General features: G+C 40.4%; 1 protein-coding gene across 3 annotated transcripts; it reads left to right on the top strand.

Annotated features, from left to right (window-relative positions):
• Positions 1-52,868: 52,868 nt before the first annotated feature.
• Positions 52,869-92,215, top strand: PPP6R3 (protein phosphatase 6 regulatory subunit 3; the record flags this gene model as incomplete). Of its 3 annotated transcripts, XM_082001047.1 has the most annotated exons (23): positions 52,869-53,095; positions 54,539-54,725; positions 55,596-55,733; positions 56,237-56,302; positions 56,545-56,657; positions 57,378-57,491; positions 58,188-58,317; positions 60,222-60,374; positions 62,010-62,159; positions 62,661-62,725; positions 65,304-65,419; positions 65,807-65,892; positions 69,354-69,440; positions 72,760-72,857; positions 78,233-78,287; positions 78,978-79,108; positions 80,293-80,411; positions 81,849-82,002; positions 83,377-83,483; positions 84,465-84,615; positions 87,687-87,704; positions 88,026-88,148; positions 91,744-92,215. In XM_082001047.1, the coding sequence occupies 23 exons, from the start codon at positions 52,869-52,871 to the stop codon at positions 91,793-91,795; spliced, it is 2,640 nt and encodes an 879-aa protein (XP_081857173.1). In that variant the 3' UTR covers positions 91,796-92,215. The 3 variants fall into 3 exon arrangements, with proteins under 3 accessions (XP_081857173.1, XP_081857172.1, XP_081857171.1); XM_082001046.1 differs by lacking the exon at positions 87,687-87,704 and having other exon boundaries at positions 72,811-72,857; XM_082001045.1 differs by lacking the exon at positions 87,687-87,704.
• Positions 92,216-144,179: the final 51,964 nt, after the last annotated feature.

Below are 144,179 nucleotides of genomic sequence, written 5' to 3'. Positions count from 1 at the left end.
CTCTCTAGATGTATATTTATTTCTACATATGCTTAGATGTGCATGCTTGGGAATCCGGGGGAATTAAATAACTCTCATGACTCTGTCCAATTGAAGTAAACTCCTACACATACCCCAAGCCAAGCCAGATTCCCAGGAAGAAAACGTACATTTATTCCCCTGTCCATCACTTCTGTACTGTCCCTTTTTTGAACTTTGCTCCATGTCTATGCCACAGGCTTAAATGGCTGTGCTGAGCCTCCTGTCCTTTGTGAAGGCTTCATGCATGGGGCAGATCAGGCCTGAAGGACATAAGTATGACTCTGTGGGGACCCAAGGCTGCTGCAGGAGCTGGCAGAGCTGGAGAGAGACAGACTCAGGGCTAAGTGCTTGCCAATAGTCAGTCCAAGCACAGCCTGCACTAGACTGTGCTGTTTATCATGCAGTTGTGTAAGCCCAGAGTTTATTTCAACAAGAATGAGATCAAATTTCTGGAGCTGCTTTGCTCCTCCTGTCCAGAAGGCAGAGATTTGTTTGACTGGCCTTTCTTTTTCTTATTAATGAAATAACTGGAGATTTCCTCCTCCTTGGGAAATCAGAAGCTTGAAATGTCTGTGAACCCACACCCTTTACACAAGACACATGGGGATGCAGCATCCAGCTCATTACTTAAATGACAACACGTAATTAGAGCCCAGTGTTTACTCCTGGCCCCTATTGTTATTTCCTTCTGCACATTATGTGGGCTTTCACCATCAAATATCACCAAAGGTCTAGAAAGAAACAGCAGTGCATCAGCATGGGCAAATTCCAATGACAAAATGGGTATATTCTCACTCCATCCCACAAGTTAAAGTGCCTAAGCACCTTCACCTGGGCTGTTGCAAGAGGAAACGCTACCCTTCCCCTACTGTTAGACCATCACTAGCAAGAGGAGACAGGACTGCCCAGCCAGAATTGACCTTTTCAGTGGCAGCTTGAAGTTATGATGAAAAGTTAGTGAAAGGGCATCTTCACTGCATTATTTCTTTCCCAATTCCTGTGCATCTTTCCCTGCTCCCCAGAGTCTAAGACAGAGCACTTACATTCTTGATCCTAACATGCCACCTGCTGTTTGTCAGAAGGGAGATATTGTACAGTCAATAAAGCCAGTGCAGAAATTAACCAAACTAGAAGCATGTTTGCATTGCAAAACTAGCCAAAGGACCTAGGTACCAACAGGTTACTGTCTGCTCTCCACCACTGTGCAAGAATCACCCTGCAACACCATGATCTTGACCTGCAAATCTGCCAATGCTGTGGAGCAGGAAGGCCAGAGCCTGGACAACCTTGCAGCCTACCACCATACCATCTAAAGGCAAGGCACATAACTGGCACTGCCTGAAAAATCCTCAACACAAGCAAACACCACTTCTGCCTCCTGCGGAAGGTTTCTAACACAAGGCAGGGAAGGGGCTAGCAGGGACAGGACAAACTGGTGTTGAAGCAGATTACAAGGCAACACTGGAGAACCGATTTGTAAGAGCAGCATGGTGATAGCAGAGGAGGTCTCTGGGAAGAAGCAATGCCCCTGTAAAAGGGAAAATTCTGAATGGAGAGACTTCATAACATGCTTTAACTTTTGGTCAGCCCTGAAGTGGTCAGGCAGTTAGACTAGATGATCATTGTAGATCCCATCCAGCTGAACTATTCTATTCCTGAGAAGCAGGATGAATGTGTGATTTTTACCCTATGGGTGCTGCTGACGACCAAACACAGCATCCCTGTTCAGCACAACGAAAGGTTGCCTAAAAAGTTTGGGGGGAAGCAAAAGTCTCTCTCAATGCTGGGCCCAGGAACCTTCACTCAGGTGGAGACTGTCTCAGGGTCTGGGGACTTATCTGAACCAGGGAAGGAGAGCCCTTCCCTCATTCCCAGGCTGCAGCCAACCCTGTGGCCATCTCCTGTTCCCCTGTCGCCTAACCTAACAGGCAGAAGCCTTGTTGTGGGGGGCCCGGGTCATAAGAAAGGGAGGGAGCAGTGAGGGACTCCCAGCAGTGCTCTCCCAGTGCGGTGGGAAGCCAGGCGTGCCTGGGGCTCCCACCTCATCACCCCAGGCCCACCACTGCTCTCTGCCGAGCTGGGTCTGGGATGGACTGATGGCTGCTGACAGGGTGGATCCAGATCCCCCCAGGAAACTTTTTCACTGACACTGCAGGGCTAGCAGCAGGAGGCCTGGCTCGGTCACCGGCATGTGAGGGGAAGGCAACGTGCCTAGGGACCTTCCAGCTGGTACCAGGGCCTGGACGGCTTTGGGAATGCTACTGGGGTGACCTTCTGTGGCACAGAAGCCAAACTGCAATGCTCTTTGGTGTTATGTACACACTCCCACTTCATCACTACCACCTGGATTATCTACCTGTCCCTGTGGAGGGGTCCCCCCAGTCCTAAAGTAGTCTGCAGGACAGCCACAGCTCCCTGGGAGGGCTGGGAGATGGCAATGCTCTGCACAGAGGGAGGGAGGGAAGAAGGGGTTAAAGGACAGGGGGAGAGATGGGCTACAGTTAGCAGATGTCCAGGGCTGAAAAGTAGGTCACCTATTTCTGCCTGGGGGTGCAGATTTGAAAATCAACACTATATCAATGCACAAACAAAGCCAAGTAAAAACTGCCAAGTAATTCCTTGCCAAAGCAAGGAATAAAACTCAGCCTTGAAAGCCTGACAGAAATCCTTCAAGGACACAACAGCTCCTCTAACACACCATACACATCTATTAATTAAGATTGTCTAATAAAAAAAAAAAAAAGTGTTTCTGCCTGCATATATGTATATAGTCACATAAGAGGAGAGGCTAATGAGAAAAAATAGTGACATTAAAAAAACCCTACAAACCCAAGAAAAGAAAAAATTCTCTTACTACCCATGTAACAAGGCTTGGACAGATACGAACTTAATTCCAGGTTTTTCTCAGACATGCTCAAGCACCTCAGCATCCTTCTTGTAGTGAGGGGTCCAAAACTGAACACAGGATTCAAGGTGCGGCCTCACCAGTGCCAAGTACAGGGGCACAATCACTTCCCTACTCCTGCTGGCCACACTATTCCTGATACAGGCCAGGACGCTGTCGGCCTTCTTGGCCACCTGGGCACACTGCCGGCACATACTCAGCCGGCTGTCAACCAGCACCCCCAGGTCCCTTTCCGCTGGGCAGCTCTCCAGCCACTCCTCCCCAAGCCTGGAGCGTTGCATGGGGTTGTTGTGACCAAAGTGCAGGACCCTGCACTTGATCTTATTAAACCTCATACAGTTGGCCTCTGCCCATTGATCCAGTCTGTCTAGATCCCTCTGCAGAGCCCTCCTGCCCTCCAGCAGATCAACACTCCCACCCAGCTTGGTGTCATCTGCAAACTTACTGAGGGAGCACTCAATCCCCTCATCCAGATCATCGATAAAGATATTGAACAAGACCGGCCCCAGAAACGAGCCCTGGGGGACACCGCTTGTGACCAGCCGCCAGCTGGATTTAACGCCGTTCACAACTCTCTGAGCTCGTCCAACCAGTTCTCTACCCAGCGAAGAGTAAACCTGTCTAAGCCACGAGCCACCAGTTTCTCCAGGAGAATGCTGTGGGAGATGCTGTCAAAGGCTTTACTAAAGTCCAGGTAGACAACAGCCACAGCCTTCCCCTCATCCACTAGGCGGGTCACCTGGTCATAGAAGGAGATCAGGTTGGTCAAGCAGGACCTGCCTTTCATGAACCCATGCTGGCTGGGCCTGATCCCTTGGTTGTCCTTCATATGCCCTGTGAGCACTCTCAAGACCAACCGCTCCATGATCTTCCCTGGTACAGAGGTCAGGCTGACAGGCCTGTAGTTCCCAAGATCCTCCTTCTAGCCCTTATTGTAGATGGGTGTCACATTGGCAAGCCTCCAGTTGTCTGGGACCCCCCTGTTAACCAGGACTGCTGATAAATGATGGAGAGTGGCTTGGCAAGCTCCTCTGCCAGCTCTCTCAGTACTCTCAGGTGGATCTCATCAGGCCCCGTGGATGTGTGGGTGTCCAGGTGGCTTAACAGGTCCTTAACTGCTTCCTCCTGGATTATGGGGGGGTTATTGTGCTCTCCATCCCTGTCTTCCAGCTCAGGGGGCTGAATACCCTGTGGATGCCCGGTCTGGCTATTAAAGACTGAGGCAAAAAAGGCATTAAGTACCTCAGCCTTATCCTCATCCTTGGAGACAATGTTCCCCGCCATATCCAGTAAGGGATGGAGATTCTCTTTGCCCCTCTTTTGGTTGTTAATATATTTGTAGAAGCATTTTTTATTATCCTTTACAACTGTGGCCAGACTGAGCTCTAGCTGGGCTTTTGCCTTTCTAATTTTGTCCCTGCTTGACCTAACGAGATCCCTGTACTCTTCCTGAGTTGCCTTCCCCTTCTTCTAGAGGTGATAAACTCTGCTCTTTTCCCCAAGTCCCAGCAAAAGCTCCCTGTTCAGCCAGGACGCTCGCCTTTCCTGCCAGCTTTTCTTACGGCACATGGGAATCACCTGCTCCTGTGCCTTTAAGATTTTCTTCCTGAAGACTGTCCAGCCTTCCTGGACCCCTTTGTCCTTCAGGACTGTCTCCCAAGGGACTCTCTCAACCAGTGCCCTGAACAGACCAAAGTCTGCCCTCCGGAAGTCCATGGTAGCAGTTTTGCTGACCCCTCTCCTTACTTCACTCAGAATCGAGAATTCTATCATGTCATGGTCGCTAAGCCCAAGACGGCCTCTGACCACCACATCTCCCACCAGCCCTTCTCTGTTTGTAAACAGCAGGACAAGCAAGGCACCTCCCCTGATAGGCTCACTTACCAGCTGTGTCAGGAAGTTATCCTCCACACACTCCAGGAACCTCCTAGACTGTTTCCTCTCTGCCGTGTTATACTTCCAGCAGATGTCCGGTAGATTGAAGTCCCCCACAAGAACAAGGGCCAGCAAATGCGAGACTTCTGCCAGTTGCGTATAGAATGTCTCATCTGCCTCTTCATCCTGGTTGGGTGGTCTCCCAGCAGGGTATCTGCCTCATTGGCCTTCCCCCTCATCCTTATCCATAAGCACTCTACTTGGTCTTCACAGTCATTGACTTCTATACAATCAAAACACTCCCTAACATACAGAGCCACCATGCCACCTCTCCTCCCTTGCCTATCCCTTCTGAAGAGCTTATAGCCATCCATTTCAGCACTCCAGTCATGAGAAGCATCCCACCATGTTTCTGTGATGGCAACTACCTCATAGCTGTCCCGCTGCACAATGGCTTCCAGCTCCTCCTGTTTGGTGCCCATGCTGCATTCATTGGTGTAGATGCACTTGAGCTGGGCTATTCATTTCACCCCCAACTCTGGCACACCACGCCTAGACTCATCTCTAGTGAGCCTGGTTTTATACCCTTCCCCCTCCAAATCTAGTTTAAAGCCCTCTCGATGAGCCCCGCCAGCTCGTAAGCAAGAATCCTTTTGCCCCTTGGAGACAGTTGCACTCCATCTGCTGCGAGGAGGCTTGGTGTCATATAAACCGCCCCGTGGTCAAAATACCCAAAATTCTGATGATGGCACCAACCCCTGAGCCATGTGTTGATCAGGTGTGCTTTCCTATTCCTTTCAGCGTTCCTCCCTGCTACTGAAGGGATTGATGAGAACACTACCTGTGCTCCCACTCCATCAACCAGTCACCCCAGTGCTCTGAAGTCCTTTTTGATTGCCTTTGGGCTTCTTAGTGCAACCTCATCATTGCCAACCTATAGGACCAACAGTGGGTAGTAATCAGTGGGCCGAACCAGACCAGGGAGTTTAAGTACTAACTTCTAAGTACTGACTTCTGTTGATGCCTTTGTGAGTCCTTGGAAGACAGACACTTGCAAATATTTCTGACGTTGTGATCCTTCATGTGCCTCTGTCTCTTTTGGTATAAAAAGGTTTAAATAGCATCACCCAAGCAGGTCATGAGGTCTCTGCAAGGCAATCCCTATCTCAGATATTGGAACTACATGAACAATTAACTGCAGCCACGTACTTTTTAGGAACCTAATCCCTTTGACTGGAACTCCTCATGTTTGCATACATGTACCTGCTATGGGGGCAGCAGTTCAGGAGAGAGAGAGGAGATGCAGAAAGTTAGGTGGGTTTCTCTGGCCAGGTCAGGGTAGAGTCATTCAGTAAGTATTTATAGCCTCTAATTTGTTCAGAAAAAAATAAATTTGAGGACAAATTCTGATTGACATAAAAGCAGCCTCCAGCAAATACTAATCGCTCCTGACACCACATTATCGCTAAAGGATGAGAGGTATTTGACTCAATGCAACACAAAAGATCTTTCAGGTAGAAAAAAATTAACTCATTGCTTTGTACAATTTGTTCAGAAAACAGAATATTTCTTAACTTCCACAGATTTTTAAAAGCAATCTGGGCATTAATGAGAATCTTCTGAAATATTTTAAATGCTGCAGAAGACACATGGGTGGGTTTTTTTTTATTTGTTTGGGCGTATCACAGAATATATTAGGCATTCTTTAGTGCCTGAACTAAAAACTCTGTTGCAGGATGTTCAAAGCCCAATTTCAAAACTCTTATCCATTGATATCCTCCTACTTCTTTCACATCAACAGCCAAATTACTCTTGGTAAAGAAACCATTAGATTAAATCCTCAAGCACAAGGGATTAAATCAACTACCTAAATCCCAGATTGGGGGCGGGGCAGGGACAGGGAGAGTGTTTCACATTCGCTACAAGTCAAGTCCTTAGTAAGATCAGTTGAATTTAGAGATATTTGCTCATGAAAATCTCAAGCAGGGGCTGGAAATCTACTCCTCACATTCTGTCTTAATCCACCCCAAGGTTGGCTTAAGCTCTGTTCAGGCAAGATATGGCATCCTTTGTGTGCCCGTGCCTCTTTCCTAACCTTAAAAGGGTTAAACAGCATTGCCCAAGTGGGTCATGAGGTCTCTGCAAGGTATTTCCTATCGCAGAGGTGGGAACTACCTATATAGTTAATTGCTATCACTGACACTATTTAGAAACCTTATTCCTTTGACTGGCACTCCTCATGTTTGTGTATGTGTACCATACTATGAGGACAACAGGTTAGGTGAGATAGGAAGAGAGGGGACTGGGATAAAGAAAGCATCTTCATTTTCCTAGAAATACCGTGAAGGTGATTTTTCCACCTTGTTTTTTCTGTGCTCATTTAATCATCTTAGCTACCAAAAGACAGGCTAGCCGATCATAGCAGACCTTTCTGGCCTTCAAACAGGGAAACAATTTCTCTTTCCTCTGTTCCTTCCTACCCAGTGGAACAAGGGGGTAAAACCAGAGTTTGGCTCTGTATCTCAAGGCTGCAGTACTTAAACTCTATACAAGTTTCCACCTTGAGCAACTTGGGGGATGACACACCCTCTTCTGTGGAATTGAAGGGGAAGAAAGAGAAGGGAGAGAAAGGCTTAAAAAGCAAAAATAAATTGCAACTGCTGCTTACGACATGCACCTGATTAGATGACTATTCCCTGTGTTCACAAGTTTGCCTGGATGATCCAGCCTGTTTCTATTATCTCTTTCAGTCCTGTGCTACAGCTTCACAGAAATGTGAACTCAGTAGATACTAGACAGCTATATCTTGGCTGGTTGGAAAATAACATAAGATACATGCACTTTGCATGCTTGGAATGTGCCTTAATTTTCCTAGGAGAAGTACCATGAAGGTAATTTCTCTAACTTGTTTTTCATCTGTGCTAGTTTAATCAGCTTAGCTATTAAAAGATAACATGGGTTTAGGACTATCATTAGCCCAAAGTGGTCATGTGGTTATGCTGGTAATTAGCACTGCTGCTGAACTCAGTGTTACCTTTTTTTTAATAGGTAACTACATAACAAAACCAGTACCCACCGCACATTTAAAGAAGCAAAAGAAAAATGAATGTGCTCGCTCTCTGAATTTGTAGTCAATTATTTGTTTAGCAGCTTTCTTCCTTTTTTTCTCCTCTGTGATATTATTATCTATATTCAAAACATGTAACTGCTTGAAATGGGATTAAGACACTCCAGTCTAAATTTGCAATCCTCCTGCTCAGCTGCTCTGTAGGCTTTAAGGTATCAAAAATATGTGTGAGGGCTCTGAGAAGGCCAAGCACCTCACATCCAAATCATGATGCAGAAACTCTGGACTTCAGTTTGGTCAGCATCCCAAGTTCTAGGCACGCTTCCAGGATACTGGACTCTTCACAACTCTCAGTCCTTGGCTATGTTTTCTTTCAAAGCACAGCCAAGGGAAAAGAAATGGATATATACAACAGTCTAGGGCTTAGTCCACTTAATGAGGCTGCAGGATACCAAGCTCCCATTCTCTTCTTTGCTCATGGGAATTTCAACCTGCACCTCTCAAGTGTACCTATAACCACCAGGTTACAAGCTCTCCAGGGTGGGAATGTGCTGCCAACCTCCTGTCAGGCCAGTAGAACCAGAGAAAGATGAGCGCTGCTGTAGTTCAGTCAAAAGTAACTTCTCTGTGTCTGCAAGTGTATTTTGTCTGGTGAGTATTTAATGGCTATTTAATTAATTTCTGCTCACATTTATCCCTAGACTTCGGGTTTAGCCTCAAATGTTTTTTGGAAACTATACTTCATTATTTCTTCTTCTTATAGAGCATAATTTGGTTCTGATATTAATAATCTGTTCCCCATGACTTCTAACTAACAGTGTTATGTTTGGATGGGAGATAAACTATAAACATTTAACCCTTTCATCTGAACAAAAAAACCACAGTCTCAGGAGAAACATGGGGTTGGTGGTAGCACCAGGGAGCAACATTGAGGATCATCAGGCTTCCATTTCTGCACCCATTTTATCATGTAATAAGGTACAATGAGTGTCCAACAAACTATGTCAAGTTGCCTTGTACTGCTCAAACAGCTTTTGACCAAGCTCTGCCCAGTACATCACTGTTTCCTCTGCTCTTTTAGAAAATGCATGGGAAGAAATCGTAAGAGGTACTCAGCTAAATAACCATTTCCTAGTTGTGCAATACATGCAACAAAGACCAAACATACATACACACATAACATAGCATAGAAACACAAAGATACTTCAGAGAACTCAAAATATTTAAAAAGGACCATATACTACACATGGACATAAGACATACTACACATGGACATAAGACATACTACACATGGACAGAGTCAAACCTGACAGAAGGTTCCTCATGGCTCTTTAGTACAGTCAAATTCACTGTTCCTAGCACATTGTGCAGCCCTGAAACTTACCAGATAAAGGACATCATGGTTTCTGGTCCTCTGAGAATTTCCTACAGGTAGATAAGACATACTGATACTTGCAGGCCTTTATCAATGGCAATGTAATTGCTGTCCATCTGAGCGCAGCTGGAGAAGTGGGGCAAACAAGTCTGAACAACCCTTTAGCTCCTGGTACAGGGGTTTTTTTGCATCTATGGAGATGACAGTCCTGTTATAGAGCTCAGTATTTTTTCCTATATTCTTCACAGTTAACAAACTTTTTATTTGATTCCTCTCCTACAGGGCTCATGGGAAGACCTTGACCCTAAAACAGGGATATGTTTATCCTGATACACTTGTGAATCTCTTCACTATTTGCTGCCAAAGCACCCCCCTTGATCACTGCAATGTTTTTTGGGGAGAGAAAGCCAGCATCTTCTACTTCCCCATGTGCTGCTCATCTATGAGAAAGTTCAAAATTTTTTTTTTACCCCCATGTGCAATCAATTCCTCTTGATGACTTCACAGCACTTGGAGTCTTAACCAGAATCTGCCTCAAATTCACTTATCCTCTCAGTAAGTCTCAGCTGCCAACTTCACTGGTCCTTCAGTGATTTCCAACTTTTCCCTTTGCAAAACCTCCCAGAGTTGGCATATGTTCCTACTAACCTCATGCAAGCAATAACCTTGTCCAGTCACACCCCAGACCCAAGGAACCTATAATTCCTGTAGGTTATTTCCTTTTTAGCTTCCCTCCCCATACCTTAACAGCCCCTATAATTAGGCCTCAGTGCTTCAGGAATCTCCTCACTGCTCATCCCTTGCTTGCTCCCCAAAACACCTCCTCCAGAAGGAGCAACACAGAGCTCATGCTAGTGAGTCCAGTTGAGCTTATTAGGGATTTGCTCAGTGCTTTGCCCATACCACTGGCACACCTTGCCAGCCTCCAACATCCTCTGAGAAAAACAGAACCATCCTGCCAAGAGGGATGGGGTTGGTTAGCTAGGACAGCTGTCCTGTGGGACCACCCCACTCCTCAGGCCATCCAGCAGGCTCACATAGCCCATCAGTTTGCATGCTGTGCCCACACTGTGCACCTTGCTGACATCACTAAAGCTAACAAGTTCTATTTGCTTTTTTCTCCCAGGTGACATGCCATGACTGCTATTGCTGGGCAGGTGGGAGAGCAGAGGATGACCAGTACTGATATAAACCCTCCCATGGTAATTGAAGCGTAATGGCTAAAGCACTCAAGGCTCAGGTGAAAATCAAATGGGTTGGTACCAAAGCTTCCCTCCTTGCCTGTGCTCTTCCCAGCAGGGTAACAGGGATGGTATGGAGATCCCATCCTACTCCCCAGCAGCTTTGCCTTAGACATGCTAATAGGATCAGTGCTGGGATTGGGATTAGAAAACTGAATTTGAACATTTTGTTTCAACTAAATGGATTAACCTACAAGTTTGGTACAGCCAAACATCCACGTTCACCCTCAGGAGCATAACCATGAAGTCATTGTGCAGAAATGCTCCTTCCCTCTTCTTAAAGCTACTTAGTTTTCACAATTTTAATAAGTTTTTGCGCTAAACATTAAGACATTAAAATTCTTTAAAGGGTTTTGTTCTCTCCTGAACTATGACGGGGATAAGGGTTTTGTAAGTGCTATGGTTAATCAGAGGTGTTTGTGTCTTGGCTGACCTTACTCTACAAATATTCTTTTAGTGTTACCACAACTTGGGACTCTGGTGCAAGGCACCCAGTTGTCCCACTCTTTCTAGGTCTGTTTCCTAAGTGTAACTTGTCAGTGCTCAGAAGAGTTAACTACAATCAGATTAAAACTAGCTTAGGCTATGGCTTCATTTTATGCCTCAGGTGATCAAACGGTCAGAAGTCACCAGGTTGAGCTCCAGACCTGTATGCAGGTGCTCCCCCTGCCTTGCAGGCACTGGTGCTTCCCAGCTTCTGCAAGGAAACCCAAGTCTGCAAGCTGGGCAAACAAATAGCTCTTTATAGGGTCACTCAGCTGTGTCTCCCCTGCCCTGGAGGGGCCAAGGGAAGACAACATGTTGGTAGGGACAGGACCATGATCGTCCTGGCAGAGCTGAAGCAGAAGCACACCCCACATGCTCATAGTCTGACACTGTGGCTATGCAGCAGCAGCAGCTAGTGGTGAAATGCAGTCCTGCTGCTCCTCCTCTGGTGTCACATCTAGCAACTGCAGAGCCACAAAATGAGCTGGCTTGGCAGGCTATGCCACAGCTTGGGAAGACAAGCTTGTTCTCCAAGTTGTGGCAGAGCTGCTGAGGCACAGCAGTCCCTAGCAAATGATCCCCACCTGTGCAGTGGGGTCCACCAGTCCCCACTACCTTCAGGAGGTGGTAGCAGCTATGGCTGGAGGGGTTAATGATGCACAGTGAGGGAACATGCTCAGTATTGGTTGATGGGGTGGTGGTGACTGAGCAGACTTTTTTTTTTTTATTGCATACCACTTTATGTTGAGGAAGTGGCTGACTCAAATGATTAGAGGAATCCACCAGAAGTGACTGCCTCTGGAAGTGCCCCAGGCGGCAGACGTCACAAAGTTAAGATACTGACATTTGCAATACTAGCAACAACCCCTTTAGTAAAACACTCTCAAGCTTCAGGTCACAGACCATGCCTATAAATTCTCAGAGCTTCCCTGCCAGCAATTAAATACAGCTACCAAAGCAAGTTAGGTTTTTTTTCTGATTTGCCTGTAATCACAGGTATAGGAATGCTGTGGAGGTCTTCAGATTTGCACACAAGTCCCACATTTGCACAAAATAAAGGACTGTGATTTCAGCATTTTGCCTCTGGTTCAGCTGATTGTGTGACATCAGGTAAGCCACATAACCTCCTCATTTCCACTAACTGTTCAGTACTGCTTTGAGATCCTCCTTATAGATATGAAGTGTTTCTTACTTGATGTAGTAGCATCCTAACATTACCAACTTATATGGTAATGGTAGCACCACCTGGACAGTTGTAGTTTTAAAAAATAATAACACAAAATCAAGATTTAGAAATATAGTTACAGGAATTCTATAAAACAAAAACAGTGACTGTGATGTCCCAAACCTTTCCAGAATTGAGATGGCAGTGATAAAGGTCTTGAAAATCAGATGTGTGCCAGTGCAAACATCATCCTGCCCCTTCTGAGTTAAGATCCATCCCTTACATCGAGGACACATTTGCTCAGGATATAGAACATGTCAACAGGAGCACAGCTTAACGCTACTTTGTTGTGAAGACAAGCTTTATGCTTACAGAAACTATACTAGGTAGTTAACTCTTTTACTGTAGTAGATGTCCTACACTCAAACTATTAATCCCCTCTCCAGATACTGCCTCTGGTGCTTGCTAAAGGTTACAATCTCATCATCCTTTTAACAACCTAGTTGCTTGTCTTGAGAATGCCATTTAACATTGTACTCTCATTTATCCATTATTTAAACCCATAGATCATTCTTTCCTATTATCTCCCTGCTCATGGTTTCCAGTGCAATGTCTTTCCTACAGACTGTCATTGTCAACTGACAATACAACCAGAACTGCCTCTATACACTTTATATTGTGAAATCTCCATTTGCTGTAGTCAGTACAGGTACTCACTGCTAGAATATGCAAGTCGTATGACATAAACAAAACAAAAAACAGACACAGTGAAAGAAAAGAAAAAAAGAGACAGGTAAAATAAATGTGGAACAAATACAGTCTAGAGCGCTTTCTGGACTGAGCACCAGCTGAAATAATGAAAGAAGAAACAATGTCCCATTTCATGTTGTTTTGAGGATAAACATTTTTGTACATTTTACTAAATAGATCTGCTTGCATGAAAAAGAAAACAACAACAGGCTCTACACTCAGAGACCTAACTGCATAACTCTGTGGATCAGCAAATACATTTCATGCTGCTGTGTTTTTACCATGTGTTTGCAACACATTAAAATCACATGCATCCATAATTGCTGCAGCTCTACTAACTTATTCAGGCAGAATAAGATGATCATGTGTCTGAGCTGGCAGCCAACAATCTCCTTCTCATAGAAGCAACCCACTGGGCCCAGAGCTTGCTCCTGGGAGGGCTTCTGTTCACAGAGGTTTTGTGAAATAAGGATGTGCCCTCACATGCTGAAGGGTAACGTAAGCAAGGATGGCTCTTAGTAGGGTAAAGCAAGCTGTGACTCAATCTTTGGGAGAGCCAGCAATGCCTACAGAAAGCACAGGAGCCAAAGCTTGGTCAACTAGTAGGAAAGACGTAGGAACAAAAAGAAAGCTGACCCCGAGTCCAGCCTTTTATGCAATGGGCATTATGAAATCAAGCACCTAAGCAGCTGGCAAGAGTTTCTGCTGTGTGAGTGCCTGGACAAAGCACAAAGGCCAGGATATGTTAGCCTGTTTGCAGCTGTTATAAATCTGATGGCTACCTTTTCTTTAGAAGCAAGCATCTTAACCTATCTTTCTGTACTTTGAGTGATAAAAAACAGAGGAACCCCAAGCTGACTACATCCTACTTTAAAGTTCCTGAACACAATACCAGTGTGAAATGGAAGATGTGGACTCCCTCTGATCTGCAGGCAAAATTCAGTGCTTACTCTGAAAAGGAAGGTGCCCACAGAAAGATAAGCACACAGCTTTACATACTACATCTTCCCATTGTCCACAAAACTTGAATATGTTTCATGCAGATAGGCTCCCATTAAGACCCTATTCTTGTAGCCCAAGATTTGAGCACATTTCTAGATTGACTCAGTGTTTCTCTCCTGAAAGAGACACTGCTTTCTGCAGCAGCACCCTCAATATTTATGTCTCTCTGTAATACCAATAATTTTATTTTAATGGGAGCAGATCTGCTGAGTTGGTCATTGATTTGCAGTAAGATGTAAGTAAAGCTCTATAAAGCTTAAATTCGTATGTTAGATAAGCATGTGAAAGATGTGAAAATACATTATTCAAAGTGGAGTTGCTTTATTCTAGACTGCTGATTCATAATGAAGTCAAAGAAATGTATTGTTTTCCCCTTCCTTTGGTATATGAAATAAACACTGCGATATGTGCTACTCTTCAGTGTTCATGTGCTCTACATGAGGTGCCCGCAAGAACTACCCCATCACTAAACTATCTTTTAATCTGTTGTAAATAAATAAATAAGTCCTTGCCTTAACCATAACATACCTGCTTCTCGAACTTATTATGACCAATAACTATCAGGATGAATATATGTAAATATAAAAAAAATCACCTCCTGCATGATTCCCACTTATTATAAAACAGAACTCTCTGACATGATTCACAGAAAGCACATACTACCCTCATAACGGGCAAGGCAAATGCTGGCATGATGGAAAATTAGCTTTGGTGAGCCTGGACTGCACCATACCCCCTTCAGCTACTTGCTTACACACATTGATGAAAAGCTGCTAACACCATGCTGTTATGGTGCTGCAATGCCCTGATGGAGCAAGCCTTGGAGAAAGGGAGTGTTTTACAAGTCCACGATGTCAATTCGTAAGGAGAACAGGCTTTCCTGGCTCTGTTACCATATTGGGAAGAGACCTCTAGAACACATGAGGTGTGGAAGCTGGTACTTGCAGACAGGCTGTCTCCCTTTGCTCTAGAAGGTGACTCTCCACTATGCACAGTGACCCCTCCATGCACCTTCATTCACAGACAGGCAGACATTTTATATACATAAACATCACTGACAACCTGAAAATTACAACAAACACACAGACAAAATCTAAAGCACAAAACTGCCACGCTGTGTCAGGCATGGTGGCTGAGGCTCAACAAAGTCCCCTTCAGCTGCACCTTCCCTCCCAGGAAAACTGAGATGGATCCAGGGAGTGGGACCAAAAATAATTGCAGGTGGCAACCAGGCCAGTACTGCCGCCCCAGGGTGCAACCAGACATTTTTAGTACCCCCTGCCTTGCTGGTGCCACCTTCCAGTCAGCAGCCGCTCCCCCAGCTCTTCCAGAGCCATGTGCAGTGGAAACCAATCGAAACCAGTCAAAAACCCACTGAAACCAGGCAAAAGCCAACCAAAACCAGACAAAACCTGCTGAAACTAGACAAGGCAGTTACCTGATAGCAGGTCTGCTGCCCGAAGGCAAAGCGCTATTGACCACAGCCAGGTGGTCTCCTCCAGGCACGAGGATGCCATCCTGCCAGTGACATTTTGAAACCTGGAGGGCTACTCTGAGGGGTGAAGGCACAGCAGCTGGAAGGGGCACTGCCATTTTGGGTCAAAGTAATTCAGGAGGTTTTCTGAGGGAAGGCTGCATGCATCCTGCCTGGCCAGAATGTGTTAATGCCTCTAAGACACAGGGTGCAAAACACAGCATCGTAGGTGGTTCTTTGCCAGTTGTGGGGCACACAAGGCCTCCTGTTCAGCTCTTTGTCACCCAAACTTTCAAGCAGACATCCTCGCCAGCAGGGTTTGGCCAAGCAGGGTTGCAAACCTGCCACATCAGCCAGAGTACTGTGTATGACATGCAGGGAAGATTGCCAGGGCAGGGCTGCACCACCTCCCCTGGTTTCCACACACCTTTATTCTGATGCACCTTGGTTAAAATATACTACCAGTTCTTAGGTGGAGTTGGAGATCTCAGGTGCGCCCGCACGGAGGCTCAGGAAAAGAAAAGCACTACTTGTAGAAAATGCGGGCATCAATCCCACCAGCTCTCGCATGCTAAGCGAGCACTTTACCATTGGAGCTAATTCCACTCCTCACTAGTGCTTCCTCCCACCAACACTCCACAAGTTCTCACATCACACGCCCTCCGCGCGCGCCACAAACTTGTTGTCAGGCAGTTTGGCGCCCGCGCCGCGCCCTGAGGGGCGTGTCTTCGCGCGCTGGCCAATGCTGATGTGTAGGGGGTAAGGCTATGGGCAAGAGCACCACCACAGACACCTACCCTTCCCGCTGTGGCCTCCTGCAAGGATCTGAGCACCTCAGTTTTGGATTGGGCGAAAAGGGTTTATTTTTAAAAGGAACCTCCTTTTTCTATTGGGCGAGAGAAACGCCTGTCAGGGTGACGTTTCGTTGTTGCTAAGCCGGAAGGTGGGAAGCGAGATGCACCTGCCTCACGCGTTGACTGGCCAACAGAAAGCCGAGAGCCCGCCCCCAGCCCCGTTCAGGCCCTGTTGAAGTCGCGTAGCTGAGTGACTGACACCCACCAGACTGCCAGTGAGAGGCCGAGCTCCGCACACCGCCCAATAGCAAGGCGCGAGCCGAGGAGGAGGGTGGTGCCGGGACGGTATGAGTGGCAGGCGGGGTGGAGGGAGAGGAGGGCTCGCAGGAGCTGATATGTCCGCCATCTTGGAGCGTCCGTGATGGTGGCAAGTGGTGGCTTTCGCGCCTGAGCGGAGGCAGCCTGGGGCCTGTGGCGGGGGGAAGCACTTGCCGAGGTATGGGCGGGAGAGCGGCGAGCTCTCCCTTCCTCCGCATCAAGCAGACCGCTGCTCCGGTGGCGGCGTAGGCCTGGCGCCTGCGCTCCTCCGCGCCGGGGGGCTCTGGGCGCTCCTCAGGCACCGTCGGCCCAGGGACCGACTGGGCTGCTGCGGCTTGTGTGCGACGCCCCCTCGCACACGTGTTACTGAGCCTGGAGCGCCCAGACCAGGCGTGGCGGGCCATGGCGTGACTGTGGGGCGCCGCGGACCTGGGCGCGGCGAGGAAGGCCTGGGCCGCGCTGGAGTGAGCCCTGCCTGCCCGCCCGCCACCTCTTTCTTCCCGTGGCCGTGACGTTGGGTCCTTCGGCAGCTGCCCCGAAGCATTTTTCTGGCGTCCGTGGCGCTTCGTCGCAGGTGGGGAGACGGCCGGAAGCCGCGGAGGGGCGGGGATGCCGCGGACGTTCCACGGCAGCTTTTGGGCGCGGAGTTGTTGGCGGCCTGGTGCGGCGGGGAGCAGGTCGTACCGCGGTGGGATATGGTGGGCGGCGCACTGTTCCCCAGCAGACCAGAGGAGCTCTAACCTGGGTGAAGTGTTTTGTCGAAATGGGGGAAGCTGTCTGCGCTGCTTTCTCCCCTCGCAGTCACTTGTGCTGTTGCTGTAACTTGCAGAACTTTAGCCTGGCTTCATTGTTCTGACTAGGATAATAAAACAGATAAGCCTTGCTGATAGTTAATTTTTCATTCACTTTCCTTTTTTAAAATCAGTGCCTCAGTGTTCTTGTGAGGATGCTGCCCTTTTTGTGTGTGTGGTTTTTTTTGTTTTGTGTTTTGTTTAGTTGTTTATGGTTTTTTTTTTTTTTTTTTAAACTATACTGCGTCTTTCAATTAGAATTTTTTAAGAGCATAGCGTTTGGGTAAGTGTTAACTGCTGTTAAATACGTTTGGCAAAATCTGGTTTGGAACCTGCCCGTTCTTTTGGTTTTGTTTTGCTTTAGTTGCTCTAATGCTTAACTTCTGGAAGTGTAAGAGGGAATTAGTGTTACAGTCTTATGTCTTGTATGACATAAATACAACTGAGACTAAAGATCATCTTTGTCAGGATAAATGTTATTTAAGTTAGAACAGTAGGGTACTTTGAATAGGTGTGTTGCTATTTTTAAAAAGTGTTCCGAGTGAAAAAGTAGAGAAAACTTATGAGTGGGTGGATAGCTTTAGGAAGTGTTTCTTGTGAGATGTTGACAACTTAAAAATGAAACGTTGTGTTACTGCAAGTGATACTACAGGTTTAAAATCTCCTTTAATGGAAGGAGCCTATATGTACTTTTAACGATGTGGTGCGTGTTTGGTTTGGTTTGGGTTTATTTTTGGTTTAAGCTCGTTTAAGATTTCCAGGTAGTATAAAAAGTAGCTTTTGAATTGTACAAACACATGTGTGATTTTTTTTTTTTTTTTTTTTCTGGAATACTGAAAGATGAGAATTCTCCCTGTTCCAGTGTTTCAAATAGATTATTGCAGTTATTTGAACTGCAATGTGTATTTTTGGTACAACGCACATTCTAATAAGAGTATGTCGTTGTTTAGCTGTGTGTTATGTCTTCAGTAGTGAGGCATGGACTAACTGTACCTTGCAAGAGTCTTTATTATACAAATATAGAAAATCACTACAGATTTATCTTTCAATCTATAACTTGTTAATGAGACTTCATGCAAATGTGATATACAGTCTGCACGTAGTTTTAAGTACTTATTTAAGTTCACTTCAGTGATTTTTCTCTATGATATTGCTTGAGCGTAGGTGATACTTCTTATTTGGTTTCCGCATAAGAAGCACAATGCGTATGTGGTATTGAATCTTGCACTTTCTGAGTTACTAATGGAATTTATCTTCTAATGCTACTAGAAGATTCTGTTTTGGCCAGAAGAACTGCTCAAGAGGTCTGTTTACAGTGAACTTAAGGAAAACACCGAGTTAAAGTGAAAGTTGTAGTTTAGAAACTCAGGAAAAGTGGCCTGTTTAATAGGAGTGTCTTTAATTACGGTAGTGCATTATAACTTCTTTGCAAGCAAGTTAGTTTTATATGTAAACTGCTGTGACTGTAATAGCTTTAGATTGTTTTAGGTATAAATCAGCCATTATTATTCTTTTATGGAATTAAAGATACTAAATAGTTTGTGTGTGTTTGCACAGTGCTGCCTGCAAACTGTTCACTCTACTTCTGTTGACTTGCTAAAGTAAGAAAATGGGACTGTTTCCTTCAGAATCCTTCTCTCTTGCAATTAACAGAGGTGATGCTATAGCCTGCATACCAATCGGAAAATTGAATGATGTTCTAAGAGTGAAAGCAAGTGAATCAATAGACCAGAGTCTGAGTTTAGCAGTATTAAAGCAGAAAGTTATGTATGTAGTTTTAATGTTAACAGTGGTTAGAGAACGAGCTCCATTCTTACAGCTCAACAGCTTTGCTTCCCTACTGAGCTTAAGCTTGAAATGCATGTACTATGAAACGCTAAAGAGCTGGCTCAAAAACAACCACTACAGGATTGAAACAGTCAGCAGGAAGAAACGCTTTGAAGAATTGTCTGGTCCACTCTCCTTTCTTTCCATTGATGTTGTCTTTTGTCCAAGTGCTTAAAAAGCCTTGAAGTATTTACTTAACTTTGCAGTTAATTAAGATTACTCTGTATCAGTACATTGAAATAAGACATTTTCTAGCTTCAGTGTTCCAGCATACTGCACAACATCTTCATAGGTGGGAGGCTTGCATATTCACTTCTCGCGTATAACTGGATTAATTTATGGCCTTTGGAAGTTATGATGGAAACCATGGCTTTTCTCATTGGGCAGAAGAGGCATTAGTATGAGCATAGTGATCTGTTTCTGTATTAAGGTAGGATGTCTTAAGCCTATTGTCTGCCATCTAGATTCAGCTGTCATAGTAGCACCTTCATCTGTGACCCTTAAGATATCTGTACACTCTCTTATTTCATATTCCAGGTTTAGGAATAGTGTGTTATCTCCAAGTAGACACCATATCCAAATTCTAGAAGACCAGATGTCTGATTGGATTATCCTAAGAGCAAGACGTGGAGCCATTGTTTTTGGTAAAACCTTCCACAATAATAAACCAAATAGGGATAAATGAGAAATAATATCTTGCTTGTCTCACCCTAGTTTGTCAAGTTGGAGGAAGAAAGAAAAGAACTTGGGGAAACTATTTAGTGATCGTGTTTAATCCTGGTATTTTCAGGGTGGGAGGCAAGCCTGAAAGATCAGTTGGAAGACATGTAGAGAATATGAACAAAATGTTGAAAGTTTGCATAGTGTGTTTAATCATTTTTATGGTGCATCAGGGGGCCAGCATCTGTTTTAGAAACCATATGCTACTAAGCAACTAAGGTAAAATGTTTTTCTACTCTTGGATGTTATATGCAGCTCTATAGTTAGCTTGGGATGCTTCTCAGGAAATGAGATAGACTGAATTGATAGGATCGGGAAGACATTTGGTATAAGCTGTTAACAGCTTGCTTGTTGATGAAATATTTCTTCACACAATATTGGGAAAAAATCTGTTACTGTAAAATACAAGACTCTTCATGACCTTTTTTATTTAATAACTTCCATAAACTGCGAAGAAGCATATTTGAAGTGGTACGTGATTTTTGAGTGGGTAAAAAAGTTCCCGACTAACCCTTTGACTGTTCTTTCTCCTTGCTATCACTCTGTGTAGTCATACCCTAATCCTGTTACATGGACATATCTTTTCCTCTTCTATGGGACTTAAAAACTTGGAATGCTCAGTGACAGAATCTATGCAATGTGTTGCATGCCAGCAGTGGAAAAGAATACCAAAAAGACCTCGGTGTACAACTGTATGGAACTGTGAAACTGTAATACACTCTACTGGAGTGGTGGTACATGTTAGGCATGTTGGCAAAAGGGCCAAGAAGGGCACCTATGAAACTGATAGTGAGGATTTGGTTGAAGATGTGAAGGGAAGCAGAATTGAGTAAAAAACATGTTACATATGCACAAGCAGAAACAGCCCCATAGTGAGATTTGAGGGTTGGTTAGTTTCCTTAGAGGAAGTTTTGAGAACATTCCTGTTTCATTTTGAATGAGGTGGTTCCAAGTGTTTGTACACAGTTTATAAACAGTTGCATATCTGTGGAGATGGATTACATGGCCTAGTGCTCTCCATCCTATATCTGCTGGGTCTTATGGAAAATGAGTACTGAAAGAAGATAGGCCAGCTCTTGTCAGTTGTGCCAAAAGGTATTCTTAAGAATGAAGAAAACTCTAAAGCCTTTTTATGATGACAAAGCACATCCTGGGTGAGGCTTGTGAGAATGCCATGTGATTTCCAGGTTGGTAACAAAGCATGTTAGGGATTGAGGATGGAAACTTCCAATTTTTATTATTTTTTTAGTAAAAACCAATTACTTGTTTTGGAGTTTATTAAATATGTTCTAGAATATAACCATGCCAGCACTAAAAGCATTCTCATTGTTACTATGTACCAAGTGAATCCTATGCCTCTTCTATCCCTGCTACACAGTGGCACATTCCCCACCTTCAGTAACCATAGGCAGAACTTCTAACTGGATTTGAGTATATAAAGTAAGATTCTATTGTGCAAATTTAACTTCTGCTAGAGGTTTTTTGGAGTGAATCTCATTATTTCCCAAATTAGTAGTAGAAAGTTAAGCTTTCTGTAAATGTACATTATACTCCTCTAGAAGAGCAAAGCATAAGACCCTCATCCCCAGTTAGGTGATGCACATTTCTTACTTGTAGTAGTGCCCTAAATGATAGATTTATCAAAAGCAATTTAATAAGATTTCAAGTAGTGCTTTATACAGTGGCTGTAGGCAAAACTAGTAGAGATATGATTACATCTCTTTTTTTCTCTTTTGCTTCATTGTACTGAACTGGTTTGAGCGGTTGAATTGCAGCAGAAAACGAGGGAGTAATAGACATTTCTAAAGGCTTGGCTTGCTACAAATTGATATTACTTCAATACTGCTACCATTGTGAAAGGAATGTCAGTTGCTGCCTCCACAGGGTGGATTTTTTTGCATCGTTATACCAGAGTGGTTATATAGTTAATGTTTCTCATAGAGAAACTGTAAAAATACAATGTTACTTGCTTTTATTTTGTGTAAGTATAGTGGAAACCAAGTCTTGTGGGCTTTTTTTGGTGTGGTGGTGTGTGTTTGTTTTTTTTTTTTTTTACTAAGATTTAGAGAAGGGAAAAAGCATATGTAAGGTCTTGGTGAAAAACCTCTTCTTTCTGTGAAATGCGCTGTGAACTTACAGCAGATGTAGGGCTCTCTTCGTATTATGTTCTAACTTACTACTTACTTACCTTAGTACTTACTACTACTTACATACTACTTTGACCAGTCTCCAATCTAAAGGGCTCAGCTGGAAAATTTAGGACTGGTTGAACTACAATAATTCACATTATTTCTTCTGTTACTGCCTAAACAGACTTGCTAGATATCCAAGTATCTTTGGAAGCTAATTCTTCTAGGAAATAATTAGTGGATTACATTTGTTTGATAAGTTTAGCTGCTGTCAACCAAACATCTTGAAAAAGGATGGGAAGAGAGACTTCTCTTCCTAAAGTCCAGAGACTTTAGACACTGCTAAAACAAAGCTGTAGTGGTGGCAAGAACAGACCTACATCCGGGTAGGTGGGTTTCCTGCTGATGTTGTAAGTGGCTTGAATCTACAGGAAATCAGCTTTCATTCATGTTGGCCCTCATGCATTCCAGGTGGAAGTCTGTTTGAAAATTGCAACATCATAGAGGTTATATTCCTATCTTCCATGTTTGTCTTTCTGTGTTCCTTCTGGCTATTATAAAGGAGGAGTTTGTCACTACTCATGGCAATTGTGAGGACTAATAGTATTTTGGTAAATGTTTTTTCCTGCCTATGAGTGACAGCTGTAGAAGTAGTCAGTTCTTCCTTTTGGCTGTGACAAGCAAGCATTTATCCTTTTTTGTGTGTATTTGATGCGGGTGATGGGCCCTTTGTTATAGCTTCAATGTAATGGCAAAAAAGATGGTGTGCATTGAACACTATTTGGATGAAATTTGTCTGATAAATGAGGCGGTAAAGATAACGGTGAGATGTCTGTATTTCTTAATGGTCAACATAAAAAAATTAAATGCATCTTTTCATGCTGCTTGCCTTCACTGTAGTGATTAGTGTGCTGTTTTAAGTGGTGCTTCAAAGAATGGAAATTGAGGAAGATTTAAAGGCTATACAGATAGAAATCTAGTAGTTGATGAAAGATGATGTTAGATGGTGTAAGACCACTGCCCATCTTGTTGAGCTCTGCAGGTTGTAAGAAAATATAATTGCTGAGTTGAGTGAGATGTGAGTTGATAATTAGCACTGAATGCTACTAATTGTTAGATATTTGTCAAAAGGAATTGTAAAGTTTTATATGACTGAGTCCTTCCTGTTGCTTTACCAGTGGTGTTATGGGGTATCTTTCTCTATTTAAAAGGGATCTACTTTGCCATCAGACCATGAAAGCTGTGTTCAGTTTTGTAGCTTTATTGTTTTTTAGCCTAAGGCTGTCTTCTAGAGTCACTTATAATCCAAACCTTATAAATTTTGCTGTAAGACCAGTAATGTGTGATTTGGGACTGAATTTACAACTTTACTCTTTTTCAACCCATTATAAATGTTTGATTGCTTTTATTTCTCGGTAGCCGTGCCCGGTGCAGTTGTCTTATAAATATGATTTCAGTCATAGATGGGCACATACTGGCTGTTCCAGTAAGCTCTCCTTAGTATTACTTATTCTGAGAGGGGGAAAAAAAAAAAAAAACAAACCCACAAAACCCTGACATGGCTGAACAGATCACCAGCCACATCTGACTTGGATGCTCTGCTTCAGTTAATCTCTTAACTCTCTAGTTACTGAATAGGGAATTTAGTTGTCCAGATTAGAACTGTAGAGATAGGATATTGAAGGCAGACCAAAAAAATTCTGAATGTCTTATATGTGTGGGTGTCTGAAAAAAGATTCAGTCTGAAAAACCCAGCCGAAAGGAGGATCCTGGGAACTACAGGCCTGTCAGCCTGACCTCTGTACTGGGGAAGATTATGGAGCGGTTCGTCTTGAGAGTGCTCACAGGGCATCTGCAGGACAACCAAGGGATCAGGCCCAGCCAGCATGGGTTCATGAAAGGCAGGTTCTGCTTGACCAACCTGATCTCCTTCTATGACCAGGTGACCTGCCTAGTGGATGAGGGAAAGACTGTGGACGTTGTCTACCTGGACTTTAGTAAAGCCTTTGACAGCATCTCCCACAGCATTCTCCTGGAGAAACTGGCGGCTCGTGGCTTAGACAGGTTTACTCTTTGCTGGGTGAGGAACTGGCTGGATGGCCGAGCCCAGAGAGTTGTGGTGAATGGTGTTAAATTCGACTGGCGGCTGGTCACAAGCGGTGTCCCCCAGGGCTCGGTTCTGGGGCCGGTCTTGTTCAATATCTTTATTGATGATCTGGATGAGGGGATTGAGTGCTCCCTCAGTAAGTTTGCAGATGTCACCAAGCTGGGTGGGAGTGTTGATCTGCTGGAGGGCAGGAGGGCTCTGCAGAGGGATCTAGACAGGATGGATTGATGGGCAGAGGTCAACTGTATGAGGTTTAATAAGGCCAAGTGCCGGGTCCTGCACTTTGGCCACAACAACCCCATGCAACGCTACAGGCTTGGGGAGGAGTGGCTGGAGAGCAACCCGGCGGAAAGGGACCTGGGGGTGCTGGTTGACAGCCGGCTGAGTATGTGCTGGCAGTGTGCCCAGGTGGCCAAGAAGGCCGACAGCGTCCTGGCCTGTATCAGGAATAGTGTGGCCAGCAGGAGCAGGGAAGTGATTGTGCCCCTGTACTTGGCACTGGTGAGGCCGCACCTTGAATCCTGTGTTCAGTTTTGGGCCCCTCACTACAAGAAGGATGCTGAGGTGCTGGAGCGTGTCCAGAGAAGGGCAACGAAGCTGGTGAGGGATCTGGAGCACAAGTCTTATGAGGAGTGGCTGAGGGAACTGGGGTTGTTTAGTCTGGAGAAGAGGAGGCTGAGAGGAGACCTTATTGCTCTCTACAACTACCTGAAAGTGGGTTGTGGCGATGAGGGTGTTGGTCTCTTCTCCCAAGTAACTAGTGATAGTACAAGAGGAAATGGCCTCAAGTTGCACCAGGGGAGGTTTAGATTGGATATTAGGAAAAATTTCTTCACTGAGAGAGTGGTCAGGCATTGGAACAGGCTGCCCAGGGAGGTGGTGGAGTCGCCATCACTGGAAGTGTTCAAAAAACGTGTGGATGTGGCGCTTCAGGACATGGTTTAGGGGACATGGTGGCGCTGGATTAATGGTTGGACTTGATGATCTTGAAAGGTCCTTTCCAACCTAGTGATTCTGTGATATCTTTTGTAATATAGGAAGCACCTGTGGGTGTCTGATCTTTAGGAAACTGGCTTCCTTTTTTAGGGCATAAGAGAAAGCAATGTTGTTAATGCTTGTACAATGGCTTTTTCTTTGAAATACACTGGTCCAATCCTCCCCTTCTCTGGACTTGGTAATTCTGAAGTGTAATTTGCACTACTCAGAAAAATATGCTAGCCATAAGGCTGGAGACTAGAATGCAGTGGGGTTGCTTTTGTTTTTTTCCCCTCCCATACTGAAGTTGTAGCCCCATGCAGCCAAGAATAAAGATATTAATAGATATAGTAGAAAATTTGTAACTACGATATTGATCTCATCTTCACAAGAGGGAGGAATTAAAGACTATCTCAATGTCTGTTTTTTTTTGAATTGGAGACTGTGGAGATTGTTTAGTTTGAAGATTAAGGTCTTCTCTGGAAATGTGAATTGGTAACTGATGTTATATAGTGGAACTACTAAGCAGCAAAATACAAGTAAAAATGGTAAATGTGTTTTACTGTTAAGTGGGGTTTTGTGAGGAAAAAGTGATCTCATTTTTTTTATTATAGGAAAAACTGCAAGCAACAGCTGGTGAGTCTACCCCCCCAAGCATAGCAAAACTCAGATTACTGGAGTAATATAAATTACTGGAGTAAATATAAATTGCCTAGGGGGTGGGGAAAGGAGGAAGAAGGTAATATTAATAGCCACATTAAACTCTTATGTGCAAAATGTTTTCTCAGTGATCTTTCATTATTTTGCTGGGTTTCTAATTTATCTTCTAGAACTTATTTTTGCATGTACCCAAATAAAAATGATAGTCATTCATTAAACTTATGTAGGTAAGACTTGGTAAAATCTTCTTATTCAAAGTAGTTTTTTCTTAGTTTTGTAAGCTGAGTCTCACAAAAGTAAAGCCATGTCATACCTCTAACTGTAGTTTCACTATAGTGCTGCGTGCTCATTGTTTAAGTACCATGGGACAGAGGGCTTTCTAACACTATATATTAAAAAAATGGTGGTAAAATGCTTGTGGAGGTTATTGACTCTATTTAGTTGTCTTAATCTTTGATAAGGTAACCCAACTGTTTGGCATTCAGTACTTAATTGACATTCCATATGTATTAAAATATTTTTCTTTTCAACTACTTAACTTCATCCTCAGGATATCTGCAGAGATGGGGAAACAGTTGTATAGACTGTTTTCCTGAATGTACAGAGTATGTTCTGTGAAGGAAAGGAGAGTGTTCTTGCTTGATTAAAGACTCAGCTAAAGCTGTAACACTGACGCTAGACTAGGGAAGATTTCACATGGCACCAAAGCATTTGTCTAAATGCAGATACCAACATTTAGGTAAGCAAGTATGGTAAAGTAACATCACTTCCCTTGTATCCAGGTGCTGCTGCTGTATTTTATTTCTCTTGCTTGACACTGGAATAACTTTTCTACTCTTATTCTAGGGGTTGTATTGATAAACATGAAAACTTAGGGATTGTAGAAATAAGTATAGGTGGGGTTTAAGCCTTTTGGGAAGGGAAGTCAAATTAACAATCTTTCCCCAAGAGTAAGTCAAAATCAAAGATTTATTTTAACCTGATTTATTTTAAGGTTAAAAGGGGAAATATCTTCATTTTTTCTTTTCATGCTATTGGACCTGTACAGTCTTGAAGAGTGTTAGGTATTCCAACTTTCAGTTTGAAAAACAAAACATGTTTGTGGTACTGTCATGGTTGAGGAGTATTAGTCTGTGTATGCATTCAGGGTGGATTGATTAGTTCTGTCAGTTTTTGCAGGATATGATAGGACAGAAATAATACTTAAGAACTGAGCCACTCAATATGTTGATATGCTTGGATCTGTTGGAGAGGGTCCAGAGGAGGGACACAAAAATGATCAGAGGGATGGAATACTGCTCTGATGAGGAAAGCCTGAGAGAGTTGGTGGTGGTCAGCCTGGAGAAGGCAAGGCTCCAGGGAGGCATTATAGCAGTGTTCCAGTACCTGAAGGGGGCTTATAAGAAAGACGGGGACAGACTTTTTAGCAGGGCCTGTAGTGATAGGACAAGGGGTGATCGTTTTACATTAAAAGAGGGTAGATTCAGACTAGATATAAGGAACATAATGTTTCACAATGAGGATGGTGAAACACTGGCACAAGTTGCCTAGAGAGGGCGTAGATGCCCCATCAGTGGGAACATTCCAGGTCATGTTGGATGGGGCTCTGAACAACGTCACCTAGTTGAAGATGTGCCTGCACATTGCAGGGAGGTTGTACTACATGACCTTTAAAGGTTCCTTCCAACCCCAACTATTCTATAATTCTATATTCTACTAAAAAGGGCAGTCCTGCCTGACATATTGAAAATGTGCAGCTGTCAAAACTTATTTTGATAGTTCTGTAAACCTTAGTATGAAGAAAAGCAGGAAGACAATCTTTCCCATAGCCTTTAACTATTGCAGGTTGCCTGAACAACAGGTCCAAGGAACCTTTTAATGAAAGTGAAGAGTCAAGCAAGAAGTGACAAACAGCTTTGGACTTAATTTTGAAGTTATCTTAATGCAAGAGTCCACTCTAATTCTGGCAACATCTTTAGCTGACTGGAGCTTCAGGAGGTAAAACATTGTCAGGCCCTTAGAGGCTGGTGACTTCCACTTCTGAACTGTGAATGATCTTAAGTACTCCTTGTAACAAGACTAAGATGTTGCACAAAAAAGAAAGCTCATAACAGACTTGAATGCACTGTCTATACAGAAAAAACACTCTGGTGTCCTGGTTAGAAGTAAGCTCAATTAAGCAGCTTGCCCCTACCTTCATGTATTTTCATGTGCCTCAAAACTTGATTTGTATTCAACTTTCAAGGTCTGATCAATGAGGTAGAAAGGAGGATGAACTTGTTTAATTTTCTCTGAAAAACAGTGTTTTACATGATATACTACAGTGCTTTGCGAGAAATGTCCAAGCCAGTTATGTATATGCTTTTGTTTAGTGTGCCATGCTGAGTAGTGATTTACATTCAAAAGCTGTGTGGCCAGTTAGCATGCTGTTGTACTTGGGTTAATTAAGGGAAATGAATCACAGAATCATTAAGGTTGGGAAAGACCTTTAAGATCTTAAAGTCCAGCCATCAACCTGACACCACCATGCCCACTAAACCATGTCCTGAAGTGCCACGTCTACACGTTTTTTGAATACTTCAGTGATGGTGACTCCACCACCTCCCTGGGCAGCCTGGTCCAATGCTTGATCACCTTCTCTGTAAAGAAATTTTTCCTAATATCAACTCTAAACCTCCCCTGGCACAACTTGGGGCCCTTTCCTCTCGTCCTATCGCTAGTTACTTGGGAGAAGAGACCAACACCCACCTCGCCACAACCCCCTTTCAGGTAGTTGTAGAGAGCAATGAGTTTTCCCTTCAGCCTCCTTTTCTCCAGACTGAACAACCAACCCCAGTTCCCTCAGCTGCTCCTCATAAGACTTGTTCTCCAGACCCCTCAGCAGCTTCTTTGCCATTCTTTGGACATGCTCCAGCAACTCAATGTCTTTCTTGTAGTGAGGGGCCCAAAACTGAACACGATACTCAAGGTGCGGCCTCACCAGTGCCAAGTACAGGGGCACAATCACTTCCCTACTCCTGCTGGCCACACTATTTCTGATACAGGCCAGGATGCTGTTGGCCTTCTTGGCCGCCTGGGCACACTGCTGGCTCATATTCAGCTGGCTGTCAGCCAGCACCCCCAGGTCCCTTTCCACCAGGCAGCCCTCCAGCCATTCCTCCCCAAGCCTGGAGCATTGCATGGGGTTGTTGTGACCAAAGTGCAGGACCCAGCACTTGGCCTTATTAAACCTCATACAGTTGGCCTCTGCCCATCAATCCAGCCTGTCCAGATCCCTCTGCAGAGCCCTCCTACCCTCCAGCAGATCAACACTCCCACCCAACTTGGTGTCATCTGCAAACTTACTGAGGGAGCACTCAATGCCCTCATCCAGATCATTGATGAAGATATTGAACAAGACTGGCCTCAAAATTGAGCCTGGAGAACACCACTTGTGACCGCCAACTAGTTTTAACTCCATTCACCATGACTCTCTGAGCTCGGCCATCCAGCCAGTTCTTTACCCAGCAAAGAGTAAACCTGTCTAATCCACGAGCCTCCAGTTTTTCTGGGAGAATGCTGTGGGAGACGCTGTCAAAGGCTTTACTAAAGTCCAGGTAGACAACATCCACAGTCTTTCCCTCATCCACTAGGCAGGTCACCTGGTCATAGAAGGAGATCAGGTTGGTCAAGAAAGACCTGCCTTTCATGAGCCTGTGCTGGCTGGGCCTGATCCCTTGGTTGTCTGGCACGTGCCCTGTGAGCGCCCTCCAGATGAACTGCCCCATAATCTTCACTGGTAGCGAGGTCAGGCTGACAGGCCTGTAGTTCCAGGATCCTCCTTCTAGCCCTTATTGTATATGGGTGTCACATTGGCAAGCCTCCAGTTGTCTGGGACCTCCCCTGTTAACCAGGACTGCTGATAAATGATGGAGAGTGGCTTGGCAAGCTCCTCTGCCAGCTCTCTCAGTACTCTCAGGTGGATCCCATCAGGCCCCGTGGATGTGTGGGTGTCCAGGTGGCTTAACAGGTCCTTAACTGCTTCCTCCTGGATTATGGGGGGGTTATTGTGCTCTCCATCCCTGTCTTCCAGCTCAGGGGGCTGAATACCCTGTGGATGCCTGGTCTGGCTATTAAAGACTGAGGCAAAAAAGGCATTAAGTACCTCAGCCTTATCCTCATCCTTGGAGACAATGTTTCCCCCCCATCCAGGAAGGGATGGAGATTCTCCTTGCCTCCTTTTTTGTTGTTAATATATTTGTAGAAGCATTTTTTATTATCCTTTACAACTGTGGTCAGATTGAGCTCTAGCTGGGCTTTTGCCTTTCTAGTTTTGTCTCTGCATGACCTAAAGAGATCCTAGTACTCTTCTTGAGTTGCCTGCCTTTTTTTGCAAAGGTGGTAAACTCTCTGTTTTTTCCTGAGTCCCAGCAAAAGCTCCCTGTTCAGCCAGGCCAGTCGTCTTCCCCACCAGCTCTTCTTTTGGCACATGGGGACCAACTGCTCCTGTGCCTTTAAGATTTCCTTCCTGAACAATGTCCAGTCTTCCTGGACCCTTTTGCCCTTCAGGATGGACTCCCAAAGGATTCTCTCAACCAGTGATGTGAACAGGATGAAGCCTGCCCTCTGGAAGTCTACGGTGGTTGTTTTGCTGACTCCCATCCTTACTTCACTAAGTACTGAGAATTCTGTCATTTTGTGGTCGCTAAGCTCAAGACTGCCTCTGACCACCACATCTCCCACCGGTCCTTCTCTGTTTGTAAAGAGCAGGTCAAGTAAGGCACCTGCCCTGGCAGGCTCACTTACCAGCTGTCAGGAAGTTATCCTCCACACACTCCAGGAACTTCCTAGACTGTTTCCTCTCTGCTGTGTTATACTTCCAGCAGATGTCCAGTAGATTGAAGTCCCCTACAAGAACAAGGGCTAGTGACTGTGAGACTTCTGCCAGTTGCTTGTAGAATGCTTCATCTGTCTCTTTGTCCTGGTTGGGTGGTCTGTAACAGACTCCCAGCAGGATATCTGCCTTGTTTGCTTCTCCCTTCATCCACCCATAAGCACTCGACTTTGTCATCACAATTGTTGATTTCTATACAATCAAAACACTCCCTGAAATACAGATTCACCCCCCCGCCTCTCCTTCCTTGCCTATCTCTTCTGAAGAGCTTATATCCATCCTATTATAGCATTCCAGTCATGTGAGTCATCCCACCATGTTTCTGTGATGGCGACTAAGTCATAGCTGTCGCGCTGCACAATGGCTTCCAGCTCCTGCTGTTTGGTGCCCATGCTGTGTGCATTGGTGTAGATACACTTGAGGTGGGCTACCAATTTCACCCCCAACATTGGCATGCTACCCCTAAACTCATTTCTAGTGAGCCTTTGAAATTTAGTTTAAAGGCCTCTGTATTAGGCTGACCAACTCATAAGCCAGAATCCTTTTCCCCTTGGAGATAGCTGAACTCCATCTGCTGCCAGAACCCCCGGTGTCGTGTAAACCACCCTATGGTCAAAACCCCCAAAATTCTGCTGATTTGTTAACGAGGTCTGTTTTCCTATTCCTTTCAGTGTTCCCCCCTGCCACTGAAGGGATGGTGAAAACACTACCTGTGCTTCTCCGTCAACCAGTCGCCCCAGTGCTCTGAAGTTCCTTTTAATCACTTTTAGACTTCTTAGCGGAACCTCGTTGTTGCCAACCTGCATGACTAACAGTGCGTAGTAATCAGTGGGCTGAACCAGACCAGGGAGTTTCCTGGTGACGTCTTTCACCCAGGTCCCAGGGAGACGGCAGACTTTCCTGTGGGTTGGGTCTGGCTGGCATATTGGGCCCTCTGTTCCCCTCAGAATGACAGTTACCCTCCTTTTTTTCTTAACAGAGGATGTCTTGATGCGTCGGGCTGACTGAGTCGCCTTAGGCAACCCTGGGGACAGACTTTCATCAAGGTCCTCATGTGCCTGGCCCTTGTGTTCCAGAGCTCCATATCTGTTGTGTAAAGGCAGCTGGGATGGTGAGGGAGGCTGGGAGGGGTTTTTCCTGCTGCGCCAAGCAGGCACCTGCTTCCATTCCCGAGAGAATAAGATAATTGCCCATGAGATCGGGGGCTGAGTAGCTTTGGTACAGCAGAGTGTCTGATGCAGCTGTATTGCCTTCCAGTAGCTCTGCTTCTGATAGTACCTTAGGGAAGTCTTTCTCATACTATTGCCAAATACTGGTAAGCATATTCAAACAGTAGTCTTGTCATCTCTAGCCTGCTCTTTTTCAGCAGTGTTCCATCTGGTTGGGGAAGAGTGAAATGCTGAAAATTAAAGCTGTAGCTCAAGTTATGCACAGCACCAGTGCAGCCATGGTAACTGTATCCCTATGATCTGATGGTAGTGTCTTTGACTTGGGAAAAAGAAAAAAAATCCAAACCCTCACACTTCTTGAAAGTACTAACTGGAACAGAGTAGAATAAATGCTGAAGAAAAAGAAACTTCTGATAAAATTCATACATCTAACCTTAAGGCTGTCTCCTTAAGTTACAATAGCTTTTCCTTAAATGTTCAAACAAAAAAGGAAAAGTGTACTGCTGAAGCAGTCAGCATTACTGATTTTTACGTTTCCAGAGTAATAGTCCAGGAACTTGGAACTCATTTACACTTGCAGATTATCAGGTGGTTGAGACAATAGCAGAACTGATGTTGAATTGTCCAAATTCAGCCTTCCATGTCTTGTTCTTACTTAGATTCAGGAGAGTTTTACTCTGCAATCCTGCAGCAAGCCTAAGGTGATATAATTTGGGGCAAAGATGGAAGAGACAAATGCTGGTTGTCCGGTCCCTAGTGGTGTGTTCCCTCTTCTTTGGCCATGCTGGCCCTCTTGATTGGCAGACCCTTTGAGCTGTTTCAGCATGTGGACTTGGCAGAAAAACAACTTCCCTTCTTCCTCCAACTGCATTTGTCACCTCTTAAAAGTACGTTTTTCACTCGGAAATGACTTGGCAGAAGTTTGACCAGTGTTGGGGAGCCAACAGAGGGAGACAGCACAGCAAGGGGTAGTTCAGAGCTGCTTTGCATAGCCAGTTTAGCCTCCTTTAGTACTCCTGTCAGGCTGGATGGAATTTCAATCCTGGTCCTCATTCTGAGTTTGGATGGTGATGGTTCAACATACAAATGCGCCCTCTAAGCAAGGTGTTTAGAACTGATAGCTAAAGCATTCAAAATTTAAGTCCTACAATAAGTGAGCCACTTTTTACAGTGTTTAAAAGTTGCCTTGGTTATCATGCAGTTTTTTTTATAAACTCCACTAGTTCACAAATTAAAATTCTGGACTAAATCAGATGCACTGATTTCTCTGCCCTTCAGCTGCCTCCACCCTACCAAATTCATGGTGGTGAACAACATTTTAAGGCCATGTTTATTTTCTTTGAAGACCATCTGTTCAAGGGGTTGCTTAAATAAAAGTTTTTGGGAAGAGATGGTCCTTACTAACTTCTGTAGTAATCCCCAAGACATGAGTGTTCTAAAGAGGACCCTGTATTTTTATTTTTCCCACCAGACATTTGGAGAGGTATGGTAAGGAACAATGATGAGTCTTAAACAATGATTTCACAGTGCTCTGCCTTTAATTAACATTCAACAGTTTTGTATTGCTGGACTGTAACTTCTCTGGGGAATCTTTCTGGGCCAATAAGCCAGTGAAAAAAGGGGAAAAAATCTGCTATTTTTTTACTTAAGGACAGTGTTGTATAAAAACACTTGCACTTGTTCTGAGTACAGTATGGCCCAAAGAGAGAATAGAACTAAACTGTGCAATGGCCTATGCTTCACATTATTAATTGCAGTTGAGACACCTGTTGTAAAATCTTTGTGGTTGATACGGACAGTGGGATTGAGTGCAACCTCGGCAAGTTTGCCAACGACACCAAGCTGTGTGGTGCAGTCAACATGCTGGAATAAGGGATGCCATCCAACCTTATGAGGTTCAACAAGGCCAACTACAAAGTCCTGCATGTGGGTTGGGACATTCCCAGGCACAAGTATAGGCTGGATGGAGAATGGATTGAGAGCAGCCCTGCTGAGAGGTCTTGGAGGTATTGTTTGATGAGAAACTTGACATGACCTGGCAATATGTGCTAGCAGCCCAGAAAGCCAACTGTACCCTGGGCTGCATGAAAAGCAGTGTAGCCAGCAGGTCGAGGGGGGTGATTCTGCCCCTCTACTATGGTGAGACCCCACCTGGAGTACTGCGTTAAACTCCAGGGCCCCCAGCATAAGAAGGATGTGGACCTCTTGGAGGGGGTCCAGATAATCAGAGTGGTGGAGCACCTCTCCTATGAGAGAGTTGGGATTGTTTACTCTGAAGAAGGCTCCAGGTAGACCTTATAGCAGCCTTCCAGCACATGCAAGAAAGGTGGAGAGGGACATTTTGCAAGAGCCTGGAGTGATAGGACAAGGGGTAATGGGTTTAAACTGAAAGAGGATAAATTTAGATTAGATTAAGGAAGAAATTCTTCACTAAAAGCCCAGCTAGAGCTCAGTCTGGCCACAGTCGTAAAGGATAATAAAAAATGTTTTTACAAATATATTAACAACAAAAAGAGAGGCAAGGAGAATCTCCATCCCCTACTGGATATGGTGGGGAACATTGTCTCCAAGGACGAGGACAAGGCTGAGGTACTTAATGCCTTCTTTGCCTCAGTCTTTAATAGCCAGTCCAGGTATCCACAGGGTATTCAGCCCCCTGAGCTGGAAGATGGGGATGGAGAGCACAATGTACTCCTCATAATCCAGGAGGAAGCAGTCAAGGACATGCTAAACCACCTGGACACCCACAAGTCTATGGGGCCTGATGAGATCCACCCGAGAGTACTGAGAGAGCTGGCAGAGGAGCTTGCCAAGCCACTCTCCATCATTTATCAGCAGTCCTGGTTAACAGGGGAGGTCCCAGAAGACTGGAGGCTTGCCAATGTGACGCCCGTCTACAAGAAAGGCCGGAAGGAGGATCCTGGGAAGTACAGGCCTGTCAGCCTGACCTCTGTTCCAGGGAAGATTATGGAGCGGTTGGTCTTGAGAGTGCTCACAGGGCATCTGCAGGACAACCAAAGGATCAGGCCCAGCCAGCATGGGTTCATGAAAGGCAGGTCCTGCTTGACCAACCTGATCTCCTTCTATGACCAGGTGACCCGCCTAGTGGATGAGGGAAAGGCTGTGGACGTTGTCTACCTGGACTTTAGTAAAGCCTTTGACAGTGTCTCCCACAGCATTCTCCTGGAGAAACTGGCAGCTCGTGGCTTAGACAGGTTTACTCTTTGCTGGGTGAGGAACTGGCTGGATGGCTGAGCCCAGAGAGTTGTGGTGAACGGCGTTAAATCTGGCTGGCGGCCGGTCACAAGCGGTGTTCCTCAGGGCTCGGTTCTGGGGCTGGTCTTGTTCGATATCTTTATCGATGATCTGCATGAGGGAATTGAGTGCTCCCTCAGTAAGTTTGCAGATGACACCAGGTTGGGTGGGAGTGTTGATCTGCTGGAGGGTAGGAGGGCTCTTCAGAGGGATCTGGACAGGCTCGATCGATGGGCAGAGGCCAATTGTATGAGGTTTAATAAGGCCAAGTGCAGGGTCCTGCACTTCGGTCACAACAACCCCATGCAACGCTACAGGCTTGGGGAGGAGTGGCTGGAGAGCAGCCTGGCGGAAAGGGACCTGGGGGTGCTGGTTGACAGCCGGCTGAACATGAGCTGGCAGTGTGCCCAGGTGGCCAAGAAGGCCGACAGCGTCCTGGCCTGTATCAGAAATAGTGTGGCCAGCAGGAGTAGGGAAGTGATTGTGCCCCTGTACTTGGCACTGGTGAGGCCTCACTTTGAATCCTGTGTTCAGTTTTGGGCCCCTCACTACAAGAAGGATGCTGAGGTGCTGGAGCGTGTCCAGAGAAGGGCAACGAAGCTGGTGAGGGGTCTGCAGCACAAGTCTTTTGAGGAGCAGCTGAGGGAACTGGGATTGTTCAGTCTGGAGAAGAGGAGTCTGAGAGGAGACCTTATCGCTCTCTACAACTACCTGAAAGTGGGTTGTGGCGACGAGGGTGTTGGTCTCTTCTCCTAAGTAACTAGTGATAGGACAAGAGGAAATGGCCTCAAGTTGTGCCGGGATGTTTAGACTGGATATTAGGAAAAATTTCTTCACTGAGAGAGTGGTCAGGCATTGGAACAGGCTGCCCAGGGAGGTGGTGGAGTCGCCATCTCTGGAAGTGTTCAAAAAACGTGTGGATGTGACGCTTCAGGACATGGTTTAGGGGACATGGTGGCGCTGGCTTAATGGTTGGACTTGATGATCTTAAAGGTCCTTTCCAACCTAGTGATTCTGTGACTATGAGGGTGGTGAGACTGTGGAACAGGTTTCCCAAAAAAGCTGTGGATGCCCCATCCCTGGAAGTGTTCACAGCCAGGCTGGGTGGGGCATTGAGCAACCTGGTCTAGTGGAAGGTGTTCCTGTCCATGGCAGGGTGGAACTAGATGATCTTTAAGGTCCCTTTCAACCCAAACCATTCCCCGATTCTATGATTGTTCCTGAAGAGATACTGGTGTTCTGCTAGTGGTTTTGTCAGGCTGATTGCCCTGATGATGGGTATGTGGGGGCTACAAAATGAAACTGGAACTTTTTCACGGAGGTTTTTTAAATCGCAAAAACTAATTTTGTATAGCAACTTTATTTCGGATATGGTAAGATACATGTTAACTGTTTTGAATGCATGAAAAGGATTACTGTAAGAGCAGCACTATTCAGTAGCTTGCAGTTCTTGCACTTTTTTTCAGGATGCACAAAAGTTGTGCTGGTTTCTATAAGCGGAGACCTGTTTAGTCTGTGGTTGGGCAATAGAGATGTATGGGAATGGTTTTAGAAGTAGACATGTCCCAGCCCATGCAGCATTGATAAAACTTGTTTAGTCCTGTTTATGGCAGTTGGTCGCATAGTGGTTAACTTCTTTATCTAAAAAGGTGTAAATAAAGTTCATCAGGTAGTACACTAGAACAGGCTTTACCATGCTGTTGCACTTTACATGAAGTTGGATGCTACCCTGGATAATTGTGCCTTGCTTTAGTTTTCAGGTACATCAGATAAATGTAAGCATGTATATGTTCTAGTGGTAATGAGTTTTCGTAGTTTTATGTTTGAATGTAATATCATGACAATACTTCCATCCTGCCTTTGCACGTTGTCTTCCGGTTTAAATTTGATACCTTCCATCATAGCCCCACTTCCTTACAGAAGTACCATGTTAATGTGGCTGAAATATTGCTGGATGTGAGCCATCCCTGGATGTAGGAAAGCCAGATATAAATTGACTTGAACTTCATCCAATCAGTTGATTCTTATTATTTTAAGGAAAAAACTCCTGTGGTTTTTCTTCCTTTATCCATACCGCAGTCCCTTTCAATACCTGGTCTGGCTGTGGAGGGGGAACAGTCTGAGTCAATAAACTATCTGTACCACTGAGTGGAAGTCATTCTTTAAACCATATTCTCTACTGAATAGATTCTGAAGTGGACTGAAAAAGTCCTGATTGACCAGAGCAGGCTTCTGGTGGAACAACCTTCTCAGGGTATGCTACAATACTTGCACTGCTAGTATCTTGTCAGTTTTGATTACACTAGTGTTTTTATTTTCCTATCTAATCCTACTGTATTGAATTCAGAAGCGACTGTTCTGGTACTAAACAATGGTATTTAGACACTGAAGTTTTCTTTTTAAACAGAAAGAGGAATAGGGAAATATCAGAAAGACATCCTTATAAGGGGAATAGTAATAGTTTTCATTTGGATAGCTTACTGGCATTTGAAATCTTTGTGAACAATATCTTAAGAATTTGTAAACTCTTCTGAAGGAGCGTTAAACTAAGCAGGCTTCTTATTTTACTGACACATGACATAACTGAGGAAGTGATGTTCTGTCCCTTCTTGGAGCTCTACTTCTGAACATAAGCGTGCATTTGAAATGCAGAAATCTTACCCAAGGAAACTTTACTAAAGCAAACTAAGTCCAGTGAACTTGTTCTGCTCTAGATAGTCACTGGACTCACAAGGAATTGGCAAATCTATTTGACCTGAAGGTCTAAGGATGAAAAACATGTGACCTTTGAAAGTATTATGGTCAATGTATTACATTGACCTTCAGTTCTGTGTATGTTGGTTACTAAAATATCCTTAGAGAAAGTTGTGTTTAGTGTTTGTGTATGTTAAGGCTTGGAGTCTTTGTGCTGTTGTGAATAAAATGCAAATGTGGTGGCTTTTGGTTCCAGAACTGTTGGAGATAACAAACATGGTATTTCAAGCCACAAAACTTACTAGCACTAACAAAGCTGAGGAAAAAAAACCCAACAAAACACTTTTATTAGATGGCTGTTTAACTAGAATGCGGGAGTTTCTTGTAGTGCACGAGGAATTTATTTGTAGTATATATCTTTAGGTTGATAGATGCTATCTATTAAATCTGCAAAGATCAAGAAATCGCTTTGAAGACACAGCTTCTTTAACATGGAAAGTGTAAAGTTAAATCATTCTTCTCTCTGGAAGAACAGTTGAAATGGTTTTGAGGTGCATGGTTTGGTTTTTCACCTTTTTTTTTTTTATTAGCTGAAGGTATATTTGTGATGAACTCACTGATAGCAGAGCTTTTCAGCCAAATACTAGCCAGTCACTGACGTGAATTAATGAACATGCTCCTCTATTTGCTACCTTATTAGTTGCTAGTACTTCTGCTTTTTTCCATTAACAATATTACCCATGTTCCCAAAAGAAACAAAAGTACTGTTTTGCTTGAAATCTACATTAAAAAGGAAAATCAAAATGTCCTCAGTAACTGGTGGAAAGGGAAGGTGAATTTTGATATTAGAAATTAATCTTAAAACTGCGAGAAATAGCTAAATCAGAAAGAAGCATCAGTTGATAGGATGCTTTTTCTTGCCTAAGAAAAATCACAGGCAGGTAAGTGTCACTCTGAAGCCAGTTATGGATATCTAATTAAGCTTTTTTACGTTACTGTGCTTTACTTTGAAAGATTAAACTGTCAAAAGCAGAGGTGGTTTCAATGGTGACCAAATGCTGTCTTAAAACAGCTTATTGTTTTGTAAGTCTGTATGTGGACTGTGTTGGTTTTTTCTAAGTTAAATGTATTTCAGATTGAACCTGGCCATATTGTTTATATAGACTTATGCCAAAATAATTGGCATTCTTAATTCTTGTGTGTTTATTTCTGTGCAGGTTTGTGGATAAATCAGATGTTACTATAAAAAGAGAATAGTTATGAGGATATAAAAGACTGCAGCAAAAAATCTCTGGTAATAGGTATTGCAGATCTTCTAGGTAGGAAGACATTACTTCATACGAAATTGCTAATAGTTTATAAAAAGAGAAAAAGTCTGGATTTGCGCTGATTATAAGCGGTTTTATTTCAATGAGGCAATGAAGTTTCTTCCTTTGTCTCCCAAAAGTAAAGGAGGATGCTTAATTAAAGTTGGTTTAAAAATAAGTCAGATGACAAGCTACTTTTGAATTTATTCTCAGAGTATACTGGACTGAACTAACACTTTCCCTCCTAGCAAGTTGTTTCCTTCTTCAGTTTATATGTCTTGTTCCCTGCAAAGCAATGCTTAGTATTCATGCAATTGTTAAGCTATTGAATAGAACCAGTTAACACTGTTAAATTTTAAATGTTTCTTTTTTTGTCGTTGTAGGAAGAAATCTGCTTCATCTAATTCAATCCTAATTCAGTCCTGCTAATACTGTAAATTGAAAGATTTTTTGCTGTTGCCAGGATACCCTGTAATGGGCAAGGAGCCTGAGAGAATACAAATCACTCTGGTTTTTTAACTTTTAAAAAACTTTTGTGTTTAACAGGTAAGAAACTATTAAACTTCACCTACAGCAGTAGATTTAGCTTCTGCATGTATAAAACCTTATCTTAGAGCATTCGGGAACCACTTAAAATTTAAGTTTTTCATGTGTCTGATGTCCATTAAAGGCTTATTTACCTGATTTCTGTAGGTTCCTTCTGCAGTTCAGACTTTGTGGCCATTCTTTCCCTTTCTTTACAGCTTTTTTCTGACTACTTTCCAGCTGGCTGTTTCTAATTTTGTCTTTCAACCCACCCTGCTGTTGTACTGTCTTATTTTGGTACCCCGCTTTGGTCTTATAATGAGAATCAAGGGTCATCTAGACACACTGTTGTGGTTATTCTATTTGTTTTACAGGGAACATGTTTTAAAGTGTTTTGGTTTTGTGCCAGGAGGTGTATGCTGCCCAGCCTCCAATTCTTTGGAAGAGTTTCAAAGCAAATATGTTCATGAACTGACATATATTAGGTATGAATTATGTTTAGCATTATAGGTTATTATATTGAAGTATGGTAATACTGTCTTCTGCAGCTGAATTTTTGGTACTAAACCGCATGCTTCGGTGTGAAATTGTCTTCTGCGTAGCTATGCTTTGTTTAGCTTGCTTTTTATAATATTATGGAACCATCTGCTTTTCTCAGTACATAGATATCTTCATTGCCATTTTGAAGATAACTGGGAAAATTCAAAATACGAAGTTTCTAACTGAATTCTGTGACCACTGAATATTTTAAATGTGTAAGTGTTTGGCTGTTGAAATGGAGTTACTAGAAAATGATTCATCTCTTCTACTTGGGCAAGGGAGATCAGTGTGTACTTTGTAGTTATTGCAGGTAATTAAGATCTATATTTATTTAACAGTTATTAACCTGTATTTTGAGATAGTGTAGGAATTGACAAGGATGCATGTGTTGCTTGATATAAAATTGCTCTTGTAACTTAATTGCAAACGGTAGATTTCAGATGAGTTTTGTACTTCTACTGGATGGTGATGACCTCTTGACTTTTTGAGGGATTGGTGTCTTTTAGTAAACATTAACTAGCTGGGAATTGTTTATGTACTTCAGCATGTCAAAGCAATTGATTATTGAGGCATTCAGTTGTAATAGGGTGGTATGTGTGTATATGCACATGATGGTTGTATGTTATATATATAATGTAAAAAAAAAATAGAGTTCTGATCTAGCTAGAAGTGCAGATAGTGTGCATAAATTAATGTGATAAATAAGAGTGAAAGTGATTTCACTTCTATCTCAATTCTTAAGTGTTCTGCAACCACAGCAGGGCTCCCTCTTCCCTTGTCTAATAGGGGAGTGGAAGTCCCTACTTACTAGAGAATTTGCCTCCTCATTAGAAGGAGGAGGAGGAGGCAGCACCTGTTAGGGAAGATGTTCTGAAAATTACTGTGTCTTCATACAGTTTTCTGATGTGGTTCTCTCACAGTCAAGAAGGGACTACCTTTTGTGGTTTAACCCCAGCTGGCGACTAAGCACCACACAGCTGTTCACTCTGCACGTCCGTGTCTGTCTCCCCCCTACCCCTCCACTCCTCCTTGGTGAGGTGGGGGAGAGTCAGAAAAAAAGCCTTGTGGGTTGAGATAAAAACAGTTTAACAGGACAGCAAAGAAAGAGGAAATAATAATACTGATAAAGGAATAGACAAAAAACAAGTGATGTACTATGCAACAAGTTGCTCACTATCTGATGATTGATAGCCCATCCCCAAGCAGCAATTCCCACCCCTTGGCCAACTCCAGTTTTGTATACTGAGCATGATGTTATATGGTATGGTATATCTCTTTGGCCAGTCTGGGTCAGCTGTCCTGGCTGTGCCTCCTCCCACCTTCTTGTGCATCTCCCCGCTGGCAGAGCATGGGAAGCTGAAAAGTTCTTGATATAGTATAAGCACTACAACTACTTAACACACTGATGTTTTTAGTTGTTGCTATCAACATTATTCTTATACTAAATCCAAAACAGAGCACTATATCAGCTATTAGGAAGAAAATTAACTCTATCCCAGCTGAAACCAGGACACTACCACATAGTGTGTTTTGCTTGCATTTCACTCCCAAGTTACCCTCTGCAAGTATAGTAGTTAGCTGAGGAGCACATATGCTGTAAATGAGTATAATGTCTGGAAGGTATTGTATCTGTAGCACAAGCATAAATTGTACACTAGTCAATGAACATGCTGAAGCATTTCCTGTGTATTCCGAAACCTTGTTTGGTTACACAGAAATTCTTGACAGTGTTTGGAAGAAGGTGCAATGTTTTGTTTTTTGGTATGTAGGTGAAACTTTTACCTGCAAATAGTTCAAAACACTGTAATGTCACTAGCTATTCATTGTATGACAATGAATGCTCCCACACAACTCCTGAATCTTCCAACCTAATGATGGTGAAGGCTTACTAAGATGATTATAGTATCATAGAATCTTTGGGTTATAGGGGACCTTCAAAGGTCATCTAGTCCAGCCACGCTGCAATGAGCAGGAATATCTTCAGCTAGGTCAGGCTGTGCAGAGCCCTGTCCAGCCTGACCTGGAATGTTTCCAGGGCTGGGGCATCTACCACCTCTCTTGCCACAGAAACACTGGGTAACCTGTTCCAGTGTTTCACCACCCTTATTGTAAAAAAATTTCTCCTTATATCTAGTCAATCTATCATTTTTCAATTTAAAACCATTACCCCTTGGCCCATCACAGCAGGCCCTGCTAAAAAGTCTGTCCCCATCTTTCTTGTGAGCCCCCTCTAAGTAAGGAAAGGCTGCAATATGGTCTCTCTGGAGCATTCTCCAGACTGAACAACCCAAACTCTGTCAGCCTTTCTTCATAGGAGAGGTGTTCCATCCCTCTGATCATTTTGTGTCCTTCCTCTGGACCTGCTCCAACAGGCCCATGTCCTTCTTGTACTGAGTGCTCCAGAGCTGGATGCAGTACTCCAGGTGGGGTCTCATCAGAGCGGAGTAGAAGGGCAGAATCACCTCCCTTGACCTGCTGGCCATGCTGCTTTTGATGCAGCCCAGGATACGGTTGGCCTTCTGGGCTATGAGTGCACATTGCTGGCTCATGTTCAGCTTTTCATCCACCAGTACCCCCAAGTCCTTCTCGGCAGAGCTGCTCTTGATCCCTTCATCCTCCAGCCTGTATTGATACTGCAAGTTGCCCTGACCCAGGTGCAGGACCCTGCACTTGGCCTTGTTGGGCCTCATGAGGTTCACATGGGCCCACTTCCTGAGCTTGTCCAGGTCCCTCTGGATGGCATTCCATCCCTCAGATGTGTCAACCACCACCACGCAGCTTGGTGTCTTCTGCAAACTTGCTGAGTGTGCTCTTGATCCCACTGTCTACCCCAGAGGGACAGCCACCACTCATCACTGATCTGCATCCAGACACTGAGCCATTGGCCGTAGTGGATGACTCTCTGTATGACTTTCTGGATGCAACCATCCAACCAGTTCCTCATCCACTGAATAGTCCACCCATCAAATCCATATCTCTCCAATTTAGAGAGAAGGATGTTGTGGGGAAGTGTGTCAAGGCCTTACAGAAGTTCAGATATGTGGAGTAACAGGGCACGGACTCTGGCGGGGATTCGGGCCAAAGACCTTTATTGCTACAAGTGTCTGCTTTTTATGCAGTTACAGCTCTTCCACACGCCACAAAATACGTCCTGGTTGGTTACCACACACAGTCCACGCGCTTCTCACACAGTCAGGATTCACTGCCTGCAGGTGTCCATGCACTCCTTTGCTTCCTCTTAGTTGTTTATCACAGCTCCTTCTCCTCAAGGTTGAGCTGTGTAGATGTCCAGCTGTTTACCAGCTTCTCAATGCCACAGCTCCTTCTCCTTAAGGTCGAGCCATGCAGAGTGATCCCAACATCTACCCCTTTTTGTTTATCTATAAACAAAACCTGATGGATCATTCGCAACCCGAGGACTGTGAGGAAGATGGACCCTCTGTACATTCTTGTATCATCCTGCACCGTGAGCTCAGCCCAGCAGTCGGTAGGTGCTAGCCTTACATGGGTGTCCCCACGGAGGCAACGGTGGCCTTGCTGTTCACCTGCCCACTGCCCTTCGGGAAATCCTGGTATTCCTCCTTTGCAGAGGAACGAGTTTCAACACATGTGGCCAGCGAGTGTTGGAACACACCTCGGTTGCCACCTCTCAACACAAGGAGCCTATGGTGTATGCACCCGCTGGCCAGACGTGCTGCACGCGCCACAGCCTTCCTGTCTGTTGGTTCGTAGGCTTTGTTCACGTGGCATATTACCATAATCCAGCAGTCACATATCAACTATGCTTAAGCCAAATAGCAGAATGTTATAAGGCAAACAAAACTGTGAATTGTGCTTTATATTCCTCCGTTACTACACGTCTTCCACATCCTCCCCTAACCTTGATCAACTTTCTTATCTCTGTGGGCTATTTTCTCTCACCCAGCATAGTATCTATTTCTTATCCAGCCATCCGTTTTCTCCTATGCTAACTGCAGTTTTCTCACAGGCCAAAATTCCATCTGTTAACCCCTCCGTATACAGCTGCAAGCCTAAAATCGTGTCTACAGTGCGATTAGCAATAATTTCCATTTCTGCCAACAAGTTAACTATTGCTTTTTCTAGCTGTACTACTCCTAGCGATGGAAAAAGTGCCTGTACAAAGCTATAATAAACCTTTATTATATCTCACCAAAGGATTTGTAGTTATAGAGCACTTTGCCCTAAAAGCTTTCCATGTCCCTCTAATGATACCACTAATTTCAGTCTGATTAATTATCTGCAAATTAGGCACTAGGATGCCCATGGTACAGTCCCCTGACCAGTTCACGGGCAGCTGTTTCCTAGCGCATTGATCTCCACACAGCCACCATAAGCCTTCTGGCAGATTGCAAGTGGTATTTATCCTTTTGCTGTTGTTGGTGGTGCTTCATCCCTAGAAATAGTCCGCCCATGGCTGTACCCTTACCATGAACTTACTGCCTCCCTCCATCATCGTTGCCTGATATATCGTTCTATATTACAACAGAGAATTTTGGGTATATTCGATATTTCTATCCCCCCAACTCTGTTACACCGTATACACTGTGGGGAGAGTGTCTTATTCAAATATACTCTCTGATTCCTTGCAAAAGAAATGATACATTTGTGACAATAATTACAATGACATAGAACAAACCCACAACATCGTTTTATAAATATGGCATAGTGACGTTCCTGCTCTTGACTGTCCAGGGAGTGCCGCTGAGACGGTCAACAAGCTGCCATTTCCCATACAGAAGAGCGAAAGCATCAGCTGGCGATACATCGGAGTCGGACTCTGCGTCCGTGGGACATGTGACAGGATCTTCTGGTCTTACTGCAGGCCGTACCAACCTGGCCTGTACCCACTTCACTCTGCCCTGCCCGCCCCGCCCCCACCAAGGCCTCTTGTCTTATGCCTTGCCAGTGTTGGGCAGGGTCGTATCTTGACTTAGGGGAAGGATCGCCCCAGGTAGCCCCCTCCTGTTGTGGCACAGGGGACCAGCGCTCATGTTCCAGGTCAGGAGGTGGGGGCCAAGGAGGCCTCGACACCTCCATTCGTTGCGTTAACAGTGGGTGGGGGGCGTGGGTGGGGGTCGCTTGTTCTCATCGTCCCCAGCTCGGCCTCCCTTCTCTCCCGCGGCTGTGGCAGTGGCAGCTGCTGCGCCGCTGTCCGCTCTGATTTTATCGCCTTTATAGAGTCTCTGACTAATTGTCAGGTTGTTAACACTTTCGCAGCCATATGATCCCCTTTAGAGGCTGCCTCAAACACCAATTTCCCTGCTTTCTCCCAGGTAGATAACTCAAAAGCTGTTGCAGAGTCTGCTGCTATCCCCTGGCTCTTCAAAAATGCTAACAATAATCGCAGAGTTTGTTCATCATAAGTAATCCCCCTCTTCTTCAAAATTTTTACTATAATACAAAGGATTGCTTTTTCTTCCGAAGATATTTGCGACCTCATTACGTAACGTCCCCAGCTGCTCACCTCTTTTGTGATTATTTGTCCGGACTGCAGCTCTCTGTCCCGCTGCTATTTTCTCCTTTCAGCTGGGCTACTCCACCGGTCGTTCTCTTCCCACGATTTAGTCCCTGTTCGAGTGCCATTTGTGGAGTAACAGGGCACGGACTCTGGCGGGGATTCAGGCCAAAGACCTTTATGGCTACAAGTGTCTGCTTTTTATGCAGTTACAGCTCTTCCACGCGCCACAAAATACGTCCTGGTTGGTTACCACACACAGTCCACGCGCTTCTCACACAGTCAGGATTCGCTGCCTGCAGGTGTCCACATGCTCCTTTGCTTCCTCTTAGTTGTTTATCACAGCTCCTTCTCCTCAAGGTTGAGCTGTGCAGATGTCCAGTTGTTTACCAGCTTCTCAATGCCACAGTTCCTTCTCCTTAAGGTCGAGCCCTTGCAGGGTGATCCCAACACAGATAGATGACATCAGTAACAATTTCCCTTGTCTACTGAGGTAGTCACTCCCTCATAGAAAGCCACTAGGTTGGTTAGGCAGGTTTTGCCCTTGGTGAAGCCATGCTGGCTGTCTCAAATCACCTCCCTGTCCTCCATGTGCCGTAGCATAGCTGCTAGGAGTATCTGTTCCATGATCTTCTAAGGCACAGAGGTGAGGCTTACAGGTATCTTTCACTAGATCAGGTTGCTCAAAGCCCCAGCCAACCTGACCCTGAACAGTTCTAGGGATGGGGCATCCACAGCTCCTCTGGGCTGCCTGCTGCCATGTCTCACCACTTTCATGACCAGAGGTACTTCCCTCAGCCTTGTGTGCTTTGTGCCCTGGCCCCTCACCACCTCAAAGGCCTTGGGTAGGGCCCACACCCCATGTGTCCTTGTCTTTCCTGGAGCAGGGAGACCAGGACGGGACAGAGGACTCCAGATGGAGTTGCCAAAGTACTAAATAAGAGAGGAGGAAAGCACTTTTACTGTTATTTTCCCGTTTTATTGGGGTTTTTTTTGTTTTTTTTAAATAGTTTATTGCCCATCCTTGAACTCCTAATGAAGCAGCTAGAAGGGTCCTTAATGCTGCAGGCCAGCACTTTTTCCTGGCAGAACTGCAGTCTTCTGGCTCTCTAAAGGAACAGCTGTCTCTCTAACTTCTTTGCTTGATCTGTTGCTGTTTGTCTTGCACTGCTGCAGAGGGTCTGGCCTCATCTTCAACCAATCATTGGGCAGCCTTCTCGTCCTCAGACTGAAGAAACCCCACCTCCAGGCCCCAGGGACCTCAGTGGCCCTGCAAGAGACTCCTCCTGTCGCCCCGGTGCAGCAGCCTGGTGGAAGCCAGGTCATTTCATCCCCTTTTCTTGGGGCTCAGGGCAGAGGAGATGACACTCCTTCAGGAGGAGTGGGGGATGGGAAAGAGAAGGGCTGACACCACGCGTTGCAATAAACAATTGTTAATGCTGGGAAATGGAATGGGTGAGCTTGCAGGACAGCCAGGTGTGGAGGCCGGGCCTTCCAGCTAATGCCAGGTGCAGAGGCTGGGCACTGTCCGGGTGCTCCTGCGATGCAGTGTTGATGATGTTGTGGAGGGGAGCCCTGGCATGGTGTAGTGATGTCAGGGGAGAGATGCTGAAGGTGGTTCCATTGGTTCTTCTCGTTCTTCGGGTAGATCCACCTCTGTGGGCTCCATACCATCAGCCACATGAGCAATGGCCATTGCTACCATGTGGCTTATGATGCCTCTCCTCTGATGCTGCCTTCTCTTCCTGTGTCTCCTGCAACCACCTATCTGCCTTCCCACATGAAAGTGGGCAGCCACTCACCTTGCTACTTGTGGGACCTCTTTGTTCCAATCATCCTTGGAAGCTGAGGACCTTGAAGCTCAGCTAACTGTGGGCCCGCCATCAGGGTCTCTGTATGTATAGGGCCTGGAACAAAAGGCAGTGAGGTGGCTCACATCAGGAGGCTACTGTGATGACAATGTGACGTGGACAAACATGGCTGTTCTGGGAGTTGGGGGTGCTGTGGTCTGAAAGATGGCCTCATGTAGGAGAATGAGGAGGGTTGTGGGGCTGAGGTCCCCTTTCCTGGGGATTGCTCCCCTGTGCCATTCTGCTGCCCCTTGGGCACGGGGACTGCCCTCCACCTCCCCTTGTGTGCCTTGGCTCTGGTCCCCTCCTCATCCTGTGCTTAGAGTCCCCTGGACAAGGTAGTGGCAAAAGTATTGCAGGAGGGTCAGGGGTCCTCAGTGACTTCCCACTGAGCCGGCTCCCCACAAGTAGTGTAGCCTCTTTTACCCGATGGTGGTTGAGAGGGGGTGAAGCATCCAGACATCCCGCAGGCAGGAAAGCGGGGCGCAGCCAGCCTGCACAAGGTCTCACAGCATTCTGTAAAAGAATTGTTGATTGGTTTTGCTTCCCTTTTAGTATCTTTTCTTGTTTGCTATCTCCTTTTGGAAATGGGAGGACTAGGACTATGCACAGCATTTGAAACAGGTGTAATACGTGTTGAATTGTTGAGGTAAAGATGCTTGTATTTTGTATTCTATTTCATTCCTTTTAATTTCAAACCATCTACTGGCTTCCTCCACAAAATTTCTTTGAAACTTCACTAGCTTATAATCATAGAAGTCTAATTGTTAGTGTAAATAATGGAGTATTTATCAAAAATGAATTTCCATTACGGCTTACATTTGTGGCCTGAGCAGGCTGTTCTGACACTGAAAAGACTGCTACATCTTACTTTGTGTTCACATGAGATTATTATTCTATGTGAAATTGATTTTACATTTTTTTTAAGAAACTGTACCATAAAAACTGTGGAAACTATACCATAAACACTTGCCTGTATTACTGCTTTTATTTTCTATTTGTGATTGCGGTATGTAAAGTAATGTAGTTAAATCTAGGGGCTTGGAAGAGTAACTTATATGTTTCTAGATAATAATGCACAAACCTCGCTGCTTTAACTGAAAATAAATCAGTTTTCAAATAGGTTATTGATTAAGTGTGGTCTCTATTATATTATTTGAAGCATTTAGAAATAAAACTGAAGGATAGTTAAGAGCAGAGTTTTTATACTACTTAAAAACCATACTATTTTAATGGGATAGAAGATAAAAAATTCCTTATTTTTCCCCTGAACTCTCAATGCAGAAGCAGCAATTTAAATGTGTTGCTGTATATGAGGGATTCTTTCTTGCATTCATCAAGTGGAAAAAGTGGGGAGTTCAGTTATGGTATAACTCTGTATTGCTATAAATTACCATGACTTTACGGAAAATAACTGTTTTGGTCCAGAGCTTCAAGCTAGAATGCAAGTGTCTTGTTTTTCATATTATTTTGTTCAAATTGCCCTTGATTCCAGGCTAAATGCATGAGTCCTTAATTTTCCCACTTAATAGGTCTTTGGATATTTAATGCTTTGGGGAATTGTGCCCCAGCCTGCAAAGGACAGCCAGTTGTAGACAGCAGGTTTACAATGGGTGGTGCTCTGAGTGAGTGAAATAGGCAGTTTAAAAAGTAGCCACTAGAGTGTCTTCTCTGTCAGTTTAGGTGATTGGTAATTCTCTTTATCTCTAAAATTTTTTTGGAGACATGCACTTGTGCTTAGCTTTTGTTTTGAACAGGTGGTCCATTTCCAGTGTCAAAATAAGCACTTGATAAATGCTAGTGTGGTGTCTAATTACTGTTCATCATTTGGAGAAAGGAGAAAAATGAAACATGGAAACTAATTAAATATACCTAGGGACTAACTGATTGAGGTTATGTGAAGCTGGCAGAACGGCATGTTTAGCATTTAAAGAAATCACTTAATGTATTTAAAGGTCTTAAAAAAATGTTGGTAGAATCTCTTTTAATGATAAAAGCATAAGAATTTATCATTACTTTGTCCTTCACCAAACCTATCTACCTATTTGGTTTTTAGAAGGCAATGGATTAAACAAAATACACAGTGTGGTTTTCTTTAGCTGTAGTAGGCAGAAGACTTAAATTTTTTTTCTGATATGAAAGGAGCGCTTCTAAGCTTTATTACTTTAGAAAACAATTCAAGTGAGAATTTGTTACCTGTATCTCAGAGCAGCTGGCAGGCTTTTCTTCATTTTGGTGAACTGCTTGCTTTCCTTTTGGATTTAAGTCAAGTGTTTGAATGCTGAAATAACATTCCATGTAGTATTCAGAGAAGAATCTGTTAACAATATTAGCCAAGAAAACAAAGCAATATTTTTCTGAATGCGAGGTGTTCCTTAGGATCTTGAACTGTCATCACTTGTACATCAGCAAGTTGATGTAACCTTTCAGAAGTACTGTTTACATGAATTGGAAGTCTGTTAGTCTTGTTTGCTGGGAACTTTCAGAGATTAATGGAAAGCTAACTCAAGTTACAAAAGACAGTCAAATATCTGCAGCAGCTTTACCATCTTTAACACAATTTTTCTTTCCACATCTGAGAGTTTTTAGTATTACCCTGGATTATTTTGCTTGTAGTATCTAATCTTGAGCATGTCTCGTGTTTGGTAGTCTTGCATCTTGCATTAAATCCAAATGTTGGGATTTTTCTGCTCATACTGGCAATGAAGTTGAACATTGGGAGTAACGCACCCCAATTGACCTGTGGAGTTTATTGTAAATTTGCAGATAGTGAAATTTTGGGAGCAACATTCCTCATTTGTGGACGTAAGGCCTAATTGTGACTCTGTTAATGGGACTGAAATTTGAAAAAGCATGAAGATAATTCAAAATTTCAGAATTGGTAAGTTTTCGAGGGAGGGTAGAACAGTAGGCTGTGGGAAGAATAACAATAACCTTTTGTTTTTAAAACTTCCATTCAGAGCTATGATAGGCTGATTCTAGATTGTCACCAGTGATAATGCCTAAGAAAATTCTCTTCTCTTCAGGGTTCCTGGACTTCCTCTGTGGCACATTTTATGTTGTTTATTTTTCCTTATTTCAAAGGACCTGGGCTCCTGTTGAAAAATGATGGAATAATCTCTGGCTGGCACCTGACATGTTGAGGGAGCACCCCCTAAAAGAGTTTGCCTGGGAGACAGTTTGTGAAATAACACAGTAACATGTTTGCAGTAGTATGCCTCTTTTTTTTGTTGCTATTTTCTGTTGTTGAATTTCTGTTGAAATAAGTAACTGAGAAATACACTGAATCTAATCTACTAAAATGAGCTTTAATCACTGCAGAGGGATTTACATCTGGAATTAGCATAGATAGTTGTTACTTCCAAAGCTGCTACTTTCACTTATTAGGGCAAGGGGAGGGATTTGATCTATTTTCTAGAGGTTTAAAAAAAAATTTAAAAATCCTGGGGCTTTAATAATGCAGTAGTTTCACTTGCTTACAGTAAGTCTGTGTGTAGCCTGAATGCCCACAAACTAGTGTTTTTAATATCAAGTTTGTATAATTTGATTTAAGCTAATTTGTGAGATCAGGTGTTTTGAACCCTGCTTGTAAGTTTACTAATATTTTTAATAGAAAATAATTTTTTTCTGTTTTTTAACAACTTAATCCATGCATGGGATTTCAGATGATTCTAAGTACTGATACTGCAATTGAAATTATCTGTAACTTTTCCTGGTTGCTTTTGCTTGACTTTCATATCTTTAAACAGAAAGCTATGTAATCTAGGGGCAGTTATGTATGTTTACAACTTCTGACAAAAGGCTAAGCAAAGTGAGGTGGTATTAAGTGATCAGCGTGCAATGGTTAAAGCAATAATGAAAACCCTGAAAGCTATTAAAACTTCTCCATACTGAGTATGGAGGCTTTTTAATATTTAGGCTAAATACTGGAAGTCTTGCTAATGAAAAGAGTTGTAAGGTTTTTGCTGGATCCTTGGACTTGTGTCTGTTTTCTGAACTGCTGAAATACTAAATTTGATACTTCACTGTTAATAAGTAGCTGTAATGTGCATGCTGAGTCCATTTTAACTTGGAAATAAATGCTTAAAACTGTCTACCTCTTTGTTTGCCTAAGAATTAGGTACTTATATTTTAGTTTTTGTAGGTTTTTATAAGAGTGTATGACAAAAGCATAGTTTGATTATTGTCTTTAAGCTTGCTCCTGCATACAACCTGCAGCTGACAGAAGTGTTCTCGCTAAAATAGTACTGTTCACCTACATTCTCTGCAGTAACTATATGTTCTCGCAGCTGATGATGTCACTAATGCACAGCAAGAATTAACATTTTGAATTAATCCTTCACACTTGGAAGGCAGGTTACTAAAGGAGCAAAAGGAGTGTTTCTTTCCTTATTTAAATGAGTACTGCTCAAAACCATGCTGCTTCCAATTGGAAGGAAAGAAAAGTTTCCCTTACTGTTCTCTGGTATCTGTAGTATCTCTTTCAATCCATTTAAATTCTGCATTCACCTAAGACCATCTGACAGTGTGTCAGAGGCTAAATGTAATGTAAAAGCCCTGATTTGGAGAGTGGGGAATGGAGTGGATGCTTATATTGAACTTAGTGAGAAGTAAAAGCAGGAGTTTATTGGATCTATCATAGACTGAAATACTGTATTCTGATAGCACAGTTGTCTTAGTAGGAACTGCTTGCAGAGTGTTTTAGAGCAACACAATCAACATGGAGGTGCCAAAGCATTTTATAAGGAAAGGTTAAGTTGCTCATCCTTATACATTTCTGTTACGGCCTTTTACAGTGTTTCAGTGGTTGGGGCCACTGCCCTTTCATGTCTTTGCATAAGATATGTTATTGTCCCTTGTTCGTCCTACTGTGTCAAGTTTGTGGAGGGAAGTACAGTGAAGAGAGTAGTCCTGTGTTGAAATTAGTTCCAGCACTTTGATGTGTGCTGCCTGTAAATTAAAATTATTATAATCCCTCCACCTTTATAGGCGTTTTGTTCAACGGTAGCGGTGGTACTCTAGTGTGTTTATGCAGTGCTCGTTTTATCTTTTCCCAGCTGTATTAATTGCTGAGCAGCTTGTTCTGAATATGAGACTTGGTGCATAAATTAAAAACAAAGGTTGGGAAGAGCAAATTCAATAAATTGAAAACTGAAGTTACACATTTTTTCCTTAATGCAGATTAGCATGTTTCTATCATGTAAGTAAAACCCTGGAGCTGCCTAACTTTATCTTTGGATATTAGAATATTGGCTATTGCTAAAGGTACAAAAACTACTATGGAGTATTCAGTCATACTTAATCAAGCCTGAATTTGTAGCTTTTGATCATCAGCATCTACTGTTGTGTCTCATTCAAGTTCTAGAAAGTTTCTATGCATGCAGGTACCTTTGGGGCTAGAAGCTATGAAATACTCCTATGAAGTGTTAGTACAAATACTGCTTAAATAGATTTGTAAACTTAATGTTCTGTGTATATTCTTCTTATCCAGACCAGCATGTTTTGGAAATTTGATCTCCATTCGTCATCCCACATAGATACACTTCTAGAGAGGGAAGATGTAACACTGAAGGAATTGATGGATGAAGAGGATGTTCTGCAAGAGTGCAAGGCTCAGAATCGCAAACTTATAGAGTTTCTGCTGAAGTCAGAATGTTTGGAAGATTTAGTTTCATTTATTATCGAAGAGCCACCTCAAGACATGGATGAAAAAATTCGATATAAGTAGGAAAACTTTTAGGGGTGGGGGAGACTTGGGAAGGTGGGAAGAGGGGTAACTTACTCCAGTTAATTTGACTGTGTTTTGAGTCACTGTGTGCTGATGTGTAGTACAATACTGGTATCTTTAGAGTAAGTTTGTTTTCAAGGGGCTTTGTAGAACTTTTAAATAAATCATTCTGATGTTTGCATATTTTTCAAATAGAAGCCTCTTAGGACAGCAATTGGTTTTGGAGGCATTTGTGGTTAAGGAGGCTTGCAAAAAAAAAAAGTCAGAACTCATGAAGAATCTTGTAGCTGTGATTATTAAGAAAATAGTTGAATGAAAAACCCTATTTATTTAGCTTACCAAAGCTAAGCTTTGTTTTATCAATGATTGGTAAGATGTTTTGAAGACGCTTATTAGAAGGTCTGTAGCACTCCTTGGAAGAATGTACTTAATATCCAATTGCTGATGTTTTCTTTGCAGAGCTAGAACTGTAAGAATTGGGTATAGCTGTGACTTCAGCTAGTTTGCTGAGAAGATTCAAACTCAAAAGTCAACCTAGCAATTTGTATAAAAGCACTTCTGCCACTTTTGGCCTATTTGATTGTTGTCTGTGCAGAAAGCTGCTTTTTTCTTAAAACGGTATGTAAAAAAACATGTGACCTAAACTACACGTTTAGTTGCAGCACTCCACCATTTCTGCTAAACCAAGCCTCCTGTAAGTGTTTCTAGTAGAGTTTGGAATTCAAGCATCTCTCACTTAGAAAACTTAAGCTGCTAATGCTGTCATAATTACCTTCAGTGTGAGTGGGTGATAATACTGTCAAATGCAGGAAATTGCTGGTCTTTACGGCCAGTGTTCTGAACTGTACTTCTGACTTTCATAAAGCAGTACTAGCTAGTTTTAGAGGCTTTGTCAGACTACAGCCAGTGTACTGAGTTTTTACATAATTTTTACATATATATATATATATAAAAAAAAAAATCCTGAAGCTATTCCTTTTGACCTTTTAAATATAATCTCTGTTTTATTAGAAAAGGGCAAACACACTGCTCCCTCCTCAGTATTGGTCCAGTACTATCAGTCTGCTTAACTTCTTGGTAACTAACATTTTTCCCTTCCAAAAAAAAAAAAGTGTCTTCTGAAATTAGGTATCAGTATTTGAACAGATGGATTTAACAATATATCTTAAAATAAAAGCTTGCCCTTTCCTTTCCCAACTTCCCTAGTGTTGTCCTATTGCTACTGAAGAAGAGGAGTCCATTTCTTAAATGAAAGAACAGAGCTTGTAGGCTGAATGTGCAGTTATGTAACCTTGCAGTAGTTTGCTGCTTTAATTAATGCAGACCAGCCTTGCTTGAAAACTTGGTCAGAAGCCTTACCAAGTTCTGGGTTCAGAGCTGGAAGTATGACAACTTTTGAAGTATGAGTTATGGATAATTTTTTTTTTACTTCTCCCCAGATATCCAAACATATCGTGTGAGCTGCTTACATCAGATGTCTCACAGATCAATGACAGGCTGGGAGAAGAAGAACGCTTACTTATGAAATTGTACAGCTTCCTCTTAAATGAATCTCCTCTAAACCCTTTACTGGCCAGTTTCTTCAGCAAGGTGCTAAGTATTCTAATAAGCAGAAAACCAGAACAGGTAAATATTTACAAGCTCTCCAATTTATCAAATGTTCTAATAAAGTTGTAGTACTCGGCAATGCTGTTTCAAGAGTACACGTTTGAGGGATAGCAGCCGAGTCAAAAAAGAGCATTCAAGTTCCATACTAGCTGAAGATACTAACTTTTTGTATTAAAGGATTAAAAAAGTATATCTGGATGAGTAAGATATATTTGATTCAGATTTGCCTCAGCTATTTGTGCAATCAGCGTATGAGTGCTTAGCTTAGCTCAGTATTTTATAGTGATATTTGCATTAATTGCTGTTAGAGGTGAAAGCAAGCGGACTGAGTCAGTGGGAGTGGGTCCAATTTGGTGTGAAGAATTGTTCTAGAACAAGGTGAGAAACATTTGGAGTCCTTCTTCAGAAATGTTGTTGTACTCTCTGCTCATGTGGCCCAGTACTGCAAACAGCTGCAATGACTGGCACTCTCACCTAAGCAAATTAAGTTTGTGACTCTGTTCTGTATCTTTAATTTAGCAAGCTCTGTATTTGTGTTATGTTAAGGGTTTGCTGTGTCGAGCTTTGCTCATTAAGCAGGGAGGAGAGTAATTCATACCAAAAAGGAAAGCTGACTGTGCATTGGATTATAAGTAGCTTATGGACAGCAAGTTGGTCTTGAGAGGAGGCCCAGGACACACTGTGCATAGTATGGATCTGTCCTGTGCCACTTCTGCTATTCTTTAAGTGTGCATTATTTTATCTTGCCTTGTACTGCAAGCTTTAAGTGACAAAAGTGTTTAAGAAGTTCATTTATTTTCTCCATTTGGTAGAGGAGAAACTAGAACTGGTTGGTGTAACTTACTATGTAAAATACAGATAAGCAAATGTAAGCTTTTTGATTTCTAGATTGTGGATTTTTTGAAGCGAAAACATGATTTTGTAGACCTCATTATTAAGCACATAGGGACCTCTGCTATCATGGACTTGTTGCTGAGGCTACTGACTTGCATAGAACCTCCACAGCCCCGGCAAGAAGTGTTAAATGTAAGTAAAATGTCTCAGAGGATTTTTGTCTGATGTGTGTGAACTGTAAGATGGCTTATCTTCTGCTGGTTTTACGAAGTTTATTTCTTAAATGTGCTGAAATTAGGTGTGGGGGTTTTTTTTGCTTGGAGCTGCCAATACATTTCCAGCAGAGCCACAGAGCTGGTGGGGCAACTTAGAACCTGAGTGGCTGGTCTCTTCCTTGGACTTCAAACTTGTAACTGCTAGATGGAATTTTTAAAATGTTTTGGACCTTACTGAACACTTTTTTGGTGTCAGAAGGTTTATTTTAAAATTATACGTAAGGCTTTCTTTTTACAGTTGCTCAGAAACACTTACTTTACTTTTTTCCTTTTTTCTGAAGTATTGTTAGTCCTTTAGAAATATCAACAGTATAACTTGTGGCAATTGTCAAATGACTTCTTTTAATTTCATTAATTCTAATTCATTTAATGCATTTACTTGGATAGCATTCTTAGTAACACCTACAAACACTTTTACAGTGGCTAAATGAGGAGAGAATTATCCAGCGGCTTGTGGAAATTGTACATCCATCTCAAGATGAAGATGTAAGTATTGATTTGATACTCTTCTGGGTCTATCTGTTCAGCAAGTTGCTGTACAACGTAGAGTTAGGACTCTGAGTTTTACTGATTTCTGCTAGCTTTTTTTCAGTAATTACATTTCAGTATTTAAGTGTGGTCATTTAAGGATAGGGTGTGTGGTTCCCCCTCTATTTTGTCCCCCACTTCTTCAATCCCCCCAGCATGTTATTACTCTTAGAGTAAAAAGCTATGGTTTTCTGTTCCAGAGGCATTCAAATGCATCACAGTCACTCTGCGAAATTATTCGTCTAAGCAGAGATCAGATGTTACAAGTACAGAACAGTTCAGAACCAGATCCACTACTTGCAAGTCTGGAGAAGTAAGTTGGTTTGCTGAATTTCTGATTTTATTTTCAGTTCATTAAAAAAAAAAAAGTTTTTAACTTTTGACCTTGAAAACCTTTAGAAATGTCAAGCTTCACTTTTCAGGTGAATTTTCTTGGCTACCTGTCATCTGTCTCTGTAATTTAAAATAACTCTGCAAGTAAGCAGAGCCCACCTGATGAACTTCCTTGGGGCGGGGAGGGGGCATGTCTCATTAAAATATTTTCTGCACTGCCAAGATTAGTGGGATCAGATGTGTGGAGGGCAGCTTGATACTGCGCAGAGTACACATGGGAGACTTTGGTTTTGTTCTGTTATTTGTTTTAAGTTAATCTAAGCATGTGTTTCTGCCAGAGAAGATTCTCCTGTATTCCCTTCTTCCTTTTGCTAGTTATAGGTTTAGGTTTGTGTGGCTGTTACGGCAAGCTGTGTGGTTGCTCGTGGTTGTCAAGAATCAGGTTTTTGATCTGACTGAAAACTTCCTTCTTGTAGTGTCAGTTATCAGATCATAAAACTAGAGCAATGTAAGGAATAGGAAAATGTGATTGGGGCAGTGAGGACGAGAGTGATTGCCCTAGTGGTACCTGCTAGCCTGAAATAGCTACTTCTTTTCTTTGTATTATCCCCTTATTTTATATGGGAAAATGGTAGCTACTTCTGTTAACAGCTGTATCCTGAAATAGCATTCTATCTGATGCCAATGCTTTTCTTTTCAGACAAGAAATTATAGAGCAGCTGCTGTCTAATATTTTTCATAAAGAAAAAAACGAATCTGCAATAGTCAGTGCAATCCAAATACTATTGACCTTACTTGAGACAAGGCGACAGACGTAAGTGTTCTTATTTCGCTTAAATTATGCCTGCATAATTTAACTACTGTTCAGCAATAGCAAGTGTCTTCCATGTACTTATGACTGAGCCATTTTTTTGACCTGCTGTAGCTGAAGAAGTAAAAGAGCAAAAAAGATTGTGGTTGGCATTACTACGCTTCAACCAAATGACTGGTCTTTTTGCAGTTTTTTCTGGAATCTAGTTTAAGTGCCCCTTGACAGATCAGACTTGAGTATATTTCATCAATTTGTTTCTGGATACAAGGGATAGGGATATATGTACAATGCAGTGAGTGGGTATTGACTTTTTAAAAAGTTATTTGGAATTTTATTATAACTTCACTTTGAGAAGTTATAATAGATCTCTGTGGTACATTCAACTTAAGTTGTTCAGGATAGATGAAAGAAGTTCTTTATCTGCCTGAAAGAGGAAATACAACAGCTATAATGTTTAATCTCAAAACCATATTGGAGATTTCAAGCACAATAAACCAAAAACACTAGAGCTAGCATTTGGAAAAGTCTTGTTCAACCATTACTTCACACTTAATTTATATTTGTAACCTTATGTTTTTACTTGCCTTTTCACTCTTTTTTTTCACATGCCTTCAGAACCATGACACTCTCAAAATCATACCTTAAAGATGTTTTACAAATAGTTTTGATATTAATTATCAGATTTTCCTTGTGTTTTAGATTTGAAGGCCATATAGAGATCTGTCCTCCAGGAATGAGCAATTCAACATATTCAGTCAATAAAAGTGTTTTAGAAGCCATAAAAGCACGACTTTCATCCTTCCATGAACTCCTACTTGAGCCTCCAAAAGTAAGTGAAACCTTGTGTTACCAAATTAATTAAAACAAGACTGTCACTGTCTGACTGTGTTTTAGGCAGGTTGTAATAACTAACAAAACTCAGTTTGACAGCTTTCGGGCAAGTACCCAGGCTCTTTCCCAGCCTGTTGTGAGCTTTGCTGTTCATTATTATTGTCCCTGAGCCAATGTGTTGTGCGAATTGATATGTTTTTCCAGCTTAAACTTTGTTTAATTGGCAGAATAGTCTTGAAGCAATTACTTCTTTCTGAAAGCAATGAAAAGAGATTTGCTATATATTCTCAAGATGAGTCCTGTTTTCTGCTTGGAAATCCTATCTGGATAGGAAACAGACTATGGATGCTTCAGTTGTTTGGAACTTTGGCATGGCCCACGTGAGGCCAGCACAATTCCTCTAGACTGGCCCAGGACCCAAGTAGACCAGCTCCATGGCATGGACCCTGCACTCTAGGCATATTAAATTTTTTGCGCTTTTTAATTGATTTAAGCAACATTATCTATGTCATGCTATTGTAAAAGATAAATACAAGATGTATAAATAGAGGGCTTATCTATGATCCATTTATATTTTTCCACTCAAATTTTCACTGGCAGAATTTTAGCTGGAGCACTGTACCCTGAACTGGGAACCACAATCCGTAAGAGAGAAGAACTTGTGGGCCAAAGTGAAGTAAAGACCAGAGGTGTATAAAATACCAGGGGGGGCAGGGGCTGTCAAGGTAGTATTAAAGTTTATTTTAGCCTGGAGAAGATGAGACCTCAGGATTTCCAAATAGAGAAGAGGTAATAAAATGCAAAGAAACTGTATTATCTTTATTGCAAGAGTATGGCAAGATACAGGTCTATATTACAGTAAAAGCAGGGTCACATAAGATACTTGAGTATTTTCTCATAGTCAGACATACTTAGCATTTGAATAAGTCATCTAGTGAAGTTACTGAGTCTGTTGCTCATTTTGAGCATTAGTTAAATGATCATCCTTAGATTTTTGCTTTATGTAAGGAATGGACTAAATGAACTAGCAGGTTGTCAGGCATCTCTTTCTGATGCAAGGGTGGCACTGGTCAGGCAAAAATGACATCCAGTGTTACAGAAGGCAGTAGTGGTCTTGTCAAAATGTGTTTGTGCCTTAAGATAGGAAGTCGTTTTCGTTATGAATTCCCCTGCTCGTTGCATATTTGCTATTAGATCTTTAAGCTCTTACCAGCTAACACCAGATTCTTCTTAATGGCTGGCACTTAGTTACATGACAATAATTCTGGTTTGTTAACCAGCTAAAATGTCAATGTAAGAACTATGAAGCTTATGATTATAATACAAGGACCCATTATTGCATGGAAAGAGATTCTTGCTGTGTTGGAAGTAACTCCTTCAAAGACTAGAGATGGAGCTTGTTTTGTGTATAACATTAGAATAAAACACCAGAGAAGCTTGTTGCTTAATGAAATTGTTTTCTCGTATATGAAGTTAGGGTTGTTGAGGCATTATCATATATTTAGAGACTGTCCACTTAGCTGTTTTGTGTATATTGTAGCAATGTAGACTATAGCTGTACATGGATTAAACCAGTATATTAAGCATTTCCTGGAAAGGAATTTCCTGATTCCTTTCAAGGTTGGGTAGAGTGCATCTAGTTTGAGATCCTGTCTGTAGTTAACAATGTCATTGGTTTCATGTGACTGTTTTTAGTGCTTCCTGTCTATGGAGTTAAAATAAATAATCTATAGTATTCATCACTAAAAATTGCTTTTTTGCAGAGTGAAGGTAAGACTGTTGCTCAAGGACTGATTGTGTGTATTTTTAAGCACTACTCTGTCATTGTGCATAGGAATAATGAGCTGGGGTTTTTTTAAGATATTTTAATGGATTTTATGTATGTACCTTTTTCTTTTTCAGAAGGGTCTCATGAAGACAACCTGGGGTGTATTGGATCCACCTGTGGGAAACACACGTTTAAATGTGATTAGATTAATATCTAGCCTTTTACAGACCAATACAAGCAGTGTGAATCAGGAGCTTATAGAGCTTAACAGCATAGGAGTAATACTGGTAAGAACTTCATGCTACCGCCTTTATTTTTATGGACTGCTATTAAGATCTTGTCTGTTTTTTCTGTCACTGCAGGTAATTTGTAGTGTATTTTCCAGCCTAACTTTTCAGCCTGTTTGTGTTGTGGCTTCTGTTACACTTGTTTAAAAACTTCTAATATTGGATTTTACTGTTAAATTCATTTGTCTGAAGTCAGCATTTTCCTCTGATCACTTAAATGGTTCTTATTCTCTGCACCTTTATAAATATGTGAAGTGGTTTTCTTAACACATTTATTTTTATAACTGAGTATTCTCAAGTTTTCAGCCATGTTCAAGGCTCTTCTGCTGTTTTCATTCTTTTGCTAAGTTGTTCCCTCAAAATCCCTTTTTCTCTCTTAATAGTATATGGCACACCACATGGTATCTCGGCACTGTCCTTTAAAGGGACTGTTATTCTGGGCAGCTTGTACACCTTCAAATCTCTGAAAGCAAGATGCTGCACAACAAACTTTCAGTCAGTTAACTCAACTGTTCTTTGCTAATGTGGAATGTGTATTTTGAGTACTTACTATTTCATACTTCCAACTATAGCAGGACATACATTCTTTGTGTTTAGTTTGACCAAAAAGCTCAAATGTTGGTATCAGTTAAAAAATAACTAGCAAAACATGCCAGATATTTTTTTCTTCAACTAATAAATACAGCTATGGCTGTAGTCTTCATCTCAATTTCTCTGTACAACTTGGGTTTGCAGACAGGTGCTAACTTGTATACAAATAGCTAACTTCACCATAACTGAAGTTTTTCCCTGATGCATTGTCTAGGGGAATTACATGCTATGAACACTTGCATGTTCTTACAAGTAGATTATTTTGTAAACTAATTTCAGTGAGTTTTGAACATGCTTTTCTGTTGCAGGTTTTATATGAGAAAAAAAAAATAATTGTAAACATATGAACTCGGTGCTTCATGCTTGCAGTAAGAAGTAGTCTAAAATAACTGGACATAAAGCTTAAAAAAATCTTTCCTATGTTTAAGAGGAATAATGTGGAGTCAATTTCAGTATTTGTGTCTTGTGTAAGGCATTTAATAATCTTAAACTGCATCTTGATTATCTAAGGTAACCTTCTGTAATAAATTAATAAAACTAGTAGATGACAAGTTCAAAATGGGTAGATATGATTTTGTAAGGAATCTCACTGAAGTGAGGAGCACATGATAAATGATATTGTAGATGCTAGAAGATTAAGTGAACTCAAAAAAGAGAAATCTGTCAAGGCCTCTAAGTTCATAAATAACACTTCTGACTCTGGGACTCTCTGGGCTGCAGCTAGCAGAAAAAATAAGTGGGGATTGTCATTCCTCTCTGTCTTCATCCTCTGAAAGTGCATTATTGGTTACCCCCGGGATGAATCCAGTTACAGTTGAGTTTTTGTTCTGATCCAGTATGATGGTCCTTGTGTTCAGATAATAGCAAGCACAAGAATTAACTTTTTTGTAGGTCACAAATTGTCTCTTGCACAATACTACTTATTGCAAAACTTAAAAGAATTTGTTTGTGTAGTCATTCAGATGATTTGCTGGGGTGAGACTATTGGTTATGTTTAATGAAAAGACCTTGTATTGTGCAAACCTTGTTGAATTTGTTTTGCAGGACATGTTCTTTAAGTATACTTGGAATAACTTTTTGCATACTCAAGTAGAAATCTGTATTGCATTGATTCTTGCAAGTCCTCTTGAAAGCACAGAAAATGGCACCATTACAGATCAGGATTCCACTGGGGACAATCTCTTACTGAAACACGTAAGTTGTGTTTTTTTGGGAATCCCTTGAATTTTTCTGTCTCCAGGCTATCATAGCAGTTAGTCTTACATGAAATATACCTCAATTTTACTTAATTTATATATAGGATGAACAGGAATATTTTTCGGTTTTTTTCTTAAAATGTCAGTTCTGTGTGTTAAACCTGAATGTGCTGTAGAGTAGATTTTTGCTGCCACAAAGTGAGCATGTGTGCAAAGCTGCAAGTATTTATTTTCCTTGAAGGAGAAGTTCCTCTTATTTTTAAGAATTAAAATTGCTATTTCAATAGCTTTATGTTACTACAACTCAGCAGCTATAAAGAGAAGTAGAATTAATACAGGCTTAGCTTTCAGGTTTAGATCTGACTGCTGCTTTTGAACTTAATGAAAGTATTTATCCTGAACCTGAAATTAGTTTTTTCAGTATTTGTTAAAATCAACTGTAAAATGCATAATAGTGTTCCACTTTACTGCTACTAAGCATATTTTGCTTTTTTGATAGCTATTCCTTAAGTGCCAATTAATAGAGCGAATACTTGAAGCCTGGGAGATGAATGAGAAGAAACAGTGAGTAACTAGTTTTCTCATTCCCTGCAATTGTCTACATAAAACTTGAATTGTAAAATGAATGTATGACCAATTCATAACTCATGTGGCCAGTTCTAAAAACGCTTGTATGTTAATATTTGTATTAAAGCTTTCTCTCATACTACTTTCTGGTAGCATTCTAATGCTTTATCCCATGACCATTTGAGAATACTATTGTTTGTCATTCTTGCCATGTATAAGATACTACTATGATCTTTAAAGTCTACCCATCTTCAAGTACAGAAATATACCATAAGTTTTGAGAGGACAGGAAATACTTTTCTCCAGTAAGCAACTGAAAATTACTTATAAACAAATGAAAGACTCCTAAGTAGTGAAAGCCAAGTCCTCATCGACGGAATACCTTCTAAAAGTATGGGTTTGTGAAAGGATGGAAGTTTCAAGTAGCTAACATTTTCTGAAACTGTGTTCATTGCTCGAGAAAAAAAACCTCAGTATTCACCTGAGGTGGTAAAACAGCTCATAAGTTTGCCTCAGGAGATACTGAACAGTAAATGTTAGCTTTAACTTGTCAAAATAGTGAATTAACTGACTGGGGTAGTGTTGCTGGTTTGCTGGTGTATCATTTGAGACAGTTATACTCCCACAAATATTCCTGTTCCTATTTGATGTGAATTGGATAGTAAATATATGGCTAATGTAACTGACTTTAAAATAAGGGTGTTAAAGTAGGTGAAGAGGGTGGTACAAAGAAAGAGAATGCGACTTAATTTAACTGCAGAAAACATGCTCTCCCAAATGTCTTCTATTTTCTATCGTATTTTCCTGAGGTTATAGAGAACTGCCAACTTTATCAGCAATTGGACTCTCATAGGAGAGAAGTATGGCAAGTTATTTCCATATATCCAACTTAAAACTATTCTTTGGTTGGATAAGAATGTTCTTGATCCAGTGCTACCATATGGATGAATTAATTAAATATTTAGTCTCATGTTTGCAAATATGAATGTGGAAAATACTGTTGTAAACATCAGATTGTGCTTTTGTCTGGAAAGAATTGTTTTTTGTTTGCGAGAAATGAGCAGACTGTTACTGTAAGTAATTCACCTCTTTATCCAGTTTTGTACAGTTATGACTCCAAATATAAAAGATAAGTCTTTAAGATAATCTAAAGGTATTTTTAGCTTAGCTGATTCAGGAAATGGGTTTTTTTAATGCTTTTGTATTCTGTCACGTAATTTTATTTCAAGCAGCTCTAGAAGTTTGAGGATGACTGTTTTCTGCTGGTAAAAATCTGATATCTGACAATAAAAACTTATTTGATTCACTGGAATTACTAAGCATTTGCTAACAGAAGATACTACTAGTATCTAGTAAGGCAATGACAAGTCAATCCACTTTGTCAAATACAAGTGCTCTTTATGGCATATCCTCTCAGAAATTGTAGTCTTTGCCATCATCACACGTTGCTTATTTTGAATATACTTGTTACCTAAGCAGTTGAGGAGATAAGACCAGAATATCTCTCTCAAGTTGTTCCTGTAAACAATGTTTCATTCACGACATCTTGCATTGACATAACATAATTTCAGTCACCTCGTGTTAGATAATGATGGTGGAAAATCATGTAATGTGATTTGTGTTTGCTTACTGTGTATGCAGTTGCATCAGCTACTTTGTGAACTGCTGTCACTTCACAAAGATTTCAGTGAAGTTCGTGGGAGGTTTGTCTAGCCAATTGAGTGTGTCTTTCTTGATTTTTTTTTTTTCATTTTAAAAGCATAAAACCTTAAAAAGCTGACATAGCAAATGTCTGGTTAGCTTGCAGCTAAATGCTAGATATTCAGTCCAGGTCAAAGCTCTCACTTTAGCTCTTTGGTCAGATCTAGAATGGTTCCAGCTGATCATAGCTATTCAAAGCACTAATCTAAAAACTGGTAATTCCTGTTTCTACAAAGCAGTTCTGTTACTTAAAAAATATTTGCACCACCTATTCCTTTGGTATGCAATTAAATGACATTCCTAAACTTCAGGAAAGCAATGATCCCAACTTAAATTTCAGGTGGTCATACCATTCTAGCTCTGTATGCTAAGAAACATGTTTCTATGTTAAGAAACCCTGCAATACTAGAGCACACTTAGGATTTAAGAATTTTTCTCTTTTGGTCATGGACTCAAGGCTGTGAGAGAATGTTTGGTGTATTGGGATTTTGAAAAATACTCTCAGCTCCTAAAACCTGTGGATCTGCCTTTATCTTTAATTTTGTCTTTATCTTGATTATGCTGTACATTTTTCTTTCTACACACAGAAACATGAAAGCACAAATAATCTGGTCATATACTCTACACTTCCTTTGTGGTACCTTACATGCTTGTTAAGTCTTCTAAACAGGCGTAGTGTAGTCAAAACAGTTGGTATCTTAAGTTCTTCAGTATTTTTGTGAACCTTTGGTTTTAGAGTGCAACTCTTCTGCTTAAGAACCCCCACACTATTTGTCTTGTGTAACTTCTTGACTCTGGTACAGTGTTTTATAACAAAATATGGTAGCACAGTTGCTCTGAGTGTGGGCAGTTGAATTCCTTTTGTCTCTTGCAGGGCTGAAGGAGGAAGACGGCATGGCTATATGGGTCATCTGACAAGGATAGCAAACTGTATTGTGCATAGTACAGATAAGGGGCCAAACAGTACACTAGTCCAACAGCTCATTAAAGGTAATGTTAATGGTCTTAAGTTTGTCTTCATGGCTTTCATTATCAAATTCTGAGGAAACAAATCAAACAAATTAAAAGGCAGCTGTTGGATAAAAGAAGAAAATACTGATTATTTCTGACACCTTCAATTTAAAACCAGCTGCTGTTAAACATATGCCTAAGTCTTCTTTTTAAACAGTATCAAAGCTCCCTGAAATAAATGCAAAGAGATGCTGACTTACTTAATTTGGACTTGTTTGCTAGATGGCGTAATCCTTATGGATTTAGGAAGATGTATATGTTCTTTGCAGTATTTCTGGTAGAGCAGAAGAGAACAATTAAAAATTAAGTGATGCTCCATTGTCGTTAGTACCAAAACATTTTTTTTTTTCCTGGTTCCTACACTAGAGCTTCCAGAGGAGGTCAGAGAGCGATGGGAGACATTCTGCACAAGCTCTTTAGGAGAAACTAACAAGAGGAATACAGTGGACCTGGTAAGTAGTGATGGGTAAGGTATCAAAATTGCTTCTGTTTATTTGGGCCCCAGTTTCTTTTTGTCAGCATCACTACCAGTCTTCCTAACTACCACGTACTTGTATCAACAAGTACATTTAGTTGCTGAGCTATGGAGCTGTTAATTCTTTAATTTATTTTTAAGCTAAAGTAATATCATTAATGTTTTGTATGGGAATCTTGCAGTAGCTCAGTTTTTATAGCTCATCCCAGACAATTGCCAAGAAGGAAGATTTCTTTACAGCTTCAAGTTAGTGTCCTTGAAAGTTCCTGTCTGCTTAAAGAGTGCAAACTAAAACTGCAGGAGCTGGTGTTAATTGCTTTATCTACAGTATGTAAATAAGCCTGTGTAATTTTAATAGGAAAATGCTACCTGCATCCCACTTCATGTGTTAGTGACCTTGCATAAGTCAAGTAGTGTTTCATACTTTCGTTGTGCACCTGTCATTTTTCTTCTTTGCACAGCAGTAGTGATAACCCTTTTAGAAAAAAAATAAACTTAAGTAGAAGTATGAAGAGGTTTTCTGTAATCATGTTAAACATACAGTTTAAGAGTAACCACTTGGAGACTTTAATAAGCAGAGGCTGTTTCTATTGTTAAAAGACCAATTAATGAATTTTAATATATCAGACTTCTCCAGGAATGCAGTGCTTTGTATGTGGCTTCATTAACTTGTGCTGGTGCTATATTAATTGGGCTATAACACTATAGTGTGTTAAATTTGCTATTTCAACATAATATAGCAACTGGAACATAATGCTAATGTGATGTGTGTGGCAATAGGAGCAATAGGAAACTGATTTGAAACTGTGCAACTTGTGGATGGGACCAAATGATGTATAGACAGTATTTTTCCTATGAGCCTGTGAATGCAAAGAAGTTCATAGTGCTGGTAGAATAATGATATTTTCCTCTTGTTAGAAGCTACTTCTTGGTCAAGGCCAAGACAAGAGTCATCTAAAGAGGCAGAATTGTAAGCTGCTTTATAATTAATAACATTGTAATTAGCTCTTTAGATACATAATCATTTACTTGGACGTACTTAATGTAACAACAGTAAAAACTTGTTGAAAACATATCTCCAAACTCCACAGTATTCAGTTGAATATGAATACGAAGCATTAAAACAAATTCTTGTGTCTAAAATGCCATCTGGAAAATACTGTGTCTTTGAATTTTTGAAGTTGCAGGCTTTTGTTTCTGCTTGTGTGATCGATTCTCATCAGTCTTAGATTAACACTTAGTTCAAAGGTAAGCAGTAATGGACAGTACAGTGTAGTGTAGGAGATATTAAAAGACATCTCAGAAAACTCAGCTGCTTGTTTTACTGAGTCAAGTTTAAGTTATAGTTATTGTTAGGGGTGTATCCTGAAAGCACAGCCCCACAGTATTTCTTCCCAGTCATACCATCATCTAATATCCATGCTTTTGATCTGTGCTTTGGTCTCCATAGGCCTGTCCTCTCTATCTATAAACCTGAACAGTTTGGTATGTTTGAGTGTTTGAAGTCTTCTGTAAGTTGATGAAAGCATCCTGGGTTAAAACAACAGCTTATCAGGACTAGTGTTTATACCTGAAAAATTATATACCTGATTTAAAGTGCAGATTTTCCCTGCACACCTTTCTTAATTTTCTATGGATTATCCTTATATTTATTACTGGGTGGATGAGTTGACTGACTGACTTGGTTCAGGTTTTCCTGTCCTAAGCAAGCTCTTGAGCAGAATGTAGTCAGGGATGATATAATAGTTAAGCACTCGGTTCCTGACCTGAATAACACAACTGTGGTTCTCCAAAGCGAGAATTTGGGGTAGAAGATACTATGTCTAGCTAAGAGTCCTGAGCTTCCTTGTTACAGCAGTAAGGGCAGAATTTCTACTCGGGATTAACATGTTGGTTATTAGTAACTAAAACTAAATAAACAACTTCTTACTTGGTTTTGGGTGTCTTTTCCCCCAACAAATTGCAGCTGTAGAAGGAGTAGGTATATTAACTTTTGTCATCTCAAAATGTGCCCACATGAGGGGGGTGATACCTAGGGCAGCTCAGGTTGTGGTATAGAATACCATGTAATTATCTTGAAGCGTGCAGACTTCACAAGAGTATTTTCATAAGTATACACTGAGCACCAACCTTCGATGGACTTGGTCTGTCATTTCATGTAACAGTTCTCCAGACACAAGCTCAGAGATAATTTGGTGCATTACTGTTCTTCCCACTTAATGATAGATTTGTGTTGATAGGTCAGGTTTCCTTCAGAAATTCACTTAACTTGAAGTCAGGGTGCTTCTATTATGCAGATTGCAGTGCGGGGTTGAATGGTAGATGTGCAAGAATACAGTACTCGCAATTATTTTTTAAATACATGTTATACTAACAGAGGAAAAAGCATAAAAGCACAATATACTTCAGGTAACAACTTTATTTCTCTCTTGCACGTGTCCTGACTGTAGCATTGACCTGTGATATTTGCAGGAGCATAGAAAGATGTCTGTCTTGTATGAATTCTTCTACGTGTTTAAGTACTCCTTTTGTATAGACTTATATTTTCGTCAAAAAATAAAAAAAATCCATGAACCACCTGACTTAACTTGAGAATCTGTAACATGGAGTTCTAGGGGTGTGTAGAATAGTCCAGTATAAATTCTGTCATCTGTAAATTTGCTTTATACTAGTGACGTTTCATAGATTATGTCTTAAGGGTCAGCTGTTGCTACTGTTACTTTAGCTAATTGCTGTCCCAGCTGAAATTGCTTTTGGAGTGCTGTTCTGGTCAAAGATGAGTACTTCCAAGAACATGTTGCTTAGATAAGTGTAACTGAACAAACTAATCCCACTAGTTCTATGTCAGATCATCAAAAAAATCTCTTCTTTCAAGGGTAATATTTAAAACAGCAGCTGTTGTGGCAACAGCTCCATGTTTGCTTCTGCAAATACACACTGGTTAGAAATTTTTAATTTGTAGTTGAAGTTTTTTGAAGTTTTAATTCTTTTGTCTCTTTGTAAATACTGTAGATACCCAAGACAGTTTCCCTTTAATTTTTATGTATTAGGAAAAGAGAAGAATCTCTCTATATATTCTAGTATTTTGGCGACTACTAATTCACTTACTGTCAATATATTTCATGCAGTACAAAGACAAGATGCAAGTTTTGTCTCATTTTGTTTTAGATAACTGTCAGCTGTAGAACTGGCTTTTTAATGTTAGATAGTCATACTGAAGTACTGAAAAGCCTTGGCTTTTTTGGGTTATCTAATACTCATGTATGTGTTAGTGCTATTGAAATATTTCAGGGACTGTTTTATGTGGTATAGCAGATGGGAATAGTAAAAATAATTCAGTTTCTTGTTTTGATATGAAGCTGAAGATTCAGACAGATAGTGTGAGTGTACTTGAGTGGCTGTCATATAACCCACAAATTACTTAATTCCTTTATATAGGTTACTACCTGCCACATTCATTCTTCCAGTGATGATGAAATTGACTTTAAAGAAACTGGCTTCTCACAGGATTCTTCTTTGCAGCAGGTGAGTTGAATTCTTTTAACAGCATAAGTTGCTCTTTCTGTAAAAATAAATAAGAAATTTTAAAAAAGCAGGGGAACTTGTATTTCTGTCACAAGCAAATACAAACCTAGAAAGTTTGTTTAGAATAAAACTTAGGCATGTGTGCATGCACACAACTGTTCTATCAAACCCAGAGGTATGGTTTTTAACACAAGTCATATAATCTTGGTGTGCCTTCCAGTTTTTAGTCTTTGATCATGCTGTGTATGCAGATGTCAATTCATTATGCCTAAGGACATATTTTATATGCCAGTGAACACAGTTTCTGTGTTTACATCTAGTAAGAACTAAAGTTGAAATTTGAAATGGTGGCTTCTAATTGTGTTTTCTGGCAAGTGTGAATTTCTATGAAAGCAAATGCGGATTTCTGTTTGGTTTTGCCAATAGATTTTTTTTTTTAAATGTTGACCTTTATTTTGATGAGGAAACAAGGAGGATTAGCTATTTATTGTTAATGTGCTTCTAGTTTTTGGCAAAATGTCAAACTTCGCAGCTGTCACAATATAAATGAAGAGCTAAGTATGCTTCTGTAACAGGCTGTATCTACCAGCTTCGATGTTTTTAACTTTATAGACCGTTGATACCTGGCAAGTGTATGTAGCCAAATCTTCCTGAACTAAATTTACAATGAACTTGATCACTTATTTTTAAGTTCAGTATGTGCTTTTGACATCTCATTTGTGTGTGTTTCAAAGATAATTATTTATCCTTTGGTTTAGTGAAAAAAAAATAAAATTGAAAATGCCTAGGGAATTTTCAGATCAACCTGGCTGAAAGCCTAAGTCAAAGCTCTGTCCACCCTGAAGTTTTAATGCTTTCATAGCTGACTAATTGATAAGGATACAGTGTTTAATACGGTTTTGGTATTAGAGTATTTTTGCGATGAGTGGTTATAGAGAACATTGGTGCCATTTTGATGAAGAATAACAGCATTTCTGTAATACTCCTGTCCTATCTGCAATATACATCTCTTTCAACTCTTTCACTGACGGTGAAAGAGCAGGAGCCATGCAGCACAAGATCCCTTATACAGAACACATTACTTATCTGGCTTATTAACCAAAATCTTTCAGCTCATACTAACAGCTATGTAGTAACTACCTAGTCTAAGGCTGGCTTTGTTACTTTATGCATCCTCTTATACTTTTTATAGTAAGTAATTGCTTGTCTAAGTTTGAATTGTGGATGGTGGCTCCAGTTTTAAGAATCTGATGCATTTTTGTCTGATTCAGTGATTTTGTACATGTAGGATTCACCTGAATAGAAATTTGATGAGTTGGGTGCCATCTCGGTGAGAAAGTAAGGTCTTAAAACCTCTCTGCATTTTTCATGCATCCCCTTAGTGACCTGCTGTGCCTAAGCAATCCCAGCAGTTCCAGGTAGTTAATCTGAAGAAATGCAGATGGTCCAGTGCTGTTTCAAGTTTGTCACCATTTTCTTAATCTTTTTTTTTTTTCCTAAGCTAAGCTAGTGAAGTATACTTTCTAAAGTGGTCTTGTGAGGAAAGCATGATACTAGATGAGATAAATCATTGATGGGAAATGCACTGAAATTACTTAAAGCATTTTCCAGCTGCGCGAATTCATTCACAAAGGTCTCCCTGGCTTCAGCTAGAATACACTATTCTAGACCAATAGTTAAAGGAGGAAGAAGGAGGTAAATTTCCAAAATTCAAGTGGACCCATTAGGAATTGAATAAGGGAGTAAAATACTAAAGAACCACTTTTTGTCTCTCTTAAGCATACTGAAAAGACGTTAGTGAACAGGACAGAACTGTCTAGGGACTGAAATATGCTTGGAGTTTATAACTGCATTTAATACACTTGGTAGAGAATTTTGATGTAGTGATAAGATTTCACACTAGTTTCATAACTAGCTCATGTCATAAACATGATGTCTTAATTTCCTGTTTATCCTGGTGTGTGGTGTTCTTAATGGTTGCACCTTTTGTAAAACAGAACAAGCCTGTTTAACTTTTTTTTTCCCCCATACTGGTAATTCACTAATGTCTTTGTCACATGCGCTTTTTAATATACATAATAGTGAAAATACTTTACAGGAAAGGAGGGCTCAGTAACCAATGTAAAGCAGAATAATTATTTTATAGAGAGGACAGTAAATAATTAATTGTCTACCTGTGTAATGTTGATACATTAATTGCGTTAGTATTAAATCCTGAAGTTTTTCAGAACTATCAGATTTTAAAATTAGGATCAAAATGCAAAAAGAGTTCTTGCGTTGGCCTGGCTTAGCATAGTGGCTCTACCAGTCATGAGGGTTGTCCAGACCCACTTCGAGCCCTGATAGTGTCTTGCTGTATACCTCATCCTTCTATATCTCCTTTCTTTTTCCTCCAGTTTTCATAATGCCGAAATCCAAACTTGCTTTTTTGACCATTCTCTTGTTTTCTTTCCGTGTTCACTTTGTTCAGCTTTACCACCTTCTTCAAAGGTTTTGTCTGTATACTCAGTCCCTTTAGCTACCTGAGCAAGAAACCAAGAGAGTTGACGTGACAGCTATATTTCCTAGAATATCTTGGCATTGGCTGACTTCACACGTGGAAATAGCACAATTGAAAGCCCCTAGAGAATGTGTGGTAATTTAATTATAGCCCTGGGAAATAAGGGACAAAAACTATTGTTATGGATAGTAGAAAATGCCCATGTGTACCTTAATGTGTATATACCCATCTGCTGGCAGTTGCCACTGGCATCATTATTTTAAAAAAGAAGAAAAAGAAAAGCACAGTTGAGTCAGTGACACTGCACTGAGATGTAAAATGTTCAATAATTTCCTTCTTCTAGATTTTGAATAGATGCTGCTGGTGTGTGTGCCTGAGACTGATATACTACATGATAAATAAGCAACTGTGCTTTACTGTCTACTTTACTACTACTGTTTACTATAACGTACATTTCTGGTTCTTACATGTATAACTTCATGTTATTTTGAACAAAGACAGCTTTTTCTTTATCTAGTATACTGTGTTGTTTCACTGTTTCTTTGAGGTGCATTTGGAAGGCTGCTGATTAACACGTGGTTAAACTAGAGATTTAACTTTCTTATTGAGAACTGCTATTAGACTGTCTTTAAAGTCAATAAACATAAGTAAGTGTGTACTCGGGGCTGCCATTTAAAATTAAAAGTTTAAGACAGATCCTTTTTATGTCCTTTATGTTTAGATTAGAGACTTTTTATTTCTTTGGAGAAAAATGGGCAAATAGGATTTAGAGTATTAGTAGAATCATTATATCACTGTCATTGGTCCTGGGGTTGCCAGGCCTTTTCTGATTATCAGATGCAACAAATGACGTCCAATTTTATTGACCAGTTTGGCTTCAACGATGAGAAGTTTGCTGATCAAGATGACATCGGCAAGTAAGTATAACATTACACTGGCTTTGACTATAGTCTCAAGAATTTCTGTTCTTATTGTGTATTTGGCTGTGGTTTTGCTGATGATAAATACAAGCCTTTACTGATGTGAGGCAGTTGCCAAATCAGTCCTGTCTTTTTGTACCATCTGCTTGCATTGATAGAAGCCTTCCTGAACAGAGGAGGGTTTACAGAGGAAAGCAACAGTTTATCTTCCGTTTCTAAAGTCCTGGTTGTGCCAACATGAGAACACTGTGCTTGCGAATAAATAACTTAACTCTGCTTTTGAAAGCTACATCTGTCCAATGATGTGGCATTGTTGGGGGGCACTTCCACTTTCTGTGCCTCAAAGTGATTCCCTCCCCGCCCCGCCGCTGAATCTATGTACCAGACCAGATGAATAGCTCCACTTTTAAGTTACCTGGAAAAGATGACAGGAGCAACACATCTGTGAGTGTATTTTTCTGTAGGGGATAGTAAGGAAGAGCATAGTAAATCTACCTTTGTTTTCAAGGTCAAGGCAGTTAAGGCTCATTTCTACAAAAATGGTAAGTGATGAGGAAATGAGAACAATCTTGGTCGGGTAAATTAAAATTAAAAAAACAAACAAACAAAACAAAAAAACCCAAAACAAAACTACAACAACAACAAAACCAAACAAACACCCCACACAAACTGATCTCTTCAGTTCCGAGTAAAGTGATGCGATAGTGGGAAAGGGAAAGAATGGGGGTTCTTGCTGAAAATAGAGTTCATCTTGATTTTTGCAAGAATTCATGGCTTGGGATGCAAGACCATGCAGATAAGAGTAAAAAGCATTACTTGAAGATGGTTTCTAGAAGGGTAAAATACAATAAAATGTTTCAGTGCTCTTCCGTAAGATGTTTAATAAGCGGTGGTTGCACATGCCATCTAAGAAGCATTGTTGCCTTTTTACACCACATAATCTGCTGAGATTATAGATTAAGATACGATGGGAGAGGAAGCAATTTAGGATACAGAATCACTAAGGTTGGAAAAGACCTTCAAGATCATCAAGTCCAACCATTAATCCAGCTCCACGATGTCCCCTAAACCATGTCCTGAAGCACCACAACCACACATTTTTTGAACACTTCCAGAGATGGCGACTCTACCACCTCCCTGGGCAGCCTGTTCCAATGCTTGATCACCCTCTCGGTGAAGAAATTTTTCCTAATATCCAATCTAAACCTCCCCTGGTGCAACTTGAAGCCATTTCTTCTCATCCTATTGCTAGTTACTTGGGAGAAGAGACCAACACCCACGTTGCCACAACCCCCTTTCAGGTAGCTGTAGAGAGTGATAGGGTCTCCCCTCAGCCTCCTCTTCTCCAGACTCAACAAGCCCAGTTCCCTCAGCCGTTCCTCATAAGATTTGTGCTCCAGACCCCTCACCAGCTTTGTTGCCCTTGTCTGGACATGCTCCAGCACCTCAACATCCTATTTGTAGTGAGGGGCCCAAAACTGAACACAGGATTCAAGGTGCGGCCTCACCAGTGCCAAGTACAGGGGCACAATCACTTCCCTACTCCTGCTGGCCACACTATTTCTGATACAGGCCAGGATGCTGTTGGCCTTCTTGGCTACCTGGGCACACTGCCGGCTCATGTTCAGCTGGCTGTCAGCCAGCACCCCCAGGTCCCTTTCCACCAGGCAGCCCTCCAGCCACTCTTCCCCAAGCCTGTAGCATTGCATGGGGTTGTTGTGACCGAAGTGTAGGACCCAGCACTTGGTCTTATTAAACCTCATACAGTTGACCTTGGCCCATCAATCCAGGCTGTCCAGATCCCTCTGCAGAGCCCTCCTGCCCTCCAGCAGATCAACACTCCCACCCAACTTGGTGTCATCTGCAAACTTACTGAGGGAGCACTCAATTCCCTCATCCAGATCATTGATAAAGATACTGAACAAGACCGGCCCCAGAACTGAGCCCTGGGGAACACTGCTTGTGACCAGCCGCCAGCCGGATTTAACGCCGTTCACCACAACTCTCTGGGCTCAGCCATCCAGCCAGTTCCTCACCCAGCGAAGAGTAAACCTGTCTAAGCCACGAGCCGCCAGTTTTTCCAGGAGAATGCTGTGGGAGATGCTGTCAAAGGCTTTACTAAAGTCCAGGTAGACAACAGCCACAGCCTTCCCCTCATTCACTAGGCGGGTCACCTGGTCATGGAAGGAGATCAGGTTGGTCAATCAGGACCTGCCTTTCATGAACCCATGCTGGCTGGGCCTGATCCCTTGGTTGTCCTTCATATGCCCTGTGAGCACTCTCAAGACGAACTGCTCCACGATCTTCACCGGTACGGGGGTCAGGCTGACAGGCCTGTAGTTCCCAGGATCCTCCTTCCGGCCTTTCTTGTAGATGGGTGTCGCACTGGCAAGCCTCCAGTCATCTGGGACCCCCCCTGTTTAACCAGGACTGCTGATAAATGATGGAGAGTGGCTTGGCAAGCTCCTCCGCCAGCTCACTTGGTACTCTTGGGTGGATCCCATCAGGCCCCATAGACTTGTGGGTGTCCAGGTGGCTTAACATGTCCTTAACTGCTTCCTCCTGGATTATGGGGGGGTTATTGTGCTCTCCATCCTCATCTTCCAGCTCAGGGGACTGAATACCCTGCGGATAGCTGGTCTGGCTGTCAAAGACTGAGGCAAAGAAGGCATTAAGTACTTCAGCCTTTTCCTCATCCTTGGAGGCAATGTTCCCTGCCATATCCAGTAAGGGATGGAGATTCTCCTTGCCTCTCTTTTTGTTGTTAATGTATTTGTAGAAGCATTTTTTATTATCCTTTACAACTGTGGCCAGACTGAGCTCTAGCTGGGCTGTTACCTTCCCCTTCTTCCAGAGGTGATAAACTCTGCTCTTTTCCCTTAGTCGCAGCAAAATCTCCCTGTTCAGCCAGGCTACTTGCCTTCCCCACCAGCTCTTCTTTTGGCACATGGGGACCGCCTGCTCCTGTGCCTTTAAGATTTTCTTCCTGAAAACTGTCCAGCCTTCCTGGACCCCTTTGTCCTTCAGGACTGTCTCCCAAGGGACTCTCTCAACCAGTGACCTGAACAGGCCAAAGTCTGCCCTCTGGAAGTCCATGGTAGCAGTTTTGCTGACCCTTCTCCTTACTTCACTCAGGATCGAGAATTCTATCATGTCATGGTCGCTAAGCCCAAGACGGCCTCTGACCACCACATCTCCCACCAGCCCTTCTCTGTTTGTAAACAGCAGGACAAGCAAGGCACCTCCCCTGGTAGGCTCACTTACCAGCTGTGTCAGGAAGTTATCCTCCACACACTCCAGGAACCTCCTAGACTGTTTCCTCTCTGCTGTGTTATACTTCCAGCAGATGTCCGGTAGATTGAAGTCCCCCACAAGAACAAGGGCCAGCAAATGCAAGACTTCTGCCAGTTGCGTATAGAATGTCTCATCTGCCTCTTCATCCTGGTTGGGTGGTCTCCCAGCAGGGTATCTGCCTCATTGGCCTTCCCCCTCATCCTTACCCATAAGCACTCTACTTGGTCTTCACAGTCATTGACTTCTATACAATCAAAACACTCCCTAACATACAGAGCCACCATGCCACCTCTCCTCCCTTGCCTATCCCTTCTGAAGAGCTTATATCCATCCTATTGTAGCACTCCAGTCATGAGAAGCATCCCACCATGTTTCTGTGATGGCAACTACCTCATAGCTGTCCCGCTGCACAATGGCTTCCAGCTCCTCCTGTTTGGTGCCCATGCTGCGTGCATTGGTGTAGATGCATTTGAGCTGGGCTATCGATTTCAACTCTGGCACACCACCCCTAGACTCATCTCTAGTGAGCCTGGTTTTATCCCCTTCCCCCTCCAAATCTAGTTTACAGCCCTCTTGATGAGGCCTGCCAGCTCATAAGCAAGAATCCTTTTGCCCCTTGGAGACAGTTACACTCCATCTGCTGCAAGGAGGCTCGGTGCCTTGTAAACCACCCCGTGGTCAAAAAACCCAAAATTCTGACAACGGCACCAGCCCCTGAGCCATGTGTTGATCAGGTGTGCTTTCCTATTCCTTTCAGCATTCCTCCCTGCTACTGAAGGGATTGATGAGAACACTACCTGTGCTCCCGCTCCATTGACCAATCGCCCCAGTGCTCTGAAGTCTTTTTTAATTGCTTTTGGGCTTCTTAGTGCAACCTTATCGTTGCCAACCTGTAGGACCAACAGTGGGTAGTAATCAGTGGGCTGAACTCTTTAACTTTGTTAGAAGCAAGTGGATTTTGTCAAGGAATAGGAGTGGGGAATGCCTTTGGTAGTGTATGGTCTTGGTGGAAAGACAACGACTACTTGTGTAAGCAGATCTTTTGAGATTTGTGATGAGTATACTGATGATGTATTCATGACTTTAATGTAACTTTAACTACAGCTTAATTCAAGTTATGCCTTTTGTGCAAGAGTCAATTACAGCTTAAATTACGTGCTTACTGTTGTACAGGAATTCAGATGGTAACTTGCACAATAATTCAGTCACTCTTAACTTAGGTTCCTTTAGACCATTTACCTTGTTCCCTACTTTGTAATGCAATAAGGATTAGAGGAAGAGTAGCATGTGCGCTGCTGAATGCACTGCTATATGTGGTTAGAGAAAGAATATATTAACTCTTTGGAAAGTTTGGTAGTATTTCTCATCTTTTCCTCCTCTGTTTCTTTTTACTTCCCCTAGAGATTTAATTTGTGTAATGCTATTTTTAGTCTAAGATGTGTTTGTAATTACTTTAGTAAAACTGCTCAATAGCTTAATATGTGAAGATGTGTAAAGCCGAATATTTAGTGTTCAGTTTGGAAAAAAACTTCACACTGGTTGGTTTAAAAAAGAGATTAATTTTTTTTAAGAAACAGAATTTGATATTACATTTTTCACTTTCTCTCTTCCTGTTGAGAAGGTCCTTCTGTAGAGTGGTGAAATCAGTTAGAAGGTGTAAGAACTGCTAAAACAGATCTTTGCAGGATTTTGAGCTGTGTCATGGTAGACCACAGTCAAATTAGACATTCTTTATGCCTACTTTTTTTTCCAGTGCATAACAGTAAAGTATTTGAGATTTGCGTATGGCATTTCAGTTATGCTTACTTAGGCTTGTTGCATCTTCACAGTTAAGTATTGGGTAAATACAGCATTGTTTTTTATTTTTGTTTAAAATATTTCACAGTTAGAAGAATCGTATGAATGCCAGGCATCCTCAATGTGGAATTTGAATGTTTTATGTTGGAAATGACTTAGTCTTTAATGTTATATTTTTAGATTATTGGAAAATGAGAAACTTAAGAGAAATGAAATGTCTTCATGCCATAAAACAACATCTTGTTTTATTGCATACTTCTGCTTTTTTTTTTTTTTGGTAGTGTTTCTTTTGATCGGGTCTCAGACATCAACTTTACCCTCAATACTAATGAAAGTGTAAGTATGTGTTCCTATACCGTCAGAAAAATTACTGTCTCTTAAACTTTGGTGTGACCTCAAAGTTTGTCTGGTGGTTGTTATATTTACTCCTTTGATATGTAATTGTTGGAAAATAGCTACCCTACCTTGTTCCTGTATCACGAGATTTTTCTAACCAGAAGTCACTATTGTTGTTTGATCAGTGAAACAGAATTGCTTCTAATTTGTATGGCCAGGTTCAAGAACAGGCTTGGATCCTCTTTGTGCATATTGCACACTTGTGTTTTATGGGTAGAAGCTATTTCAGTCTTCCAGTGAGATTGTGGTGACAGGAAAGTAAGGACAGAGACTTTAAACTTAGATATTATTTGTCAGTTGAGATGAAATGAACTGCAGAAGATAAAGCTGGAGTACTTGGTGGTCTGGTTATGTGAAAAGTTCTTCAATGTCATTCCTTCATGCCATTGTTAAACTGATGGAAACTCCTAGCTGTTCTTTGGTTCAGTCAGCGTATTATTAGCTGAGTAAAACAAGCACCACTGAATATTTTTTTTTTTTACAAGCTGCTTTTAGAGAAATGTGTTGTTTCCCCCCGCCACCCCCCCTGCTTTAACATTTTCTTCAGAATAGTCATATTTCCAAAATGTATACTAATGTAAGTTGAATGATTAATCACAAATACATATTTTATACTTTTGCTGTATTTAGGGCAATATAGCCTTGTTTGAGGCATGCTGTAAGGAGCGGATACAGCAGTTTGATGATGGTGGCTCTGATGAAGAAGACATTTGGGAAGAAAAACATATCGCATTTACACCAGAGTCCCAGAGGCGTTCCAGGTAACAAATGTGTTTTTCATCCAAGTAGCAGTATAGTGAGCCCTCACTACTGAGAATGTCTTTTCGTTCAAGCTGACTGTTAGCACAGGCTGTCCAGCATAACTAGCTATTTCCATTCTGTGCAGAAATGAGCAGGGCAATGGCTCTACTATCTGTCTTCTAGCCGTAACTTGCAGAAGATGGCAACAGCTGCCCTGCCTACTCAGCTCTTCCTGCACTTCAGTTTTTGTAGATTGGTTTGGCTTTTTTTCCCTACTGCTTATTTTTTCCCTCTGCTTTTAAACCTGGTCAGTCATTCTTGCTTTAGACTAGGCTGTCCGGCTCCACATCTCTGTAGACCTTGCTGTCCTCTCTGTAGTAGCATTGTGGTTGTGGACAAAACTACATAGGAAGCTGCATTGAGGGGAAGGAGCATCTGGTCCACAAAACTCTCAGGGCTGTGCACCCTCCCTTGATACTGAATTTTGTCCCAGGGTTAGTCCTGGCTTTTCTGACCTTCTTGTGGCTTGAGTCACAATCCTGATCTCTTCTTCCCTTGCAACGCATGTCGCTAATACCTTCTGTACAAAATCAGTTATTTTGTCTGATGGTGTTGTGATTACTTAATGTGACGTGTTTCAGGGACATCCTTATCTTCTCACATTACCTTGCTTTTTGTGTTAGTTGCACTCACCAGGAAGGGAGAGATGCCCGTAGGGTTTAAAGTATGTATGTAGTTAAAGAGAATGGACTGGAATACAGTTGGGGAGATTGTAAAATAGATTTGTTGTTAGATTTTAAAATAAATCAAGTTATATTTTTTTAGATTTGGCGTTGAAGAGAGTTGTGTATTTCAGTGCTTCTGTTTAGTTTGAAGAGACCAAATAGACCAACAATCTCTGCACACAGATCTGATTCCTTACTTTCCTTTTCTGCTCCCTTTTGCATGGCAGGAGTAAAACCAGTCTTTGTCTTTTACTTGCAAATGGAGGAAAAATAGATAGCTCTTTTACATGATCAAGTGAAAAACCTTAAACCTTGTTTTTTTGAGAGAGAAATGAGGGGAATACTAACAGCCAACAAATTATACCTCAGTTAATCTATCAGAAATTATAGCTGTTGTAATTCTCTTTAACCTCAAACCATCCAGTATTTCACTGTGCCCAGGGTCTGATACTAAACACATAACCTCTTTGTATTTTAAGTTCGGGCAGTACGGACAGTGAAGAAAGTACAGATTCTGAAGAAGAGGATGGAACAAAACAAGACTTGTTTGAATCGCACACCAATATAGAGGACAAAATGGAAGTAGACTTAAGTGAACGTACGTAGCTTTTCTTCCAACTGCTTTGAGTTATAGGAAAGCGTTAGATCTAGTAGACTTATTTTGTAGGAGTTTTCCTTCTTCACTGTTTTTATTCCAACTATCTTAATAAAGTAGTCTTTCTCACTGTAAAGACTGCTTGCAATAGAGCATGCAAATGTTGGGAAGTTTGAATTCCTTACGAGTCTTGAGTCAAGTTACTTAGTGTCTCTAAAATTCATGTTTCTACTCTTCAAGAAGAAAAGGAAGAGGAGGAATCAGATAAGGAAGGATGAAATGTAATCTCTTATACCTTGAATGACTGCAAAACTAATAAATTGTTAATCTTCAAACCTAGATTATGGTTATTTTTACTGGAAGCCTTTCAGACCAACTTTTCATCTAACAGTGCTCTTTTAAAAGACTTCCTACAGAAGCAAAGTGAATTTTTATTGTTCTGGTTTCATGTGTGAATGAAAGATGCACATCGGTAGACGCCTATGTGGAACCTTAACTGATGTAATTGGTTTAAAAGTTTTCACGTTCAAGGCAGTAGACTAAACTGGTTTTAGTGAAACTGGCAATATCTGTAGGTAAAAGCCCTGTGTTTATCTAGAATGTAAGGAAATAAATTAAAATAGAAGGAAAAGTTAAGGGTTTTCTTTTCTTTTGTCAGATTGGTGTCGTTGGCATCTGTGTGTCAAACAAGTTTTGATCCATGTGGATCTCCTCCCATATCTGCCTGGGTTGGAATTTCTAATTGCTAGTCAGAGCTTCCTTTTCAGCCTGTTTTTTTGTATGTAAGTGTTAATGAAAAACATATTTCCCTTGGGTAGGTGAAGTATTTTGAATTGACCTATCCTAAATTAGATGCTGTTATGTCACAGTTTCTCCAAAACTTAAAATCCCAATAAATATTTCAAGTTGCAAAAAGCCTTAAACTTTTCTGAAATTTAGCAGTGGTGTTGGTGCATGAGAAATGATTTAGAGACTGCTCATACCTAAGTTGACATGCTCATTTTTTATATTCAAGAAAACATGCATAGGAAACTGAAAAAGGGATGAAAAATCTTTAAGATTTTTTTAATCAATGTAGAAATTAGTTTTGAAAAATTATAACAAATGTTGATGTTATTTTAAAGAATAAAGTGGAATTATAGTTGTGATCTGGTATGTTTTATTGTTTTTGTTCTTTGGATAAGCTATATCAATTTTTAGCAGAATATTCTAGCAGAATAATACCAGAATTACTGGTTTTAAAATTCTGCCTTACTATAGGGAATGCATTCATTTTTTTAACAGTATGTAGCTGGTTCTTCTGCATGTGCTTTAAAGTCTAGTTTTGAATTTTGCTGTTCTTTTCGGAAAGTACATATAGAGAATCAGTGTGTTGGGCATATGTGCATTTATGTTCTTTATTTAAATTTGTTCCTAATGAACTTGTTGATGGTTTCTTAGCACCAAACTGGTCAGCTAACTTTGATGTACCCATGGAGACTGCACATGGTGCCAATCTGGATTCTGTTGGCTCTAATGTGTGGAGTACAGAAGAACCTATGCCAGCAAAAGAAACTGGCTGGGCTTCCTTTTCAGAGTTCACGTCCCCTTTGAGGTAAGAATGTTAGTGATTCAGGGCAAGTTCTTCACTACTAAATGTAATGGCAGCAGCCCTTTGATTTCCTTGGGGTGTCCGTCTCTACCCAAGCCTGTGTTGGTAGTGTTCTGGTGGAATACAAGGTGTATAGTGTCCAAAGGGCACCATGTGTTGTAACAGTATGTCTTTAATGATCTACCTCATCATTGTAGGATGAGTGGATTCTAGTGTGTCATTATTTTAGAGGGTTTTTAAAGAATATTTGGATCCTTTAATATTGGTCTTTGACCAGAATTTGGGCTGTGGTATCTTTAATTTTATTTTTTTTTTTAGTGTAGACTGAACCCTGTGAAGGGCTTAATATGAACTGTTGAATGTAAAGGTCATAAAATGTCTATAATGATTCTGGTTTATGGATGTTATAAAACAAATAGGTTTGATTTGGGTTTTTTTGGGTTTTTCTTGTTTTTAAAAACTCGTCTGGTTATGCAGCTGTGATACCTAGGTTAGGCAGTTTTGTGCTATTTTGAGAATGCCTGAGATGCACTTTCCTTTTTTGACATAAAAAAATAACTGAAGTCCTCTGTGTCAGTACCTAATCATGTAGATGTAAGTTTTGAGTTGCCAAATACTAGCACTCAAGAACTGATTGCTTCTCCAGTCAGAAAACTCTTCCTTTTATACATCTGGCTCTCAGTTGTGGTGTCTGGGCATTTTAAAGCTCAGATATAAAAAGTATGATTTTTCTGACATAAAACAGTGTATTGTTTCATGCTTGAGGCAGGTAAGTTGATAACAGAATTACGGGTTTAGAAAGTGAAGACTTGGAGTTGCCACATTAGTGGATAGAAATGACATTTTATAAATGGTGAGAAGTGTTTCAAGTGGCCAAATCTTGTCTTTTGAGTTCCTTCAGAATGAAGAACTTGTAGCTCTATGGTATATATGATTAGGTAGTAAAATCACCTTTGTAGCGGACGATGAGGACTGTGTTGGCAGACTCAGCAGAGAACCATCTTGCAAGTTGCAAGGAGTGCATTTAGGAAGTCAGTTTAAGATGTTGGAAATGCTGCAAGGAGCCAATGATACTTGTGTGCCTTATTTACCAGGGCCATGTCCACTACTGCTTGTAATCAAACCAAATAAAACAAGTAAAAAATAAAACCACCACCAAACGTATAGTCAGTCAGCTCAATTCTGGTGGATTTTGCATTACTAAACTTCTGTTTAGCATGTCTTCCAAAGACTCCTACAAACAAACTTGCCGTCATTCAGTTTCATTGGAGTTATAGGCCTCATAACTTTGATATAGAACTAAAAATACTGTTTTAAGAACGTTTCATTCTGTTACTCAGAAATGTTTCTAAAGCTTTTTTTACTTTGTATTTGAAGCTCTAAAGATTCCCTAAGAAGTAATTCTCCTGTGGAAATGGAAACAAACACAGACCCAATTGATCCCTTGAGTGCAAATGTAACTGCTCTTGCAACACAGCTGGAGAGTAAGTACACTGCATTCAGAAATGTAAACAGATTGATTTTTAAGAGTTGTACCTGAGAAAGATCTCCCTGAACTTTAAAATTTAGGTTTCCAGAGACCTGTCATCTGGCTCTGCTGCTGTTCTGCCAGGTAATGAAAATGACTTTGTCAAAGAACTACTGAGCTATTTAAAATAGTTTCCTATTTAAAACAGAGGAGCCAGTATTACTGTTACCTCTAAAGCGCCTGCATGTCATGAACAGAAAAGCATTACAGAGAAGCTAAGTGTGTTCTGTTAGGGAATCCTCACCTGTGTCAGCACTTAGCTGAGCTGATGCCCAAGAAGAGTTGTAGCCTCTGGTCTCTTCCTATGTAGCAATAGGCTCTTCCTACATGGCAATTTCCCTTTCCTGCACATTCCTTTCCAAGTTACCTTCGCTATGCTTACACTAATTCTTTCTTCTACAGGTATGAACTGGTTAAAGGCCAAATGTGCTAATTAGCTTTTTGTATATATTATTAACAAACAGAACAAGAAGTGCAAATAAGTCCAGGGAGAGTGCAACTTCTAAAAGGCTTCTCTGTACTTGGAAACTTATTGTCAGATTTGTATGGTGTGGGCTTGTATAATGAATTTTCACCAAAAAATAATACATGACTATAATCCTACTAAGGTCTTGTTCAGGCAAACTTATTGCAGTAACCATTGTCAATCTAAATCATTAAGTGGCTTGCAAACTGTAAAAAAAAAAAAAAAACCACACCAAACAAAAAAACCCCACGGTTACAGAATGTGACTTTTCATTAAAGCCATCTGTAAGGAGTACTTATGCTCTATATATGTGTATAGTGGGGGATCGCACAAAAGTGACTTTCTCTGTAAGGGAGAATTCAAAAAATGTACAAAAGTGCAAAAATATTGTTCTGGTTATGTTGGCTTGAACGCATACTCATGAAATAGAAATGTAACCAGCCATGTACTAAATTACTTCTATGTATCTAGCCCCAGGAAGTGTTGCTATGGAGGCCAGCTCAGATGGAGAGGATGATGTAGAAAATGCAGACAAAGTAACTGAAACAGTAATGAATGGCAGCATGAAGGAGACACTGAGTCTTACTGTAGATGCTAAAACTGAAACGGCTGTTTTCAAAAGGTGAGAATACCTATTTATTGTCTTCCCACCCTTGTAAAATAATCATTGTTGATGGAACACTATATGTCATCAAAAAGAATTCTTTGCAAGTGATAATTCCTGAGGCTTTAACTAGAAACCTTCTTCCAAAGTAATTGTTTTGAAGTTTTACTTCTAGTTGATTACTATAACATATGACTTTCCTTATCAAGCCTTAATTTCAGCGGAAGACTGACTTAATAGCTTATGACCGTGATGCATATTATTGTGCATTTTTTATGTACAATTGTGCAATTAACTGTTAATAGAATGTCATAGCTAAGCTTTTTTTAATTGTGCACAGAATTGTTAGATTTGGATTGGAATTCTATCCCTCTCATCCCGGAGGATGGAGGACATCAAGTTGAAGGCCAGCTAGGCACTGCTCTTGAGAATAACTCATTAGACGTTTGGGGTCATCACTGTTGGTGTCAAATCTGTTCTGGACTACAGGTGGCACATAGAATTCTAGAATAAGCGGAAGAGCAAACTCCCTAATTTTGGTATCTTCTGATACAAAGTGTTTGATTCAGGAATAACTGTCTTACAATATGGTTATATTCCATATTACATATATCAATATTGTGATATTCCCATCCTTTTATGGGATAAAGCACATTTCTGTTTAGTCTACTTGAGATCGTGTCTGTTAAGATCTTGTGATCTTGGATTTAATGGTCAAGTGTTTTTTATTTAGTATCAAACATGTATGTAGGGAAACAGAGGCTACAGTCTGGCCTACAAAAATAATTTTGCCTTTATTGATTGAAGCTGGTGTGTCATGCCCCCTGCCCCATCTTGATAATCATAACATATTACTAGCATTTTGGCATGCAACCCTCCTCTCATTCTTCTAAAATAATTTCCTAGTATCTGTCCCTATTCTAGCTTTAAATAGTGAAAAGGAATTGTCCGTATGTCTTGGAAGTTGCTTAAAATCCCGGTCTATTTCAGTAGAAAAAACTTCCCAGTATTAGTCCTTACATTGCCCTTCTTTTAATTAATTTTATTCTGTCCCATTAGTGGTAGTAGATAAGTGCTGTTCATTTTGGATGGTTCAGGAATTGAAACGTATTCAGTCGCTCTTGCTTCCATCCTTTTGATTATCAAAGCAATAAACAACAACTCTCATCTCTTTTGGCACCTGACTTCTGATGTTTTTCAATATGGAGGAGGGAGCATTTATGGCTGCACAGCACTTATAAATCAAATGGCATTGTTAGAGGAATTGAACCAAAGCAATTTAGAGGAGGATTGTGACTCAGTGCAGACCGATGTGGCATGGACCCATAGTGCCTTGCTGTCTTAGTAAATGGTGCATCTGCTCTCCAGTTTATTCTGTATTTTGGGGAACGCTTTTATATGGTCTGCACTCCTATTGTGTTAAAAGTTTACAGTTGGATTTAGTTATCCATGGTGTTTTTACACTTCTCCTTAAACTGCTTTAGTTCACATGCACTTTAAAGTTCTGTGACTTCTCATATTGGTGCAAAAACTAACATGAGGAGGCAGCATGTGGTAGCAGTTCCTGCATGACTTCATGGAATTACCTACTTGAGCTGTGGAGTAAGCACTTCAATTCTGGTACTTAAAAGGACACAGAGGTGCAAAGGGAAGCAATATCATAGAATCACCCAGGTGAGAAGGGAGCTCAAAAGATCGTCTGTGCCAGTCTTTTGTGGGAAAGGGAGCCTGGATGCACTAGCACTATCTAGCACTCTGTCCAATCACATCTTGAAAACCTCTAGCAATGGAGGCTCTGGGATCTTGATTTGGAAAAGGGAGATTAAAGAAATGTTGGATGCGGCTGAAGTGTGAGGTTTTAAATATGGAGACTGTTCTACTCTGATAGAGGTATGTGGCCTCATACTGAGTCAATGCTCACGTGGCTTTCTTTAAACTGACTTTTAAATATGCCAAAACAACAAATAGGAGAGAAAAGTAGTATTTCCTTTGGAATAAATATCTAAAACAATGATGGGGGAAAAAAAGTCTAGATTAAGGGACAATTAGAGTAGTGAGAAGAGGTCCTACTCTGGTCGGTGTGTCTGGCAAAGTGGATGCTTCCAGACCCAAGTTTTATATAGGTTTTTGCCAATAGAATGTTGATAGTATTGAAATCAATATTGAGCAGGGGAGGAGCATCATAAGTGCAGTAGTTAATTTGTAGAAAGCTACAAAGGACAAAAATGTGGTTTCTGAACTTTGTTCAAAATTGAAAATGAGAAGGGAAGAATGATAGCAGAGACTACTCACTCTTTTTAAAAAAATAAAAAAATTAGGAGACCAGTTCTGATGGTGATGTTTATAAGTATTTTATTTTGAACAAATACAAAGAGTATCAAGGTGAATGAGATGGGGAGATGAGATGGGGAAAAGTGGATCTTGAGGAGAGATTGCAATGCAAAAGACAGTGTTTTTACAGGCTCTGCAGATAGAAAGAGGCATGGGAGGAAAGAAAAGGATTTATTGAAATTTAAAGGATCCATTGAAAGGAAAACTCTAAGAGTAGGAAAAAGAATCAGCAGAGGAAAGTGCCTTTAAAATGTTCCTGACTTCTTACATAAATAGATTTGTTGCCACAGAGGTATAAGATTGATGTTTGTGTCCACTTCAGAGCTACCTTATAACTATCTCTGGCAGATATATGGTCAAATTTGTATTTTAGTGCACTCATAATGGTGTGGGAGAGCGTGGAATAAAGGCAGAAAAACTTCGATTTAGAGGCAGAACAAAAGTATTTGCTAATGACTTTTGAGGCTGCCTAGCTACATGGTAATGTTTTATATAGTGAGAGTGTACTGCTTTTTCACTGAGCTATGGTTTTGTCTCAGAGGAAGTTCATGAAATAGATTGGGCTGCAGTCTTAGTACTGCATAACCCATACATCGTATTTCACTGTGGAGTTATTAGGGAGTTTAATAAAGATGGCGATGAGTTAATGATTCTGTTGATATATTTCATGGACAGACTTTATTAATGCTAGTTTATGAGGGAATTTTGAATTTCTTTTATACTTTCTTCCTTCCATTTTTGCATACTTCTGGCATCAGAGTATTGAAATCCTATCGGTATGTATAGTAAAGGATCATGACTGTGATTGTTACCACTTCAGGCATCACACATTCCTTTTTTTCCTTTCTGATCTTAATTGTAATCACTGTTTTTCCTGCCTTTTTATCCAGTCAAGTTTTAATGGACATAAACACTGGTGCATTATTAGGTGTTTGTAAAGTCTAGAACCATGTGCTTGATCTTCATGTTGAAATCATAACTTAAAATCCATTTTGCATGTGAAATATGGACGCGTCTCCTAGTTTTCTCCTGTTCCCTGAAATTTCCCTATAAGTACACTTAAAAATTAAATAACTTGTTTTCCTTTTTTTTTTAAGTGAGGAAGGAAAATTGTCTACCTCGCAGGATGCTTCTTGTAAATATGTAGTAGAAGAGAATGCAGAGGTTGCAGAAGAGGCTTCTTCAGCTTTGCAGCCTACTAACAGCAGTCCAGAACAGAGGTAACTACATTCAAGGATGCTTTCAATCCTCTACATAGTAGTTTGCATGTTTTTCTACAGGATTGATTTAAAGAGATTAATGAATTCTTGTTAGTTAATCTGATTTTAGCTCAATCTAAACATGTGCTTGCATCTGTTTTACAAAATTCTCACAAGTTATATTTTCTGTTGATTCTAAGAATCTTGAGTTGTCAAAAATGTATTTGCTTTATACTATTTGTCTTGCAGGATGTTGTGAATATCCCCATTCTGTTTTGTGATACCAAGTTAGAATAGTGAATTGATACGGCTATGAAAATGATGATTAAAAAAAATATTAGGGGAGTAAGTTTTACCTTGTCCTGCAAATGTATGTAACTTAAGTCTACCATTTTTTCATTCTGTGCTGCAGAACAGTTTGGGGGCAGTCCACTAGTGCAGCTGTATGGAAAGGAAATAGTGCCCTAAGTCATGCTTGCTTGATAGTGAATCAGTTATTATTTGCAGCTTTCTCTTCGTCAGGTATTAATCTGAATACTTGTAGAATTGGAGGAGATTTTTCAAAGTACATAAATAATTTGTTTCATTTGCCTGAAATATCGAGCAGCCTAGATTGCTCAGTATACTTATTGGAGAAAAGAAAAGACATTTTTCTTTGGCAGCTTGGCTACTAGTGCAGTCTTGGAGAATAATAATTCATGATACAATTCTGAGGGGTCTACTGACAAACAGAGAAAGCTGCTCTTGTATAAATTTTTCTCTTCAATTATCAGATAGTACTGCTTTCTCCAAAAAAAGGCATTTGACATTATTCCTCTTGTTTCATTTCCTATTGAAGTACTTGCTTGGGGGTTTTTTGCCTCCCAGGTTACAATGGTATGGAAACATACACAATCAACTCTTAAGTCTAGTGTTGCTTCACCAAAATCGAATGCATGCAGAGTGACGTTAATCACAAAACGTTAGAAATGCTTAATGCAGATGTTTCATATCTGAGCTAGTTTCTAGATTTTAGTCATAGCACGGATACATCTTTATCCTGAAAGCCTGAAACAATGAGGAGCTTAAAGCAGGGGAGGAAATTTCTGCCCTTGAAGGCAGTATTCAGTGAAGACCTTGCTCTGGAACCTAGGTATTCAGAAGAACTTTAACATCTAAACAAGAGTTTACTGGTTTCCTAGCAGAACTAATGGCTTGTTGAACATCAGGTACGATCCCACAGCCTTGATTTTTGGTGTTGAGGCAAAGGGTGGTATGCTGCCATTTCCTGTTTTAGATGTAATTCAAGGGTACCCAGAGGAACTGTGCTGTCTCAAAGAAAACCCTTGTAAAAGGAAAACCCAGATGTGTGTTTACTAAACCCTGAGTAATCCATAAGGTCTGCTCCTCTTCCTGCCAGGCAGGGCTTGGGGATCAGGGCTGTGCATGCTGCCTTCTTGTTGGGGAGCTGAGGATGTTCTGAATGGGAGCATGTTTTGAAGGGAGAGAGGATTTTGCTTAATTAAAAGCAATTCCAGGAATAACTTTTGCCTTGCAGTATAAACAGGGGTATGATTCTGAAAATCAGAATTCAGAATACATATATATATATACGGACATATATTTTCTGAATCTGTATTTAACCAGTTGTTTTAATAGTTCAAAAGCTGTTTTTTTTCCTTGACTTTAATAAGTTTTAAACCATTATTAGAGAAACATTGTATTTCTCACACAAAATCCTGTGAAATAAGTAATCATTTTTAAGACATTGTAGATGCTATATTATATACCTAGCTTTCTACTGAAGACAAAATTGAAATGCTTTTGTAAGCAAAGATTTATGGGTATAGCTCTACATACAGCACAGAACTCCACTGCATGTTCTCATTATACTGTATGCAGACTAAGAAAGATGCAAGCATGCAATGCTTGATGAAAAATGCAATGCTAATTTAGATTCTGTTTTTTAGACTTGTTCATGAGCTACTATGTCTTACCTCTGTGGTACTGGGTGTTACACTAAAACGCTGCTACCTTTTCCTGTAAGCCAGAACTTTCTACTCTGCGTAAATTCCATAAATTTAATCAAGAAGTGGATTCTAATCAGAAAAAAACCAACCCTGTATACTTAGTTAAATTGGGAAACCTAGAAACTGTCTTTCATGGCCTCTTCTTAATCTGGAGGCACTGTTTTTATCAAGACAATATTTTTAATGCTCATAAGAATTAAACTGTAGGGAAGAAGTCTTTGGATACTAGGTGATTGCCTTTTGAGTAAAGATTCTTGTCTAAACCAACAGAGGGCTCTCAGAGCTAGCAGTTTGTTCGATTGCTTTTGAGTTGCAGGAAATCTCGAGGAACTCCTTTTATTGAATCCATCTGGCTTCAGCGAAGCTCAGTACTTTCTCTAAAGGTGGCTGTCACAGCAGATCCTCATATAAGCACAGTATAAATACCAAGATAAACATAATGGTGCTTTTGGGGCTCCATGCATGTATGGCTAGTGGGAGGAGTCCCCTAGGTAGCTCTTTGGCTGGTGGCCAGCAGTAGTAATCTCTGCTACGAGCCCTGTTCTGTCACGGACTTTTTTCCAGTTAATAAGTGACTTACTGCTGTGTGGACTGTCAGACTTCCTGTCCATGCAGCATTTGTTTCTTACCTTCCAGGTTTCTCTAAAAAGTGTTTACTTTTGTCTAGTGCTGTCTGTCTTTTGTCTAATGTGTACATATTTTCTTTAAAAAGTGTTTTTAGAGCTTAGCAGCCAAAGACTTAGCTAGGGGACTCCTGCTGGTCATGTGCATGTAGAGCACGGACCCAAGAGTGGCTTCTCTGTGATGTACACCATCAGAGAACAGGAGTTACAGGTAACTTTTCTCATGTGTAGTTCCAAATGGTATTTACATTCTTTAAGGGAATCTTCAAATGTATTCAGTAGACTTGCACTGAACAGAAGTTGAAGTTTTTGCCTTTGCTGCTTGTAATTATTAATATTCTTGTGCACTACTGATTTCATCTCTATATTTGTGTTAGTCCAGAGCAATTGAGCCCACATTTACACTAAATTTCTTATCAAGAAATCTATATACTGTTACTGTTTTCACAGGTTTGCTCCTTATTTTCCTCCATATGTCCTGAACTTTTCTTGCTAATGGATTGACATTCGAAGTATTTGTGAAATGGCAGTTTGTAGATTAGATTAGATTAGTAACTAAAGCAGTTTTTTTAAGACACCATTGTTTTTCCTGTTGTGTTTTAGCTGCTTACTTTCAAACGCAATCTTAAATACTTCCGGTATCACATTTCACCTCACAGAATAAGATTTGGAGAAGTATCAGAAATGTGGGTTGCATTAGTGATTCTCTTGGGGAGATACCGCATCTCTGGAGAACACTTAGTAGTTAATAAAGATCAAATGCTCTTCAGTGTGCTCAGTTAAAGTGCTGTGCTTAAGTAGGCGATAAGGACTCCAGAAATGCTGGACTCCAGAAGATAAATGGGTTTCCTCTCTTCAACTCAGGGGTCATGCTACACATGATCTGGGATTGTTGGCTTTTTTTATTTTTTTTTAACACCTACCCAGATTTGGTTTGGACCCTTCTTGTTTCTTGTATACTTACATCTTTTTTTGGCCTCTTAGGACTGATCAACACACCCATTTAGGAGAGTCATCTGTTAATGGCCCTGTATGATATGTGATATCTACTACCTTGGCTGAAGACAATGAACTGATATCCAGGTGTTTGAGTGTTTCTTGAGGATTTCATCTAGACCCTGTTGAAGCCAGTCACTGCTGCACTAATTTCGCAAGGGATCAGGACCAGCAACGTTTATATTCTAGATTTTAAGACATTGTACAGAAATTCATAAGTGTAAAAATATTGCACATTGAGAAATACCAATAATTTTTGCGTATGTTTATATTGTATTGTTCTAAATAATGGGTGGCCTGTGAAATAAGATCCTGCTACCCATGCAATGACAGTAGTGTTACTATAGTTAAAATGGCTGTAAGAATAGTTTTATAAAAAAGTGAATACACAAATCTAATGTATTTGAGACATAACTATTTGACGATTAGTGTGACCAAAGTATTTAGAAGTTTTCATACACTTTTCACCTTGTAAAAAGAAAAGAAAAAAATGAATTAATGTTTCTTCTGAAACTGAAATGCCCTATAAATGTTATTTTGGTTGTTTTAGCTTACAAAAGTGATTTAAATAAGAATTTTTTGGTGTTCAACATTTTACAACAGTTTTTTTAATTGGTAATTGTTTTCTGTATTGTTTAAAGCAGATCAAAAATGTAAGTCTATTGGTAGGTATTTTAAGTATTTATTGCTACAACTTAGTTGACAAATTGATGTTACTGTAAAGCCATATGTTCTGTTAAGTCTTGTTTGCTTGAAACAATACCTTACAGGTGAAACACTAGAATATTTGAAGTGCACATGGCTTGTTGTGTTTAAGTGATTCACCTGCCTTTTAACCCATTCACAAAGATTTAGTTTAATACCAAACATTATACAGTGGAACATTTCAGAACAATCTGCGTATTTAAAACGCTATAATCCTTTTAGACAAGTCAAGTAAATTAAATGCCCATGCTGCTAATGTAATTACAGTACATGCATTTTAAAAGTATATAGTGTTTTTAATACAAATTTTGGCAGCAGAGCATGTTAATTGTTACTTTCACTGTACTGATCTGTGTGAGGCTTTCATTTGTATGTTCTAAACCAGTTTTTTCACAGCTGGTTTGTGTATATATATATAGTGATTATGGAAACTAATTCTGTGTAATTTATAATTTTCTATGTCAGTGTAAAATTCCAACAGCCTTCTCAAACAAACAGAAGCAATATACTGTATATTGCCACATTGTCTGGTGAAAGGGTTAAAGTACTTCACCTCCTGCACTTTTAGATGCAAATCCATTTTTGTTTCTGTAATAGTTATAGTCACTTATTTTTTACATCATTTGTTTTACTGACCAGTATTTAAAGCCAAAATGATACTCTGAACAATGGCCAATGATTTATTTTAGAAGGCGTCCCAAGCAACGTGCCTAAACATTACATTGCATACAGAAATAAAATTTTAAAAACCCACATATGTATAATAGCGTTGCTCTTATTGCTTCCTCTCTTGTATTTTCTGCAGCAAATTTCATTGGCACTCATCATTGCAAATTGTTACAAATGGATCAGTTGTGTGAAAATGGAAGGGAAGAAACACAGTATCATAGGTGGAATTGGTAACTATGGTTGCCCTTTTATTTGTACTTTATAAATGATGGAATCCAGTCAGTTTCTAAGTTGTTTCTTCTTCAGTTCAGAATTGCTTCCAGATCAGCTTGACCAAAAATATCTGTTAGCTTTAAGGTTGGCAGCTGTCCTTTCATCACTTTCTGATCTGATATTGAACAAGCAGTTTTGGAAACAAAACCGCTCATTTCAACACGTGAATTGCAGTCCAAGTAGAAATTCCAAATACAGGAGACCAGTGTGTTCGCTTTCATAAGTTTGATGCTTATAAGGAATACAACTTCTGTCCTTTCCAGTGGAGCTATTTGTCCTTTACTAACAAGTTGAATTAACTAGCTACATCGTCATGGAAAGTGAGGAGATGCAGCAAATTAGTTGAAACTTTTTCAGTCCCACTGCCTGTGGTTAGCAAAGTCTGCTACTACCTTGTCCTTCCTTCTGTTAATGAACTGTCATATCATTCCACTATCCAGTGCATACTTAGCTCAAAATTGAAAGAGGGGAGCATTTTGTCCTTCTTCCTTCTGTTCCTGAATAATACCAGTTGAGTGGAGATGTGAGAAGTGATGGTGAATGGAATTCACCCTTCAGTGTAGTTTGCACCCTTTAATTAGAAGGCAATAGAGATAAACTAGGTTGGCTTACCAATGCTGATTCCAGTGGTCTTGAAGGTTCTTCCTTACTGTTGCATTTATTGTCAGTTTTGACAGCTTGTGTGGGAGGTGAGTTAAGCCTGGGATTTAACCTGGATTTGGTGTAGTGTGAGCTTGTTCTGAGATGTAGGGTGTGTTTTACCCTGTATTACTTGTACAAGGAGTCCTGAACTTGAAGGGAAGGCTTTGGAAGTGTGTTTTTGGAGGGTGTATGGGTGTGCACACACCTTTTGCCATCTTTTACCAACACTTTATGCTGCTCACATAGGCTTACAAAGGTTTGAACATACTCGCAGAGTTCTTCTGAGTGGCTGTTTTACACAACCTGTTTAATCAAATTTGACTTGCATGCAGTGGAATTTGAGTCATCTTTACTAAAAGATATTTTAATGCATTTGTGAGATAAACTAACGTCTAATACCTTTGTATAGGTTTGACTTCCTACAGTATATTTAGCAGCAGTTAGGATGAAATAATCTTGCTTTGAATGGCTCGTACTGAGAATATACATTGCCACATTTCACAATGCTCTTGGAAATAGCTAGAGACTCAGTTACTTGAAACTGAGAAATAATTATGTCAGTTGATACCAAAGGGCAATGGATTTAACCCTCAGGACTTCTCTGGTAAAGGATTTTTACCCAAGCCAAGAGCATGTTGCAAAAGTGGCTAGACCAGCATATATGCCATAGCTCATTGCCTGTTCAGATGTGTGGCTCAGTTACCTGCAGAGTGGATGAATCATGGCATCTTGACCAGTTAAACCATTATTTTTAGGTGTAAGCCTTGTACTAGATTTTATAGCAAGATTATTCCATTTAAGTAAAAGTGTAAGCCATTGTCTTGACTAACATTATTACTGTTAATTAAGCAAGTATTCCCCCTGTTCATTGAGTTGACAGGTAGGCACTGAGAAAACAATAGTTGAAACAATTTCTCATCATTGTAAATGCAACCCAGTGTGACCACGCTCTTGAATGAAACCTACCTTCTTGCTCCTGTTAAGCCTTGTATCTACCTCTTGAAAACAGTGAGTTCTGTATTGTCATTTGCATACTCCTGGGGAAACTTACTGTGACATTCTTTGTGTGAAATCTGCTGAGGAGTTATGAAAGATGAGGAAGATGAATCAGGCTGTTACTGTCGTTCATTATAAACTTATCTTCCTGTTCAAATTAGCTTTAATTTCCTTGGACATTGTTTTGTTTTCTGACATACTTTCTGATATAACTGTATAAGATGTATTTATTGTATATAACTGATGGCTCTACTTAAACAATCACTTCTGACTGTCTCAGAACAAATAGTGCTTTCTCCAGTGTAGTATAAGTGCTTCAAGTTTCATTATAAAATTGTCTGTATTGTTTCCCAAACCAGCATGGAAAATAGAAGTTAATGCAACAGCAACAAGTCTTTTTTGTAAGTTTTTAACTTCTGCCTTTTAGTTTCTGCATCTTGCTTCCTAACAGGTAAGGATTTGGCATCCTTCTGCTCCATTATTGTTTGAATATGTAAAGTTACAGCATAGAGGAAGACTAAGGCAATAAAATTAAAATTAAAAATACTCTTAGCATAAAAATGGAGGCATCTTCCTGCCTCCGTTAGCTAGGACAGTTCAGGAAATCTTTTGGGCTTGCCCAAACCTGGCTTGGCTTTCTGGTTCAAATTTGTTCCAAGCCTGTGATTTGCCCCATGTTTAGTCTTGGTTAATGACTAGTGTGTAATTACACTTCAGTTAATGACATCACAGGGAAGTCAATGTGTGCTGCTTCTCTTCTGCCACAAGCTGAAGCAGTAATGAGAACTGTGTTTTTCTAGTAGTATTTTTCAGGATTTCTTTCTCATAGATGAGTCTAGGCTTAGTGTTTGATGCATCTTTTTCCATTGGAGAGGGGAGCTTTTTCTGTATTTTTATCTTCTCTACATCAGTAAGTACCTCAGAAAATGAGGTCGGATTCCCTTTAGTTCATCTTTCTGGCCGTAGCTTAAGTACTGTAATTTTGATTCTATGATCTTCAGAAGGAGTGTTCTCCCTTCTCATTCTGGATCTCTTCTGAATGGTTGTGGGTGCTTTTCTATGATGTGTGTTTTCTGCATCTTCAAAACATGGGTTCTAAAGAATAATTTAGATCGTGATTATTTGTTGGCATACAGTCATCCAGAGTAAGAGAACCAAATCTTGCCTAGCTCTGTGGTTGAGTACATTTTCTCACTCATGTCTCATGAGATTAAATTTACTCATTTGCTTGGGTAAAGTTTATCTGGTTGTCTCACTACTTTAGTCTGTGGATGATAGGTAGGTGGATTGGTGGTTGATTCTCAAGGGCATAATACAGATACTTCTACTTGTTTCTCTGTAGTCCTTTCAGAATTAAGTAGCTTGGAAAGATAAAAGGGCTGAGGAAGTGTGCAGCTCTTTTTTAAAATGCTGGTACTGTGCATGTCTAGTTTGAACTACTCTGAAGACAAGTCTCTGAACTCAGGAAGTGGTGGGTGACTTCCTAATAACTAGGTTGTTTCAGGTGTGTTATTTACATGATTCATACATAATTCATATTGATTTCTATGTCTAAGCACTTAAGACAATTTTTAACTAAACTGTATAAATTAATATAGAGAGGTGCACACATCAATGGGTAGGTAATAGTCTCTTCTTACCACAGCCAGCTGCAGTTGCACTGAACTGTGGAATACTAGAAAGAAGAAAGAGGTACTTGTGCATATAGTACAGCCCATTCTGAAGCACTTCAGTAAATATAAAATGTTTTTAAGCTCCTGTTTCTGCACATGTAGACACTTAGTAGTGGTCTATGGCCAACCTGAGTGTAATTTGATAGGAGGAGGAACCAGTGCCTCTGGCTTCTGAGGCCAACTTCAATTTTTGTTAAAGAAGATTTCTCTGCTTCTCTCATAGTCAAAGTACTTGATATATTTGAGCCTTTTTGCAGACATGTTTATAGCTTCTCAGAAACTGAGGCAAGAATTTGTATTTGTGATTATTGAGTCAACACTATTTGCTTCAGCCAAAAGTGGTTCATCTGTAAATTTGTACTGATGCTGTTAATCTGTTAACTGCTATGCTTTTGCATGCTGCATTAAATTCTTCTTCATAAATGGTGGTATCTAACTGCTGCAGCAACTGGCACCAGTACTATACTCAAGAATACACTTGACAGGTTTACTGCAGCTTTGAATTTGGTGTTGCACAGATGAACACCCTGTGTGGGAAAGGTAGGATCTATCTGATGTGGTAGAACAAGCCTCCAGCTTCTCTAAGGAGTCTAATGGTCCTGAAATGCATCCTGAAATGGGTCTAATGCATCCTGAAAACAGTCCAAAGGAAGTAAACTCACCTGCTGTTCATTAGGAGCTTCTTGATCTCTGCTGGAGGAACAAACTGGCCTTGACTTTGCATTAAGGCCAGAGAACAGTGGCTACAGATAGTGCATGCAGGACCTTGTGCCTTCAGCCATCCCAGTGTCTGAGCTGAGCAGGTTGCATGGAAACATCTCTGCAGATGACTGAGCTCTGAAGGAAGCTTTCTTCATATGGTAAGGCATACCTAGTGGGGTTCTCCAATTATGATGTAGAATGGAGTATCTCAGCAAAAGGCTTTCATTGTAAAACTAGGTGCAGGTTAATGGTTATGTTAAGCTTGAATTTGAGGTTAGGCTTGAATGAGGGTGCTTGGTGCTCTTTCATCTGAGCTATTCTCCAACATCCTTTTCTGTCATATGAGAAGGTATGGACTATGTTCTTAAATGGCTAAGTAACCAGTTCCTTCAGTGAGAGGGGTAGCTGCTACTTCCAAATGTATTCTTGTGCCAAGTGTCTGTAGAGGAACAAGGAAAGCGTTGTTGGGGTAGTGTGATGGAGTCATACAGAAACTAGACACCCAGTTACACTGAAACATATTTATTGGGAGCAAGAAATTCTTCACGTTCACTAATGTGCAAAGTCTATCACAAAAAGGTTATAGGTAGGCAACAGTCAAATGGGAAGATCATCTCTATTGCACATGTCAAGATACTGGCTTAAAAGAAGATAAATGTTTGAAATTAAGCAGGGGAAGGGGATTTGGAGCTTTTAATCTCAAGCAGGCTCTTGTTCTTTTTGGTTATTGCAACTCTTAAGTGAGCTAGAAAAAGGTTAAATCTTTCTAGTTGTCTAACTGCCTGCAAAATAATGGATGGCTGTAAACAAGAACCTCTGGCCTTGTGCTCCTGGGAGAATTTTTTTCAAATAGTTCATGAGAGAAAAATGAAATGTGAGTTGCACTAGGAGAAAGAAGCAGGATGCACGTAACTGAATCATCTGAATAAGTTGTTAATATGAAGTTAGAATTTATACTGATGGTGTGGGCTGAGTATTATGTACTGAAATTTGATGCTTTGGAATGTGAAGATTTAGAAACTCAATCGCTGCTACTAGATGAAAATTACAAGGTTATTAGATTTCTATTGACATCAGTTGTTTTAAGAGACTTATTCTGTCTCGGCTTGCTATGAGGACTGCAGATTTAGTCTTCTCTTACATGTAACAAAAGATATGGACTCTGATAACACGACATGTTTGAAAGATTAAAAAAACTAATTATAGTTAATTTTTAAGATTATTTTTGAGACTGTCATAACACCCAACCAGGGTATTCCACAGGCTCTTATCTGACTGTAGAACTTAATATGGCCTCTGGACGTTTGATTTGCTCCAGCTTTGATCCAAACTAGTATGTCTCTGCTTGAATACTGCTGCTTTTGACAATCTTCAGTGTATGTTCTCATAACAAAAAAGCTTTTTTGACCTCAGAGTGGAAAGGGTAATAGGGCAAGAACAGGTTTTTTATAAACAATGTATGGCCTTGATGTGTGCTACAAACCTCTAAGAATGTGTTAGAAACTCAAGCTTTTCTGTTAGCTACAGCTTTTCTGTTGAGGAGAAATAAAGATAATGAAGTTAACTACTAAGCTGCCATGCATTTATTAGATCTGCAGCTTGCTGAATATATGTGTAAGTATTGCTCACTCCTTTGCTGCTGCCATAGCAGCTTCTATAGTGACTATGGATGGAATTGATGAAACACTGCAGTAACTATACTGCATGTATACTACTTGAACCTTGAAACAAACTGCTCTTACTCTAAAAAGTGAAGGAGAGAGCAGAATCTGTCAATACTGCCTAATACTCTTCATTATAAGAGACTTGTATCCCTTTTGCATTAAGAGCTTTATCACCAGGATAATTTCTTGCAGAACTTAAGGAAAAGGAACAGTGCTAGAGATGAGGGCTTTTTTCTACACTCAAAAGATGACAATTACAAATAGGGTGACATAAATAATTACAGCTTTGAATTATTTTAACAATACATATAGCGCTTGCTTTCTATGCATAAAGAATTCTGGCAGTGTTGTATTTGGCATTCTCTTTTTTCCTGATGTTTCATGGAAGATTTCACAGAACTAAGATTTGGGACTGTGCAAAGATAGAATGTAATGTTACTAGGACTGCAAAAATCACATACCCAAGACATAGGTATTTATGAAGTAAATCTTCCTTTTCTTAGATGTTAGAAGCTAAATAGAAATGAAGGCTGATAAGTAAAAGCATGCGGGCAATTCAAAACATCTCTTCTGCAAATGTGTATAACAAAGACTGGAATTTCACTTCATTCCTACTGCTGTTGCTTTGAGTCTGGTAATTTCTCTCTGGTGAATGTTAGTTATATTTATTGACAGCTTTCAATCAGATCTGGATAAAATAACTTACTAGTAGCAATCAAAAAAGCACACCATTTTAGTAGTCTAGTTTGTAACTGGTAATAGGTCTAAAATTCAGAAGTGGCATATATAAATCAAGGCAGTGATCTAACTGAAATAAAGCTGTTCTTACCCCATATCTGAAGAGTTAAATGATGCAGAAAAAAGGTTTTACAACTTCTGTCTTCAGCTTACTAGCTACCCATACAACTGCAGTGCCTTGCATTTGAAATCAGATTTTGGAAAAAAAAAAACAAAACCAAAACCAAAAAACCAAACTTAACTGCACCACCACATCTACAGTATGATGCATCACACTTACTTAACCTTTTTTTTGGATATCACTTAATGTACTGCAGTTTTAATTGTTTGCCACAATGAGGAACTAGGTCAGAAATGCACAGTTTATCTCTAGTATTAATGTGAAATAGAACTAACTTCTAAGAACTGATTGAGAGTCTTCTAGCAACCAAAAACTCATCAACTGCTGAGCCTTTAGACTCAAACTTCTTGTAGTCTTGTTTCCTTAGATGTTTTTTTTCTTTTCAGCCCCCTAACCCACTTAAGCGTGCTAGATCAGCTTGAACTCTGGGTCTGTCACATGCTATGTGAATAGCTCAGTTTAACTTTGAGTTATATACAGCCTAATTCCAGGTCATTTATGCTTAAATTCTTGTTCTATTTCTCTTCCTTCCCCTTGCCCACTTCTTGAGAACTGGCAAAATGGTAGAAATCCAAATAGGAGGTATTTTTCCTCTCTAGGACACTGAAGTCTGCCTGTTTAAGAAGATGAAAAGAGCCTGTTCTGCTTCAAGAGGAGTAAGAACTGACAGCTGGGCAGTGAGAAGAGGCTTGCTTGAGATCTGATGCCCAAGATGATGCAGAACACTTAAGGGGTGGCAAACTCCCCAGATTTCCAGCCCCCATGGTTTTCAATGAGTTTAATTTGCAGGATACTCATACCCTGCAGAAGGTGAGGCTCAGTGAAGGTCAGTATCTCCCTTTGGTAGTAACCAACACTTGAAAACCTTCTGAGCTGCACAGCCAAGTTGCATTGTAACCAGAAGGGAAAACATGACCCCTCATCCCATCCCATGTAATTTGTTTTTTCCCCACTATGCATTTCTACTCACTTTCTATGGATTTAAAAGATTCTAAGCCATTTTCTCTAATATATTTTACTACTGTCACTATCTTTAAAGGAAGACATTTGTTCAGTTTAAAGATACAAACTTGTTTATAACAGATTACATGTGTTAAAAATAGAATGCCTAAATGGGCTTGAAATTAAAGCTTTTGTTATTTTCATCCAAGTTTTACAACCGTTTATGACCAGAGAATCAATAGTGGTGGCATGTTCTCAAACAGCTGTTAATGTGATATAAAAAGATGTAGCTACCTTTTCAAAAACAGTATAGGGGAAAAATGCCCCCTTTTCATAGATTTGAGTACAGCTAATAAGCAGCGTAGTAAAACTCCTCAATTACATGTAGCATCCATCATGCTGTAATCACTGATATAAATCTATGACTGTTGTGGCCATGAAAGAATAAGGAAGGAAGGAAAAGCTAGTTTTACAAGAAAAGTTTTTAAATTCTTAAGTACACTGGAATCGTCTTACTAGTGTGGACTATCGTCTTACTAGTGTGGACTAACTCCATATATAAAAAAAAAGGTAGGAAAAAAAACCAAAACAAAAATCAGCAGTACTGGAATTCTGTCAGGGAATTTGTAATGCTCTCCATGCACTTAAAATAAATAAAAACTCTTAAGTCATTAAACTGACTAAAGCTCAGAGTTGGGCACTTTTACATGGGTGAAACATTTGCTGTAGAAAATGCATTTGAATGATGACCAGGATAACACTTTTTTTGTAAATTACTGGTACTGTGTTGTTGGCATAAGACTAGCATTGTACATTGATGTAAGACTAGCTGGCATTTTTAACATGTAAAACTTAGATTGGCTGTATCCATCTATTAAGACCTTCTCATATTTATTTAGTCTGAAAGAAGTGACTTAATTGGTTTTTATTTTTGAGAAGGCAGCATTCCTGAGCTGCAATAGATAGATCCAGAGTGTTCCTCTAGAGGAATCTGCCTCTCCAATGATTGTCAGGAAAGCTTAGAGAAATAGCTGACTCATGTAGCCATATAGTTAACTAAAACTGAATGACACAGGTGGTCCTTTATCAAAAATTATTTGGGTTTTCTTTCTCTAAAATACTCCTCACTCCCATTCCACCAGCCTTTTGATGATAGGCTGACTTAGGATCTATGTTGGAGGAAGCAACAGAAAGACCAGCTTCATAGTTATACTTGTGAATGTCTTGTGATGTGGAAGTCTCGGACACAACGCATACGACCAATATGATCAGGTCAATGCCATTTATTGTCTTGTCTGACTCCAATATATATCATAATTTTCGCTTAGTCACTGTGCACACACTCATGATTGGTTACAGCTTGTTACACACATTATTGCAATTGGTTATATACAAAATATCACGCGCTGTCCACATGCCTCTCACAGAGTCAGGATTAGCTGCCTGCAGGTGTCCATGCACTCCTTTGCTTCCTCTTAGTTGTTTACCACAGCTCCTTCTCCTCAAGGTTGAGCTGTGCAGATGTCCAGCTGTTTACCAGCTTCTCAATGCCACAGCTCCTTCTCCTTAAGGTCGAGCCATGCAGAGTGATCCCAACATCTACCCCTTTTTGTTTATCTATAAACAAAACCTGATGGATCATTCGCAACCCAAGGACTCTGAGGAAGATGGACCAGCTGTACATTCTTGTATCGTCCTGTGCCACGAACTCAGCCCAGCAGTCAGTAGGTGCCAGCTTTACGTGGGCATCCCCACGGAGGCAACGGTGGCCTTGCCGTACACCAGCCCACTGCCCTTTGGGAAATCCCGGTATTACACATTTGCAGAGGAACGAGTTTCAACACATGTGGCCAGCGAGTGTCGGAACACGCCTCGGTTGTCACCTTTTAACACAGGGAGCCTATGGCATATGCACCCGCTGACCAGGCGTGCTGCACTCACCACAGCCATCCTGTCTATTGGTTCATAGGCTTTGTTCACACGGCATCTTACCATAATCCAGCAGTCACATCTCAACTATGGTTAAGCCAATAGAGAATGTTACAAGGCAAACAATTTTAGCTGTACTACTCCTAGCGATGGAAACTACTCCTAGCGATGGAAAAAGCGCCTGCACAAAGCTATGAAAACCAATATCATATCTTACCAAAGGATTTGTGGTTAGAGTGCTTTGCCCTAAAAGCTTTCCATGTTCCTCTAATGATACCGCTAATTTCAGTGTGATTTACCCATACATTTTCTTTTGGCTGAGGTGGCATCCAGATTGTGATGACACCTGATAGTGTCAAGATGTGTCCAATGATGACGATGGTGACTGTTTCACCCATGGTTTTACCCATTTTGCGGGTACCTAACGAGTTCCAGAATCTGTAATGACACAAGCATAACCTCGTCCCCAGGTTAGCAGTTGAAAAGGTCCTTCCCACACATTCTTTTCCAAATTTTTAACTTTTACTTGCACATATTGTGTTAACTCAAACAGACTTCCTGTCATTGCTTTTACATGTTTCTCCTTCCGCAAATAATTTAACACATACAAGGCTTTATTCAAACGTTCTTGGGGTAGTGTGGTAGCTTCTCCCCCTTTTTGTTTTGAGCGTGTTTATCTAAGAGGTTTATCTAACAAAGCTCATTCATTGGGTAAGACACTCGTTTGAATTATTAGCTAGCCAAACATTCCTTATTATCTTTTGAACCATTCCTTGTAAGACAGTGTAATAAACATGGTACAATAAGCACTATTATTAAGATAACAAGTAATATAACAACTACCCCTTTAACTAAGTCTTGTAACCATCCGCTTAGGCCCAAACTTGACAGCCATGATTCGAGGCCAAGCGAACTTGTCTTTAACTTGTCTGTTAACTCCTTCAGTTTTTGCAATTGTTGAGTTACTGTCTGTGAGGTATCTGTTAAATTCATACAACACATGCCTTCAAACTCCTCACACCCGTGCCCTTGGGCCAAAAGTAGGAAGTCGGTGGCCGCCCTATTTTGCAATGTTACATGCCTTATTGAGTCAGTTTCCATTAACAAAGCACTGAATGCTGCAGAAGTAGCATTGGTTTGTTTCGCTAGCCAACATCCCAGTCTATTTAAGGTGGTTAAGCCTTGGGCAGCAGCGAGCCCAGGGGCAAGGGAAGAGGCTAGTATGGTTTTGTCCACGTTCCAAAAATCCAATTGGTCATTGCACCCTTCCTGATATTTTTGAATCTGTCGTTTTATTCTATGCCATCGGGTAAGGTTTAATATCATAGAAGTGTTGGGAGTTAACAATGTCAGACGCCCCAATGTGCAAGGACCATCTCTCAAACGGGAGGGAACACCTTGCCATGCACGATCACCACAAATTAAAAATATTCCTTTAGGGAGTCTTATTGGGACAATACTAGAGCGCGAAGTGTTGCTCGCCATATAATTACACCAATTGGTATCATTCTGAAAAACGGCCAACGTGGGGCTTACATCCTGTGATCTGGTATCATCCTGTCCTGTATAATTAAAATATAAACAGGTAGGGGCCGTAATGCTTCCTAAAATATCCAACTCCTGTGGTTCCAACAACTCCTGTGGTCCGTGCGCCATCCATCCGTCCCACTTATCCATAGCTACAGAGGTGTTTGTTATGTTTAAAAACAAGGCTAGATCAGGGGCGGTCTTATTTACTACCATTGCCGAATCATGGACCCCTAATGGCAGACCAACCAAGCATGTTGTAAATGGATTCTCAGCAGTGGGTATGGATAAACAAAGGTGGTCTTGGCCTGTTTGATTAGCTAGTGTAACCCAGATATTTTTTCTTGGTTGAACAGAAAACCATGCCTGACCTTGGCATATTAAACACATGACTATTAGACTCACGAACAACTTTCTTCCGCTTGTGGAGAGAGGTGTGCTCGCCATGGTCAAAGCCATCGACTTGGAACTCATCTCACTTCGCTATCTGTAAGAATACAAGCATAGCCTCGACCAGTCATTTTTAACTCCTCAGGTCCTTTCCATTCTCCAGTGACCACATCTTTGTACTGTACTAACATTCTTTTCCCAGTCTGGGATACCCGAGATTGTAGACTTGAACCATGAATCACCATTGGAGGGTCTTCCCTGTCTCCCATAAAACGCAAATAATTTAGCACATACACCGCCTTTGCAAGTCATTCTGTCGTGTCCAGCACGTTTCCCCCCTTTTTGTTTTTGCAAAAACGCTTTCAACATTTGATGCGCCCGCTCCACGGTAGCTTGCCCTGTGGGGGAATGAGGAGTCCCTGTAATATGTCGAATGCCCCAAAGCTGCCAGAAATGGGAAAATTTTCGAGACGCATACGCAGGCCCATTATCCGTTTTTACCTGTAAAGGTACTCCTAAGGCCATAATAGCAGCATGCATATGCTTGATAACATGTCACGCTGTTTCTCCGCCTTGTGCGGTAGCCCAAATGGCATGCGAAAAGGTGTCTATGGAGACATGGACATATTTCATTCTTCCAAGTTCTGGAACATGTGTTACATCCATCTGCCATAACTGTAACAATGGAGCCCTCTGGGATTAATCCCTATACCAATGCCCATTCCTGCTTTCTGACAGCTGGGACAAGACTGAACAGTGCCCCTAGCATCTGTTACGGGAATATGGAACTGTTTTGCCAACGCCTTTGCTGGCTGATGGAAAAACTCATGTGATAGCCTAGCTTGTTCAAATGTCTTTACCGCAGGTGCGGTCCAGGCTGGAGATACGAGGTGATCAGTGCGGGCATTTCCTATGGCTAAGCCCCCACACTGCTGATGGCTACGAACGTGTGTAATAAAATATGGTTGCTGTCATTGGTTTAAATATCTCAACAGCTGCAGAAGGAGGGAATATAACACCGGATTTTTGACTGCTTTAACCATGCCATGTTCAAGTCGCTGTACCGTGCCCACCACATATTGCGAATCCGACACAACGTTAACAGCCTCTTGAGACCATTTTTCGAATACCCAAAGAACTGCCCGAAGTTCCATAGTTTGTAAAGAATCTCCACGCACCCCAGGTAACAGTTGATGTTTCCATTCATGATTTTCCTGCCAAGTGACAGCTGCTCTACAGGATTTGATACCTGCGTTGGTAAAGACTGTCACCCCGTTCACTGCGGTCTCCGATCGCATGGGCATTTCTTCAAACTTGACTAGCCAACAGTGACAATAATCTATTGGATGGATAGCTATTTGTAACGCATCCTAAAAAATCCGAGATTGCGATCTGAAACTCCAGAGAACTGGCCAACAACCAATCTAAGTACTTTTGAGATACAGGAACATAAATTTTTATAGGTTCTAACCCCGATATTTCTACAATTCTTTGTCTTCCCTTAATAATGAGTTTTGCAAATAATTCATATCTGGTGACCACTGTTTTTCTGGGTTGATAGGAGAGGAAAACCCATTCCAACACTTTCAAACTGTCCGCCGTATTTCCTAACTGCACAATCAGTCCTAGTGGATGTTTCTGTTCCCCTCCTGAATTAACTATCATAAGTGAGATACCCTCAGTAGGTGAACATCTGTGAGCATAAGCTGTTGCTATCTTCTCAGTAATTTTCTGCAATGCTTGCTGTTGATCCTCGTCCAGTTGACAGCGTTCTGGAGCCTCCACCAAAGACCCCAGGAGCGGCATCAACAGCCTCAGATCATCATTAGTAATTCCACAAATATTTCAAACCCACTGTATATCCCCCATTAATTTTTGGACATCAGAAAGATTTTCTATTTTTGAATTAATCTTTATCTTTTGTGGGCGGACCGCTCCACTGGTAATAATCCAGCCCAAATATTGCCATGGTCCCTTCTTCTGAATTTTTTCCGGTGCTATTTTTAAACCCCATTTTTCTAAATCATGCCCTAAGTGCTGTAAAATGTGGTCTGCGTTCAATTGTGTCCCTGCTATTAATATATCATCCATATAATGATACATTATTAAATCTGGATACTTTCTCCGCACTGGCTCTAGAGCCCATGCCACAAATGTCTGACACATCATAGGTGAATTTTTCATTCCTTGCGGTAATACTACCCAATGATACCTCTCCGCTGGCTCTCCTTTATTTACCGATGGTACCGTAAAGGCAAACTTCTCTGCATCCTCAGCTGCTAAGGGAATGGTAAAAAAGCAATTGAAATATACTCTTTGATTCCCTGCAAAAGAAATGATACATTTGTGACAATAATTACAACGACATAGAACAAACCCACAACACCATTTTACAAATATGGCATATTGAAGTTCCTGCTCTTGAACGTCCAGGGAGTGCTGCTGAAACAGTCAATGAGCCATCATTCCCCATACAAAAGAGTGAAAGCGTCAGCTGGCGGTACGTCAGAGTCGGACTCTGCGTCCGTGGGACGTGTGACAGGATCTTCTGGTCTTACTGCCGGCCGTACCGACCTGGCCTGTACCCACTTCGCTCCGTCCCCTCCCCCTCTGCCAAGGCCTCTTGTCTCATGCCTCGCCAATGCTGGGCAGGGTCGTATCTTGACTTGGAAGGATCGCCCCAGGCAGCCCCCTCCTGTTGCAGCACGGGCGAGCAGCGCTGATGTTCCAGGTCAGGAGGCGGGGGCCAAGGAGGACTCGCCACTTCTGTTGGTTGCGTTGGGGGGGGGGGGGCCCGGGTGGGGGGTGCGGGTGGGGGTCGCTTGTTCTCATCGTCCCCAGCTCGGCCTCCCTTCTCTCCCGCGGCTGTGGCAGCGGCAGCTGCTGCGCCGCTGTCCGCTCTGATTTTATCGCCTTTATAGAGTCTCTGACTAATCGCCAGGTTGTTAACACTTTCGCAGCCATATGATCCTCTTTAAAGGCTGCCTCAAAACACCAATTTCCCTGCTTTCTCCCAGATAGGTAACTCAAAAGCTGTTGCAGAGTCTGCTGCTAGCCCCTGGCTCTTCAAAACAGTCTCGAATAGCAATCGCCACGTTGTTGCTAGCTCCGCTGCTTGCCCATCTCCTTTCGAGACTCACCCCATTGATCTTTCACACGGGCACACAGGGGAACCTTGAGTACATTGTTCTGGGCAACGTTGTCCCGTCTTGCCCTCACATACATCATCGTAGATCTGTTTCTCTGACTTACCTAATGCAGCCGGTTCACCCGGTGCATCTGGCATCTCAGGAGGTGCAGTCGGAGTCGCTGAAGGTCCTGGACCCTCTGACTCGGTTAAAAAGGGATTGGTTGAAGGCGGTTTAACAGCCTCCTCCATATCAGCTGCAGCTTTTCTCTCTGCCTTTAAGGCTTTTAATGTGGTTAATATCAACTTCCACGCCGTCGCTAACTCTGCGGTGGTTTTATCTCCGTTCCTGATATGTTCCTATAACGTTTTTCCTATCTCCTCCCACGTCTCTGCCTTAAACGCCACAGACGGATTGGGGGGGTACCCTTTCTTTCGGCTCCAAATTAGAAGCCTTCTAAGTGTATATTCATCATATTTCAGTCCTCTCTTAGAGAGCATATGTGGCAGGAGTCTGACCATCGCCCCTTCTTCATGCGATGCATTCTGCCTTTAGTGCTTTTAATGTCTCTAGGATCAACCTCCAGAGCGTCGGAAACTTTATACTGTCTTTGTTGCCTGTGCTGACTTCATTCCTCAGTGCTGCGCCAATTCCTTCCCAGATCGAGATCTCAAAAGCCACACTTACTGAGAGGATTAGTCCTTTTTGCCGCGCCCATACCAATAATCTTTTTAGGCTGGCTTCGTCATACTGTACACCTCTCTTAGAGAGGATTAGTTGGAGGAGCTTAACCACTGCTGCTTCCTCTTCTGTTAGCGTGGACCCCATCTCCTCCCCAGCTGCTCACCTGATCAGGGCGAGATTCCAACAGTTTCCTCGGTTGCGCGAGCGACTTCCAGGCACCGGGGCAGTGCCTGCTATGGCTGCCTTCCACACCCCCTTTGCTGTCTCTTCTGCTCCGGGAAGCATTGACTAGAGGGTCCCTGTTTGGGCACCACCTGATGCGGAAGTCTCGGACACGACGCATACGACCAATATGATCAGGTCAATGCCGTTTATTGTCTTGTCTGACTCCAATATATATCATAATTTTCGCTTAGTCACTGCGCACACACTCATGATTGGTTACAGCTTGTTACACACATTATTGCAATTGGCTATATACAAAATATCATGCACTGTCCACGCGCCTCTCACGGAGTCAGGATTCGCTGCCTGCAGGTGTCCATGCGCTCCTTTGCTTCCTCTTAGTTGTTTACCACAGCTCCTTCTCCTCAAGGCTGAGACCTGCAGGTGTCCAGCTGTTTACCATCTTCTCAATGCCACAGCTCCTTCTCCTTAAGGTCGAGCGATGCAGAGTGATCCCAACAGTCTTGCTTACTAGTCAGAAGAATAATAAATACAAATAAAATTTAAGTGATATTCTTTGACACTGGACAGCAGTTACAGAGGTAGCAGTGCATTGCATTTCTTCCTCAGTCAGGTCAACTTGGCCCTTTACTGCTCTACTTATCCATTAGACCAGGGAATGATAGCTTTGTAGGATGTAAATCCAAAGTGAGGGCAAGAACCATAAAGCTTTTAAATGACAAGAAGACAAAACTTCAAACTGAGGAGGGTAACATGCAGCAGTGACAAGAAAAATGCTAAGGAATTAAGTAACTATCCTAGGACTTCTTCAAGTACCACCATAGAAATTAAGTACTTCAGATGTATATCAATTCTGATCAATAATTTAAAAAAACTGTGTTTAAAAGTACATTCCATTTCTATTATTAGGATTAGCTTTCCAGGGCACAACCCCATTTGTAACACTATTTCATAGACTTGTGAGGCACAACTTCCCTTTAACTTTCCATGTTTGCCAAAAATATCACATCTATCTATTTATTTTCCAATCTTACTCCTTATTACAATCTATGCTTACTTGTTAATACCTTGGTCTCTTTAAAAAACACCTAAAAATAGGCCCTATATTTATGATTTTCCATTCCTCTAATACAAAGTAGCATATATCATCCTGTGCCAAGAACAGTTATTCTCTGTTCTGCCCTTGATAGGCAGCACCTATGTCAGAGAATTTCGCCCTTGCATGAACCTCTTGGAGGAAAATAAAACAATGCAAGGACCACTATACTAACTGCTGCAGAGTCTCCACCCAAAAGCCTTGAGGGCAAACATGAGAAACTTAAACTTTTTCCTTTCATTGCTGTCCCCTCCCTCAAATGGTTTCTTCTCATAATCTGTCCATGAGGTCTCAATATCAGTTTTTGTGGTTGCATCATATTCACGCCCACTCTCCTAATTGCTTTTTGGAAACATGTGAGTCTGATGGTGGGAAATGACCCACCTATTGGCTGCACTGACCATGTAGTAATAGTATACTTCTGTAACTAAGATGAAGGACCATCTAAACTTGGGTCCTAAAGTCTTAGTTGTAAAACATTCTTGCAAAGCTTTCTATGCCCATGCATGCACATGACTAGGAGTCTTAACTGTGCTCCCTGTGCAGGGTTTGTAAGTATCCGAGTTCACCATATTGGGTAGAAAAGCTGAGCTGCTTTTTAGTGGTGGTGATGAGCTCTAAAAACAAATACATAGTACTCTTGGATATACACGAGTAAAAGCTTGGGACTTTTTTTAGAGGTTTCAGAGAGGTGGATTACTGATTTTATGTGCCCAAGTAAATAGGGTGACTATTTCTTATAAACACAAATACTGCTGCCAGTGCAGAGGAGTTGGATACTTGTAAAAATGTCTAAGCTGTCAAAAATTAAAAATCTCCAGAGTCTATTTGGACCACTTTGGCTTCTCAGAAATGGGAAAATTTTGCCAACTAAGCCATCTAAAAGTTAAAGAATATTTTCTGAAATCTAGAAGCATAAGTAAAAGTAAGCCAATATGATAACCATCCTCTGAGCTCACAAACAAGTCAGATGTTTTGAACAAAGATATCATGAAGTTTGTGTTGTCAGCTGATAAAATGAAAGTTAATACCTGGAGTTCTAGATCTGATTTCAGATTTGTATCTTTGATTGCTAGGATCTCAAAAAAACCCAACAAAACAAAACCATTTGTGGTCTATGTAGGCAAAAACAATCCAAGAAACTGAATTTGATTAAGAATTTGATGCTTTGATATCAGTAAAGATCAGGCTTTTTATAGCTTTACAATTAAGTTATTTTGTGAAACTTAAGACTTCTTTGAAAGAGTGAGGGTACTGACAATAATTTCACATTAACCACAGAGGTGGGTCATAATGCATATAATTCATATGAGTAATATCATGGCAAATTCCAAAATTATGAGGATTTTTATGAGTAGATCTGGAACTTAGTCTTAGAAAATCAAGAATGATGAACAAAAGTCATGACCTGATCATACTCTGAAATGGGATTAAAAAAAAAAATTGCAAGCAACTAGGTAATTTTTAAGTAATAGACATATACCTGAAATCTGAAGTGGAAAAAGCCAGTTAAATTGCTGTAAAACAAAAAGGGATCACCAGAGCTGTTCAAAGAGCAGATGTTCCCTGTACTTTCAGCTATGCATCTCTCTCTTTAAGTTGAGATCAGTTGGTTTGCCTTTACTGATCCTGAGATGATATGATAGTTCTACGTTTTTTACGTAGTCAATGAAGCTGCAAGGCATAAGGCCAAACAGCAGCTGAACATAAATCAATAATTCCAAGCAGCTGGATAAAAGCCAACTAAGAAGTAAAAAACAGAGTAACACATGAAATAGTTACTCCATCTGGCATAGGCAAAAAACCTCAGCTGGAGAACTTGAGAACACCTTCAAGTTTTTAGAAAAATGTACCCATTTGGACAGAGAATATAGAAAGCTATGTGAATTAGAGAGGTCTAGTAAATGTAACTTATGAAAAACACTTGTAGAAATTATTGGTTAGCTGTTAGAAAGCTGAAGGGAGAAGGAAATCTTCAAATAGGAAAAAAGACTGCTGCAAAAAAGTAAGTAGTAAATTTTGATTTCTAAAGCTGCATTTTCAGCCACCTGATTCTTTATAATTTAATGTCTGCCCTTTTGGATTGACACAGCAAATAATTATTGTTCTACTTATAGCTGTGAGTTTGGTGCAAAAAGGTGCAAAAGCTTGGAAAGTTTATCTTCCCGATAACGATTTCTTGCAAATTTCCAAAACAAATACAAAATGGATCTTTTGACTCATCTGTTTTACTGTGAAATACAGCTTGTGGTCTAAACTGATTAGATTAATGTTCTGTTGCAAATAAGCTACATTCTGTAGAAGGGGGTATCAGACTATATGCAAAAGAAGAAAAATCCAGATTTATTAATTTATCTGAAATCAAACACTTATTTCAGAATAAGTGACTTGGAAATGTATCATATCTTGTTCTCTACTGTCCAGTTCTTTGAAAAAGAAAATAAAATTTTCTATCATCTATTGTAGTAAAAGAATCTTTGATACAATAATATAGGAAAGAACACCAATGCAGACAACAGACAAGTGATTTAAAACAGATGTGAAATTCCCTCTGTGTAGAAAATTATAGGCACCAGTGATGACATTAGATGCATATGACTAATCACAGTTAATGCTTGCTGTTGCCAATTATATTTATTAGCACAAGCAATTTGAGCACAGGATGACATTAATTACTGTAAGCAGCTTGTTCATTTATTGAGTAGTGTGCATTTAGAAAAGGGTTATTCTATCTGCAAATTAATCATAACCTTCTTTGTCATTAGAAATTCAGGAGCACTGAGGAAAAAAGACTTTATCATGCAAATAGAAAAAAATTTGGTCATGAAAGTCTGGTAGTAATTTTAGTATTTTACTACTATTTTATGTTTTGATAAAAAGACAAAAGCTATTGCATTATTTCTGTCTGAAAGCTGTACATGAGTGAGACAAAATTACTATCATTAGAGTTAAGGCAAGACATTATGACCATTAGGTGGTAGCAATGCAAAAAAAAATCTTGTGAAGGTGTACAGCAAAAATAAGGCTAAAGCTATCTAGAAAAAACAACCCACACCCCAAGCCACACAAGAAACACAGAATTTATTTTTCCCTTTTTTTATCATATGAAGGTATGTGTATTACCAGGATGTCCATGCCCACAACAGGCAGGTTGAGCTAGGTATTCATTAAAGGTCCCTTCCATCCCTAAACCATTCTGTGAATCTATGAGTCAAAGGTTCATCCTGCAGTGGTGTGGAGGAACTCCTCAGGAGCCACTTTGTCCTTTTGAATGTAAGCTGCTTCTAGAAGTCTCCTTCTCTTCAAGGTAATACATGTGCCTTGCAGGACTCTAAGTAACTTTAATGCTAATTGATTTTAGTAAGCACAATGTTGGGTAAGGAAGGTTAGGTGTCTATCTTACACTTTGGTTTGCCCATTGCCTGTGTCCACAAACCTCCTGTGAACTGACTTCTTTTCAGTAGTGTAGCTTTATTGGCTTTATTATACTGAGATAAAGGTTTAACTCTCCTGATATACCTGTATCCACAGAAGAATTTTGCTGCTGGAGCATACTGATACTGTATACTGCCACCCTTTGTTATAAACATTACGCTAAGCAGGCTGATTGATCGTCAGCCTAAAGGATCTAATCTTCAAGCCTACCTTTGGCAACAGTCTTCAATGATAGAACAGGAATTACTTAAAATGCACTTCAGTCTTTTCAAACTTACCTTAGTTGAAAAATAACTGCTCTTCTTTCTCCATAACCTTAATATCATTCTCCATGCATGATTTGATTCAAGTAGAAGTCTCCAGTGTGCATGAACTCCTATACAGTACCTCCCTGAAAAGCAACAAACCCTTAATTCTCTTCTAGCTTTACATCCATTTTCAACTTATCTGAATGCATTCAGCATTCAAAGCCTTTGTAAATATGGAGTTATAATTGTCTGGACAACATGATCTGCACTTCCAGGTGCCAAGGGTATCAGTAGTTGAAACTGCTGAAAACACAGTCAATAGGTTTAAGTGTACAGTCTTCATAGCAAGCAACTTAAAGTATCCCCATGAACTGAATCAACAGAATAAGATATACTACAAGCATAATTCAGATATGCTGCCCCAAAAACCCCACAAGAAAATAACTTAAATTATTAAATGGTTACATGAATGTTCAGCTTTGTGATGTGTTTGATCTCACACTACATTTTGTCAGTCGTCTGCCTATGCTCCAATTTCTTCTTGGCACATAGTGAACTTTTTCCTTCTTTCTGGAGTAACATTGCTTGTGGAAGGCTGTCACAACTTACTCCTAGGATGAGTATATTTCTATTCAGAATAGAGGCTCCCTTCTTTGTGTGCTAAAGATTATGCTGTGGAGCTCTCTAGCAATACATACAAATGTGTTAAAGGGCAAACATATATATACACAGCAATGATCCAAAGGAAATCTTAGGATTTCAAAAGGTGATAATATTTGGCAACTTGTGTCTTGTGTCTGGCTTGTCAAGTGCTTCCTGATTTGGGGGCATGGTATTTTTTTTGTTTGCTGTTTGTTAAGGTCACAATTTGAAACTTTCTTTCCTCTGGGTGCACACAGTGTGCAATATTGCCTAAAAGGTTACAGTGCTTGTCAAACACTGGGATCACAGTATCATTCTATGAGAACAGCATTAAAATAGTTGGGAGACAAAGGTGAGTTTGAGGAGAAAATGCTCTATCTTCCTGGCTGCAGAGAGTAATTTTTATTATCCACTAATTCTTTGAATTAACTGGTACTTAGAAAAATGAAAACAATACTGTATTTTAAATATAATACCATGTTTGCATCCTGAAGGATACAAAAAATGCAAGGAATATTTAGCAGTGATACAACTATATTAACAAATATTGATGGGCACTAAATTTTCCATTGTTTTTTTTTTATTGAGAAGCAAGGCCCGGCTCAGGTGCATCTACACCAATGCACGCAGCATGGGCACCAAACAGGAGGAGCTGGAAGCCATTGTGCAGCGCGACAGCTATGACGTAGTTGCCATCACAGAAACATGGTGGGATGCTTCTCATGACTGGAGTGCTGCAATGGATGGCTATAAGCTCTTCCGAAGGGATAGGCAGGGAAGGAGAGGTGGTGGGGTGGCTCTGTATGTTAGGGAGTGTTTTGATTGCATAGAAATCGAAGATTGTGAAGACCAAGTAGAGTGCTTGTGGGTAAGGATGAGGGGGAAGGCCAATGAGGCAGACATCCTGCTGGGAGTCTGTTACAGGCCACCCAACCAGGATGAAGAGACGGATGAGACATTCTATAAGCGACTGGCGGAGGTCTTGCGTTCGCTGGCCCTTGTTCTTGTGGGGGACTTCAACCTACCGGACATCTGCTGGAAGTATAACACGGCAGAGAGGAAACAGTCTAGGAGGTTCCTGGAGTGTGTGGAGGATAACTTCCTGATGCAGCTGGTGAGTGAACCCACCAGGGGAGATGCCTTACTGGACCTGCTGTTTACAAACAGAGAAGGACTGGTGAGAGATGTGGTGGTCAGAGGCTGTCTTGGGCTTAGCGACCACGACATGATAGAATTCTCGGTTGTGAGGGAAGTAAGGAGAGGGGTCAGCAAAACTGCTATCATGGACTTCCGGAGGGCAGACTTTGGCCTGTTCAGGTCACTGGTTGAGAGAGTCCCTTGGGAGACAGTCCTGAAGGACAAAGGGGTCCAGGAAGGCTGGACAGTCTTTAGGAAGGAAATCTTAAAGGCGCAGGAGCAGGCGGTCCCCATGTGCCGTAAGAAGAGCTGGCAGGGAAGGCGACCGGCCTGGCTGAACAGGGAGATTTTGCTGGGATTCAGGGAAAAGAGCAGAGTTTATCACCTCTGGAAGAAGGGCCAGGCAACTCACGAAGAGTACAAGGATCTCGTTAGGTCAAGCAGGGACAAAATTAGAAAGGCAAAAGCCCAGCTAGAGCTCAGTCTGGCCACAGTTGTAAAGGATAATAAAAAATGTTTTTACAAATATATTAACAACAAAAAGAGAGGCAAGGAGAATCTCCATCCCCTACTGGATATGGTGGGGAACATTGTCTCCAAGGACGAGGACAAGGCTGAGGTACTTAATGCCTTCTTCGCCTCAGTCTTTAATAGCCAGTCCAGGTATCCACAGGGTATTCAGCCCCCTGAGCTGGAAGACAGGGATGGAGAGCACAATGTACTCCTCATAATCCAGGAGGAAGCAGTCAAGGACATGCTAAGCCACCTGGACACCCACAAGTTTATGGGGCCTGATGAGATCCACCCGAGAGTACTGAGAGAGCTGGCAGAGGAGCTTGCCAAGCCACTCTCCATCATTTATCAGCAGTCCTGGTTAACAGGAGAGGTCCCAGATGACTGGAGGCTTGCCAATGTGACGCCCGTCTACAAGAAAGGCCGGAAGGAGGATCCTGGGAACTACAGGCCTGTCAGCCTGACCTCTGTACCAGGGAAGATTATGGAGCGGTTGGTCTTGAGAGTGCTCACAGGGCATCTGCAGGACAACCAAAGGATCAGGCCCAGCCAGCATGGGTTCATGAAAGGCAGGTCCTGCTTGACCAACCTGATCTCCTTCTATGACCAGGTGACCCACCTAGTGGATGAGGGAAAGGCTGTGGACATTGTCTACCTGGACTTCAGTAAAGCCTTTGACAGCGTCTCCCACAGCATTCTCCTGGAGAAACTGGCGGCTCGTGGCTTAGACAGGTTTACTCTTCGCTGGGTGAGGAACTGGCTGGATGGCCGAGCCCAGAGAGTTGTGGTGAACAGCGTTAAATCCGGCTGGCGGCCGGTCACAAGCGGTGTTCCCCAGGGCTCGGTTCTGGGGCCGGTCTTGTTCAATATCTTTATTGATGATCTGGATGAGGGAATTGAGTGCTCCCTCAGTAAGTTTGCAGATGACACCAGGTTGAGTGGGAGTGTTGATCTGCTGGAGGGTAGGAGGGCTCTGCAGAGGGATCTGGACAGGCTGGATCGATGGGCAGAGGCCAACTGTATGAGGTTTAATAAGGCCAAGTGCAGGGTTCTGCACTTTGGCCACAACAACCCCATGCAATGCTACAGGCTTGGGGAGGAGTGGCTGGAGAGCAGCCCGGCGGAAAGGGACCTGGGGGTGCTGGTTGACAGCCAGCTGAACATGAGCCAGCAGTGTGCCCAGGTGGCCAAGAAGGCCAACAGCGTCCTGGCCTGTATCAGGAATAGTGTGGCCAGCAGGAGTAGGGAAGTGATTGTGCCCCTGTACTCAGCAGTGGTGAGGCCGCACCTTGAATCCTGTGTTCAGTTTTGGGCCCCTCACTACAAGAAGGATGTTGAGGTGCTGGAGCGTGTCCAGAGAAGGGCAACGAAGCTGGTGAGGGGTCTGGAGCACAAGTCTTATGAGGAGCGGCTGAGGGAACTGGGGTTGTTTAGTCTGGAGAAGAGGAGGCTGAGAGGAGACCTTATCGCTCTCTACAACTACCTGAAAGGGGGTTGTGGCGACGAGGGTGTTGGTCTCTTCTCCCAAGTAACTAGTGATAGGACAAGAGGAAATGGCCTCAAGTTGTTCCAGGGGAGGTTTAGATTGGATATTAGGAAAAATTTCTTCACTGAGAGGGTGGTCAGGCATTGGAACAGGCTGCCCAGGGAGGTGGTGGAGTCACCATCTCTGGAAGTGTTCAAAAAATGTGTGGATGTGGCGCTTCAGGACATGATTTAGGGGACATGGTGGTGCTGGATTAATGGTTGGACTTGATGATCTTAAAGGTCCTTTCCAACCTAGTGATTCTGTGATTCTGTGATTCTGTAATGAGGATACCATTGCATTGACACTGAGCAATTCTGATCTTGTTCTGGACTTTCCACATTTCTGCTGGGCCACAGGGATTATTGCAAAAAAAAAAAAAAAAAGGATTTCTTTGTCAATGTTTTTTGAGAGCAAAGCCCAAAGGAGAATTAAGTAGCATTTCAGGCTCAATAGTGTATAAGCCATTTTAGTAGGAAAGGGCAGCTATTTGTCTGCAGAGAAAAGAACATTCAGCATATTCATTTCAATGGGCGTTCTTACTGACTGTGAGCTGATGAAACAGTTTGGCACAATAGCTCTGGGAGGATAAAACAGTTCTGTTCCATAGAAAAATATTGCTCTTCCCCCCTCCCATTCTTGTGACATACCACTATTCAAAGAAGTCTCATTTACATAGGGATTTTACAGCACGTTAATGACCCATGAAGATAAAGTACTGTGTGTGAGGAACCCAGTGAACCCATAATGCCAAATTTGCATCACTGCAGCATTCCCCACCCTTCCCCCATAGACTAAGCAGTATTATTTTGATCAGATGGTGGGGAGGCAAGAAAGGAAGGGGCAATTATGCCACCATAGTTAAAATTGTTCCTAAATCTACAGATTTAGGAAAAAGACCTACTAATGTTTTTGATATTTTGTGATGAGGTACAATTAAAAGCACATTTACTATGCAACTAGCATTTTGTTTTGATATGGCCAAAAGTAGCTGTTGGAACTATTCCAAGCAAACTCTATTCTCTGTCCCTGCTGATGGCTCTTCCCATAATGCTGCCAGATATTGCATTCAGGTTGGTGGTTGGGCCCTCCCCTCTGCATTTGGCTAGTTTTGGATTTAGATATCCCTGTTTCCTAAGTATGGGAACAGACTCAAACCTTGCTACTCCTGGCCTTATCCCATAACTGTTTGATATGCCCCTGGTAAACTTTGAATTCTTATCAGATTGCATTTCCAGAGGCTATACGGTTCTTCCCAAAACAATAGTTAACATTTGATCTCCAGCTTTAGGCTGACAGAAAGAAATAATGTAGAAAAATAGAATTGTTTTCCAGGTTCGCTTCATGATCTGAGATACTATTTTGGTTGACTAAAGTAGTCAGCAGCATCCTAGTCAATATGGACCATATGCAAATATTATTTCTATAATGGATACATTTTCTGATGCTGAACTACCCACCATGCTCACATTAGAGAGTCACAAATGCTTTTTGATCTATCACACCCAGCAGTATTGCTCATGGAACTAATAAGAAGCATTAAGTATAACTATAATTTAAGTAGAGTTGTTGTGATAGGACAAGGGTTAATGGCTTTAAACTGAGAAAGGGTCATTTCAGACTAGACATAAGCAAGAAATTTTTTACAATGATGTGGGTGGTGGAACAAGTTGCCCAGAGAGGTGGTAAGATGCCCCATCCCTAGAAACAATCAATGTCAGGTTGGACGGGGCTCTGAGCAACCTGATCTAGTTGAAGATGTCCCTGTTCATTGCAGGGGGAGTTGGACTAGATGACCTTTAAAATTCCCTTCCAACCCAAACTATTCTGTGATTCTATAATTCCTTAATACTACTGATTCTTATATTTCCTTAGTGCTGATTTTTCCAGAGTCACCTGCCATCCTCTATTTTATGAATACAATTTTCTTTGGCTACATACTTAAAGTAAAAATCTGAATAAGCTGGTAAGGCTCAAAACAGTCTGAAATACTGTATCTTAACCCAGCTTTCACGCAGAGCAGCAGGAGCACTTGCAAAATGTAAGCATAGAGTAAACAAAAATGTATAACTGAGTCTCAAAATGTTGTGAAGAAGAGAGCTTAAACTCAAAGCATGTTGGTATTGTTCAGAACAACTGAGTTATTTTCAGCCAATTATTGAATCATTCTCTTACATTTCTGTGTGAAACTATCTGCAAATACACTGGCTCACAACAAAATCCAAGCCCTGTTCACATACACATTCAACTTCGGATCATTAGTATGCAAACCCTTAACTATTGCTCCTCCAAAGGATAGCAGGTACTGGCTAAGTCTGTAGAGTCTGATCACCAGGTATTATGAGATTTTCTAACTGTAGTGTTTAGACATCTTACTCTTCCATGAGTTTGGTCTAAATAGCAATCCTCTCACTTTCTCTCTCATTCCCCCTGCTTTTTTAATGTCCTGATTTAATTACATAAGCTGATTATAACCCCCTCTTAGGACACATCAAAAGTTTATCATTGTTAGAACATTTGGATACGTGCCTGTAACCTAAATGATGTTTCTCACCATCTTAAGCTACTATCACCCTGGTGAAGGGGATCCCATCTAGGCTACATCTCTGCTGACTTTTAAACATGGTTATCAATTAGTGGAAACCCACATGGAGCTATGATGGGACTGTGTTGTAGCATATTCATAAGTGATGTGGAAAAGGGCATGCATGGGAAGGTTGTCCTCTAAACTTAAATGGGGGAGCAAAAATGAAAGTAACCTGCAGACTGCAAAATGATTTCACAATACTGAATAAAATACTGAATAAAAACAGGCAATAAAATGGCAGATAAAATTCTATGTTGATAATTTTAAAGTGATATGCTTGGGATTAAAACAATGACAACACACAGAGAGAATAGGCTCTAATCTAGCTACTGCACTAGAGAAAAAGTCTTGAAATTACTCTTACAATTTATTTTAAAATATCAACTTTATGCTGAGGGGGTAGTTAAAAAAGCAGGAATTACTAGAAACAAAATAAGGAACTTAACTCTTTATAAATCCAATTTGCACTTGCATCTAGAATACCGCTTCCCCCACAAACCCACAAACAATATAGGAGAACAATAAAAGCTACTGACAGCAACAGCAGAGAGCAGAAGTCAGAAACAGTGTATGTGGAATTGGAGTCTTCTGAACTGGAAAAAGGGACCGAGAACATGAGAAAGATATATAAAGTCATGAATAGAAAATGATCAGTTTTCCATACCATAAGAAAGTCAGTCATTGAGCTAAATTATTAAACCACAAATTTAAGAAAAGGAGTAACTAACTAAGTAAGTAAGTGCAGAACTCGCTGATACAATTACTGTGGACCAAAAAGTTCAGACAGGTTCAAAAGTGATTAGACAAATCAATGACAGAATTTTAAAAGTCCGGACTATTCAGTATATACACTCCTCTACTTAGGAAGTCCACATGCCACTGACTATGGTAAATGGGGGGCTATCAGGAGCAGTACCACTGCACTTGTCCTTTTCTTTTTTCTTTCCCTAGCTATCTATTACTGTCTCTCTGAGTCAGAGCAGCAGTAGATGTCTTCTTGAAAGAGTAAGTTCTGAACGAAATCTTTATTAAAAAGAGGTATTAAAGTGTAAAACATTTCTCATTCATGTAAACAGACTTGTATATTGACTGTGGAAATACTGGCACAAGCAGATTTTTAAAGTACAGATGGAAATTTTCTATCAACAAGTTTCAGATTTATTAGACGAGATATTAATAACACTCCAGCAACACCTCCAGCTAAGAGGAATGAGTCCCAAAGCAATCTGCCTTATCATTATTGTGTTTTCAAATAGTACATCTACAGGGATAAAAAGTGTCTTGAAAAAGGATGTAGACTATAGACTCACCAAATTCATCACCGAGATACAGCCCTTTTTTATTAGTTGGTTGATTTTGCCAACTACACCTGAAGAAATATTTTAGTTTGAAAGATAGAGCTTGCTAACACTTCATACCCTTTCTTTACACTTGAGTTTAATAGCTACTTAGACTAAATCATACCATTATGATAGTAAGTTAACTGTGCCAAAATTTGGATAAATTGGTCTAAAAGCTATTTTTAAGACACTGTTTCTTACCCTTAAGAAAGTTTTCTAATGCTTTATGTCTGATCTCAGATTCTAAATACTGGTTAGAATTTGGAATAAGTATTACAATATACTTCTTTATAATACAGTCTGCCTTTATAGCAAACCACACAAAGACAGCAGAATCATTGCCCCGTTCTGTGGACCCAGTTCTGCTAAAGGAGGGTAATTGCAAATGTTAGTGAAAAGCTCTAACAGCAATTAGGTTGCTAAGCATTTAAAAACTGTCCTGTGGGGTGGTACTGAAAATAAGATATACATCACATATCATCTCCAACTGCAGGAAAGAATCTCACCATACTTCTAAAAAAAAAAACAAAACCAGGTTGAAGGTGGAATAAACATCAATTAGCCATCAATAGAAAGGAAATTATCACAGCTGATCCGTCACTGGGCAACTACTCATCATGAGATACAAGTAACTTGGGATGAGAGCCACAGTTTCTCTAATTGCATAAGCCGTCCAACAGGCATACCATGAAATGGAGGATACTGAAAGTGAAATAATTGCATTTCCAGATTTCTGTGTAAACAGATCTGGGAAGAGGTGCAACAGTGTTGGGGACTGGAGATAACAAAGCTAAGCCTTAATGCTGTCATCTGTTAATTTTTTGTGTACCTGAATGGCAGACATATGTCATGGAACAGTATCAAGATTGTAGATTTTTCTCTCTGATGAGGCTACGCATGGAAAACAGAGATGAAGATCTTGTCATAAACTATCACCTTGGTCAGTAGTATCTGTTACAGGCTAATTTGGATAGACAATATTTCCTCTCACAACTCATAGCGTTTTGGATTACAAGTTGCAGGAAGTCACTCATAAAAATGAAGGAAGGTTCAGTAGTTGTGCCAAGGATTGTTGACTTTTACATCCCAAGATATTTTTCAAAAAGGTATTTCTGGATATGTACTAAAGACATTTTAATTTCCTGGGATTTACAGCATCTGAAGGGGATTTGAATCCAAATTTTCACTTACACAATACAAAGAGTTAAAATGAACCTCTATGTTAGAAATATGCCCATAGCAGAACAGGCAAAGTTTGAAGAGATACATATGAAATGGAAAACCCACCAAGCAAAAGACAAAATGAAAAATTAAAGAAGAGGAAAACTGAAAAAGGAACTATATCTAGCATAAAATTATAGAGTAGGAGAAAACTGGCATGGAAGACATGAGATAGAGGCTCACTGTCAATTTTGCAGGAGAAAAGATGGTAAAAATAAAAGGTGTAGAGTAAAGGCAGTTTTAAGGGAAAGTCTGCAATACGGCTGAATGACTGGAGGGAATTCAGGACCATATAGCCTGCACAATGGTTGTATTCAGGGTACATGGAGAGGCATAGCTTCATACTGAACATCCACTGCTAAGGTAAAAAAGGTCCAGCTTGACTGCCTGCTAGAGGGTAGATAAGCAGACACTTAAAGAGGAGTAGCTCATGTGGCTGTCTTCCTGAATGAGCTGTTCTGTGTGTCTGCACTCATCAGCATCTCATAACACTCATCACATGAGTACACAACATGTGTCATGTTCAAAGGCCAGTCTGAGTAATTATCCCAATTTTCCTGTGCAGTTTCTACTCAGATATGGTTGTCGATAGCCTAACAAAAATATATTAAAAAATGATGTGCTTTTATGCATGTGCTGCATCAACGTGAATGTCATGGTTGAAAAAGCAACACCAGTGAATGCCATTTACAACATATAAATACATGGGGAACTGAATCCCCACCTGATTTGCCTTCTTAAAAATCTCTGCAGGAGGGGAAAGTGAGGAAGAATGGGAGATTCTTATGATAAATTTGCTTCTAAAGCTGTATTTAGGGAAGGAACAGCAATCATATGTTTTTGCTTAGATCTGACTGTAACAATTTTAAATTACATTAATTATAAATGCTTGGTCAGTGCTACAAGGTAAAACTGCTTGAAGAAGTTTCCTAAATCAAGTTAGATATATGTTGAAGGTTATATGTTGTATTTTTTCAGTCTGATCCCCACTAAATATAGAACCACAAACAATAAGCATCACAAATTTATGAAGACCTAATATTACAGACAAATGGATGCAGCAAAGGCTAAGCAGAATTTACAGGTAATCAAATAATATATCAATGTATCCAAATACAAAGTTAGAATCCTAAATTTAGGGATGTATTTTTTTAATTTTAAAAATATTTAAATGCTGCTTAATAAAGAATCTTCGTGGTTAACACCTCCACATAATTGATTTGGTATAAGGGTAATGCTTTTTTAAAAAGAACTGAGGTATGACTGGGACAATAGTTCCACACCCCCCACACCTAACCAGTGTTAGTACAGTCTTAAGCCAAGTCTGGCTCAATTCCCTCAAGTTTTATGAACAGTTTCATTGGCAGGGTGGGGAGTAGAGAGAGAAAAGTTCAGAACAAATAAAAGGGAAAGAAAGGCAAAGGGTGAGAGCTATTTCATCAAAATTCAATAGGGAGAATATCCAAGGAACCAGACTGAGCAATAAAACAGTATCTAGAAAACAGAATGATAAGGATACATGGAAGTGCACACAAATGAATGTAATTCACATTGCTTACAGTGGAATTAGTTTGCCAATGAGGGGACTACTTTACTATTTAATGTTTTCTGAATAGTCTATGAATTAGTACTTTGTTTTAAAAATGCTGTCTTGAGAAAATATAAGCTTGCTTCTTAATAGCCCAGAATGACTCACAAGGCTTCATGGTTGACACCAATTGCATTTTAAATGTCTTCGTTTACAGAAGTCTAATAAAAATTATTTTAGACACCTCTAAATATTGAAATGGCTTTCAAAGCATTCAGATTTCCCTAAATATCACATAAATTCTTCAAATAGGAGTTAATGCAGGAATAAAATGCAAATAAAATAAGCAAGCTAACTATAAATATATATAAAATGAGTAAATTTCATTTATATAAACTATGAATGTCATTTTCTAACTGTAGGCCATACAATGATAACTGCCAGAAAAATGTGATGCTCTTTAAAAATATGGTAACAATTTCTGAAACCAAAAGCAGGATCTCTGTAGTGACAGAAATCATGGAAAAGAAGATGATCTAGCTATTTCTAGTATCTGAGGTTCAGAACGGAAAAAAGCAGAACTGCCACTTCAAAGGGTAAGTTTTTTCTTACTCTTCAAACACTGCAGTAATTACTAGTATTATGCACACAGTATCTACAGGATCTTTGCAATAGAAGAAACTAGCTATAATATGTGGTGAGTTCTGCTGTTTTATGCAGTCAATGAATCTTCCAGCTTTTTTTTTTTTCATTAGCTGACTCTTTCATACCATGGTTACAAGTGAAAAAGGAAAATCATTACATTTCAACAAGCACGGTTTGAAATTTGAAGCCACATTCATGAATTGGAATTCAATGAAACTTTAGAGTGGAACACCTCTCCTATGAAGAAAGGCTGAAAGAGTTGGTGGTGTTCAGCCTGGAGAAGAGAAGGCTCTGGAGAGACCTTATTGCAGCCTTCCAGTACTTAAAGGGGGTTTGTAAGAAAAATGGGGGCAAACTTTTTAGCGGGGCCTGTTGCAATAGGATAAGAGGTAATGGTTTTAAACTAAAAGAGGGTAGATTTAGACGTGCTATAAGGAAGAAATGTTTCACAATGAGGGTGGTGAAACGCTGGCACAGGTTGCCCAGAGAGGTGGTAGACACCCATCCCTGGAAACATTCCAGGTCAGGTTGCACAAGGCTCTGAGCAACGTGATCTAGTTGAAGATGTGCCTGCTCATTGCGGGGGGGTTGGACTAGATGACCTTTAAATGTCCCTTCCAACCCAAACTATTCTATGATTCTATGACAACACAAAATGAGGTTTTTCAACTTCATGGTTAGTTTTTTTAACAAGCCAGATTTCTTCAGGTTGAAGTCTGTAACAGAAATAGGATTTAATCAACAGTAATATTGTTCAGAACTACTTTGCAAGGGTATTAATTATTGTTGCAGTTTCAGTTAACTTGTATGGTAAATCAATAAAATAAGGGAAAAATGATCACTCATAGTGTCAAATCAAAGATATTTTGGTATATATACAAATATATACAAATGTATACAATATACAGATGGTATATTGATCATTCTTCAGTTCTATTCCTCTTCTTGAAGTGTCTATTTTTCCCGATGAAAACCTGGAGTGACCTAATTCAAAGCTAAGGCATCTCAGTTTATCTGAAAGGGAGCAAATAAAAAGCACAGGTTTCATTTTTACCTTGCAGCAAGGTCAAAGAAAGTCTGCTGCTAAATAAGGCAGCAAAAGCATTTGCATTGTTTCCCCACATTGTACAATGAAATCTTCCAACCACTTATTCTCCAAATTTAGTTCTTGTAATACCAAGGATTTCAACAAGTCCTTGCCAGTTGTTTGCCAGTGGGACTCTAGATGCTGTTTTAATGTTAACACGAAACTTGAAAGATTATAAGCTAAATTGTGAAAATATCCTTTTCGGCCTTCTTATTTCATCATCTTTCATCCATCATCTTTGTCCACATTCAGCTGAACTCCATGTTCACTGCAGTCTTGAATTCATCAGTGAGAACAAATGCCTACTTACAAAGCATAGAGAGTATAATTCCTATAGCAGTTGACTGCTGTACTAATTCTACTTACAAGGGTAAGTATATTTCCAATAGTGTAATATACAGGACCAGAATATTAATTACCAGCAGAAATTTTTGAAAGGAGGCTACATTTACATTAACTAAACAAACTTTCTGACAAAGTCGTTCAGGAAGCTGGCGCAGTCTGCCACACCAGTTAGATATTAAGAATATATTGAACATATATTGAAGTTGGGGGCAGCTGTCCTGGCTGTGTCCCCTCCCAACTTCTTGTACACACCCATGGGGCAACATAAGAAATAGAGAAAGCCTTCATGCTGTGCAAGCACTGTTCAGCAATAGCTGACACATTGGTGTGTTATCAATCATATGAGCTTCTATGAAGAAAATTAAATCTATCTCAGCCAAAATCAGTACACCTATAAAGGTGAAAACAAATCAGAGTAGACAACTGAAAGCTGATGGAGTACACAAGTCCTCCCCTTATAAACAAGCATCGTATTCTCATTTCCATAAAGTATCTAGATTTGGCATGTTGCAAGATATAATTTTGACCACCTGGTATGTAACTAACTTTCCATGTCCACAGTGCAGGTGTTTACGTAAGAACTAGTTGTTCAAGCTGCCATTATAGTTGAAAGACAGCCTAGTCAGTGGAGTCCAGAAAGTTACCTATCTCATCTTAAAGTACACAGTTCTCTACAATTAGGTGTATCTGCACTGTTAAGTTCCAACAGCCATACTGAAGTGGTATCTTAACTCTAATGGAGATAAGATAACTGACTAGCTCATATACAGCCTAAAAGTAGATAGGAAAAATAAATCCTACCCCAATTTTTTCCACATATTTTGGCAAAGGAAATTTTTAGTTATATTTTTCTGTAACCTAGAGAGATGTCTACAAGTAAAAAGACAACTTTTTTCCTTTTTTTCCTCCTGAATCTACCTTTGTTCATCTACCTGTTGTTCCTAATTCAAAATACCAGATACAATCTTTAACATCCTCAGTAATTTAAAATCTCTTATTGGGAAAACACTCTCCTTCCCACAGAATATCATCTGGTAACCAAGACATCTGCCAAAATGTGTAGTATTTATTTCAGTATGGTGTTAGGGCTTTGATTATGAAACACTTCCTTTTAACCTTCACCAGAGTCTGTATTTACTAACTTTCAAGGACTAGAGTAAGTTGTTTTGATTAGCAAATGACAGAAGGGAAAGCAAGGCTCTATTTTTATGCATGTGTGCATATCTTTACCCAGTAGCGGAGGCAGTCCTTTTGGCCACCTATGCTATTTCATTTATTTGTTAAATTATAACATGTGTCTCATGCCAGATTCTGCAGCTACTGATATAAATTCTTTTCATAAAGATGTATTAATGTTACTCAGGACATATAAAGAAAAATAAAATGGAAACAGAATAACCATAATTATTCCTATTTTTATCATGCTAGCAAAATCTACCCTGATACAAGTGTTTATTACAGATGTTTATGAAATTGCTTGTTTTTTTCTTGAACTGCTAATGCACACCATTTACCTTTTCAAGACAGTAGATATCTAATGAAAAACAGGCATAAGTATTTTAACAGTCTATAATGTTTCTTGTTTTTTCAGTATATACAAAGCTTATTTGATTAATATTATTCAATTATACAAGAAAACTAGTAAGCTAGCTGTCTGCTAGGCATATTTCTGCTTTTTTTCTGGTTTATTTAATTTGCTTTATTTGATTATTTAGTGAAAACAGAGCCTGTACATTTTCAATGATAATTGAAGGAAGGAAGGAAGGAAGGAAGGAAGGAAGGAAGGAAGGAAGGAAGGAAGGAAGGAAGGAAGGAAGGAAGGAAGGAAGGAAGGAAGGAAGGAAGGAAGGAAGGAAGGAAGGAAGGAAGGAAGGAAGGGAGGGAGGGAGGGAGGGAGGGAGGGGAAAGAAGGAAGGGAAGGAAAAGTATTTAACCATTGAATTAATATGAAGAAAAACTACACCTCAGCATGTTTTACCTCAGCATTTGTACACTTAGAGAATTAAAACTTCAAATGAAGAATGAACTTTTTATATTCTATGTAAAACAAAAAAAGCGCACAATCTTACAGTGAAGACTGGCTTATTAAGTCAGGCAAGTGTGGCTGAAGTTCTGAAGAACAAACCTATACTTTTGTAAAACATTTAAATGTTTTTTTAAAGGCTTCTAGGTAATGTAAGCAAAGGTAATTTTTTTTTATAAAGAGGCATTCACACCATCTACCTAAGACTCTTAAGACAAGAACTTAGCTGCTCATATTTTCAGCAGAGAGAGAGAAATTACTAACACATATTCAGAATCACTTTCTTGAGACCTCACTGGTTCCGAATTTACGTACGTGTGAAACTCACTTCCCGAAAAATGCAAGGTTATGTTTCTGAATACAGACATCAAGGCTTGTGCAATGATGTCTTCTTGAATCTGTAAATAGCTTGAAATATTAGTTCCAAAAGAGATTTGAATCATTCTTATTTGAGTTTTATTGCCAAATGGATATACTATCAATAGACTAAGATGGTAATCGTTTTACTCTGAATTGCAACATACAAAAAAGTGATTCCAGTCAGGGTGACTTGGAAAGTACTAAATTCGGTTTCTTTTTTTCCTGTTACATGTCTAAGCAAGATAAATTCAAAATGAAACGGCTGGTTCGAATGCTACAAAAACATGAATCCCCAAACCTTCTGATGGCATTTTTACACTGATAATAGAGAGGTGAAAGTTCATTAAAATATGCCCACGGACAGTACTTCTAAACTTTACAATCCAGCTGAAATGTTCGACCAAGTAACGATTTCCTCTACTTGACAAATAGCATAAATGTTTCTTTCCCCCATGTAAAAACAAAAAATCCCCAAGTAACTCCAGGAAACACAGAAGGAAGATACTAAATAGAAATATGGTAACATATTCCCCTGGTACACCTGCATTTGAAAATTATGTACATTTTTTTCTGTTTGCCTGAAGAACAGACAAAATTAGATGGATATGGATGGGGAAAATAGAAGGAATAAAATGCAGGCAAGGTAGAAGACAGGGGACTATGACAAGCTCATTTGCCCATGAATGTCCCTTTTTAAGCATTCCTATTCTTTCCTTCTTTCAAAGTACAGAGCTGTGAGAGGTAGCAAATACAATATCAAAACAAGACACTAATCAAAAACACAGGTTGAAGAATTTGCTATGTGGTGTTTGCCTTTGCTGAGCTATCTGGATTTGCTTGGTGCTACATAATAAAATTGTGTGATAATTCCAAAGATGGCAATCTAAAAGACCTCATGAGATACTGCATTTATTTTTTTTTCTTAAGAGTTTGCAACTATCTGCTGGTAATTGATAGAAACTGTTAGCTAACTTTCATTCAAAGCAAATTAGTCATGTTGTTCTTCTGTAAGTTAAAGCCCTTTGAAGTAATATATAATAATATTTTATATAGTCAACATAACTTTTCCTCAGGTAAAAGTGGGAAGAAACAATCAATTTGAAGTCTGCAAAATCATATTTTGCTACCAGCAATAACAGATAGTTTTCAATGGCATAGAATCAAGATGCTCTTACAATGTAGCAGTATTGATTCACTAGGATAAAACTCTAACATTCCTCCAATATCTGAGAAATTTTCCTCTCTATAAATACTGCAAGACACACAGAATATAGTTTTTGTGCACAAAAGGCCAGATAACTCTGGAAGCAGCCATCTTAAGCCTGTACTTGATCAGATATTGCATTAGGGCCCAGAATAAGTCCTGTACTTTAGCTTTTGGGAGGATAGATAGAACAAAATCACTTCTCTCCTTTCTCTTTCAAACCAGGCCTTTGAGTGGGGGCCTGTTGCTGGGAAGACAGAACTAATTTTTTTTAGCCTACATTCTTTTTTTTGGGTACTGAGGAGGCTCCAAACTTTTTTTATGGGAGTGTTTTGGCAGCAGTTCTCCAGGGACATTGAATTTTTTTGGTTTTGCCTTTTACATATGGATATTTTAACCCTTACCAAACAGTGCACTCCCATTCTAATTGATTGATGTGTCTTAGTGCTGTCATAAAACAAGAGACCCTCAGTGATCTTTTTTCTATATATTTTCTGAGAGGTTACTGGTAGAGGTAAGATTGCTCAACACTCTGAACATTTTCAGCAGCTCCTCTCCTTTTCATGCTTATTGAAAGAGAATGTAAGGATTATTCAGGTTTTGCTCCCATTCAAAAAAAGGTTAACAGAAAACCCTGAAGATTAATATGTGTGTGAAAACCAACACTCACTTAGAATATGCATATTCTATATTCTATGTGTGTGTGTTCATATTATTACGACTTTTAGTCATTTTGCTAGCAATGCCATTAATGCCCATATGAATAAGTGTCAAGTCTGAGGTCTGAATGAGCTCTGACAAACTTTTTGTAGTGTCTCAGCTTGCAACTCCTGGTAAGTAACACAACCTTCTGAACAGGAGGTCAGATCGTTATATGGATGCATCCCCTTAGAAAGAATTTAACAGCCAGTTCATTTTTGTGTTTTTTCTTGAGTTTGTCTGTGAACATTAGACTCTGTTCTTTTTCTTTGCCAGGACACTATACTGATTATTGGTGAGCAGCCAGCTAGTTAGCACAAAGTTACTGATCACAGTGCTCCCTTCCCTGTGGAGTACCTATGTCATTCTCCATGAAGTTGCAGCCTTCTCTGTCAGTTCCCTTTCATGGTTTCCAGATGAAAAAGCCTGTTGGTTGACCCATCATACAGCACTGGGTGTATGTTTACAGAGTCTGTTATGACAGACCATGACAAGTAGGGACTACTGATTCACATTCCATCCAATTTCTATTGACATCAGACTTAAAGCTCCCTATGAACTTAGGATTTCAGGCCTAGAAAGATGGGAATCAAAACCTGAAATCTCAGTGATTGCTGCTCTATAAAAACAAATCTTTTAATGTTAGCTTCATATTAAAAGTCCTGTTCAGAATTCCTGTTAGAAAGGAATCAAAATTTCTTCTTCATATGCAACAATGGCATTGACTTGTATACCTAAGTTTCAGGTTTTCTACAATGTGTTTTCCAAAGTAGCATGATGGAAATATGAAGCATAAGCAGCTAATGTACACAAGCATTTTTAAAATTCTTTTCTTATAATCTGTATTCTGGCAACAATTCCTCCTGACTGGAGGATTGGACTGAAGAATGTTTGTGACTGTTTAGCACAGTTTGGTTTCCTCTTGAGTAACAATATTAGGGTAATAACAGTGCAATAAGCATAAAATAGGAAAATGCTTTGAGTTTACCACCTTAAAAATATGACGGCTTGCCCGTATTTAACCTTTCATTGTGTCTTTCATAAGCCAAGAAGCTCTGCTGCCTGGCTTCTCTACAGCTCCAGAACTGCCAAAGATGCCAAAATTCAAATATTATTACATTTTTCAGTTATCTTTCCAGATGAGAGCTGCCATGATCAGTGCTTCCAGCAAATGATGAAACAGCTCCAGAATATATCTCAGAACAGCTTCTTCAACGTCCACTTATTATTATTAGTTGGATATAATATGTTCTTTAAGGATTGTGAGAGATTTTCTATTTTGTCTAGTGGAATGTGTTGAAAGGGAATTGCTCTTTTTAAGACATCCCGACAAACTTTGAAGGCACACTACCATTTCTGGGGAAACCTTGTGCTGGGAAAGATACTGAGCTACCCTTAGATCTATGAAGAGACTGAAAACTATTTGTAGGGTCCATTCCGAGAGCAAAGCATGTGACATGAAGATGGACTGAGTAACCACCTCTTTTGTAATAAAATTGTTCTGTAAATATATGTAGATTGGCCATGTCCAGCTTAAAGCAACAGCAACCACCTTTCTTCTGCTTCAGAGGCTGCTAATTGTCTCACCAGAACAAGACAATATTTGCAAAAAACTTCAAGTTATACAAAAATCCAGCAAAAAAGATATTAGGCATGAGATGCTGTGAAAATGTAGATAAATCTGTGAAGACAAGTAAGAACAAAAGGAAATTGGAAAGAAGAGAGAAAGTGCTCCTGGACGAAGAACAGGATTTCAGCCATGTGCTTCGTAGAAACAGGAGTGTTTAAGGACAGAATTTTGAGAACAGAAAAACCACAATAAATAATCTTAAGCAAATTGAAATTGTTTATAACTGTATTGAAAAACAAAGGCTCACCAAAGGTGATCTCAATCAACAGAAAAAATTGTTAATTGTAGGAATAGCGACTGAATGATCAATAATTGTAAACTATCCTTATCTTGCTAATGAAACTGGTGGCACCCACAGTGTTGTGCTTTCCCGAGCAAAACACAGCTCTGTGGGGATCCCAACCCCTGGTCCACGGCTAGCCTTCCAAAGGTTCTGTTTTCACAAGCTGTGAAGAACAAGGAGCTACTGGTAAGCCTTCAAATTCAACAAGGTGTGGGAACTTAAAGATAAAAAGAAGTCAGGCATCTCCAGAGTTAGGTGACAGCTGGGAAGGGATCTCAAAATTTGAAATTAGAGAAATTTGAAATTTGGAATGGGGCATTCCAACTCTCTCTAAATCAAGCTTCAAGTATCTAAGCAATTTCTTAAATCTGGCCTCAAAGGAATGGCCTTCTTGATAGCCCAACAGGTTGAATTTTTTACTAGAAACAGAGCTTGTCCTACTGAATCTTAAATGCAACAATTGATTCCCATGTCTTCCAAATGGTGGTTAGTAACAATTCCTTTATAGGCCATTTTCCTCTTTCTTATCTGTAGAATTAATTGTGATTTTGCAGTGAGGAGAGAGGAGTTGAGAAACAGGGCTCAAAGTGCCAATGGAAACCAAGTCCTCAACGTTATTCTATCTCTTTGCTTATTTCTAGTCACAGAAATGTTTTTCATTCCTCCTTCCCTGGAGGAATGCCTGACAAGACTTATGCCAAATATTTCAAAATATTTATGTTGAAATTATTCAACCTTTTGTTTTAAGGCAAAACACATACCATTTTTTACTATTTTTATATACAATATGTGAATTTGGAAGACATATTTTAGTAGATTCCTACTGCATTTTTGAATTAGCTTTTACAAATTTTATTTGCAATGCATCTTATGGGTGAATGGTGACGTTACTACATGTTTACCTTCCACACTCATATCTAAGCTATTTATCCATATTTGATACATTTAATTTTTTTTAAAAAATCAATAAATTATGTGCTTACTTCACTAACAACAAAGGTTTTTGCTGCATTTATGAATTTTTGGACAGTATTTCTGGCAAGCACTGCTTTGTTTCTGACAGCTGTCCTAGATAAAAATGCTCCATTCCACCGAACTACTCCAAACACAGAATTCCAGCTAAAGGTCAGGGTATGCTGTCAGCCACACTAGCCACATATTATCATCAAAAGCAATCGTAGTAGCAGATGGACAGTAGAAGTGTTCAGTCTTACTGGCCTTGGTGGTGAAATGCAACTTTCCCCAATTAATTTTTTTGTCTTTAGTGGAAAGAGACATGGACTACAAATGGGCAGAAGTGCAGCCACAAGGAATCAGATCAAACAGATAAATAGATCAGTTCATAAATTGGAAGTAGAATCCATGTGAAACATCACTTTCATTCTTCATGAACAGAAAATGATGTGAAGGGATATCTCCTGTAGAAATCTCTCCAGAAGACATCTTTCATTATGTTTACAATCCAAGTTATACCAGCCCAAATTTTAGCAACTGTAGCTGCATGCCGTCTGAGAACAGGAGCCAAGACAAAGGAGTATCACATCTAGCATGATCAGTCTTTCTATATCTGCAAATTCACATGCCATCAAGCTATGTTTGGGGTTTTTTTTTATTATTTATTTTGCTCTGTGTTGAGGTGTTCCTTGAAATCATTATCCATTAAGTTCCTGGAAGCATTTCTCAGGTGTACCAGAAGAAAATCAAATTCCATGCCAGAAAATGATTACAATCTCTATAGAGCTAAGAACTGTTGAGACAGAGAGCTATAACTTTTGCAATTTTGGTGTAGAGAAATTATGTTGACTCAGGAACCAGTAACAGTTTAGTTGTTGTAATATAATTAGCCTAGTAAGAAATAATTTACTCTGCCAAGAAATTATTCTTCTTCTGAAAGTTCACAAGTTCTGTCAGAGCATTTCATCCAGACTCTATGAAGATAAACATGATACAGTGTTCTCATATTTTTTGCACACTGAACTGTAAAGTAAGTTTAAAAAATGACCTTTTTCCTGACAAAATAAATTTTGAAATATATAAAAAAATCAATTTAAAAATCAGAAATAAAGATTGAAAGAGGTGTGAAGATATGAACAAAGAAGTCAGGCTCACTTGTGGTGAGGCAATTAAATTGTGTGTTTATATCAAAAGTGGACAATGAGTGCATTGGACTTCAACAGCACCTTTTACAGAAATCTCTTTATATTTGGGAATGGAAATAATCATAAATCATGTTCCCATGTGTACATGCAACAATGTATTCAACAACCTGGACTAACAGGCTTTCTTCTGATTTCTGAACTTGCAAGTTGGTGTGATAAATTCCAGAAATTGTTTACCTCCCTCTACAAAGCAGTATTTCTTCTGTTCTTATTTTTTAAACAATTTCAACAAGAACCCTCTGAAGACTGGGTCAGAGAGGGTTATATATCTGGGGAGAAAACAATGTTTAAGGAATTATAGTGAACAGTATCACCTATTAAAGACATCTACTGAGGCTTGAAGGTCAAAGAAGTCATGCTTTTTCTAAACTTCTTTTGAAGAATTTAAAAGAAGGCAAAAAAAACCTTACAGGCATGATTTTCTGAGCAATATATGAAGAAAATCTTAATATGAGAAGATAAGTATCTCTTCTTTTTTTTCTCCTTCATGAAACTCAGGTATTTACAGAAGTCATCTCTATAACCTATCTGACCAAAATAATCAGAAGAAAAGTTAGCAAAGAGGAGGGAAAAACAAAAGTCTAGAGAAATAAGGGCTGTATGGTAAGAGGTGCATAATGTGTCAACCTACAAACTATGTGATCTTGAACACAATAAGCCATTAAATTCAGAAGATAAAAGGACACTGCAAGGTTTTTCATAATACATGCAATATCAGCACTTTTCTGTCACCTGAAAAGGGAACTTTTCTTTATTTTCACACAACTTCAATGGGAAAATGTAGGAAATGTACTAACACAAATCCATTACTGACATGGTCTTTATAAAAGCTCTTGGGATTTCCCCAAAACATGAAGTTTAACCAACCCTTGTAAATGTCCCTGATTCAAAGCAGGGCATAAGTACTTTCTGTATAATTGTCGTAGCTCAACCCAGCCTGAAACCAAACACCACGCAGCCGCTCGCTCACTCCCCCACAGTGGGACAGGGGAGACAATTGGAAGACTGAAAGTAAGAAAACTCATAGGTTGAGATAAAGACAGTTTAATAGATAAAGCAAAAGCCGCACATGCAAGCAGAGCAAAAGAAGGAATTCATTCACCACTCCCCATGGGCAGGCAGGTGTTCAGCCATCTCCAGGGAAGCAGGGCTGCATCATTGCGTAATGGTTTCTTGGGAAGACAGACACCATAACTCCGAATGTCCCTCCACACCTTCCTTCTTCTTAGTCCCAGCTTTATATACCGAGCATGGCATCATATGGTATGCACTATCTCTTTGGCCAGCCTGGGTCAGCTGTCCTGGCTGTGTCCCCTCCCAGATTCCCGTGCACCCCCGGCCTTCTCGCTGGCAGGTCAATATGAAAAGCTGGACAATTCTTGACTGCTTAGAAATAACGGAACACATCAGCACGTTATCAACATTTTTTCATCCCAAATCCAAAACATAGCCTCTCACTCGCTTCTATGAAGAAAATCAACTCTATCCCAGATGCAACCAGGACAATAATTTATACATGTAGTTTGAGTCTTTTATACCCATCAGAGGCCTTTAATCCCCCAGGTACAATAAATTAGAGAAGGTTCTATGATTATCAAACTGGGTTGCTTCTTTCTCTAATTACTTTTTGATGAAAGAAAAGCCAGGGCAGATCTAAGACTAGACTTAAATTCCTCATCTCTTTCACACTAGAAAGCAGGAACAAGTAGACTCCTGGAAACCCTTTCTTATTTGATACTGAAGAGTTGACATCTAAAACTCAAATTTGATGTCTAGAAGCAGCTAGAAGGCCTCTTTCACTTCTGTTTCTCAGGATGATAAAGTAAACTGAACAAACCTGTGAGAACCTGTAAGCCAAAAATAAAGAGCATGATTTTTCCTGGATTTTCCTGGATTGAATCAGAAAGTGGACCATCATGATCTGCCTATCTGCACTGCTAATAGAAAAACAGACCCTCAATACTGTGTAAATCTCAGAACAATGAGGTACTAGTTAAAAAGTACAAGTGTAAGTCAAAAGAAAGTAAGAGAACATACATACATATCATACAAGAGAACATATCATACAAGCATATGAAATTAATTCAGGAGAAATCTATAGACTTAATGCAAGTATTACAGAACTTCAATACGGAAAAATTTGCAAATGGATTAAAAAAAAGATAACATTAGCAATTGCATTGTATATGATACCTATCATTTTCAACCACACATGAGAAAATATGCTTACTTACGTGTATCATAATAGATCTTAAAAATGTAGACCCAGGAAACATTTCTATTCACTTGCAACATGCAGCTATTAAAAGCTTTCAAGAAAGGATGTAATAAGGATTTCTTTCTGTTCTTGTGTGCGTCTGAATTATCCATGCTATTAGCTGGTTTGATAACTTGGCTGATAATGTTAAAGGCTGAGTGAAATATTCACTGTATATCTGACTGGATCAAGAAGACTTAATTGCTCTTTGTTAAGTGACAGCAGTGACCACCCTTCCCAGAGAAGGAAATGGAGTTGCTTTCATTAAAAACATGCTTAAAGCAACTTGAGTCTGTTTCTCTGTTTGTTTTTTGTTTAGAATATTTTCATAGTGAAGCAAGGATTGATTGGTAAGCAAACAATATTTCTCAGAAGAAAACATAGGAAATCTTTTTGTCTTAAACAATTAGGTGGATTATTGTTTTAAGTACAAGAATTTATAAATATTCTGTGTTAAAGAGAAGGATAAATGAACTCCACTGAGGAAAAGTTTAGAAAACAGATTAGGGAAAAGCTAGAAACACAATTTCTTCCCATTAGCAGAGGTTTAAACTATACCTTCTGCAATTTAAATGGTAACGATAAACAAACTAAAAAAAAAAAGCAACTAAGATGCTAATACAGGTAACTGAGCTGCACATGAAGCAGTGAGACTCCTGGTAAACCGTGACCAGCTTCCATAATCAGATAGCTTTTAATAATGCCTTGCTTTTGGTGAGCTTTTTAATTTTTACTTTGTACTACACTGGGAAAAAAACCTCTTCAAAAATATTTTCAACTAAATATGTAGATTTTATTCTGCAGCTAACAGGGTCTATTTTTCAATTTATGATGATAAGGTCTAAAGCAAAATTATGGACATGATGACAGACCATTCTATGAAATTCTGAAAAATTATTTTTTAATAAATTTTGATTCAAGTATCACTATCCCAAAATGAAAATTACAGTTGCTGTTTTCACTAAAGGGCTTCTAATTTACAGTCATGGTTGTTAGAAAGGCAAAGTATAAGGATAATTGCTAACATTCAAATGTCAATAAGCCAAAGTGCTCAAGAGTTAAATCAAAGGACTTCTTATCATTCAATTCTGGTTAAGACAAAAAACCCCCCCACTGGTTATTGTTTTTGCAACGTCTTGATTATGCAAAAATTGTGATTTAAAAAAAAAAATTTATCTGAGGAGAAGAGAGTTTAATTGAGGCTATGTACTCTGTTTCACACAAACTCTGGGTCACACAAAGAACTAGCACCAATTAAACTTTCCTCTGCGCTACAGCTACACACAGTTTAGGATATGCACAATGGTAGGATGAAAGGCAACAGACACAAGCTGCAACACAGGAAACTCCAACTAGATAAAAGGAAGAAAAAAAAATCACCCTGAAGACAACACCCATGCCACCCACACATCCATCTTTGGTGATATTCAGACCTCAACCTGAGGACCCAGATCTAGTTCGATGTCTAGAGGTTTTTTGAAATTTAATTATCACACGATTTTATGAAAATAAAGAGAAATTCAGTAATTCAGCCATCATTAAAGTTAATGAAACTTGGTTTGCCACAGATTATGCCTTATGATTGATGGCATGCTTCATTTTAAGCTTGTTTTTCCAAAATCATGTGTGGGAAAAGGACAAAAGAGAAGAGAGCAGAGTAATACTATAAGCTCTATTTCTTTAGGAAGACAGACTAAAAAGTGGAAATAAAATGAGACAGGGATAGAGAGAATATGAAAAGGAGTGATGGTCTTACAGCAAAGCAGAAGAATGACAGACAGTAATAATGGAGATAATAAAATTTAAGATGACAACACATCAGGGAAGCTAGGTAGTAAAGATGATGAATGTGCTGGGAGAGTACATGTAGTTAAAAAGCACAATCAACCACAACAGTAAAAATCCAGATTATGTCATGGCATAAATAGATTTGAAATAATTCTAAGAAATGCTCTTTCCCTGACTTGTGTTGATGCAGAGACATATAGGTAGAATGGAGAGATCATGTAGTTGAAGTTCTACCCTTCTGGAGTATTAAAATGTACCTGCATTATTGCTGACACATTCACTGAACCTGTTCTCTAGAGAAGCATTCTCTACCATTGTATTTCTTAAGACATTCTTTTTCTAACCATATACTTAGAAAGTTTTTCTTAATAACTAATCTCCACAGTTTTTCTTGCAGATTAATCCAGCTCTACCTTCTTCTACCCCCACATTACACATGCAGAACAACTGATCACTCTTTTCTAACTTTTTTGTTGTTGTTTGAAAGCTTATCGTCATGGCTGGAATTATTTGCCATTAATTTAGGTCCCTTACAGCTAAGCTACATGTCAAAGCTTCTGTAACAGTTAATGAATAATTAGCCAAAAGAGTCATTGGAATCTAGAGCGTGAGCTAATGGCATGTAGGTACTTAAATTAGCTTAAGTGGAGTCACTATTGACCATATTGATTCCCTCTCAACTGACTATCTATCATGGGAGCTTGATACCTTACGTGTTAAGTTCCTAGAGCTAAGGAGCTGAATCCCATCCCGTATGTCCCTCTTACTTCTTCATTCTCAAGCTTTTCCTTGGGAGGGGGCAGTGATTACCTCAAGCCCTCATTTATTTTCTGTAATAATGAGACTTGGGAGTGGAGAGGCACTGCTAAGGAACTGAATTGAGTTTGATGGGAAGTAACCCCCCTACAGAGACATTCACATCAGCCACAGAAACTTTTGTTCTCTACCTGCCCTGATTTACTTCTGTTTTGCCAGGACTCTTCAGTGATTTTGGAGGAATTTTTTTATTTCTGTGTTTTTAAAGCTAGTTTTTCAGCAGACTGTGTGAACCCTCTCTACGCCTTAACAGTCTTTCATTTGTGGTTTCGGCTTGCCAAGAAACCTTCAGCATTCTCTTATTGCCCCAAAATGCAAATAACCTGGCAACTAGCATTGTCTAAATTAAGAGCATGAGCTCCCTATGTTGCCAGTGGAAAGAATTTTTAGGCACTTTACAGGCCAAAAATCCACATGGAAACAGCATGTAAATTGTTTTTTTGATATTGAATTCATAAACATCTGTTTTTCAGCAATACAACACCATTGCATGGGCATCTTATTTAACCTATCATCTTGTGCATGACAACATCAGCATTTTTATTCTGCAAAGCCATGGAAAAGGTGACATCCAGCAGAGGCATACTGACTTTTCTCCCCCTTATTCCACCGAAAATACTAAAATGTATTAAAAAAAGATTTTCAAATACAAATAAAAGGCCAATACATCCACTTTTATACGTCAAAAAATATTGGTGGAGGCTAGGATCTTGAAAGATGTTAAGCACTTCTGTTCCCACTGAGAATCAGAAATGTTGTGAGTGTTCAGCACACATCAGGATCTCACTATATATCCTACCAAATATAACAGAAGTTTTGCCTCAATATGAATCACAGGTGTGAGCAAATATAACTTCAAAGTAATTTTTAGGTTTGCACAATCTCTTTTGAACCATATGTCTCAACATGTCATAAAATTCTTCTTTGCTATCAGAGTTGAAATTCCACATTTGAAAGCTGGACCACTGAGAACTGTTTTTATCCTGAGATCAAATGATTTTGGTTTTGGAGGCTTTTTGCTTGTTTTGTTTTTTGCAAGGTTTTTTGTTGGGGAGAACAATTTCTGCCTCATACTTACAACTAGTGTATTCATATCACCAGGGCATCAGGTGAAAAGACTCCCAGAGGAGAATAGAAGAAAGTTTTATCCCTATTTATTTCCCACATTGGGAAGATGTGGGAGAACAGCCTCTTCAGCTATCACTTTTAGTCTTCCTTGCAAGAGACCAAATGTGCTTAAGCTTTTCCACTTCTGGAATACAAATTTTCTCTAACCTGTTTTCAAATTACATAGTGGGCCTGTAAAATGGAATGGGTTATTTCTTATCAAAGCAGAAAAAGACTGTTTGGGTGCATTTACAGTAGGGTAATGAAGGCTGTTTAATATCATCCTGCTAATTCCATTTTGTGCTTTAAAAAAATAAAACCCAGTAACAACAAAGACACAAAATTGTATTTTGTAACTGAATATCTACCTTTTAACATTCTGCCTAGTTTTCTTATACTTAAATGAACGTAATGTAATATAAAAATATTTTTGGAAAATATTTGATGTAAATATTATTCTGTAGCTCCTTTTTGCATTACTGTGAATGTACTTTATGCCTGAAATGCCTACTTGTGAGGCTTTTTGTATTATAATATTGCAACATACTTGTTAATGAAGCAGTTGGCATTGTGTCCTGTTAAAAAATAAAAGCTATGAAAGCACTGACCTGTTTTCCTATGGGTCCTTATTTTAGTACACATAATTTGATAACTCATTTATTGTAATTTAGAAATAATATTTTAAGTGGATAATAGAACATAGAACAGCCTCAAAAGGTCATCTGGTTCAACCTATTATCTAGCACGCTGTCCACTCGAGTCTTTAAAACTTCAGTGATGGGGGCTCCACTAAGGCCCTAGGAGACTTTGTTTTCACTCTAAAAAATTTCTTTCTTATATCAAGATGAAACCTCCCCCAGTGCAGCTTGTATCCTTTGCCCCTTGTCCTCTCCATGTGCTTCCTTGTGAAGAGAGAACCTCCATCCTCTTTGTACTTTTAGGTATTGGAAAACTGTGATGAGATCCCCCAAGCCTTTCTTCTCCAGGGTGAAAAGACCTAACTGCTTCAGTCTTTCCTCATAGAGCAGGTTCTCCAGCCCTTTGATCATCTTCGTGGCCCCCTTTTGGACCCTCTCCAGTCTGTCTGTGTCTTTTTTGAATTGTGCAGATCAGGACTGGACACAGTACTCCAGGTGTGGCCTGACAAGTGCTGACTAGACCAGGATATCACAACTCTATCTCTGCTAGTAATGCCCCTGTGGATGCAGTCTAGGATCTTTACTTTCCTTGCTGCACTGCTGACATGTTTAACTTGACCACCAGTACTTCCAGGTCCCTTTCAGCAAGGCTGCTCCCCAGCCACACAGGTGGCTAGCCTGTACTGGGCTCTTTGATTATGCCTTCCCAGGTGCAAGGCCTTGTACTTGTCTTTGTTAAACTTCATACTGTTCTTGCTAGCCCACTCTTCCAGCCTGTCCAGGTCTCTCTGTAAGATGGCTCACTCTTCTGACATGTTCACCTCACCACCCAGTTTGGTGTCAGCACCAAACTTTGTGAAGGTACTTTCAATCCCATTGTCCAGACCATTGAGGAAGGTGTTAAAACAGCATGGGGCCCAATATCCCTGGAGGATTCTACTTGTGACAAGCTGCCAGCCTGAGTGAAAAGAATTGATCACCAACCTCTGAGTGAGGCCTGTTAGTCAATTTCCTACCCATCTTGCAGACTAGCCATCCAATCTGTATCATGCCAGTTTGTCAAGAAGGTGGCTATGGGGAACACTGCTGAACTCTTTGCTGAAGTCCAGGTCTCCCTTTGGCCAATTTCAGTTCCAACTGAGCCTTAACCTTCCTGACTGCATCTCTGCCCTAGCAAGGTTCTCGTTGTCCTAAGGTATTGGGTATATCGTCCTTGGGTATTTGGCCACCTTTCCATAGCTGGTATTCTACTTTTTTGCTTTTAAGCACACCCAAAAGCTCATTGTTAAGCCAGGGTTGTCCCTTGTTCTGCCCTCTTCCTTTCCCTTTGTAGGGGATGGACTGTTCTTGTGCTTTCAGGAGGTTGTTCTTAAATAACTCCCAGCACTCACTGGGAGTTACATAAGCTACTTTCCCTTCCATGGATGCTTCCCATGGAATCCTTTGCAGCTAGGCTCTGAGAATATTGAAGTTGTTTCTCCTAAAATCCAGGGTCTTTGTGTAGGACAAAGGTTTTTAGTGTGCTCAGGATCTTAAACTGCACAATGTTATGATTGCTGTATCCAAGGCTAACATTAGTAGTTATGTTGTCAAGTAAGACTTCCTGGCTTGTGAGCAGTAAATGTAGCAATGCGCTGTTCTGAGTTGCTATGTCCAGCATCTGTAGCAGGAAGCAGTCCTCAATCCATTTCAGGAACCTGATAGATGATTTGTTCACCAATGTGTAGTTTTCCTAACAGGTAATTGAAGCCACCCATGAGGACCAGGTTTTGTTGGCCCAAGACTTCCTTGAGCAGACAAAATAAAGCTTTGTCAGCCTCGTCATCCTGATTTGGGAGGTTACCTAATGTAAGATCCCCCTTGGTGACAATCTGTCTAATCGTTATCCAAAGGCATAGAACTTTCACACTCTCCATAGCTCATCGCTGTACACTCAAATTTCTCTTTTACATAAAGTGCAACTCTACCTCCTCTTCTTCCCTTCCTGTTTTTCTGAAAGATCTTGCACCTATCCATTGTGGTCTTTGTCATGTGAGTTTTCCCACCAAATTTCTGTGATTCCACTGACATCATAACTCTCTGACTGAGCATGGGGCTCCAGTTCTTCCTGTTTGTTACCCAGACCATGTGCAGTGGTATGCACTTGAGTTGGCTGGCCTTAGGGCTTTTGCATTTGGAGAGGATTGGGGACCATACCTCACTACACTGGTAGGTGCACACATCCAACCAGTTGCTTATGAATATGCAAGTGCCACAGCTTTGGACACAATCCCCCAGGTTTATTAGTTTAAAACATGATTCACTTAGTCAGCCAATCTGCTAGCAAAGATTTGTCTGCCTTTTCTAGATAGGTGGAGCCCATTTCTCCCCAATAGGCTGTATTCATCAGAGTGTCTTGTGATCATAGAAACCAAAGCACTGATGATAAAGCCAGGTGTTGATCTGCATGATGTGTAGACCTCTGCCTGCACCCCTGCTTCTGACTGGAAGGACAGAGGAGAAGATCACTTGGGCCCCTTCACTTGTGCCCCCAGGGCTCTCAAGTTCTGATTACTCTTGTCCAGGTTTTGCTTTTGTGTGTCACTGGTGCCTACATGGAAAAGAAGTAGGAGAGAGTAGTCTGTGCTTTTAACTCGTTGTGGCAGTCTCCCTGTAACATTCTGTATCTGGGCTCCTGGAAAGCAGCAAACTTCCCTTCACTGTATTGCAGGCTGGTAGATGGGTGCCTCTGTGCCTTTCAGCAGAATCACCCACTACTAGCACTTGCCGCTTCCTTTTGCAGCTTCTAGCGTGTGCTGCTGGTGCTGTTTCTCCCTGTGAATCTTGCATATTGGCTTTGTCCACTGCCAAGGCTTCATATCTATTGCTGGTTGGTACATACAAGGAAGGAAAGTGAAGTGATAGCCTGTTCCCAGGGGTCACCAAAGACTGTGGTGCACCATTGTCCAAGGCACTGTTTGTTTGCTGTGGAAACTCTTTGTCTGGTAGTCCTTAGCGCTCAGTGCCATGGAGCACTAGTATTTCTTCTTGCAAAGTCTCTAATAATACTTGACCTATTTCTTATTCACCCTCCCTAATACAGCATAGCCTGTTAGCCTCCTCCTGCAGCTTCTCCACCCACTGCCTGAGCAACTCCACCAGA

This window comes from Phaethon aethereus (genome assembly GCF_964289735.1).
Source record: "Phaethon aethereus genome assembly, chromosome: 5".
Taxonomy (NCBI): Eukaryota; Metazoa; Chordata; class Aves; order Phaethontiformes; family Phaethontidae; genus Phaethon; species Phaethon aethereus.
The sequence above is the reverse complement of the archived record's forward strand: the minus strand, read 5'-3'. Positions and strand labels throughout refer to the sequence as shown.